Here is a 109,342-nt window from a genome sequence, read left to right on the forward strand (position 1 = left end):
AGATTTTGTAAGTCCTTCTCTACTCGTGTCTGTCCCTAGATGCTCGCCCCACCCCAAGGAAAACCCCTTACTCCCTTTTCCTCAGCACTCACCCACTGCTGCTGTGCCCCGACCCCCATCAGAGTGGAACTGGAGCCCTCTCTCCTCCCCTGCCCTGGTTCTCTTGGGGCCTGAGGCACCTCATGGTGCTGGAAGGGCCAATGATGTATCTTCTTGCCCAGCTGAGGTCCAGCAGCTAGTGGTGCCAGCCAAGCAGGACAGCTGTGTTCCTGGGGAGGAAACAGCACCGGAGACCGGGGACTTGGACCCGCCCTGCCCCCTGGAAACTGAGACCTCCATGGTGACGATGGCAGGGGAGGGGGGCAAGACCTGTCGGTACCTAATAGTGACAAACAGCATGACCTTTGCTCAAGCCCAGGTGAGGAGGCTGGCAGATGGCTCCTCAGGCTGCTGCGAGGGCTAGGGGCTGGTGGATGGAGCACGCGGGAGGCAGATGGTACGTGTGGCTGGTCAGTGTCGGGTGGTGAATGGAGGTGGAAGATGCAGAGTGCTGGGTGTGAGCATGGGACTGGGGGTGTGCTGGGGCAGTCAATGTGAGTGTCTGGGAGGCTAGTGGATAGTGCATACAGATGGGAAGAGGAGTGTGGAAGCAGTAAAAGAGGAACGCAGCGTGCCTGTGGGAGCAGTAGGTGAGGATGTGGGGTTGGACAGTGTGACTAACAGGGCATTGTGTGGGATGTGGGAAGTTGCTGGGTGTGCCTGTGGGAGCTAGGGGTGTGATTGCAAGGTGAGAGGTTTTTCTGTGGGGTGGCAGGTGTGACCATGCGCTTGGCAGGTGTCATATGAAGGCACTGGTGGTTTGGTGACTCGTGGTGCCAGCACAGGACCTCAGTGTCTGCTGTCTTTCTCCTCACAGAATGTATGTGTACGCTGCTACAGGGGCTGCCTGGCCTCCATCCACAATGACAGGATAAACTACTACCTGCTCCATGTGGCCCGTTCTTGTACCAACAGTGGCCAGGTTTGGATTGGAGGCTGGACTGTGTGCTTGGTAAGCCCCCATAGCTCCATCCCCATTGGCTTGGGGCTGTAGCCAGAGCCACCCAGGCTGGTGCCAGATCTGGGCCTGAGGCATTCAGTGCATGCTGGATGGGCAGAAGGTGACTGAATCAATAGCCCCATTCAGAACAAGCCTACGCCCAGGCCTGAGCCAGCTCTGGAGGCTGGGAGTGGAGTGTCACCTTAGGCCCCCTGTATGTAGTCAGCCCAAACACAGGCCATGAGATGAGCTGGGTATGTGCTGTGCAAGAGACTGGTGCCGTTATTATCACATGTGCCCTGCTACGGATTGTCCTCCACCCGGCTTCAGCGTTTCCAGAGCCCCTGCCCTGCCTCATGAAGGTTGGGTTAGATCAGGAGTCGGCAACATTTTTCGGTAGGGTGCCAAAAACCCCTGCAGCCTTGATATGTAAGATGTTGGCGTGCCATGGGTGGGTGGCACGGGAGCCACAAGGGGCCCAATCCTTGCTGTGGTTGGCGCAGCCCCAGTTCCTTCCCTGCCTTCTGCTCCAAGGTGCAGTTGCCAAGCAAAATGCCTTTGCATGCCACACTCTGGCACCCGTGCTGGGGGTTGCCCACCCCTGGGTTAGATCAAGGCCTAAGCAGCAGTGGCAGCTCTGTGGGGCGGTGGCTGGGCACCTGCCATGGTACAGGCATGCCAATATAGCTCAGTGCTGATGTTCTACAGAGAGGACGTTTCGTCAGCCAGTGGCTGGACAGGAGCACCTGGAACTACTCCCACTGGGTCTCCGGAAACCCCCGTCAGGGCTGCACAGCCCTCTGTACCAACAGTGAGGAGCACAGGGATGGGGAAATAGGGGGCCTGGGGCTGGGGACCAGGACTTCTGATACTGAAGAGTGGGGGAGGGGCAGCTGGGGCACTGTGGGGCAGTGGAGTTTTGGGTTAAGCGGATCTAGGGCTTTGGGGAACAGGGGTATCTGGGGCAGGATGATGTGGAGTACCGTGGGGTCTGGGTCATCGGGATCAGGGGCTCTACAGGGAAGAGGGTGTTAACCCGCTGGACCTGGGGCTCTGTTGGGCACTAGGGCCTGGGGCAAGTGGTCCAGAGTTGCTTGGGCCTGGGAGACCAGGTGATGCCAGGAGGGTACTAACCCATCTCCCCTTCTTGCCAGATGGTCAGTGGAGGTCTATTAACTGTTATACTCATTTGCCCTTCCTCTGCGAGTTCTGAGGAAACACCCTTGTCCCTGTGGCTCCTCATCCCTGCCGCTCCACCACCAGGCACTCCCAGCTCCGCGTGGTGTCTCTGCTCTCATCTCCCCCTGTGCCGTGGGTTCTGGCTCTGTCCCATCTCCTGGGTATGGTAACTGCTTGCTGTTCTCCGCAATAAAATACTGCTTCACTCAGCACCTGCAGCCTCATGTTGTTCCTTCTTGCTCTGGGATGGCACAGTAACACTGAGGGCTTGAGTGGGTATTTTTGGGGAGATTGGTTCCCACAGGATCTGTGCCTGGTCAGAAGGGGCTGGAGATGGTTTCATAGTTTCTAGGGTCGGAAGGGACCTGAGCAGATCATCTAGTCTGACCCCCTGCCATGGCAGGAAAGAGTACTGGGGTCAAACGACCCCAGCAAGATGAGACAGATGATCTGTCTCATCCCAGCACTCTGATTCCAGGCAGGGAGCCCCTTCAGGGTCCAGGAGATTTATGCTCCATGGTTGTGAGATGGATCATTCCATGGGGGTCAGGTGGGCCTACTCCACTGGAGGCCCCTGTACCTTGTGTGTGGTGGGGTTTGCATGACTGTTCTCCATTTCATGACTTACCTCTCAGCAAGGCATGTGGGATCCTCAATCTCTGTCCCAAGACACTCTTTCAGACACATAAGCAGAGCCCCTATCCTTCCAAGTGGTTTTCTTTCCATTCCCCTGGAAAGGCCTGTGAACCCCGCTAGTGCCCTGGTGCCAGGGATGAAGTCTGGCACTGGCCAAACAGACTAGCATGTGTGTGAGCAATATAACATGAGTGTGAGTAGGAGACACGCCATGAGGGTCCCCTTCCACACACACCTCATGAATGCCTGTGACAATTGTCATAGTCAGATCTGGAATGCTCTTGGCACAATAGCTTTGAAAACATGACTAGTTCAACAGCTGTTGGAAGAACGAGACCTATGGGCTTCTCCAGGCTGCTGTATACTTACATGCTTTTGCCCTTGCAATTGACCTGGTAGATGAGCACTCTGCACAACTGGTACTGAGAGAAGCTTTGCTTGCTGGTATTACGTCCCCTGAAGAAAATAACTACAGGCAAAAGGAACTACATTAGGTGATACAACTGCTTCTGTTCAGTTGTACTGCTGGTACAGGTATCATCCCCCTACATTTTACCTGTGGCATTGTTAAAGGCTGTGTTTGATATTTGGGCAGTGTACCTGGTAGTTGTGGGTTTATTCCCGACATTGAGAACTCACAAGAAGATGAGTTTTATTGACTGAAAAGCCCCTGTGGCTATGGTGCTGCAGAGGCGGGCAGCATAGGGGTGGGGAGGGTGTCTCCCTGAGTCTCTGAATATATGCTCACGTTTGGTGGCCAGCTGCGCCTCCCAGCCACAAGCACAGACAAAGGGCACGGGAAGGAGTGGTGGAGGGACAAGCCCAGTCAGCTGTCAGAAGGGAAGGGAGTCAGGATGATCCCTTGTCCCAGTGTGGACAAGACCCACTCACCCTAAGAAGAGTGCCCCATGCTGGAAAGCTGGGCAACCCGTATTCCCACCCCTGAAGCTGGTCCATTCTCTCCACACTATCAACCTGCCTGCTGCTAGGAAAGGGGATTGTGGTCTCTTCTAGCACCTTCAACCTGGAGAGAGCATTCCCTGCTGGGGAGCCCAGGCAAGCATTTTATGGTGGCTGAGAGCATCCCAGGAGGTGATGACTGTCTTGTTCTGCACAAAACCAAGCATGCTGTTAAACAAGCAGTGTCTTTGGCTTTCCTAGATTTCTGGGTGTGGGGTTTAAGCCACATTTAAAAAGTTGGTGTTAAGTCCCTAAATTTGAACCTGGCCCTTGTTACTGCAACCCAGTACTTGGCAGAAAGTTTACAGGATGGAGTTTGCCCTTAGCAAGTTTGCAGCTGACACCTAGCTGCGGGGAGTAGTAGATACACTGGAGGGTGGAGCCACAGTTCGGCAAGAGCCTGGCAAGTTGGAGGATTGGACCAAAAAAACATCTTAAGAGGTTCAGTAAGGACAAATGCAAAGTCTAGGAGAGAACAGTCCCGTGCACTGGTACAGGCTGGGTGCTGCCTTTCTGGGCAGCAGATCTGCAGAAAAGTACCTGGGGATTACAGTGGACAGTAAGTTGAACATGAGCCAGCAGCATGCCATTGTTGCCAAGAAGGCTAATGGCATACTGGACTGCATTGGGAGGTATGTTGTCAGCAGGTCAGGGGAAGTGATTATTCCCTTCAATTCAGCCCTGGAAAGGTCACATTGTGAGCACTGTGTCCAGTTTTGAGCTCCCCACTACAGAAAGGACGTAAGCAAAATAGAGCGAATCTAACAGGGGGCCACAAAAATAATTAGGGGGCTGGGGACCATGACTTCTGAGGACAGGCCAAGGGAACTGGGCTTACAAAGTCTGCAGAAGAGAAGACTGAAGTGGGATTGAATAGCAGCCTTCAACTACCTGAGGGTGGTTCCACAGAGGATGGAACCGGACTGTTCTCAGTGGTGGTGGATGAGAGAACAAGCAGCATAGTCTTAAGTTGTGGCAATGGAAGTTTAGGTTACGTATTAGGAAAAACTTTCACACTAGGAGGGTTACCCAGAGACGTTGTGGAATCTCCATCCTTGGAAGTTGCTAAGACCCAGCGAGAGAGAGCCTGGGCTGGAATGATGTAGTTGAGGCTGGTCCTGCTTTGAGCAGGGTGATGGACTAGATGACCTCCTGAGTTCTCTTTCAACCCTCATTTTCTTTGAGTCTATATTTTTTGATTAAATGTATATGCTGCTCTCCCCTAAAGTCTCAAGGCAGCTTACAATAAGAAAGATGGAGAAGGTAAGATATTTCAGGTAAAATAGAACAGAATAGTAGAAACTTCCCAAACAATGTACCCAAAATTAACCCTGCCTGCGAAAAACCTGTCCAAATGAAAGGGTCCTACAGACCTTCCAGAAGATGTCTAGTCTCAGGATCTGGTGGGCCTCAAGGGGGAGAGAGCGCCAATGCTGAGGAATGTCTACGGAGAGCTACCTTGCAGCGCTCCCACAAAGCAGACCTGGCACAGAGGGCACTTTTACACGTGCTCCGGAGGTGTGCTGGGTTGGGGAGGCACTTTAATTAGATGGGCCCTAAAGCCCTTCTTATTAAAGCACCACCTCATCTCCTGTACCAGGGTCCCCGTGCTTGAAAATGGCAGCGGGGGTGCTTGAACTAAAACTTATTCAGGCATGGGGACGTTGATACACAAGACTCAGGAGGCTGCTGGAGCGTGGCAAAGGCTAAGCTCTGGCAGACTTGATTAATTGGGTCTGCTCTGATATGCTGGAATTCCAGTGCATTGGAAGCGCCTCAGCGCTCGTGTGTAGGTGCCCAGAAGTACGTGCAGGGAGTTGCTCCCCACTGACCTCTGGGATCTAGATGGAACATAAAGGAGAAGGTGGTCCCTCAGGTATGTAGGACCCTGGCTATTTGGGGCCTTATCGATCAAAACCACCACCTTGACTTTGGCCATAAAACTATCCGAGCGGTCGCAAAGCTTTGTCTCATGCATGGATGCGCTCTACCTGATGCAAGAAGCCTATGGGCCGATGAGAGGTAACGCGCTGCTCGACCTGGTTCTGGCAACGGGTGACAACCTAATCAGCAACCTAATGATCGCGGGGAAGCTGGGTGACATGTCCACGAGCTGATCACCTTCACCATCTGCCGTAAAGCTGGCAAGTCAGTCAGCAATAGAGAAGTACTCGGCTTCAGGAAAGCTGACTTTGACGAGCTCAGGAGGCTTGTCAGTGAGGCCCTAAAGGGCCAGAACCCAAAAGGGAGGGGAGTTCAGCACAAGTGGTTGATCCTCAAGGGAGCGATCCTTGATGCACAAGCAAAGTCTATTGCGTCTTGGAGGAAAGGCAGGAAGAGGGCACAGCAGCCCCCTGTCACTCCAGGGATATAGCAGACCTCCTGAGGCTAAAAAGAAAGGCCTACAAAGGATGGAGGATGGGATTTAGCTCCAAGGAGGAATGTTCTGCACTGGTCCGGTCCTGCAGGGAGCAAACCAGGAAAGCCAAGGCTGCGACGGAACTCCAGCTAGCTACAAGTATTAAGGACAATAAAAAGTCCTTTTTTAGATATGTGGGGAGTCGGGGGAAAAGCAAAGGCAACATTGGACCCCTGCTGAACCAGCTGGGACAACTGACAACCAACACCCAGGAAAAAGCCAACTTGCTAAATGGGTATTTTGCGTTGGTCTTTCACCAGTCCCACGGGACGCTCCTGCCCACTACGCGACAGGGAGGCCCGGATGAGGGTGATTCCTCACCCTCCATCAATGCTGACCTCGTGAAGGAACACCTTGAGAGGCTGGATACCTTCAAGTCAGACAGCTCTGGCAATCTACACCCCAGGGGACTCAAGGAGCTGGCGAGCATCATAGCCCAGCCCCTGGCACGGATCTTTGAGAACTCCTGGCGCTTTGAAGTGCCCAAAGACTGGAAGGACGCCAACGTGGTGCCTATCTTCAAGAAAGGGAGGAAAGTGCATCTGGCAAACTACAGGCCAATCAGGCTGACCGCTATCCTGGGGAAGGTCTTAGAAAAGATTATGAAAGAGACCATTCTCATCAGACTGGCCAATGGCAACATCCTGAGGGATAGCCAGCACGGGTTTGTTGCAGGTAGGTTTTGCTTGACCAATCTCATTTCCTTTTACAAGCAGGTGACCTATCACTTGGCCAAGGGAGAAGAGATTGATGTCGTATATCTTAACTTTAAAAAGCCTTCGATATGGTATCACCTCTTGGCAAAACTGGCTAACTGCGGCCTTGGCCTCACCACGATCCGGTGGCTGGGGAATTGGCTCCCAGGTAGGACCTAGAGGGTGGTGGTTGATGGAAGTCAATGGTCATGGTGCGCTGTGACCAGTGGAGTCCCTCAAGGCTCTGTCCTAGGGCCTATACTTATCAACATCTTCATTAATGATGTGCACATTGGAGCCAGAAGCAGATTGGCCAAGTTCACAGTCGACACCAAACTTTGGGGTAAAGCGTCCACACCTGAGGACAAGAGGGTGATCCAGGCTGACCTTGACAGGCTCAGCAAATGGGCGGATGAGAACCTGCTGGTGTTTAACACTGAAAAATGCAAGGTTCCCACCTTGGGAAGAAAAACCTGCAGCATGCTTAAAGGCTTGGCAGTGCTACACTGGCTAGCACTATGGATGAAAGGGACTTGGGGGTCATGACTGACCACAAGATGAACATAAGCCTTCAATGCGATGCTGCTGCTAGTAAAATGAGCAAAACGCTGGCTTGCGTCCATAGATGCTTCTCAAGCAAATCCCAGGGCATCATTCTCCCTTTGTACTTGGCCTTGGTGAGGCTGCAGCTACAGTATTGTGTCCAGTTTTGGGCTCCAGAATTGAAAAAGGATGTGGAGAAGCTTGAGAGGGTGCAGAGGAGAGCCACGTGCATGATCAGAGGTCAGGAAAACAGACCTTATCATGAAAGGCTGGAAAACCCGAGGCTCAGGGGTGATCTTGGGGACACCTCTAAGTTTATCAGGGGTGCTCACCAGGATCTGGGGGAAGGACTGTTCACCAGAGAGCCCCAAGGGATGACAAGGTTGAACAGTCAGTAACTGTTGCATGACTGTTTCAGGCTGGACATAAGGAAGAACTTCTTTACTGTCCGAGCCCCCAAGGTTTGGAATAGACTGCAGCCGGAAGTGGTGCAAGCACCTACAGTGAACGCCTCCAAGAGACATCTGGATGTTTATCTTGCTGGGATCCTATGATATCTGCTGACTTCCTGCCCCTGGGGCAGGGAGCTGGACTCAGAGATCTTGCGAGGTCCCTTCCAGCCCCAGTATCTATGAATCTATCAGGACTAGAGCAGACACTGGAGCTCTGTGCTTTGGGTGATCCATCCCTGTCAGAAGATAGGCTGCTGCATTCTCTTCCAGCTGCAGCTTCTGAATGGTCATCACGCGCAACTCCACCCAGAGTTCATTATAGTAGTGTAGCCTTCAGGTTATGAAGCCATGGATGATGGTGGCCAGAACCAAACCAAAATACAAAGGTCACTGCCTTTTCATCAGACGGAGTGCGTTAAAAATTCTCCAGGCCACTGCTGCCACCTGAAGATCCAAGTGCAGCAGCGGATCCAGGAAAATCCAAGGCTGTGAATTTGAGTTATAAGGGGAGGCTGAACATCAATAATCCCAGTCCTCAATCTCCCAATCCTCAATACCCCCAGTCATAAGGAGGGCCAGCCACTCTTACCACATGTCTGTGGGGGCTCAGAAATATCTCTGCGAAGTGGGTTGGTGACTGTGTCCCAGGCTGCTAGGCTGAGGTTACATTATTTAAGTCACTTCCACTACTTATGGGCAAATATTCAATCTTGCCCATTAAATCCAAAGGAGCCATGGTCAAATTACCCCAGCTCTGGGTCTAACCTACTGTCTCCAGGTCACCGTTGCCTCTGTACTGCCAGGTGGGGGCTAGAGACCTGATGCTGCCCCTCCATGGCTGGTGCAATTTGGGTTGGGACAATTCTAGAGCCCCCAGCACAGCCCCTCTCCCCCGGACAGGCCCTGCTTCCTGGGGACTGCTATATCCTCCCAGCTGGGCTGGCAAGACTGGCCTGGCAGCTGGGCTGTGTGGAAGAAATGCCATCATCTGCATCTCTCTCTCTTCAGGAATCTGTCCCTGCTAGCTTGGGACACTGGGGCCAAATTCCTAAGGGAGTGGGGATTTTCCTCCCTGCCTCTGTGAGAAAAGCTGGTGCCTAGGGTGTGATCCCTCTAGTCACCTAAGTGGGGGGAGGGAAAAGCCCCTTTTTAAACTGGTTGGCTAGTTGCGAACACTGCTGGCTTCTATTGGACTGAGCTGCTGAAGTCAGAAAGGCTATATAAGGGCCTGGTCCAAGAAGAAGTGGGAGAGAAGCCATTTTACCACCATGGTACAAGCATGAGGACACAGGGAGAGAATCTGATCCACCGGAAACGCTCTCTCTCTGGAAATCTCTGAGCCAGATTTCTACCATCTTCTGAAGGATACTTGTAAGTGTTTCTAGAGAGCTAGTCAGCTCACAGTGATGCATTTGTGTATTGAACGGCTACCTCAGCCAGACTGCCATGCTCAATGGTGATCCCTTGATAGTGCTCTACCTCTTACTCTATTCTACCTCATCCTGTCAGGAGCAATAAAGTTCTCCTTTGTGATTGGTGACGGGGCCTATTGAGGGGTGGGTTTAATGATGCCTTGGAGACCCCTTGGATCTGCAGACTAAGGGAGACTATTTTTGGCCCCCGACTTGGGGAGGTACCCCAAGGTCTTGTATTGGGTTGAGTACCGGTAGGACTATCAGGCCTGTGTTTCCCCAGGATCTAGACAGTCCCTCCTTAGGGTGGTGGCAGCACCCATTACCCCCGGACTCTGTGGTGGGGCTCAAAAGTGGGTCTTCCTGGGCATAGGCCCCTGGAGAGATACATGGAGTCTGGAAGGTGGACAGGCATAGTGAGGTGGGAGGCTCAACGCAGGACCTCCCCTTACTGGCCCGCCACACATGGTTTTACCAGTGGGATATGAATACTCTTCTGTATTAGAGGCATCATTTGGGAGAAGGAATAGAGTCACTGGAAACCCTTGAAAAAACAATTATCAATTCAGTATCGGATTGACTGGACAGTGTAGATAGCCAGGATGGCGGACGTGTTTGTCCAAATGACTGTGCCCAAACTAAGAGACCTGGCAAAAGAGAGAGGCCTTGAATCGAAGAAAGGTTTAAAGAAGAAAGAGCTGATTAAACTCCTGTGTAACAATGACTCAGCCACAGAGCCCTCTTCACGCACTCCAACTCCTGAGCCCTCCCCAGAATCATCCCCACATGCCAAGTCTGCAGCCCTCCAAAGGATCACCCCCTATGGAGGAGCGCTGGAAGTACCAGATTCGGCTAGAAGCTGAGGAGTGGGAGCGAGAGAGCAAGCGCAGGTATGAGCTAGAAAAGCACAAGATGGAGCTGGAAGCCCAGCATGAAGAGGCCAAGTGCCAGGAGAGAGAGAGGGAACACCAGCGCCAAGAGGAAGAGGCCAAGCACAAGCACAAGCTAGAGTTTCTCCATTTGCAGCCCAACAGGGGAGTTGTGAGCCCTCCGCAAGCGTCTGAGTTGGAGACAATCCTGATGTATTCCTCAGCATCTTTGAAAAACAAGCCTGACGGTGGAAGTTGCCAGAGGAAGAGTTCATGGTGCACATGACTGCTCTGGTAGAAGACAACATGGCTTTGGTTCTGAATAACTTGCCTGTGGAGAAATGAGATGACTACAAGACCTTTAAGGGGTCAGAGCAGTTCAGGTTTAAGCTGGGTCCAGAGTTCTTCCGCAACAGATTCTGTACTACTGCCCCCCAGTCGGAGAGGGAGTCTGGGAGGTGTAGTGAGGGGGGAGACTCAACCAGGAGCTTCCCCTACTGGATCACCACAGGCTGTGGGTCAGGACTGAGGGGCAGTAGCAGGGCTGAGGGCCCAACCCAAGGGGCCTTGTTATTATGTCTGCATGCACAGCCCCAGTTTCCCAACTTGGTCCAGCCCTGGCCTTGGCTCTCTCTCTCAGCACCTCTGTGGCAGATAAGACCTCGCTGTCAGGCTCAGGGCTGCTTTCTCAATGCAGATATTACATAGCAGCAACTGTGCAGGCACCCCTATTTCTGGAACATCCTGATAAGTTGGCAGCTCTTTCACCACTGCCCACAGTGCTTCTCACCCTGCCCTGAGCAACTGGGCAATGGCCACCAGACCCTGAGGCCAGGAGCCCTCTGAGTGCCTGGGGCACGGCTCCCCTCGTTACTGCCATTTGCTTGCGTCTGGGCCCCTGAGAGACCTGGGACCAGACTTTCTTGCCCGCTCACTTTTTCTCTCCTTTCCAGCCCTTGTGTTTGGCCCAAGCAGCGTCCTGCTTTCCTCAGGCAGGATCATATCAGCTGACATGTCTGCACCAAAAAAACCGAGGTGACCTCTGCCTCAGCAGCAGTGAACCCAGCTGCTCTCCCTGCTCCCAGCTGCTCTTGCACCTTGTGCTGACAGCATTGCTCTGCCCTTCCCACGGCTGGAGCAGGGCAGGTGCAGGGTGTGGAGGGGCACACGGTACTGCTCAGGGCACTGTAGCACTGGTCAGTTATACTTCTGCTGTTCCTACCATGTGCCTGCACCACTCCTGTGATAGGCTCATCCCTCTCTCTGCCCTTCCTTCCTTCTGCTGCATCCCTGAGCCCATCATTACCCAGGAGGATTCATGGTAGATGGAGGTCTGTGACTGTTTCCACCCAAGCACCCATGGTTTTGCAGGGTGGACTACAGAGTCCAGGGATTTCACAGTTTTTCAGGTGGTCATCTGTTGGAGTCTAAGTTGATGGTAGTTGAAGACTTGAATATTTGTGATGGGAAGCAGATTTGGTCCTCAGGAAGCATCCTCATGGGATGTGGTAGAATCACAAACCCCTGGCATCTTTCAGCCCCAAGTAGAAATTTCCAAAAGCTCCATGTTATCTCAGCCTGGGCTTCTGGGTGAGGATCAGTTTCCCCAGGCTTGAAACCACATTTGGGGCAACCAGGACTCCCCAGTACTGTATTGGGTTGTAGGGAGAGGAGCATGTGGAAGCAAATGGACTGGCCAGTGCAGGTGAGGCTAGGGAATCTGGGGTGTGGAGAGGCTTTTGTTATGATTTTCATGAAAAATCAATTGGGCCGAGGTCATGGGCTTGCTCAGGGCAGCCATCTTCATGTGTGAAGGAGGTAATTTCTTCTGAGGTCAAGAAAGGAGCAAAACCCAGTTTATGTCCCATATTGGTGTAGGTGGGTACACCATGTTGTGCCACTTGGGGCAAAATAACCCTGCCTGGCTTCTCCCAGATGTGCAGCCAAGGGAAGGTAAAGCCTGTGGCCAGCACCTGAGCCAGTGCAGGCATCTGGCCCTCTGTGCCAGCTGCCAGTGGGCTGTGGCTGTAGAGTTGACCTTTGTGTGGCACTACTGCCATGCGTGCCCCTGCCCGGCCATCTGGGCCATCTAGGCAGCTATTGCCCAGAAGATGTTCCTAGTGTGGAGGCCTGCTTTGAACTGTCCAAGCATGTCCTCTTGGCCCCATTTGGCCAGGAAGTCAGCCACCTCCAGCTGGCTCCAAGGTGCCAGCTCTGAGCAGGCTCCTCTGCCTGGGTCCTGACACTGGCCTCCCAAGCAGGAATTCTGGTGGTCCCTATTTGAGAACTGAAAAATCCCTGAGAAAAAAATCCCAAAGTCACTCTGTAAAATACCCCAAAATCCATGTTGCTCCACAATTAAAAGAAAAGACCACTATATAGAGAGAGAGGGAGTGAGAGAGTCAGAAACAGAGACAGGGGTCCGTTGGGCAACGTTTTATTGATATATCTACAGTATTGAAGCAATTTGGAAGCCTACCAGTGTCTCTATCATCATAATAAAATGATTTCTAAATATCTATGTTCTGCTCTTTGCATACGGTTTTCTTACCGTAGAGCAGTTAGTGGTCCCTGTGACCCTTTCACTCACCAGGATGTGGGGACAGCTGCCCCTGCAGCCACAGCTCTTGCCAGCAGGTCTCACGCTGTCTGGCAGCTGGGCACGCAGGGTGTGTGTTGGGGGAATGTGGGGTTTGCAGGAGTGGGTTAGGAAGCGGGGAGAAGGGATCTAGATGGCTGTGGAGGGATGTGGGGGCCATGGGGTATGTGAGTATGTGGTGGATAATGGGGGTGCCTATGGGGGCTGCTTAAAAGGGCTGGGTTCCCTGCCCCACACAGGGCCACAGCCTCCCGCCAAAAGGGTCACATGGCCCTCGCAGGGGATATCAGCCCCGCAAGGCTCACAATGCTTCCACCCAGCCCCAGCCCCAGCCCCAGCCCCTGCGGGCTCACCCAACCCCCCCCGATGGCTGACCCACCTGGCCTTATGGCAGAGCCCCCTGTGCAGCCCAAGTGGCCCCGAGCTGTCAGTATCGGTCACCACACTGCTGGGTTGCGCAGCACCCAAGGGATATAACAGTGGCAGGGTTTGGCAAGTGGTGGGGGCTGATCCCTGTTGCTGCCTGCAACCCCGCGCTGCATGGAAGGGGGTGGGGAGGGTATGGTGCATGATGCCAGGCCCCAAGGCTGCTGCTCCAGCTGGTGAATGCTGGGCTTTATTGTTTTTTTAGTGTTTTGGGGGTCAGGAGCCGGTGGGAGATGGGGCAGGGGGAGTGGGTGGGGAAAGGGTCAGCGGGGGTCCCCCCATGGTCCCATCTATGGCAGGAAGTTACCTTTGTTTCTCCCCAAAATCTCTGTGCTGTAACAATTTGATTAGGATGGGCCCAGCAGAGGAGACACACCCTTACCCTATCTCTTTAGGTAACCTGAGCTGGATACATTCCTGAGGGAGGGGGGAAACCTGCTCCCTCTGCCTATGTGACTGGTATTGGCTACCTGGTGAGGGGCATCTACCTGGTGGGCTAGAGTCTGCCTGGCAACTAGTGATGTATTTCAAATTGGTTGGCTGACAGCCAACCAGAGCTGGCCTCCACTGGACCAGGTGAATGAGGTCACAGGGGCTATATAATTTAAGACTGCCCAGAGGGAGGGGCAGCAGCCATGTGGGGACTCAGAGGAGCTTTACCATCTGAAACTGGCTATCTCCCCCATAACTCTCGAGCTAGGAACAGCCTACCTCCAGAGGGGATCTCCACCACCCTCTGGATGATGCTTGTGAGTAAGCTACTTGAGATCTGGTTAGATATCTGGCTGGCAGTAACTCAGATGTGTGATCAAAAGGCTACCTCAGCCAGACTGTTTTGCTCTATAGGATTCCTATGATATTGCTCAATCTTGTACACTATTTTCACCCTAACCCTGTAATCAATAAAGTCCTCCTTTGTGACTGGTGTGGGAGACTTATTGAGGGATGGGTCTAAATTATGCCCAAGAGACCCCTTAGGTCTGTGAACTAAGGGAGACTTTCATTTTTGGCCCCTGACTTAGGGAGGTGCCCCAAGTGCCTGTATTGGGTGGAGTACCCGTAGGACTTTAGGCCTGTGTTTCCCCAAGGACACAGGGCTGAGAGATAGTCCCTTCTCGGGGTGGTGGCAGCTACGTTACCCCCAGGCTAGCGAGTGTGCTTCAGGAAGGGGGTCAGCCGGACATGAAGCACCCCTAGGGACGCACTTGGAGCCTGGAAGATGGTCGGGCGCAGGGAGGTTTCATAGTTTCTAGGGTCAGAAGGGACCTGAGTAGATCATGTAGTCCGACCCCCTGCCATGGCAGGAAAGAGTACTGGGGTCAAACAACCCCAGCAGGGTGTTCATCTAACCTCCTCTTAAAGACCCCCAGGGTAGGGGCCAGCACCACTTCTCTTGGAAGTTGGTTCCAGATCCTAGCCGCCCTGACCGTTAAATAGTGCCTCCTGATATCTAGCCTAAATCTACCCTCTACCAGCTTGTGAACATTATTCCTGGTCACTCCTGGCAGTGCTCGGGGGAACAGGGACTTCCCCAGTGCCTGCTGATCCCCCGACTAGTTTGTAAGGTGGGCGACTCAACGCCAGAGCGCCCCTACTGGCCCGTCACAGGTTTTACAGGCATAATTTGGGTATAGTAATGGAGTCACTGAAATCCCTTGAGCAAACATTTTCTAATTTGGCATCGGGTCGACTGGATAGTGTAGATAGCCAGGATGGCGGACAAGTATGTCCACATGACTGTGCCTGTGGCAGGCCAGTAGGGGGCACTTCTGCGTTGAGCCACCCACCTCTCTGCTCCCGACCACCTTCCAGGCTCCGAAGTCTCCCTAGGGGCGCCTTATGTCTAGCCGACCCCCTTCCCGGAGCACACTCGCTAGCCTGGGGGTAACATAGCTGCCACCACCCCAAGAATGGACTCATTCTTGGCCCTGTGTCCTTGGGGAAACACAGGCCTAATGTCCTATGAGTACTCAACCCAGTACAGGCACTTGGGGCACTTCCCCAAGCCAGGGGGCAAAAAGTAAAGTCTCCCTTAGTCCGCAGACCTAAGGGGTCTCTTAGGCATAATTTAGACCCACCCCTCAATAAGTCTCCCACACTGGTCACAAAGGAGGACTTTATTGATTACCGGGGTAGGGTGAAAATAGGGTACAAGATTGAGCAATATCTTAGAAATCCTAAAGAGCAAACAGTCTGGCTGAGGTAGCCTTTTGATCACGCATCTTTGTTACTGCCAACTAGATATCTAATCAGAACTCGAGTAGCTTACTCACAAGCATCTTCCAAAGGCCGGTGAAGTTTCCCTTCTGGAGGCAGGCAGTTCCTTGCTCATGAGTTTTGGGGGAGACAGCCAGTTTCAGATGGTCATGCTCCTCTGAGTCCCCCGCATGGCTGCTGCCTCCTCCTCCTGGGCAATCCAAACTTATATAGCCCCCGTGACCTCATTCACCTGGTCCAGTGGAGGTCAGCTCCGGTTGGCTGTCCACCAACCAATTTGAAATACCTCACCTGTTACCGGGCAGATTCTAGCCCACCAGGTAGATGCCCCTCACCCAGGTACCAGTCACGTAGGTAGAGGGAGCAGGTTTCCCCCCCCTCAGGAATGCCGCCAGCTCAAGTCACCCAAAGAGATAGGCTGAGCTGTGAATCCTCTGTGATGGGCCCATCCCAATCCCATTGTCACAGGGCAGAAAATTTGGGGAGAAACCAAGGTGGCTTTCTGCCACAGTGCCTGAACTAAAAGAACTGGCGAAAGAGAGAGGCCTTCATGTGAAGAAAGGGCTAAAGTAGGAAGAGCTGATTAAACTCCTTTGCGACAATGACTCCACCACAGAGCCACCTTCATGCACATCAACTCCTGAGTCCTCCCCAGAATTGCATTCCCGCATGCCTAGTCCACAGCCCACTGAGGAATCAACCCCTACGGAGGAGCGCTGGAGGTACCAGATGCGGCTAGAAGCTGAAGAGTGACAGAGCAAGCTCAAGTATGAGCTGGAGTTGAAAAAGTTGGAGGCCCAGCGCAAGAAGGCACAAATGGAGCTGGAGGCCCAGGGTGAGCATGAGAAGGCACAGCTGGAGCTGAAAAGGATGGAGCTAGCGGAGAAGACAGCACAGCGCAAGGCTGGAGAGGCAAGGCTCAAGCATGAGGTGGAGGCCCAAGAGGCAGAGGCCAAGCGCAAGCACGAACTAGAGATACTCCATCTGGAGCCCAATGGGGGAGATGCAGGCCCTTTGCAAGCGCCAGGCGGACACCCCAAACCCAACTCCCCATCCTTCTCTTGCTACCGAGCTGGAGATGATCCTGATGTATTCCTCAGCATCTTTGAAAGGCAAGCCCGATGGTGGAAGGTGCCCGAGCAGGAGTACACGATGCACATGGCTGCTCTGGTAGAAGGCGACATGGCGATGGTCATGTCCCAGACCGAGCATAAGGAGGCCCCTGATTCGACCAAACACCCCAATTCGGAAAAGAGGGGGTGCTATAACTGTGGGGAGCCGGGCCACATCAAGCCCAACTGCCCAAAGTTAAGCAACAAACCCAAGCCCGTCAGACATGCAACAGCTGTAAGCAATGAGGGGGAAGACCTGAGCCACTCTGAGGGGCGTCCCTGTTGCTACAGGATCACAAACCCAGAGGAAGTGATGGCCCCCCCACCGGACCAAGATAACGGTCAATGGGAGAACCCTTATTGGGGAACTGGACACGGGGTCCAGTGTGACATTAATCAATGCCAACCTTGTTTCGCCTGCAGATATAATCCCAGGGAGGACCCTTACCATTCAAGGGGTGGGGTCCCCGCCATTTGAGGTACACCTATCGAGTGGAGAGGCTGTGCGATGTGCATAGAACTGGGTGTGATGGAAGGGGCTCTGGTCCCCATCCTGGTGGGACAGGATATCATTTATGTAGAACTCCTGCACCGGGAGGTGGACCAGGTCCTAGAGCTAGAGCCCTACCGCATTAATGCGGTGACTCGTCAACAGAGCAGAAAGGCTAGAGGGGGAGGGTTAGAAACTCCCCAAGAGACAGCCACACCATTGACTGCGGTGGGAGAGGCCCCTGCGGAGGGCAATCGCACACCAGACCCTGAGGGAACTAGCGACCCCGAGGGTGGGTTAAGTGACAGTCCCGGAGGTGTCTAGTCCGTCAGTGGCAGAGGGAGGCGAGACTGTCAGGGAGGAGTCCAAGGAAGTCCCTGAGGATGAAGGTGCACCCCCTGCAGGAGCCCCCAAACTCTCTGCTGCTAGCTTAGCTGGGCAAGGGGAGCTCAAGCAGGAGGTTCTGGCGGGCCCCAGCTTGGTGGACCTCCGGCAGATGGCTCAGGAGCAAGAGACCGAGTTCACCCCCGAGAAGAGGGAACAGGTGGTCTGGGATAAGGGACTTCTCTATTGGTTGTGGGTACCAAAGAACCATGCTGAGACCTGGGAACCCCATCGCCAGATCATAGTACCTCGTAAATACAGACAACAGTTGCTTTCCATGGCTCACGACTTACCGTGTGCTGGTCACATGGGCAGGGAACGGACATGCCGGTGGCTGCAGGCAAACTTTTATTGGCCCCGAATTGTCCAGAATGTGACAGACTACTGCTGATCTTGCGAGACATGCCAGCAGAAGGGCAAAAGTGTGGACAAGAGAAAGGCTCCCCTTCAGCCCCTCCCTGTCATTGATCAAGCCTTCCAAAGAGTGGGAATAGACATTGTGGGCCCTCTGAGGCATAAGACCTGGAGAGGGAAGAAATACATCCTGACTCTAGTGGATTTTGCAACTCAGTACCTGGAGGCAGTTGCCTTGACCTCCACCGAGGCACCTGTGGTTGCTGATGCCCTGACCAAGATCTTTCAGCTGGGTTTTCCCTCCGAGATCCTGACCGATCGGGGTGGAAACTTCCTGGCGGAGGTGATGAAGTGCCTGTGGGAGTGCTGTGGGGTGAAACACCTCAAGACCACAGCCTACCACCCTCAGACAAATGGGCTACTAGAGAGGTTCAATGGGACCTTGAAAGGGATGCTAAAGGCCTATGTGGACTCTAACTCCAATGACTGGGATGAGAAACTTCCACATTTGATCTTTGCCTACTGGGAGGTGCCCCAGGAGTCCACAGGATTCTCACCATTCGAGTTGATGTTTGGGAGGTGAGTTCAAGGTCCTCTCGATTTGGTGAGAGAGGAGTGGGAAGGGAAAATCCCTTTCACCAAGACCTCCATGGCGGACTATGTGCTGCATTTTCGTCAGAAATTGACTGACATGATGAAAGTGTCACGAGACTCCCTGGGACAGGCCCAGGAGAAGCAAAGAGCCTGGTATGATGAAAAGGCTCGCTTACGTACCTTTGAACGAGGTGTTAAGGTTATGGTTTTCCTGCCACTAAAGACAGACAAGCTGCCAGCTGCTTGGGAAGGTCCTCATGTTGTCCTGGACAAGCTGGATGATGTGACCTATGTAGTGGCCAGGAGTGGGAAAAAGCCTAAGACAGTTCATGTGAACATGCTTAAACCATACTTTGATAGAGGTGATACGGTGTTCTGGATTTCCTCAGTAGAAGGATCACCTGAGGACCCAGAGGAGCCGGTCATGTACGGTGACTGGGATGGGGAGGCAGGAATAGGGGAACTGGGCCTGCTGGACCATCTGCCCTCCCAGGACAAGGACAAGCTGCTCACAGCACTCAAAGACTTTGGGATGGTGTTCTCTAACAAACCAGGTAAAACGGACCTGGCGATACACTCTATAGACACGGGCAGCCATCGCCCTATACACTCCAGACCGTACCCAGTTAACGAGAAGGTAAAGCAGGAAATAACGTAAGAGATCACAGAGATGGAAGGGTTAGGGGTAATCTGGCCTTCAGTGAGTCCCTGGGCCAACCTGGTGGTACTCGTCCAGAAGCAGGATGGGTCCATCTGGTTCTGTGTGGACTACCGGAAGCTGAAAGCTATTACCACCCCTGATGCATACCCTATGCCCAGGATGGACACTTTGCTTGATCACCTGGGCCCAGCCAAGGTTATCTCTACTCTCGATCTGTCCAAAAGATTCTGGAAAATGGCACTGGACCTGGATGCCATAGCCAAGTCCGCCTTTACCACCCCTGTGGGACTATACGAGTTTATGGTTTTACCTTTCGGTATGTGCAACTCTCCTGCATCCTTTCAAAGACTGATTAATAACTTGCTACAAGGATGTGAGCAGTTTGCCATGGCGTACATCGATGACATCACCATCTTCAGTCAGGACTTTGAATCGCACCTGATTCATCTGGCCACCGTGTTAAGCAAGATCAAGCAAGCTGGTCTTACGGTGAAAGGCAAAAAGTGCCAGTGGGCACTACCCAAGGTAGTGTATTTGGGACATCGTGTGGTTGGAGGTCATATTGCTCCCTTATGGGACAAGATCGAGGCCATAAAGGACTGGCTGCCACCACAAACCAAGAAGCAAGTCAGAGCCTTCCTTGGCCTGGCTGGATATTATAGATGGTTTGTCCTGGGATTTGGAGCGACGGCAGCTCCCACACATGAGCTGACCAAGAAGGGAAGCCCTGATCCAGTGGTCTGGAAGCCTGGGTGCCAAGAAGCATTCAACACCCTAAAGGCTGCCCTGGTCAAACAACCAATCCTGAAGGCACCGCTCTACGATAAACCCTTCTACGTCGCCACGGACGCCTCTGACTCAGGACTAGGAGCCGTACTCATACAAGAGCACCAAGAGACACGGCACCACATGGTGTACCTCAGCCGGAAGTTAATCCCTCGGGAGTGGAACCTGTCATTGATTGAGAATGAGTGTCTGGCAATCGTCTGGGCACTGAGCAAGCTGAGGCCCTATTTATGGGGGCAGCAGTTCACCATCCTATCTGACCATGCCCCACTGCAGTGGTTGCAGACAATGCAAAACACCAATTGCAAGATTCAGCGATGGGCCTGGCAGCTTCAAGAGTTCAACTTCACTGTTGAACACAGCAAGGAAACCCAGAATGTGGTAGCAGATGCCCTGTCACAGAAGGACTCTGGGTAGGGGGTTGAATGGACTCAGACCCGCTTGAGCGCTCTGGTGGCGAAGGCCCTGAATGTGCTATCAAGTTTTATATGTTTTATTGTTAGGATCAGTATTATGTGGTGTGTAATTTTTCTTCAGGTGTGAAAGGAGACACTTCCAAACTAAGCATGCTTGTATCCATAGCACTGTAAAGCTACGGGTCCAAGATTTTAAAAGCGGGGAGGGCAAATGTGGCAGGAAGTCACCTTTGTTTCTCCCCAAAATCTCTGCACTGTGACAATGTGATTAGGATGGGCCCAGCAGAAGAGACACACCCTTACCCTATCTCTTTAGGTAACCTGAGCTGGATACATTCCTGAGGGAGGGGGGAAACCTGCTCCTGCTACCTACGTGACTGGCATCAGCTACCTGGGTGAGGGGCATCTACCTGGTGGGCTAGAGTCTGCCTGGCAACTAGTGATGTATTTCAAATTGGTTGGCTGACAGCCAACCAGAGCTGGCCTCCACTGGACCAGGTGAATGAGGTCACAGGGGCTATATAAGTTAAGACTGCCCAGGAGGAGGGGCAACAGCCATGCAGGGGGACACAGAGGAGCTTTACCATCTGAAACTGGCTCTCTTCCCCATAACTCTCGAGCTAGGAACAGCCTGCCTCCAGAGGGGATCTCCACCACCCTCTGGATGATGCTTGTAAGGTACTCGAGATCTGGTTAGATATCTAGCAGGCAGTAACTCAAATGCGTGATCAAAAGGCTACCTCAGCCAGACTGTTTTCTCTTTAGGATTTCTATGATATTCTCAATATTATATCCTATTTTCACCCTACCCCTGTAATCAATGAAGTTCTCCTTTGTGACCGGTGTGGGAGACTTACTGAGGGGTGGGTCTAAATTATGCCCAAGAGACCCCTTAAGTCTGTGAACTAAGGGAGACTTTCATTTTTGGCCCCCGACTTGGGGAAGTGCCCCAAGGGCCTGTATTAGGTCGAATACCCATAGGTACTCTTTAGGCCTGTGTTTCCCCAAGGACACAGGGCTGAGAGAGAGACCCTTCTTGGGGTGGTGGCAGCTACGCTACCCCAGCCTAGCAAGAGGGCACCCCAAGAAACAGATCCCTTGGCTCTCATCCGAGCCCTCCTGGGCAGTGCCTTGATTGCTGCAACGGGAGTTGGGAAAGTCTCACACCCCAGAGAATACCAGTGGAGTGGGTAGACCTGTCCCAGGCACTCAGGGTGTCCATGGCTCCAGGGTTTGGTGGCCATTGCCCCAGTACAGCCGTTGCTGTGTGAAATGTGCCTTGAGACACTGGGCGTGAAACTGCAAAGAGATCTTATCTGCTACTGAGGTGCCAAATCTGTGCAGCCCAGCAAGGGGAGGCCCTGGCTGGGCCAGGAGTGGGGAGCAGGGGCTTCAGCACAGTCAGACATGACAGCAAAACCCCTCACGGCAGACTCTTGGTCCTGATTGTGCCCCTCACTCCTGACACAGCTCCATTTTCTGAAGACCACAGCTCTTCCCACAAGTTCTTCCAGTGTCTCTAACTCCCAACCCACAACACCCTTCTGGGATGAAGCACCTGGGGATGCTGAGAGCTGGGGAAGGCCCTGATAGGAACATAGCCAGGTCCCTCTGACCTAGTGTCCTGCCTCTGTTGGTGCCCAGGCCCAGCCTTTGAATCAGTCTCTCTCTCCAGGGTCTCCTTCTGGAGTGGGCTGATTCCTGCAGAGAGGATATACCAGTTTCCAGGGTTGGGTCTGGGAGTCCCTTGACTGGAGGCCTGGAGTTATCCTACCCCAGGCTCTCCTGACCCATGGTGTCCTGGAGTCGGTGGGGAAGATCCCCACGTGAGATAATTTCAGAGTATCATAGTAAAGTAGGGACGGAACTGATCTCAGGGGGTCACATTTAGTCCTGCCCCCTGCCCAAGGCAGAACCATCCCTGACTAAACCATCTCATCTGCTCCTAAAAACATCCAGAGTTGAAGATTCCTGCACCTCTCAGCAGCTCGTTCCATTGCTTAACCACGCTCAAGGTTGAGACGGTTCTTCCTATTCTCCAGCCTAAATTTCACTTGCTGCAATTTAAGAGCACTGCTCCTTGTCTTGTCCCCTGTGGCCACAGAAAACAGTCAGTCTCCATTTTGCATATGATCCCCCTTCAGGTATCTGAAGACTATCCACAATAAATAATCCCAATTTTTTCATTTTGTATTTATAAATCATTTTTCCCACATCAATAATCATTTTTGTGGATCTCACCATGGCTTCCCAACCATCAGGAGGCCATGTCCACAGCTGCTCTGGCCCAGATGCCTTGGTCTGGACTGGGAAAAAAGCTGTAACCAAATCCCATCTGCACAGTCCCCCCGGTCAGGGGCCCACATGTGCCAAAGTAGGTCAGGTGTTATAAATACCAGCTCCACTCTCCTAGCATGCCTTCCAGCATGGGCAACTGGTGCCACCTTTGTCTGGGGGAGCATATGCCCCCTCAGCGACCAGTTACTGAACTGGGGGTGGGGCCCAGCCACCAATCTCGCCAACTGAGAAGTGGTCCCCCCATGGCCAGTCACACTGACCAGGATGCGGACGTGGCACTCCCGGAAGTGGCTTCAGTGCCACAACCGACACTCCCACTCCCTGGGCAGCAGTCGCAGGGAGCACACAGGTACTTCTGCCTGCCCACCCTGCCCATCACCTAAGCAGGGAGCACAGCCTGTCAGGGTGTACACTAGCACTCTCAGGGGGTACATGTGCACCCCTGCGTACTCCATGTGCATCGCCATGGTCTTCCAGGAGCTCCCAGCTGCCCTTGCCCTAGATTCTTGCTGGGGGACTCCTACTGCTGCCCAGAAAGATGGGCCAAGCCAGGTGAGACTTTCTCTTTGACCCTCGGGACCTACACAGCTCTTCATGACCCAGCGCTCCCTTTACAGTCCTTTTGATGCCCATCACTCCCTGCCGTCAGGTCCCTGCCAGCTCAGCCCTCCCAGTGCCACTCAGTCCAAGACCCTGTTCTTGGCTCCCTCCCACAGCTCTGACAGTACCCTCAGTGCAGACATGCACCCCCTGCCAGCTGAGGTTTGACATACCCTACAGCTCTGCCAATGCACATCAATCCTGCCCCATGCCCCCTTCTATCTCTGCTTCTGGGGTCGAGGAGGGGGCGGTACCCGAGCCCACAAAATGTTGCATGTGAAAGCATCTTCCTGTGATGGGAGCACTGTGGGGCAGCTGAGTGGTTGGGGCCTGGTGGGGGCGGGAGAATATTGCAAGTCATCCCAGCTTCTTCCTCCAGCCCTATATAAGGGCCAGGACTAGCTAGAGCCAACCACCAGAGGCTGCAGAGGATCTGGATGCTCAGCACTGCCAGGCAGGTGAAAGATGGGGGCTCCTTAGGGTCTCCTGCTTCATGTGGGGGAGGGGATGACCAGGGGCCAGAGGAGCTGGGGGTTTGGATAGCTAGGGTGTAGGCCTCAGAGCTGACCCTGCCTCTTATCCCCAGGCCTCTCTCCCCGGGTCTGCCTGAAATGGAGCTGCTCCTGGTTCTGGTGTTTGCCCTGCTGGGAGCTGCCTCAGCTGAAAGGCTTTGTAAGTCCCTCTCTACTCATGTCTCTCCCCACATGCTCACCCCACCCCAGGGAAAACCCCTTACTCCCTTTTCCTCAGCCCTAACTGAAACCTGTTAACCCAATGTGCAGCCCCTGCAGGAATTCAGTGGATTTAGGCACAGGCGCCAGCATGGGAAATGTTGGGTTCCACTGCCCCAAGCCAGCGTTCCCCTCCAGCCCCAGCCCATTTCCCTTCCACACACCAATGCCCCTGACCCTCACAGCCTCAACCCTGCTTCACGCCAGGCACTGAGGTCCTCCTACCCTCAGAGCCCCATCCCTGCATCTCCCACACAATGGGGTCCCCTGGCCCTCACAGCACCAGCCAAAGACTCCTTACCCTCCCCCCTGAATTCCCATGGGTATTTGGACATGGAGGAGCTGAATCCCTAGCTGGAGCACTAGACACTGAAGGGAATGGCAGAAAGTGCCCACCGGAGGGTGGGGAGACCCACAGAGAAGCACAGGGACATACATACAGAGGGGGAGGGAAGGTGCCTATCCCTCACCCACTGCTGCTGTGCCCTGACCCCCATCAGAGTGGAACTGGAACCCTCTCTCCTCCCCTGCCCTGGTTCTCTTGGGGCCTGAGGCACCTCATGGTGCTGGAAGGGCCAATGATGTATCTTCTTGCCCAGCTGAGGTCCAGCAGCTAGTGGTGCCAGCCAAGCAGGACAGCTGTGTTCCTGGGGAGGAAACAGCACTGGAGACCGGGGACTTGGGACCCACCCTGCCCCCTGGAAACTGAGACCTCCATGGTGACGATGGCAGGGGAGGGGGGCAAGACCAGTCACTACATAATAGCGACTTGAAGCCAGACCTTTCGTCAAGCCCAGGTGAGGAGGCTGGCAGATGGCTCCTCAGGCTGCTGCGAGGGCTAGGGGCTGGTGGATGGATCACGCGGGAGGCAGATGGTACGTGTGGCTGGTCAGTGTCGGGTGGTGAATGGAGGTGGAAGATGCAGAGTGCTGGGTGTGAGCATGGGACTGGGGGTGTGCTGGGGCAGTCAATGTGAGTGTCTGGGAGGCTAGTGGATAGTGCATACAGATGGGAAGAGGAGTGTGGAAGCAGTAAAAGGGGAACACAGCGTGCTTGTGGGAGCAGTAGGTGAGGATGTGGGGTTGGACAGTGTGACTAACAGGGCATTGTGTGGGATGTGGGAAGTTGCTGGGTGTGCCTGTGGGAGCTAGGGGTGTGATTGAAAGGTGAGAGGTTTTTCTGTGGGGTGGCAGGTGTGACCATGCACTTGGCAGGTGTCAAATGAAGGCACTGGTGGTTTGGTGACTCCTGGTGCCAGCGCAGGACCTCAGTGTCTGCTGTCTTTCTCCTCACAGAATGTATGTGTACGCTGCTACAGGGGCTGCCTGGCCTCCATCCACAATAGCAGGATAAACTACTACCTGCTCCGTGTAGCCCGTACTTATACCAACAGTGGCCAGGTTTGGATTGGAGGCTGGACTGTGTGCTTGGTAAGCCCCCATAGCTCCTTCCCCATTGGCTTGGGGCTGTAGCCAGAGCCACCCAGGCTGGTGCTGGATGTGGGCCTGAGGCATTCAGGGCATGCTACCCTGGGTGGGCAGAAGGTGAATGAATTAATTGTCCCATTCAAACACCCGCAGCCTTGATATGTAAGATATTGGCGTGCCATGGGTGGGTGGCAGGGGAGCCACAAGGGGCTCAATCCTTGCTGTGGTTGGCGCAGCCCCAGCTCCTTCTGCTCCAAGGAGCAGTTGCCAAGCAAAATGCCTTTGCATGCTACACTCTGGCACCCGGGCTGGGGGTTGCCTACCCCTGGGTTAGATGAAGGCCTAGGCAGCAGTGGCAGCTCTGTGGGGTGGTGGCTGGGCACCTGCCATGGTACAAGCATGCCAATATAGCTCAGTGCTGATGTTCAAGAAAGGGAGGAGAGTGGATCTGGCTAACTACAGGCCCATTAGCCTGACTTCTATCCTGGGGAAGATCTTAGAAAAGTTTATTAAGGAGGCCATCCTTGATGGACTGGCCCAGGCTAACATCCTAAGGGACAGCCAGCACGGGTTTGTTGCGGGTAGGTCTTGTTTAACCAATCTCATTTCCTTCTATGACCAGGTGACCTATCACCTGGACAAGGGAGAAGAGATTGATGTCATATATCTTGACTTCAAAAAAGCTTTTGATCTGGTATCCCATGATCACCTCTTGGCCAAACTGGCCAGTTGTGGCCTTGGCTCCACCACGATCCGCTGGCTGGCTGGGGAATTGGCTCCGTGGTCGGACCCAGAGGGTTGTAATTGATGGCAGTCACTCATCGTGGTGCCCTGTGACCAGTGGGGTCCCTCAAGGCTCTGTCCTAGGGCCTATACTGTTCAACATCTTCATTAATGATGTGGACATTGGAGTCAGGAGTGGACTGGCCAAGTTCACCGATGACACCAAACTTTGGGGCAAAGCATCCACGCCAGAAGATAAGCGGGTGATCCAGGCTGACCTGGACAAGCTCAGCAAATGGGCAGACGAGAACCTGATGGTGTTTAACACCAAAAAATGCAAGGTTCTCCACCTTGGGAGGAAAAACCTGCAGCACCCTTATAGGCTCAGCAGTGCTACGTTGGTTAGCACTACAGAAGAAAGAGACTTGGGGGTCATCATTGACCACAAGATGAACATGAGCCTGCAGTGCAATGCTGCAGCTAGTAAAGCGACCAAAACGCTGGCTTGCATCCATAGATGCTTCTCGAGCAAATCCCGGGACGTCATTCTTCCCTTGTACTCGGCCTTGGTGAGGCCGCAGCTGGAGTACTGCGTCCAGTTTTGGGCTCCACAATTCAAAAAAGATGTGGAGAAGCTTGAGAGAGTCCAGAGGAGAGCCACGCGCATGATCAGAGGTCAGGAAAACAGATCTTACGATGATAGGCTGAGAGCCATGGGACTCTTTAGCCTGGAAAAGCGCAGGCTCAGGGGTGATCTGATGGCCACCTATAAGTTTATCAAGGGTGACCACCAGGATCTGGGGGAACGTTTGTTCACCAGAGCGCCCCAAGGGATGACGAGGTTGAACGGTCACAAACTCCTGCAAGACCGTTTCAGGCTGGACACAAGGAAGAATTTCTTTACTGTCCGAGCCCCCAAGGTCTGGAACAGTCTGCCAGCAGAGGTGGTTCAAGCACATGCATTGAACACCTTCAAGAGTAAATTGGATGCTTATCTTGCTGGGTTCCTATGACCCCAGCTGACTTCCTGCCCTTTGGGCAGGGGGCTGGACTCGATGATCTCCCGAGCTCCCTTCCAGCCCTAATGTCTATGAAATCTATGAAATCTATGAAATTCTACAGAGACGATGTTTCGTCAGCTGGTGGATGGACAGGAGCGCCTGGAACTACTCCTGCTGGGCCTCCAGGAACCCCACACATCGCAGCATGAGCTGCACATCCCTTTGTACCAACAGTGAGGAGTACAGGGATGGGGAAATAGGGGGCCTGGGGCAGGGGACTAGGACTTCTGATACTGAAGAGTGGGGCAGGGGCAGCTGGGGCACTGTGGGGCAGTGGAGTTTTGGGTTAAGCGGATCTAGGGCTTTGGGGAACAGGGGTATCCGGGGCAGGATGATGTGGAGTACCATGGGGTCTGGGTCATCGGGATCTGGGGCTCTACAGGGAAGAGGGGCCTGAACCAGCTGGACCTGGGGCTCTGTTGGGCACTAGGGCTTGGGGCAAGTGGTCCAGAGTTGCTTGGGCCTGGGAGACCAGGTGATGCCAGGAGGGTACTAACCCATCTCCCCTTCTTGCCAGATGGTCAGTGGAGGTCTATTAACTGTGGTACTCGTTTGCCCTTCATCTGCGAGATCTGAGGAAACACCCTTGTCCCTGTGGCTCCCCATCCCTGCCGCTCCACCACCAGGCACTCCCAGCTCCGCGTGGTGTCTCTGCTCTCATCTCCCCCTGTGCCGTGGGTTCTGGCTCTGTCCCATCTCCTGGGTATGGTAACTGCTTGCTGTTCTCCGCAATAAAATACTGCTTCACTCAGCACCTGCAGCCTCATGTTGTTCCTTCTTGCTCTGGGATGGTACAGTAACACTGAGGGCTTGGGTGGGTATTTTTGGGGAGATTGGTTCCCACAGGATCTGTGCCTGGTCAGAAGGGGCTGGAGATGGTTTGTCTCATCCAGCACTCTGATTCCAGGCAGGGAGCCTCTCCAGGGTCCAGGAGATTTTTGCTCCATGGTTGTGGGATGAGTCATTCCATGGGGGTCAGGTGGGCCTACTCCACTGGAGGTCCCTGTACCTTGTGTGTGGTGGGGTTTGCATGACTGTTCTCCATTTCATGACCTACCTCTCAACAAGGCATGTGAGATCCTCAATCCCTGTCCCAAGACACTCTTTCAGACACTAAAGCAGACCTCCTATCCCTTCCAAGTGGCTTTTCTTTCCGTTCCCCTGGAAAGGCCCTTGAACCTCCTAGTGCCCTGGTGCCAGGGATGAAGTCTGGCACTGGCCAAACAGACTAGCATGTGTGTGAGCAATATAACATGAGTGTGAGTAGGAGACACGCCAAGGCATTTGTCAGAAGGGAAGGGAGTCAGGATGATCCCTTGTCCCAGTGTGGACAAGACCCACTCACCCTAAGAAGAGTGCCCCATGCTGGAAAGCTTGGCAACCTGTATTCCCACCCCTGAAACTGGTCCACTCTCTCCACACTATGCACACTATCTCCATACTGCTGCTAGGAAACTGGATTGGGGTGCTCTTCTAGCACCTCCAACCTGGAGAGAGAATTCCCTGCTGAGGAGCCCAGGCAAGCATTTTATGGTGGCTGAGAGCATCCCAGGAGGTGAGGACTGTCCTGTTTTGCACAGAGCCAAGCATGCTGTTAAACAATCAGTAACACCAATGTCAGGCAGGCTGGCACCCATGTCAGATGGCAAATGCCTGAACAGATTCACTGGACATGGTGAGGGGCCCTGTGGCAAGGCCAGGCAGCCCTGGCTTCAGACAGGGGCAAGCAACAAATCCCAAGGTGTCTCCCTGAGTGTGTGCTGTAGGAGGAGGAGGAGGCTTGTAGAAGGAAGGTCCAGGGCTCTCCCTGGCAGAGAAAGTCTGGTTGGTGGTGAGGAAGAGGGTGGTGTTAGAGGCCTTTTCACCCACTTGCGGCGTCATTGGAGAGCTGGGGGACCAGAGGATCATAAAAGCGGGTATAAAACAGAAACCTTTCTCCACTGTAGGGCCAGGCAGAGAGGCCTGTGCACTGAATGGGGGCATGAAGTCCTGGACCGGCTCTGGGGCTAGAGGCCAATGGAATATGCCCCCGAGTCAGTAGACTGCTTCTCCTCGCTCCGGCCCCCCAACGTCTGGCTGCTCCTGTACACAGGGCTGGTGGAGACGGCTGGAGGCAGGTTCACCTCCGTCACCTGTGGGGCACAAAGCCATGTTACTGTTTTCTTCCTGGTTACCCCATGGGAGAGAGCTGGGATGGGCAGGGGTTGGGGGCCAGCTGCTCCAAAGAAACACCTTGGCACCACCCCCTCATGGCAGATTCCCTCTGGCCAGGCTGGTCATGCTGCCGCATGTGTGCACATGGCACAAGCAGCTCTGCTGGGACAAAGTGGGACCAGAGTAGCCAAGAGCGCTTATACCCCAGCCAGCACTCCTGCCCCACTTTCCATGGTACCCCCTGCTGGGAGAGGCTGGGGCTGATGTATAGGGAGCTCCACTTCATAAGCAGACCTCCTATCCCTTCCAAGTGGCTTTTCTTTCCATTCCCCTGGAAAGGCCCTTGAACCTCCTAGTGCCAGGGATGAAGTCTGGCACTAGCCAAACAGACTAGCGTGTGTGAGCAATATAACATGAGTGTGAGTAGGAGACACGCCAAGGCATTTGTCAGAAGGGAAGGGAGTCAGGATGATCCCTTGTCCCAGTGTGGACAAGACCCACTCACCCTAAGAAGAGTGCCCCATGCTGGAAAGCTTGGCAACCTGTATTCCCACCCCTGAAACTGGTCCACTCTTTCCACACTATGCTAGCTCCCTCATGGTCAGTACTCCAGCCACGTGGTACATAGCATCCCCTGGCTCTGCAGCTATCTGGGCTCAAGAGGTGCTCCTTTTTCAGACTCACCTCTTCAAACTTTTTGGCTTTGTACTGCTCAGCCCCCTTGAGAAAGTTGAGAAGGATGATGTCACATAGGACAGTGCCCTGAAAGGATGGAAGGACAGATAGGCTAAGGCAGTGCTGCCAACACAGCACAGGCATGTATGAGGTTAGGGGTAGAGTCCTTCCCAAGTGGTCTAGTTATGCCTGGGTCCAAAGGCAGCAGAGGGGAATCCCATGGCCTGCTGGGCCTAGAGGTCTCAGGAGGGATAGCGGGTGGACATGAATCCTCAACAGATGCACCAAACTGAGTTGTGCTCAGCGAAGCGAGGGCTGTGGTTTGAGCAGCTCATACTGGTGACCAGGCCTGGAGGACTCTTAGCCTATGTGTTTTCTCTTGCCCTCTGTACAGGGAGGACAGCACTTCACACAAAACAGGGTAAGATACAGGCTACTGAGTGGAGGCTGGAGCTCCTCCCTGCACTATTTCCCTAGTGATATTTTTGATTCCTCCTGTGCTGTCACCACAGTGCTGTATTGGATAACCCCTACATCACTGCTATGGTGCCATCTTGGATTTTCCCCTGTAACATAACCATAACTACCTCTTGATTCTCTCCATATCATCACACCTAAGATGAAGCCATCTTAGATTCCTGCTACATCATCCTGGGGGCACTCCTTATGGTGACAATTTGGATTATCCTCACACTGTCGCAATGCCCCGTCTTGGAAACCTTGGATTCCTCCACACTGTAGCCACGGCCTCATCTCTGCATTATAGCCATGGAACCGTATTGGCTTCTTTATGCCTGACTGTTGCCAAGTTGTGAGGAGGCCTGCCAATATGGACTGGACTGGGTAGTACAGGGCCTTCCTTTGCTGTCCTGGTTCTGCATCAGAGGACTCAGATGCATGATGGGACTTTCCTCCTTTGAGATTGTCCTGGCTTTTGTGGGATGGGGAGAGGGACAGGAGGAGGAGGAGAGACCGCCACACTTACCACCCCCACAGAGGTAAATGCTGCTACAGCGTTGATGAGGGTGGGGATGATGTTGAATTTTCCAGCCTGCAGCAAAGTGAAGGGTTAGTGTCTGGGATATCAACCCTGGGCTCCACCTGGCATCGAGGGGCAGACATGTTCCCTCCTTCCCATGCAAGAATTAGTGTAGCCTGGCCGTCCTCCTGAGATCAAGGCACAAAGTGTATCCTCCCTCCCTCCCCACCCTATGGAGCTAATGTCCAAAGGAAATGGCAGGCAACTCTGTTCCACTTGATTAAATACCCACTCCTGCTCCCTCCCAGAGGCATACACAGCCAAGGGACACAGAGGTTCTTATGGCATTCTGTATTCTGACTGGCCAGGTCCTATGCACTTTCACTGGCATAGTCCTTACAGGGCCATATGGACCCTTGCCCCAGTAGCTGCCTTGTCATGTCCCCCATGCTGGTGTGGCTGTACGTACGTTACCATACACCAGGACATCGAAGCGGATGCCAAAGGCCTTCATCAGGGTTCTGTACTCAGTGCCATTCCCATGTCTGTAGTATTTGGCATACCTGGTAGACACAAAGCAGGGCTATAATTGGCTGCCCACACACCTATCTCTACTGTCTGAAGGGGGTGCGTAGGGTGAGGAGGTCTGCCAAGCAGTGTATGTGAGTGGGTAGTTCTGGTGTATTGGATTGTGTGCATCTAGAACATAAATGGTGTACATGTAACCAGGTATATCAGAGTGGCCTAGATGTGTGCGTGTGTAATGGGGTGTCTAAGTGAGGTGGTAGAGAAGGAGTGTAATAGTGTATGTGTGCTGCATCAGTGTATTGTGAAAGGAAAGAGTGTATACATAACTGAGCTTGTTGTGTCACTGCAGGGCAGTCGGTAGGTGCAACTTGTTGTATCAGTGAGCAGCTGAAAGATGGCATATATAACTGGGTACATGTGCTATGTCAATGAGTTGGTGAAGGATGTTATTTGTGTACCTATGTGTAAATCACTGGGGGGTGTTAGCATGTACTTAGAGGCAGTGTGTCTATGTATACTGTGTGTACAGCATACATGCTATATTTTATGTGACAGCGTGTAACTGGAGAGCAGTGTGTGTGTCTGCGTGTGTGTCTGTGCTGTGCGTCTCTGTAGTTGGGAGGGTGTATGCAGAGCTGAGTGTATCCATACACACTGGAGTGTCAGCACATATGTACTGATGTACCAGTGTGTAGCTAGAGAGCAGTGTGCATGTGTGTCTGTATATATGTACATGTACAGTGGAGTGTATCTGAATTTGGTGTGTCATTGTGGATGTGGACAGTGGTGTGGATCCCCTGGGCAGGTGCATGGGACTGTGGGGTTCTGTGGGAGTGGACATGCACCTGCCTGCACTATATCCTAACAAATGAGTTAAAGCTTGGTCTTACAAGGCTTTGGGTGTGTGAACACGTGTCAGTGCTGCCCTTGCCTGAAGTTGTATCCACGGGAGATGCTGTTCTTCTGGGAGACACTGTCAAGCCGGGTGAAGGAGTAGCTGGGTACACAACGATCCCACGACTGATCCAGGTCACACACCCACCCGATCTTGATGCCCACAACTCCTCCCTGTGCAGAGACACAGGATTGTGGGTCAGGTCATACAAGGCTGAGCCAGGAGATGGGCATTGCTGTGGAGGAGCCACCATGTGGGACCTCTTGGGAAAGTGCCCCTCCGCACCCCGCTTCTATGGGGTTGACTGAAGTCCCAGCATCCTCTGCAGTTCCGCTCCTCTCCCAGTCCCCTACCATGTTGAAAGCCCATCCTACCCATATGGCTACCTCTGCTGGGTTCCTTGCAGTGGCATCACTGGAGAGACTCTGCTCACATGAACCTTTCTACCCTTGCTCTCCCTAAGCAATGGACTATCATTGATCCTCACCGTGGAGGCCAGATTGGTGAAATCCTGGCCAGCAAACTTGACAATGTCACCCAGACGCAGGATGGGGCAGAAGGGCTGGCTGATGGGGTGGAAGTGGCAGCGCCGTATATCCTGGACTGTCAGGTCAGGAAGCAGGTTACCCCTATGAATCATAAAACCATAGAGAAGTAGGGCTGGAAGGGACCACTGGAGGTCATCTAGTTCAGTCTTCTGCCTGAGGCAGGGTCATCCTTATCCAAACCATGCCATACAAATCCTTGCCTACCCTGTTACTAAAACTACAACTAAAACAGGAGAGACACAGAGGGAGGTGGAAGAGCAGGATAACAGGACACAAGAAGGAAGGAGTCGGGGAGCTACCTGATACCATATAGGGAAGTTTCTGGAGGCTCTGGGGCCATCCCTCTCCTCTACCCAAAATGCTAACGGGACTGGGGTCAAGGAATTCTACCCATGCCTGCTCACTCAAGGCGAGTCCCCACTGCTCTTTGGGAGGGGAACCTCACAATAACTTACCTGATAACTCCAGTCCTTAGTATCAGCCCCAGCCCATTACTCGTTACAGAGGAAGAGAAAATCAGGATAGGTAGAGAAAGCTTGTGATCCCTAAACCTTAAATCCAACAGCTGCCATCCGTAACCATTAACTCTAACACCAGCACAATTCATGACCCACAGCCCCTAACACCAACCCCTATCATCATCATCCATAACCCCATATCCTGTCCTTATCATATTCCATAACCTCTATCTGCAAACCCTAACTGCAATCCATAACCATTAACCCTAACCCCTAACAGCCATCCACAAACCTTTGCTGCAGCAGAGAAGAGGGCAGTAGCTATAGCTCAGGGTTTAAGCTGTAATACCTGAGGGCAGGCTGGGTACTGGGCTAATTAGAAACTCCTGGCCAAAAAGAAGGCCATGCGATTCAAAATGGGTGGAGCCTAGTGTACTAAAAGCCTGGCACTTCAACTAGAGAAGTCAATCTTGCCCTCATTTCTGTTAGCCTGGATGGCTATGGAAGGAAGCCAGGTAGCACCAGTACTTGGGGAAGCTGCAAGAGCCAGCAGCTAGGGGGTGGGAGTGGCTGGGATTCTGGAGCCAACAATTTAGAGGCTGGAGACAGCAGCTCTGCAGTCAGGGGCTGTGTGTGTGGGGGAAAGTGTAGCTCAGTTAAAGGGTCAGGGGCTGTCATAAAGCAAGAGCAGCCAAAGGGGCTGGGATTATAAGCAGCAGTGCCCTGGGACAGGGGCACCAGGAAGCTGGGACAAAATGTGAGACAGGGTCAGGAATGGGACACAGGGAAGGCTGAGGCCAAGAAAGCTGGCAGAGCAAGCAAGCCAGAGTTGGAGGCTTGCAGCCAGAAAAACAGTGAGCTAAACCAAGAGGCTCCTACAGGAAGGCAAAGAATGTTGACAATAACACTTGGGGGGCATGGCCATAGCTGGAGGGGAGGATTGAGGCCATGATTTTAGCCCTTAAAGCAATTAGGGCCAAAAAGGTCTGATCTCCATGTAAAGAGCTGGTGTTGAGGCGCGGTTGGAGCTCCAAGGCTAAGAGACAGTGTGCAGCAGGGCCAAAGACCCAGAGCTGAGACAGTATTTGGAGAGGTCAGAGCCCTGAATCAACCAGGCCAAGTTGAGCCTGAGGAGGAATAGAGCATAGAAAGAGACACTGAGAGGCTGGAGTGAGAGCACAGCAGGATTAAGACAGCTATCAGGGAGTGTCACAGCCACCCTTGGGACCCATCCTGCCCTAATCCCCTAACCTTAATACCTTCCATGACAATCTCTAATATTTTGCATTCAAAGGACTGTCTAACTTTATCCCAACTATGCAGTTGGTCCAATAAAAGATATCACCCTAAGAAATCTTTGCCTCTTGCATAATTTCTGGATCATCATGGCTACAACATCACTCTTGCGTTATTCTTACATAACCTCATCCACTGCTGCTAAACACTGTCCATAGCCTCTAGCCCCATCTATAACCTCTCACCCAAAACCCCTATCCCCCTTCACAGAGAGTCCAGGAAGTGTGTTATCCATGATACTCTGGGTGCGGTCATCAGGAACTTCTGGGTCAGGGAACGGGTGCAGTCCACCACAAGCAGCAGAACTGTTCTGTCCTACTGTGAATAGCTGCATGTGAGCTCTGTATGTAACAGAGTTGTTCCAAATTACAAGCCTCTAGATACTATGCACACCTTACCCACAACCCCATCCATAACATGCAGACCCTGCCCAAAACCCTCCTCAACCTCCCACCAAATGCACAGGCACTCACTTCTCAAAGTTGAAGAGTGGGAAGCGGATGCTGTTCTTAATGAAGAGAGTGAAATTCTCTGCCTCCAGCATGATGGGCCTGCGGGAGCAAGGCAAAGGAGGTCACCCACAAGAGCAGTCCCAGTGGGAGCACCCCAGTGACCCCACCTCATCCCATCAGAGCCTGAGAACCTGGCTACCTTTGCTTGATGCTGTTCAGCTTGTCAAGGTGTAAAATTTGGGGCAGGGACCATGTCATCACCCGGCCCAACAGGGCTGATCCAGGCAGCCACCTCAGGGAACTGCTGTGATAACAGCCGAACCGGACAGGCCTGGGTACTTCAGGAATGGCATGCTGCCCAAGGTCTGGTTGAGCAAAGGGGAAGAACCTGGGTAGTAGAAGAGAGCTGCAGTGCAAGGCCATGTTCTTCAGCCATGTCACCTATGTGCCCCTGAGGGAGCCAGGAGGTAGAGAACAGTCCCTGCACAGGGTGCTCTATCTGTTCCATAGTAGTGTTTTTGTTCTGGACTGAGATCTGGGCTGTTGGTGGCTTCCTGCTTCCCAGCCATGGGGAATGGGTGACCATACAAAGCAGTCTCACTACCAGGAGATGCCCCCAGGCACCTAACTCCACTTTCCAGTTCCAGTACTGATGTGAGAGGGTGTGCAGGTCAGGGGAGGGGGCATATTCCACAAGCCAGGGCTTACACATCTACAGTGTCCACCTCTGCTGGGCACCAGCCTTGGATCTCACAGGTGTGCAGGGTCTGGTTGTATTTCACACACCGTCCAGTCAGGATCCCTGCAGAGGAAACTGCCCGATGGCATTAGCATAGGGACAACATCAGAGCTCAGTCTTACATGCCAACTTGTCTTACCTTCTTGTTCCATGCCCTACGGACTCTCCCAAAAGTCTGATCCTTGGGCACTGGCAGCTCCTGCTTTTAAAAACTGAAGGCTGTGGCGTTGGTCTCAAAATTGTGGCTACCCGCTGTCTGTATGTGACCCATGGGGCCTATAGGGATACACTGCCCTCTGGCTCTCCTCACTCTCCTTTTACCACCTTCCAGCTTCCCCTAGAGGATCCTCTCCCCTGCCCCAGCCCAGGTCCAGAGCATGCCCCTCCCAACCACTATTGCTGGGGTGAATCTACCCTATCTTCTACCTTAGCTGAGATGACTGGGAGAGAACAAGCAGGGTGGGCACTTACCGCTTCCTGTGGCGGAGATGAGCTTCTGGCATTCACTGTCTGACCTACACCTGTACCTTGCTTCAGACTGGAAAGGAAGTGGAAGGATGAAGTGACCCCACGGAAGGGACAGATAGACAGACATGGCTAGCTCCCTCTCCCCACTCTTCTCAGGGAGATACACCCCCTGCCACCCTCCATGGTTGACCGTGTACCAAGGACACCTCTACAGACATACTCCCCTGTTTACCTCAGGGCAGAAACCTTGCATCTGGTTCTCTGTGACGATCTGCTTGGTGATAATCACAAAGACAGATGTGCCCTGCCAAAAGCAGGAGAGAAAAGAGTTAGAGACATGGTCTGGGTGAGGCAACTGACAGCCCCCAGGCCCAAGCAGAGAGTGGACCAGGGATCCTCAGAGCTTGGGGTGGGGTTATCAACACCTGAAACCATGACACCTCACTTGGGTGACCGTGTCCACAGCTGTGGCGTTATGCTTATCAGAAGGGTAGCCTATACCAGGCGACTCAAAGGATGGGATTGTTTCTGTTTGTGGATGTGCAACATGAATTATAACTTGAGGAAGCACTGGAGATGAGCTCTGAAGTAACTTGACAGTCCCTTCTGGGGGAAATCTTCAGGAATGGTAGCCCCTTGCTGGAGCCTGTGCCCATAAAACTAAATATGGCCAGAACCACTCCTGACTCCCGCAGCTGGGGTCCCACCATACCTCCCCAGGTTGGGCTGAGCCAGGTTTATCCTAGCTCTTGTGGAGGGCATTGAATACCATTTGGACATACCAGCAGAGACAGCAGAGATCAAGGGGCTGGATGTCCTGGATTTGCTTCAGTGTCCATTTCCTGGGTAGGTGGTAGCTTGGTACCCTAAGGGCTGGGGGCTCTTTTTTACACCCCCCTGGGAGGAATACGCCCTGGCCAGAGGGCACGTGAGGTGTAATGGTGATAACCCATTTGGGTCTGATTTGTACAAAGAGTCCTCTATGTTCCTCCCTGAGTCTTTTAGCCTCCAAGGATGGATGGTGGGGGGAAGGGTCCCTCTGCCCTGGGAGGACCTAGGTGTTAGCTTTCTCCAGGTATGATCTTGAATAGGCTAAGTGACCTCAAAGAGCATGGGTGGAAGTGCATAGATTCATAGATGCTAGGGTCAGAAGGGACCTCAACAGATCTTCGAGTCTGACCCCCTGCCTAGGCAGGAAAGAGTGCTGGGGTCAGATGACCCCAGCCAGATGCCTATCCAGCCTTCTCTTAAAGACCCCCAAGATAGGGGAGAGCACCATCTCCCTTGGAAGCCCATTCCAAATTCTGGCCACCTTTACAGTGAAGAAGTTTTTCCTGATACCTACCCTAAATCTGCTCTCTGTCAGTTTGTGACCGTTGTTCCTTGTTACCTCAAGAGGCGCCCTGGTGAACAGAGTATCTCCGATCCCTTGCTGTGTCCCTCTAATGAATTTGTAGGTGGCCACAAGATCACCTCTCAGCCTTCTCTTGCACAGGCTGAAGAGGTCCAGGTCCCTGTTTAGTGTGGGTGGAGTGTGTGTGCGTGTTTATGAAGGGACTATCTGTGTATGTATCTGTGGGTGCTAGTGAGGGGGTTGTCTGTGTGTAGGGGTGTGCATATGTGATAGAGTGTGTGAACACTGGGGTGTTAATGAGGGAGCTGATTTTGTCCATGGATGCTGGATGTATGTGCAGGGGTGTATATGTAAATCCATATACAGGGTGTGTGAGAGGTATGTGTGGTGTGTGCGTAAAATGTGCGGCAGCATGCATTTCTGGAGTGTTTATGCGTTAGTGTGGGTATATGTGCGTGTTGGGAAGTTTGAGTACGGTGAGTTTGAGTACGGTGTGTGCGGATGTGCATAGAGAGAAAAAAGAATGGCTGTGGGTGCAGGATATGTGTGATGAGTGTGTGGAGGAAGCTGATGGGTGCACATGTGAGTGAGCTTCACCCCTGCTGTGCTGACAATGCTGCTTGAGCTATTACAGTAGCACTGACAAGCTCCCACTAAGCCTGTGGGTGTTTTTTGCACTGTGTTTTGTACTTGCACCTCCCCACCCTGCCACGAGAGACAGCCCTTGCTCAGAAAGCTCATTGTGAACACTCAAGACATGCAGTAGAAATGGAGGCACTGAGAAGCAGCCTTCTTGGCTCCTGAACACTTGTCTCTTAAACTAACAACACCCACGCCAGGGCCCACTCCTGGTATACACCCACCCAATGGGAACAGCTGTGGGGCAGAGTCCAGACAGAGGAGTGACACTGTTTCAATGCACAAGTCCACCTGCCTCCTCTCCCAAACCAGAGTCCTGTCCCCCTATCATGCCTAGCAGGTGCAATGACCTTAGATCTGGTTTATGCTTCTGTGTTTGACACAGCTGTGCGCCCTGCTGCTCAGCCAAGGGTCCGATCCTGTGAGGTGATGAACAACTGCACCTCCCAACACAGTCAAAAGGGATCTTGGGTAAGAGGATTTGGCTCAGGGGGTAGGGAGGTGCAAGAAGATTAGAGCCCTTTAGGATGAGGCCTATCAGCTCACAAGGAAGGTATATGAGGCATGAGTCACTAGCTGCATCTTAGCAGCTAAGGATCAGGGAGATAAGGTCAGTGTTCAGACAAAGGTACCCGCAGGTCCCTGAGAGTAACTAAGACCTCATCCAAGCTGTAAATGCAATGGTGGTTTTGTATCCAAGCCCGCTTGACCCTGAGAACCCAGCAGTAGTGTTCAGCCTGGTTGTGAGGCTGCTAGCACAATTCATACCTCCATCCTGATGGTATGCCCCAGGGTATACTGGGAAAATCTCAGCTGCTCTCCCAGAATGCCCCAGCAGGCAGACAGTGACCACCGCTGGTGCTGTCTGGGGCAGTGCATTCTGGGATACCTGGCCCCATGGGCGACTGATGCCTCCCAAGTCCGGGGGGCACCAGATCACTGACTGGGGGGAGTCCCCTAGCAGCCGATCGCCAATTGAGGGGGTGGGAAAGGGTCCCTCAGCAGCCAATTGCCAAACCCAAAATCACCACTGGTGAAACTGGAAGTGCACTTCCGCTGGTACTTCCGGTTTTGCAGCTGGTGTTTCCAGGGGGTGCACAGCTGATCTCAGGGGGTGCACGACCCCTATGCATCACCAATGCCTGGCCCCTTAAAGAGCTGGGTGGCTGCAGAACTGGTCAGGCTGGTTCCACAGTGGCAGAACCATCATGGGTGCCTGTACATGAGCGCAGAGGCTGCTTTGATGTGCTGTAATTACAGTGCGTTGGAGCAGACACGATTAATTGAGTCTTCTGGAGGGTGGCAATTACCACGCTCCAGTAGTCTCCTGTGTCTTGTGTATCAGCAACCCCATGCTTCAAAATGGCGGCAGGGATATTTGAACAAAAGCTCATTTGAGAAACTTTAGTTCAACTGCCCTCGCCACAATTTTGAAGCCCAGGGATGCTAATACACAAGATGCTGCAGCGCTTTAATTAGAACAGCTCTCAGAGCCATTCTAATTAAAGTGCCCCTCCACCTCCATACACATGGCTTTGGAGCATGTGTAAAAGTGCCCCATGTGGCTGACTGGTTATGAATGTGGTTAGGAGCTGTTGTGTGATCATCAGTTGGGACTGCTGTGGAGCTGCTCTGAGCTGAGCTGAGGGCTGGACAGATCCCAAGCCAGGACTAGAGCATAGGGGGAAACAGGGTCTTGGAGAAATCTGGCCTGGTGCAGGCCAGGTCTGGACCCCTCATCAGCCCTCAACAGAAGCCCCAGAAGCATGGGTGAGGTGAGATGCCATGGAGAGGAAGGAAGCCAGCTCTGTCTGGCCACAGCCTCCCAGCAGCAGGTAACAGCCGTATCCCCAGCACCCCTTGGCAATGGCGCATTCATTTATGTCAGCTGTGTTTCTGGCAGCATGCTGGCTCTGTACTGTTGCTAGTCTTGAACCATAATACCTCTGGGATATCCCATGGGGTGAGCTGCCAGGACATCTGGATTCCTGGCTTTGTTGATGGCCTACAGCAGTGGTTCCCAACATTTTTTATACTGCAGACCAGAACAGGAGTGGCAGAGCCAGCCAGCTTTAACCCTGCATGTGACTTCTGGCAGTGGAAGCTGCTTGCCTGGGTGGACAGATGGGGGTTTGAGCAGGGGGCTTGTGCCATGACCCGGCAGCCAACGCTTTGCAGCCCAGTACTGTGGAAACCTCTGGTCTACAGGGTGGTTGCAGACAAGATTCTTCTCCTCTCTGTGTCTAAGTGCCCCTACTGATGAGTGCAGGTGACTGACTGTAGCCCTTGGTTTGGGCTCCAGACCAAGGGCAATTCTTTCAACTGCCTTAGGCTAAAACCTGCAGTGCAGCTCCAGACCAGAAGAGAAACCTGGGAGGCACTTGGCAGTGGACCAGGGCCATGGGCTTGGGTCTAGAGTTGGCCATCAGGGAGGAACATGTCCTGGTAAGTGCCTGATCCCAGTCCCTGTGCTCTGCAAAGCACAGCTCAGGAAGGCATCTCCCCTCACCCCCTGCCAGGCTCTGGAAGTGAGGGTAAACATGACCCTGACACAGGGACCAGAATACAGATCTGGTCCTGGCTCCCTGAGGCTGGAGCCCCTTTGAGCTGCAGTGGCATGGGAACAGCACTGAGCAGGGCTACAAATAAGGGGAGGAGCAGGTTGGAATAGCCTCTATGGCATGGGAATGCCTCAGCCAAGGGGCTCATTGAGCTCTGGGGGACCATGAAAAGTCACCATGTCCAAAACCTACCTTCCCCTAAGCAGAACTAAGTGCACTGAAAGCAGTGATTGTCCACTAGCATGAATGGTACGTGCCCCTGGCAGCTGGGGGGGGCATGGCAGTGGTGGGAGTGCGGTGGCGGGAGCATGGTAGTGGTAAATGGGGGAGCTCCTGCAGACTCCGCTGGCACTGTCAGCACCAGGGAGGGGAAAGGGGGCAGGGCAGGGGTGAGCACCGACCAAGGGTTGGCGACCATCTGCAGCCACCACTAGTGCCTTTTTGCAGGGGGTGCACCGCCATGCTCAGGGGGTGCACATGCACCTGCGTGCACCCCCTGTGCATCACCCCTGTCCACCAGGGTGCCATGAAATCATTTTAAATGTACTGCATAGTCCCACATAATATTAACACTATTAGGTGTACATATACACATATACACGATTTGCAAGATAACAGGGGCAACGCGTAGGGGGAGCAAGCGTGTGCACGTGCACCCCCTTAGCGTGGTGATGCACCTCCTACAAAAAGGCACTGCCAACAACGTCAGCAGCACCTGTGGGTGGTTGCTGCTCACCACCCTGCTGCTGACACTGCCGGCGGGTCTGCGGGAGGTCACCACCCCCCCTGCTCTCAACAGAACTGGTGGCATCTGCAGGAGCTCTGCACTTACCACCACTGTGCTCCTGCTGCCGCTGTTGTGCTCTTGCCACTGCCAGTGCAGCTGTGCCCCTCCAGCTGCCAGGGGCACGTATTGTTCATGCAAGATAAACATATGATTTTAAATAGGAATCCATAGTGTCAAAAACCATTCTGAACTAATGGTCTTTCTGAGTTCTTTGTAACAGAAGAATTGCTCTATTATTTTTCCATAGCCAAAAAATGACTGAAAGCTACGAGCTGGCATTTACGCAGGGATGCCTTGGGTCTAACGAGAGGTGCCTTGAGTCTACAAATGTTGAGGACCACTGACTTAGACCATCCCCAAGGGAGATGTTGCTCTGGACTTTTTCCATCCTGCCAGGGAAAGGTTGTCCTCACAACCCACCTTAGCCTTTGCTGCAATTGAAGGCAACAGCCTCTTGCCCCAGCCTCTGAGGCTCTGGAAAACTACTAGACATGTCACTCTGTATAACTGCTTTGATTCCTGGTGTTGCCCTTCTATGCCAGGGGAACAAGCTCCAATACCCATGTGGAATCAGTCTGGCAACTCCCAGGGTCTTTGGTGAAAAAAGAAAGAAAAAAAAAAAAAAATCAAGGTTTTCAGTGGAAAGCTGACACATTTTCCAAAAATTGTGGCTTTTCTTTGCAATTTTCCACCCAAAAGTTTGGACAAAAAATGATGAAAGAAAATTTCAGGCCAGAAGAGGGAGACAGTGGAAGAGGGGGTGGCATTTCTGCCCACTGTGAAGCTACTGGAGAAACCACATACAGACTCTGTGCTGGGCTGCTTATTTCCAGACCAGGTACCCTTGCTCACTGACCCATCTCCTGCATAGCAAAAGCTGCTGAATGCAGCATCAGTACTCATGGAGCAGTTATTTCTACCCCTTGTGACCTGGGCTGTTTGGGGGAGGAAATAGGAAGAAAATTTTCCTGCAGGGGAGGAGATCCCCCCATGGTCCCCACCGGGAACTTCCACTCCTGGTGACGGATCCCCCCTCTGCATTTACAAATGTGCCGTCTTCTCCTTTTCATCCTGTTCTTCTACTTAAGCTGGTCTGAGCTTGGGATCCTCTCCTGGGAGGGCCAGCTGCAGGCCTGGGAGAGGACATGGAGGGTAGCAGGGGCCCCCTGTGATAAAATAAATGGACCTCTGTCCATTTATTTTAACACAGTGGAGGTCAGGCTGATGTTTCCTCTAACCCAGGGGTGGGCAATTAATTTGGGTGGAGGGCCACTTAACAAGTTGTGGTCAGTTATTGAGGGCCACATAGGTAGCCCCGCCCCTTGAGTTCTGTTGCCCCACCCCCTTGTTGCCATCTTGGGACCAGAAATCCCACCCCTAACCTTGCCTTGGGGTGGGGGGGTTGCCATCCTAGATCCAGAAAAAAGCCAAATCATAAGCTAAAAGTCAAACACCTATTATAACATATTTTAATTCTATTACAAAAAATATCTTGGTCATGATTTGTGTTTGCATAGTGTATATAGAGGTGATTGCAAAACAACTCACAAATTCTTAGTTTTGTATATTTTTTGGTATGTGTAGGTGGTGTGTGTGTATGATGGGTCTGTGTAGGTGGCATGGTCTGGGGTAGGTGTGTTCTGTGAGGTATGTGTGGTGTGTGCATATATGGTGGGTGTGCATGCAGGGTGTGTGGTAGGATGTGGGGAGTGTGGGGGGGTTGTGTATATGTTGGGGGTTATGGGGGCAGACACCCTACACTCCCCCCATGGTGTAACAGCAGGTGCTCAGGGTACAGGTGCCCGGTGGGGCGTGGCTCTGGCCAGCACTTCGCATCAGGGTGTGGGGTGCAGCCTCCCTGGGCTGTCTGTATTGCCAGTACTATGGTAGGCACCTGTGCCCTGCTGGGCACCTGCACCCTGAACACCCCACTTGCTGCTGCTGGCACTGCCATGGCTGCGCGCTATGGAGGCATGTGGGGGAGTCCTCACCCTCCTTTATACCCACATGCTACCCACCCCAGCTCTGTGCTGCCATGGTCCACCCGAGCACGGGCTCCAGCCCACCATTTGTGCTCTCTCCCAGCTGCAGCCCTGTGCCCGCTGCTTCCCTACCGGCTGCCCGGAGTCAGCAGGAGACCAGGGAAGTGGAGCAGGTCCTTGGGGGGCTGTATTTTTCCCCACCCCTGCTCTAACCCCAGCTTCCCTGCTGAATGAAGCAAGATAGTAGCCCCCATTATTCTTTGGAAACCAGGAGCCCCACACTGGGACTGGGGTCTTGATGCCCCTGATGCTGCACCTCCCTGAAGGAGACCAGAGTGGAGGAAGCATCACCACTTTCCCCCTCTGCCTCCACTGCACAGATAGGGAGCAAAGCCTAAGAAGATGAAGTGACTGGCCCCAAGACACCTGGTGAGCATGTGATGGAGCTGGGAGTCTTACCTCCATTGCTAATGCTGTAATCTTGCATTTATGTCTCAACTCAGGCACCACTATGAAGAGCTCAGAGCCCTCACTCTGGCACAGCCCTGCTATTAGGTCACTGTAGTTTAACAGAGAAGTAGTATGTCCTAGAAGCCACAGCACTTCCCTGGGGGTGCGGGTTATATCCCAGCTTGGCCCTAGACCTACTGGCTGACCTGGTGTGCCAGGCCAGTAGGGGGCGCTCCTGCATTGAGCCGCCCACCTCCCTGCGCCCGACCACCTGCCAGGCTCCGCATGCCTCCCTAGGGGCGCCTTATGTCCGGCCTGACCCCTTCCTGGAGCACACTCGCTAGTCTGGGGGTAACGTTGCCGCCACCACCCCAAGAATGGACTCACTCCCAGCCCTGTGTCCTTGGGAAAGCACAGGCCTAATGTCCTACGGGTACTCAACCCAGTACAGGCACTTGGGGCACTTCCCCAAGCCAGGGGGCAAAAAGTACAGTCTCCGTTAGTCTGCAGGCTTAAGGGGTCTCTTAGGCATAATTTAGACCCACCCCTCAATAAGTCTCCCACACCAGTCACAAAGGAAGACTTTATTGGTTACAGGGGTAGGGTGAAAATAGGGTACAAGATTGAGCAATATCCTAGAAATCCTAAAGATCAAACAGTCTGGCTGAGGTAGCCTTTTGATCATGCATCTAAGTTACTGCCAGCTAGACATCTATCAGATCTCAAGTAGCTTACTCACACACTTCGTCCAGAGGCTGGTGAGATCCTTTCTAGTGTCCGGCTGTTCCTGGTTCATGAGTTTTTGGGGGAGAGGGCCCTTTCAGATGTTTATGCTCCTCTGAGTCCCCCCCACCATGGCTCCAGCCTCACCTCATGGCTGAAGAGACTGCCTCCTCACCTGTCCTAACTTATATAGCCCCTGTGACCTCATACACCTGGTCCAGTGGAGGCCAGCTCCGGTTGGCTCTCAGCCAACCAATTTGAAATACCTCACCTGTTACCAGGCAGATTCTAGCCCACCAGGTAGATGCCCCTCACCCAGGTACCAGTCACGTAGGCAGAGGGAGCAGGTTTCCCCCCCCTCAGGAATGCAGCCAGCTCAAGTTACCTAAAGAGACAGGGTAAGGGTGTAGTCTCCTCTGCTGAGCCCACCCTACTCAAATGGTCACAGCACAGAGATTTTATCACATTGTCACAGGGCAGAGATTTTGGGGAGAAACCAAGGTGGCTTTCTGCCACACCTAGAACATGGCACTTTGTCTCCCTGTGCATCAGTTTCCCCACCTGGGAAGTGGAGCTAGTGCTACTGTCCTCCTTTGGAAAGCACCATGGACCAACAGCAAGGTGTAAGGGGAGCTGGCTGGATTCTCAGGTGGGTGCCAGGTCCCTGAGTGGGGGTTTCAGAGCACAGCTGGGGGGCTTTCTTGCTCTGGCAAGCTAATTCAGTGGCATGAGAGGAGCTGGAGTCTTGACTTGGGGTGGGCAGAGGCTTTTGTACCGAGGGTAAACCTGGGTGTCTAGGAGTGGGGGAAGCCAAGATGGGGAAGGGACCCTAGGACTCTAAGAACAGTTCCTCATGGTGCCACAGACACCCACAGGCAAGTAGCTCCATGTCTCAGTCTCCCTACCTGTAAAAATTGGTGAGGAGGAGGAGAGGCAGGGATAACAATCTCTTGCCCCTCTGGATCAGAAGTTCTCTGGCACCTGTACTGCCCCAGGCTTTGTGCATGTGTAATGTGTAACTGGGCCTCTGCCCCATTACCAAGAAAGGGGAGCAAACCTCAGGGCCTGCCAAACCCCCAAGTACAGACTTATGGGCAGAAAAGGGACCCCTCATGGATCGTTTCTACAGTTGGTGACTAGAGAAGTGTGTTTGAAATTCTGGAGGTCCCATTAGTACCCTAAGGACACGTGATCACCTTGAGCCCTGCTGGGGGAAGGCTCAAGGCATAATGAAGGAGCAGTAAGCCTGGAGCAGAGTAAAGTGTTAGGACAGAGAACCCAGAACTGGCCAGACTTTGGGACCCAAGAACCCAGAGCCAGGCAGAGTGCAGGGCCAGAGAGTCCAGAGCCCAGGGTAGGGCAGATTTGGGGGCTGGGGTAGCGTCTGGGGCCAGAGAGCCCAGATCAAGGCAAAGTGTGGGGCCAGAGAGCTCAGAGTGCAAAGAGGGCCGGGACCCAAAAGCCAGGTCCAGTGCAGCAGGCTTAGGCTATGGCCACCAGCAACACAAAATGGGAGCTGAGGCCAGGAAAAGCTGAGTCCCAAGAAGAATATAAAAACTTGAGGCACTCCGGGATTGAGTTAGGGCCAAGTGCCCCAAAACACGTAATTAGCCCTGGAAGCCAGATAGTAAGACCAGGCTTGGTAAACCCTTTTTTAAAAACAAGTAATATTAAGATGAGATGAGAAAAGGGGAGAGTGAACTAATAGCAGACTAGGCAAAGGCTGAGAGGCCACCAAGGGGCATCATGGCCACCCCCTTGAACCACCATGTGGCTACACTGGTACATTGGCTAGGAACATCAGCAGCAGGCCACAGATGCATGATCAGGGTACATCTTAGAGGACCCTTGGGTATATGCATGATCTGTGAACAAAGGAGATGGAGCAGCTGGTGCAATTGTTAGGCCAGCAACAGGTTTTGGCTAATGAACAGGTGCATAAGTGGGAGGCCAAGATCAAGAACATGAGTCACCTGCATTTCTGCCAAGCACAGACTTTACAGACACCGGTGCTCAAGAACCAGAAAACAGTGATGAGGCTGTTTGCCTATAATGCAGGTGGTCCCTCCTTGAGTACTCCTGGGTATATGACATGTGAGGACGACCTAGAGGCATTCCTCAAGGCCTTCAAAAGGATGTCTGTGAACTCACAATAGAAGAAGCAGACATAGGCCTCTTGTTTGGACATGCTGTTATTAAGGGAGGCCCAAGCTAACTAGAGAAGATGCTAACAACTATGATAAAGTGAAAGTGGCAATATTACAAAGGGTAGAAGTGTTGGAGGAAATACATAGGTACAGATTTAGAGCCAGGAAAAGGCCAGAGCCTGTCACCCTACCTAGGCTGGACCCTCTCCTTCAGAATGAAGCCAGCAAATGGCTCTGCCCCAGGGACAGTACCCCCGAGGAGCTACTAAAATGGATAGTTTTAGAGCAATTCATATGGGACTTGAAAGGCCATATCAAAGATGGGGTGCAAAGACACCAACCCCAGATCCTTGAAGGGGAAATCAAGCTTGTGGAAGACTTTGCCGTAGCTGAAAAAGAGCTGAGGCAGGAACAGGAAACCCCTGGCAACAAGGCTAGAGAAAGACGCTAAGCAGAAGAGAGAAGGGGGACAAATGGGATGCTATGAGCACTGGACGGACGTAGCTGGGTCTGTTTCCAGTGTGGTTGCATTGGGCATTTTGTCTGAAGCTGCCCCTGGGATGAGCCAGAGAAGCCAGGGCCCACCAGGGTGGCAGGAGGTGCAGCAAGTCCCTGACCACAGAAGAAATGGAATGCAGCTAGGGAGTCATTCCCCGGGAGGCAAGGGGGTGTGAGGGGCACCACCTATCCTGCCTTGTAGTCGAAGTTAAGGTGGGAATGCAGCAAGTGCCCACCCTCCTAGATTCCGGGTCTTAGCAAACTCTGCTATGGCAGGGGTTATTGCAAGGAGTCCCAGGATGAGTAACTGACTCCCTCACCTTGGCCTGTCTGCATGGCAAGCCAACAAGTTATGACCGAGTGTGGATCCAGATGATCACAGCCAGACACTCCCATATCATACCAGTAGGTATGGTGCCATGGTTGCTGTCCTCATGCTGCTGGGCCAAGATTGGCCATGTTTCTGGGAACTAGTGACAGAAGTGATGGGAAGAGAACTTCACCTCTTGCCCCTTTCAGGGGTACCTCCCCTGAAGCTGGCTGAGGGCTTGGTTGTTGGGGAATGTGGGACAACTTCCGAAGCCAAAGAAATCACCAGGAGCTCAGAATTGGACATCAGCGAGATCATTAAATGCAGTTAGCTAACAGTGGAGCAGATGTGAGAAGATGGATTCTGACAGATCTATGAAGAAGGCATCAGAGCCCATAATGATGACATGGTTCTGTGCCTGGACCTCACCCAGGCATACTTCCGGTTTGAAGTAAGAAACAATTTATTATACCAGATAGACCAAGGCCCCATGTGGGGAGAAGAAGTAGCTCAGTTGCTCATCCCAAAAATGTATTGGGGGCATTCATGAAGATTGTGCATGAGCTTCCCATGGGGGGGTCATCTAGAGAGCAATAAGATCCATGACCACCTGCTCCTTCTTTCTTTTCTTTGGCCAGGAATATACCAAGAGGTGCAGGACTTCTGAAAATCATGTTAGTTGGACAAGGGAGAAGAGATTGACATCATAGATCTTGACTTTAAAAAAGCCTTCGATCTGTGTCCCATGATCTCCTCACGGAAAAACTGGCCAACTGCGGCCTCGGCAACATCATAGTCCAGTAGCTGGGGAATTAGCTCTTAGGTTAGACTCAGAGAGTGGTTATAGATGGAAGTAAATCATCATGGTGCGCCGTGACCATGGGGTCCCCCAAGGCTCTGTTCTTGGGCCTATATTCTTTAACATCTTTATTAATGCTGTAGACATTGGTGTCAGAAGCAGACCTGCCAAGTTCACCTATGACACCAAACTTTGGGGTAAAGTGTCCACACCTGAGGATACGCTGGTGATCCAGGCCGACCTAGACAGGCTTAGAAAATGGGTGGACAAAAACCTGATGGTACGCTTAGCAGTACTATGCTGGCTAGCACCATGACTGAAAGGGACTTGGGGGTCATGATTGACCACAAGATGAATATGAGTCACCAGTGCGATGTTGCAGCTAGTGAAGTGAGCAAAACTCTGGCTTGCATCCATAGATGTTTCTCCAGCAAATACCAGGATGTCATCCTCTCGTGGTACTCAGCCTTGGTGAGGCCGCAGCTGGAGTACTGCATCCAGTTCTGGGCTCCACAATTTACAAAGGGTTTGGAAAAGCTTGAGAGAGTCCAGAGGAGAGCTACACGCACGATCAGAGGGCAGGAGAACAGGCCCTATGATGAGAGGCTGAGCCATGGGACTCTTCAGCCTGGAAAAGCGTAGGCTCAGGGGGGACCTGGTGGCTACCTATAAGTATATAAGGGGGGGTACATCAGAATCTGGGGGAATGCCTGTTCACCAGAGCACTCCCAGGGATGACAAGGTCAAATGGTCACAAACTCCTCCAAGACCATTTCAGGCCGGAAATAAGGAAAAACTTTTTTACTATCTGTGGCAGGGCACTAGGTGTGCCTGCCACTTTAAGGCCCTGGAGCTGGCAGCCTCCAGGTGCCTAATGAGAGCAGCCATTTTAGGCTCAGGGTTGCCTATATAAACAAGGCAGTTTGGCTGCTGGAGGGCAGCTGAGTTTCATATAGAGGTAAGGGAGGAGCTGTAGGGGATGGTAGGAGGCTCCTGGTCCTGGGTATGACTGGAAACTACACCCTGCTGGAATGGGTGGCCTGGTGGGGCTCCTAGTGGTGCAGGAGCCCCCAGAAAATGCCAGGCCAGTGAGCACCCTGGTGAAAGATGGGTTGGGGGGCCTTAACCCCTAGCCCTCACCTTTGGGTGGGTCATGTACACTGGAGGCAGTTGTGGGGGTTTGAGACCTTGAGGAGGAGAGTTGGAGGCCAGATATGGCCCAGGCTGCCTGAGCCCTGTGGGGGTTTGAGACCTCAAGGAGGAGAGTTGGGGCCAGGCATGGCTATGGCCACCTGAGCCCCCAGTATGAGGAGGGACAGCGTGTGGAGCCCTGAGAAGGGTCTCAGCCAGAGAGAGAGAGCTAAGTCCTGACCCCAGTAAGTCTTCCAATGTGGGAGGCAGACTTTGGATCGAACACTACACCAGTAGTAGCACCACTAGCTGCTGCCTGGGGCGGGGGGAGTGAGAGTCCCCTGTGAGACCCTGAGGCCTCGGTTGTGGTGTGAGGTAACTCCAGCTCCCCATGTCTGTGGAGGAGGACCCAGAGAGGGGGACCCTGGGAAAAAGTATGGGTAATACATCAAGGCCTGCCAGAGCTTCCCCTGACTGGCCCAGGCCGGGGCCAGGACCAGAAGGGTCAGAAGGGCAAGGAGGCCCACTGAGAGGGATGCCCAAGAGCCAGGGGCCTGGGATCCTGACTGGCCTGGAGGTGGACTGGGGCTAGTGTGAGCCGAAGGTCCCAGTGCAGGGACCACACTTGAAGAGGAACTGGTGGCAGGGAGATATGTGGCCCAGTATGACAGCGGCAGAGTCTCTCTGAAGAGGAACCCAGGTGAGGTCCTACAGCAGGATTCTGAGCCCATCATGGGGGGGACTGGCACGTATGAGAACACTGTCATCAGCGAGGCTTGGGCTGCAGTGTAGGGGAGGAATGGAGTTGCAGATGGCCCCCCCGGCAGTGGGGCAGAAAATGGGCAGCCTCCTGCCTAATTGCATCTATTAATTAATCAGTTAAGACCAAGGATTGGTGGGTGGTTAGCCCAAGAACAGGTGGGTGAGCCATGCAGCGATTGGCCCCAGTAGGTCCTGTGTTACACTATCTGAGCCCCCAAGGCCTGGAATAGACTGCCTCCAGAGGTAGTGCAAGCACTACTTCGGACTCCTTTAAGAAACACTTGGATGTTTATTTTGCTGTGATCCTTTGACCCAAGCTGACTTTCTGCCCCTGGGGCAGGGGCTGGACTCGATGATCTTCCGAGGTCCCTTCTAGCCCTAATGTCTATGAAATTTATAAATCTATGAATAGTTAGCAGGTCTGGGGTGGCCCCTGAAAACTCTTCTTGTGCCACTGTCACTAACAGAAAGAGTCCTTTGAGAGGGTTGTGGTGGACATAGTCGGGCCTGTCATCAAGAGCACAGCTGGGTATCAATACATCCTGGTGGTAGTGGATTATTCCACAAAGTACCTAGAGGCAATACTCCTCAGATGTATTAATATGGTGAAAGCTGCGGAGGAACTACTTAAAATATTCATGCAAGTGGGCCTGCCAAAGGAAACACTGACAGATCAGGGCAGTTACTTCATGTCGATGGTATTCCCTGAGATCTGCAAAATGCTGTGCATTAAGCGACTGTGAACCCTTGTTTACCACCCTGAAATGGATGGATTAGTAGAGCGGTTCAACCAAACCTTGGAGCCCATGTTAAAGAAAATCTAGGATCCTTCCCTATGATACTAGGATAGGATGTTGGCCCCTCTGATGTTCATGTATCGTGAAGCACCCCAAGAATTGACAGGATTCTCCCCCTTTGAACTGTTATATCGGCACTAACCACAAGGAGCATTAGACCTCTTCAAAGGGGGCTGGGAGGTGCAGGAAGGATCAGTCAGAAACCATGTCAGCCATGTGTTGCGAGTTTAGGAGCAACTTGAGGCAGTGCAAGTGGCTGCCAGAGAGCAGTGGTGAGCTGTTCAGGGCAAGCAAGCTGTAGCATACAATTGTCCAGTGCAGGAACACCATCTTGAGATCAGGTACTAGTTTTACTATTGGAACAGGTGTCCAAGTTAATGCCTGATGACAGGGGCTTATGAGATCATCTGGAAGATAGGGCTGGTGGACTATGAAGTGTGGCAGCCTGGCAGAAGAAAGACACGTCCAATATAACACATTAATATGCTGAAGAACTAGAGAGAGAGGGAGGCCTTATTTGTGGCATCTTACCAAGATCCACAAGAGTTGGGCCTCTGGTAGGGGAAAAAAGAGTGCCACATTGATGGTCGTGGGGGAGGACCTATCTGAGACTCAGTGGACTGAACTAGAGCAACTGGTGCAGGAGTTCCTGAAGGTCTTCATGGAGGAACCAGGTTCACTGTCTGATTGAACATAGAATAGGGACAAGCCCCAACAAGGTGGTAAGAGAAGGTTGGAGATGCATTCTCCCAGAGACTATAGACACTGGTGAAGGAGGTGGGCCAGGTGTTTGCCTGAGGCATCACTCAGATGTCATGAAGTGAATGGTGGAGCCCCATCATGATGGTTCTGAAGAAAAGATGTAAAACTATGGCTCTCCATAAATGTCTATAGGGTCAACGAGATCGCAAAGTTTGATGCCTACCCCATGTCCCAGATTGAAGACCTGTTGGAGAGGATTGGAGGAGCCCCACTCGCCTCCAACCTAGATCTCTTGAAGAGAGGGCAAATTCCCCTGGAATGCTAGTCTCAATAGAAGATGGCCTCTGCCACCCCCTGTGGCTTGTATGAATTTGCACAGATGCCTTTCAGACTACACAGAGCAGCAGCTACCTTCCAAAGATTAATGGACCAGGTCCAACCCCCCCACCAGAAGTATGCAGCAGCCTACAATGGTGATGTGCTAATCTTCACATAGGAGTTGGAGGAGCACCTAAGGGTCCTCCAAGCTGCCTTGAATGAATTCAGGAAGGCAGGATTGACAGTAATCCAAAGAAGTGTGCCCTGGGTCAAAGAGAAAGAAGGTACTTTGGTTTCCTGATACAAAGGGGGCAAATCAAACCCCTTATGAACAAAGCAAGCTTTAAAGGACTACTGTCTGCCACATACAGAGAGAGAGGTGTGGTTGTTTTTGGGCCTGGTAAGCTACTGCTGCTGACTGGTGCCCATGTTCTCAGAGATCATGGCCCCCCTGGTAGAGCTAAGCAAGGCAGCAGCTCCAAAAAACGTATGGTGTACCAGGGAAGCAGCAGATGCCTTCCACAGGGTAAAGGATGTGCTATGCTTGCAGCCAGTAGTCCATACACCCAACTTTTGGAAAGCCCTTCTTACTGCAAAGGGATGCCTCCAACACAGCCATAGGTGCTGTATTGTTGCACAGAGTGGGGGTGAACACCCAGTAGCATATATTAGCTGCAAGCTGCACCTCCTGAACGAGTATAAGCTATGATAGAAAAAGAATGTCTGCCTATAAAGTGGACAATAGAGAGCTTCTGCTATTACCTACTAGGTTGACAGTTTACTGTAGTAACTGACCATGGCCATCTCCAGTGGCTATACCAGATGAAGGCAGACAATCTCTGGTTGATTTCATAGCATCTGAGTTCACAGCCATATAACTCTGTGGTAGAACACTGCCAAGGGAAAGCAACACAATAATGCCTACTCGTTTTCACAGAACAGCAAGGAAGAGAAGGACCAGTGAAGGCAACAGGACTGTAACTCCAAAGAAAAGGTTGGACCCTGTAACAGAGCCCCTGCCCCATTACTGAGAAGGGGGAGCAAACCCCAGGACCTGCTCACCAGCCAAGCCCCAAGGTACAGACTTAAGGGTAGAAAAGACTATATACTTTCAGGGATCATTTTCTAAAGTTGCTGATTCAAGAAATGTGTCTGAAACTTTGGAGGTTCTATTAGCACCCTAGGGGCATATGATCACTTTGAACCCTGCTGGGGGCAAGCTTAAGGTGTGCTGAAGGAGCAGTAAGCCCAGAGCAGGGTAGAGTGTGGGACCAGAGAGCCTAGAGCAGGGCAGAATGCAAGACTAGAGAACCCAGAGCCCAAAGCAGGGCAGTGTTTGGGGTCATAGCACCCACAGTGTGAGGGCAGAGAGTGCTGGGACCCAGAAGTCAGGTCTGGTACAGTGGGCCTAGGCTACAGGTACCACTGACAAAAAAAGGGGGCTGAGGCCAGGAATGGCCGAGACACGAGAAGAATATACCACCACAAATAGCTATAAGCTTCTCTTAAAAAGGGAGGCCACTGAGGGTGCAACAACTAATTGTTTGAGATGCAAAAGAAAAAAGGAACAGGAGTGAGGGTTACAGGTTCATATCAAGGAATTCAGAAGGGGACACTGAGCAAAGCATACAGGTCAGTGCCTACCTCCTGGAATGAGTCATAGGAGCTTGTGGATGTCAACCAGAAACCCTGCCTGGGGACGTGACCAGAGGAGTGAGAGGAAGACGGCTCCACCCTTGCTCAGGTTCCTCTTGGCCAGAAACTCCTTTCTCGTCTTATAGATGGTCAGCTTGGCCAGAGCCAGGAGGAAGCTGACCAGGATGTCCTGGGGCTTGGTGAGGCCATGGCCAGGGAATGCATAAAAGAAAAGGTGCAGGTAAAAGTGCAGCCAGAACCTCAGCAGGAAGTTTGGAGGAGGTGGAAGAGGGTCTGCAATCTGCACTTGAGGTAGGCATGCGCCAGGGTCTCCCTCTGTTCACAAAATGGGCAGGTGTTGTGGGGGGGGGGTATCTGTAATGCACACTAGATATACTTCAAGCTCACGAGAGCAGCAAAAGTGGCATCCTTCTTTCTAGCTGGGTGTCCCATTCCCCAGCTGCTCTGACCCATCCCCACTCATGCCGTAATACCTGGGGAGGTGTGACGTAATCCACCACGTCCATGACCTGGTTGGCGTATTTGCCGAAGCCCTTGACCTTTGTCACCACAGAGGATTCGATAGCTGTGTCCCGCACCTGGTATGCCTTCTCATGTAGGAACACCCAGCTGTTGGTAGAGAGGGGCAAGACAACCACATCAGGCTAGGGACCAGCCAGAGGGGGATGCAATCCCAAAAGACCAAGGGGAGTGGGGCAGAGGAGGGGCAGATCTGGGGTGGGGAAGATAGGTGTTGCCTATACTTTGCAGACAGCTCACATAACTTTAATACAAGCTGCACAATATTTGGGAGCATGGGGGTTCTTAACATGATTCCAGCAGGTGGAGCTTTAATTTCATAAGACGTTACATCTACATGGAGCAGTTTTTTTCCAGACGGATTTTTTTCCTGCACTTCAATGACCTTGAGTCTACACAAAAGAGCTCTTTTTTTTCTAATCAACTTCTAGCCCTCATAGTGGCAAAAAGAGCTCGAAAACAGTCCCCTGGTTGCCCTGCAGCAAGGGAGAAGGCAAGATCAACTTCTAGGATAAAAAAGCCCTCATGACTTCTGCAGGCATCTCGTAGTTTTGGGACAGTCAGACTAATGATCCTGGACTGCCTGTGATCAGCAGTGCTGCCTGGAGAGGGTGAGGAGATGCTTTGCTACCTACTGACAGGTCATTTCCCTTTGCAAAGCAGCAGGAGATGTTATCCTCTCCCTGTAGAGGAATGGTTGAGTTGAGCTGGGTCAGTGCTCTGAAGCCTGAGCCTGGCTCTCCTTTTTGATGGCATGCTGCCCCCTAGTGCCCTCCAGTGGAATTATTTCTATGCCTATTTTTCCTCCAGCTATGGACCTAGTGCAGGGGCAGGCAATTATGTTGGGTGGAGGGCTGCTTACTAAGTTTTGGCAAGCAATCAAGGGATACATGACAGACAGCCAGGGGCAGATAACTATTAATGCCCTAAAATTTTTAGGCGCCCCACGAGCCAGATAGAATGGCCTAGCAGCCTGCATCCAGGCTGCGGGCCACATTTTGCCCACTCCTGACATAGTGGATAAGGTGGGTTAGAGCCCAAGGGGTTTAAGAACTGTGTCCCATTTCTAAAATATGACTCAAAAGCCCAAAGGGCAGATTTCCAATGGAGCCCATATTTCTTCCCTTCCTTATGGCATAACTAGAGCCATATTTCCCCAAGCAGCCAGCAGCTGCCACTGTGATAGTTATGGGCAGAATTTCTGGAAGAGCCTGCTAGCTTGCCTCATGAGCCAGCCCCTTGCAGCTAGAAAAGTCTGCCTGGTAACACAGGGGTAAGAAGCATATAACAAGGAAATTTGTGCCAGATTTGACATTCCTGATCTGCCTGAGACTAAGAACAAAGGGAGATTGCCAGCTGAACAGGAATACCATCAAAGGTGACCGCAGGACCCCCAGCCACTGGCTGCTGCCTCAGACCCACCTGCTTGACAGATGACTGCCTAAACACTTACTAGACATACAAAAAACTAGAACTCTTACTAGACTGTTTAGCTTACTGTTAGTTTAGTGTTTGTAGTTTAGTGTTTACATCTGGTTTAATAAAGTTTCCTTTCAAAGAGCGGAATGCTCCTATCCTGCTGCATATTCCTTCCTGTCTGAGCCAACCAGAGTTTATTGGTGCAACAGGGGAGGGTAAAAGACCAGCATGAGGCCTGTGAGTTCCTTGCTCCCTCTACATGCACTCCAGGGCATAGGGCTGGCTAGGGGTCACCCTACCAAAGGTCACCTGCTCTGCTGAGCTCCCAGCTGGAGCTGGGAAATTTAGCAAAGGCCCTTTTATCTTGACTAGCAAAAGACATTTCACAAATTCATCTTAAGGTACAGGCAGCCCTTGACTTTACAATGTTTCGAGTTATGTTTTGCATTTACAGTGTTTATAAATTGACATCCTGTTTCAACTTTATGATGTCAGTTTCAACTTTACAATGATGCCATGCCATGCCAGCAAACAAGTTTGCTGCATTGCTCATCTCCCTGAAGAACATCTATCCAACTTCCATGGACACTTTCTTTTAAGAAAGCAGACAAGATGCTAAGACTCCTGAGAAGACTGCAGCCAAGAACCCTTCAAAAAGTCCAACCAAGAGCCCTTCAAAAAGTCCAGCAAAGTCACCTCAAAGAAATCCTTCTAAATTAATGTGATTGCTATTTACAATATACATACATTAATGTGGCTATATTACTCATTTATAATTGATTGAGTACAAAATTCTGGGGTATTTTTAGTGAAAATAGGGTATTGGGCCTTGGTTCAGGAACGAATCCCCCATTTATAACATTGTTTCTTATGAGAAAATTGGTTCTGAGTTACAACGTATCAACTTAGGTTCCTGAAAAATGGATCTTATTTTGTCACAAGTCCTAGGACTGCATGTGCAACAAACAAACAAAAACCTCTGCAAAGCAGCAACAACCCCCTGACAGAAGCACACCCAAGGTAGCTTGTGCTGGCATTCTGGAGGGGAAACATGGATTTTTCTATTTGCAGTGACATTTAATCTTGCAGTTCCCTTCAGTTTTACAACAAATCCTTTCAGTGTTTTAAAAGAAGAGGTTAGAAAAGATTACTGTAATGTGCAATGTGACCTCAGACTTGGGCAGTAAGGGAGCAGCCCAGTGGGGTAGGATAGCAAGCAGGTAGCCCAATAGGTTTGCTAAAAATATAATTCATTTTGGGTTTACCCAAAACAGTTTTTGGGGGTTTTGTTTTAAAGATTTTTTTTTCAGGACTCTGTGAAAAGACAAAACAGCTGTTTGTACAACTCTGCTCTCAGGCTCCACCAGGCTAAAGAATGGGTACCTCTACCCCCTCCCTCCCCTGGGGTAGGTCTCCTGACAGTGCCATCTGCCAGTACACCCCTTCTATGGCCCCACCCTATGACCCAACCAGATCTAAATGTAGGGAAGGGAACAGTGCCTCTTTAGTAACTCAGGAGTTAATGCCCAGCCTTTCCCCACATGCCCCCTAGGGATGGGGAAAGCCGTCCAGCTGGCACCCGCAGGCCATTTGGCTGCTAATGGAGCTCTGACTGCTGTCATAAATCAGACAGCTCACATTTGGCACTGCCAAGGCATTAATGGGGGTTGCAGGGGGAGCCATATCCTGCTACCTACCTAGAAATGTAATTGGGGGTTCTCCCACACAGTCACGCACTTATACTTGTACATGGACTGTCACCCCTTGCGCTAATCCTCACACCCTCTCCGCCTTCCTTCCTTACTGTCTCCCGTGACCCCTTCTTTCCACACACACACACAATTCTCCCTTAACCTGCATTGTCAGTCTTCACTTTAACACAAACCTGATCACAGCTTCTTCCTCATATATACACACACCATCAGCCCATAACCTGAACTGTCACCTGTCACTTAACACCTGTCTTATAACATCTTCCTCCACATACACACCCTGTCATCCCTTCCTTCCTCCCTCTCCCTCATGTACTCGCACATCAATCTGTAACCCACACTGTCACACTTCATGTTAACATACACCCCATGGCCTCTTCTTTTTCACACATACAAGTGTCAGTCCACCAATCACACTGTCATCCAGCATATTAAGATGCACAAGTCTTCCTTTCCTCACCTCACTCCCCTACCCCATTTTCCATCTCTTGCACAGTAACAATCCCCTCCCACCTAAATGTATTGTCACACCCACCACTCTTTCAGTCCTTTACTCCCAGGGTCAAAGTCATCCCAAGATTCACATGCATCCATCCACCCATGTGAGGTTTGCAAAGGCAGCTATACACACTTACACCTATACTGTTGTCACTCCTACACTCATGCAAACACCTCCGCCTCCTCCATGTGGTTACCCCTTTCACCATAGGTGACAGAAGACTGGCACTAATGGGGCTCAGCCCCATCAAACACAGGGTAGTGGGTAGGGCTACAAGGCAGCCCTGTCGCGGGCTTCGGGAGGCTGTAGTAGGGGTGGGAAGAGGCACACATACAGCCAGAATCGCAGCTTCGCCTGTGGATCACTGACTCCCCAGCATAGCAGGAAAGTACCAGTCAATTTGGTGAAGGGGAAAGGGCTGTGTGGGGGGGCAGATTGAGGCCTCAGTGGTGAGGGAGTGGGGCACAGGCACAGGCAGAGGCAGGGTGAATGGGGCCCTGGCTGGGCCAGGTGGTGGGAGAATTGAAGCCTGGGTGGCTCCTCCCCTGTCTGTGTGGGGTGGAGGTGGCTGCCACTGCACTTTGTGGATTATACCCCACTGCACCTGCCCTGGGAGTGGCATAATGTCACATGCCTGCCGCTGCTGGGCTGTGCCCTACCTCCTGCCCGCCTGGTGGCAGGATGCACGTGGCTTTGTGTGGCTCTGAGGCAGTGGCAGCAGGGAGCAAAGCCCAGTGCACAGCAGCAACCACCTCTGTCAGGGTGCGCATAGTGGTGGGAGCCCCCCGCACCCCTGGACAAGCTGCCCGGGCTGATTGTCCCACAACCTGGCCTGGCTGGGGCCTCATTCACCCGAGCCCCTTACCCTGCCTATGCCCTACTTCCTCACCGTGGGGGCCTCGATCTGCTCCCCACGGCCCTCTCCCCACCCCTTCCCCCACAGACTTACTTATGGGGGGTGGCATGCATGCTCAGCACCCCCAAATCATTTTTTCTCCCTCCACCTATGCTTTTCACACTTGTGCAGGAACACACACAGGCACCCCTTTTCAGTCACTGTGTCTCACCCCATCCCATAAATGTGTGATCTTCTCACCACTCCTTCCCACCCACAGCCATCACCTCTGGACACATCCATGCAGAGACTTCAACCACTCATTCACTCCAAGGAATACTTGCTGGCCCCCATGACAGACTCTGCCACCATGCTGGTGAACACAGTGGCTGGGTTTGCACATTCCCCCTTAAGGGACGATGGCGGGTGTTTGTCGGAATTAGGACAGGGTAAATCACCCCAAACCCATGGTTTCTCTATACAACCCTCCTACATGCATACACACAAACATGATTATACACACATGCATTTATGTGCAAACATACCATACATGTGGATTCAGCACACTGGTGGAGCCAGGGAATAGCTGGGTCTCCGTGGCCAGAGGGAGACAGTGCTTGGCACTCTGGCTTGGAGCAGTGAGAGCCTGGACACTTAATCCCACAGTCCTGCCCTTGCAGCCCCCTCTCTGATGTCAATGCCAAGAAGGTCCCAGGGAACCCTGGGCTGTGTGTGATGTAAATCCTTCACCCCAGGCACCTGTCTCAGCCTCCTTTCTGGTTGTGTCTGCCTAGAGTTCACTTTTCAGCCCCCCTCATCTACACTGCCTTGTGCTCCTGCTCGTCATCATCCCTTTATCTTTTCTCTCCCCTCCAATCCTGAATCTCACCCTCCTGCTCCGGATGCTCAGCTCCACACTATCTCAGTTCACTTAAATGCCTCTCACTCCTTGGGAGCTCACATATGCTTGTCAACATAGAGTCCCAGGATGGCTCTGGGGACTCTGGTGTTGCTAAGGCCACCCTCTTCCTCTGTGTGGAGCTGTCTGGCTGTTCCCAGGCTGGGGAAAGGTGGAGGTTGGGAAGGATGGGAACTCACTGCAGGTGTGGGGTGAGCCAATCATATTCCATCCTGCCCAGCAAGTACCCCTTCTACCCGCCATTTACATGTGTGTGCTTGTGGAGGCATCCTCAGTCAGGATTCTGTATTAGGGTGGGTCTGCCTGTCCCTTCCCCCTGCCCTCTCTCCTTCAGGAGCAGGGATCACAGCTGGACACGTCTCTGCTGGAGGGGACCGCTTCTCATCTTCTGGGGTTCACCCTGTGCCAGGCTGGGATCAGTCACAGGTTGTCAGGGTGCTGGCCAGGCGGGTGCTGAGCTCCTTGCACTTACCCGATGAAGTATGAGACAATAAGCAGCTGCACGGCACGGTTGATCACACCGATGGTCCAGCTCTTCACCACCACTGACTTGGTGGTCTCATAGGTGAAGAAGTTGGCCACACAATTCATCCTGGAAGAGAGCGTGGGCATTTGGCACAGCGTGGAAAGAACTGGCTGCTGCCTGCTAGCCCTGTTGAGACGGGATGCTGAGACCAAGGCAGGGATGGGAGATCAGTGGAGTGATGGGTGATGCTCCCAGAGCTACTTGGGAGGGCTGCTCCTTTAAACCTGGGATCCAGATGGTAGCCTTCCTCTGCCTTGCTGCTACTCAGGGCAGGCTGGAGCTGAGGGACCCCTTTATACAGTCTCCACCCCCATTCTCAGAGGATGGTGATGCTGGTGGAGAGAGGCAGGAAAAGGTGGGGCTTCATAGCCTGCTCATTGCCAAGCAGCTGGTGTGTGCAAGCGAGTAGGTCCTTAATGCACCTGATAATTCCAGAGAGGAATCCACTTAGTGCATCTCAGCTCAGCAGCTTCTCCCTGACCAGCCCTGCCAATGTCCCTCACCCTCAGTTAACAGCCCCTGCCATCCCAACTCTGAGCCAACAGGAAGGGGGAGGAAGCTAAGCAAATACGGACCTCTCTGGGGACAAATCAGCAGCTGGTGAGCAGTAGGTAAAAATGGTCCCTGAAGACTGACATGGTCCATTTACCCCCAGAACAGGCATGCCACCAAGGCAGATGCCTGCCTTGCCTGTGTTATGCCTCTTAACATGCCTTGCTCTGCTTCTTGGAAGGTGAGGGAGGTGTTTATCCCTCCAGAGCTCATGCAGGCCTTGACTGCAGCCCCTCTACTAAGACAGCACAGAAAGGACTCATCTGATTATAGGGGCTTGATAGGACCTCCAGTCCTGTCACAGGTACGGGGACAGACTGGCCATGCTGCCCACTAGACTTTGCACTTGCACCACAACGAACTCCCAACAACCAGCCACGTGAGTTGGTATGTTAGAGCCTCGTGCAGAACATCTGCGAGCGTCGGCTTTGCTGGGACACGGTGTGTGATGGGAATGACGGTTCCAGCAAGCACACACAACGTATCAGAGCTACACTCCACTGTTCCTCACTTCAGCAGGGCTGGTGCCTGGCGTAATCACCCACACTCGGAAGGGCTGCTTTTGGTGGAAATGCAGTGTGACGGTGACACAAGTATTCCTGTGGGAGAGTAGAGAATGGTGTTGGCACTGGGCCCTCCCATCTGGTCGCAGCAGCTCATGCTTTGGGGGTCCCTGCAGTACGGTATTGGTGCTGGTCACACTCCACGGGGGCAATGAAGGCCCCCCCCGGGGACACACCCTGTTCACCCTCCAAGGGGAGGGGGAGCACAGCATCCCCTCTGCTTCTCCCCAGGGGCTGGGCCTGAGACAAGAGGGCCCCCGACAGCCAGAAGGGTGGCCGGGGGGGGTAGGCAGTGGTGATGCCACAGCTAGGCGTCATGACGTCACCATGACACGTGGCCACCCCGTGACGCACGAACCATCCTGAGGTTGAGGACGCGTCACCCCGAGGCACTGACCAGGCGGGGGGTCGCCTTAACAGCCCCAGGGGAGGGGAGGCTAAAGCTCTCCCAGGACTCTACAGCGATAAGCGCCACCGACCCCTCAGTAACGCCCTTATAGCCACCACCACCTCCCAGCCCCACGCAGAAGATTGAGCCACCGAGCGGCCGCTCTAGCCTCAGGCCTCCGGACACTCTATGCTCCCAGACTCCCGCCCCCGGCGCGCCCTCTCTCGTCGGAGGCCTCCCACAGCTCTATGGTCGAGCTGGCGGCCTAGAGCGGCTTGCAGTGTCGCCATGGCCGCCCGGGCCGGAAGGCGGAAGTGAGGGCGCCTTCCGGTGGCAGAGGCTTCGCGCGAGGTTCGTGTTGCGCAGGCGGGAAAGTGACCCCAGGTGAGCGGGAGAGGCGCGGGGCAGGGGTGGGGAACGGGTGGAGGGGGACCGCCCCCCCCCCGGCTACGTGGGTGGGGGCGGGGCCCGCTGTGTTCCCTTGCCCCCCCGCGGGGCCGCCCCGGGCTCATCCCTACTTTTTCGCCGCCAGGTGCCTCCGGCTCGGCCGACGACTGGTGCTTACCGGCTGCACCGGGGCGCTAACCGCCCTGGGCGTCCTCCCCACCGGGTCCTGCCGCCCGAGGCGCCCCAGGCGCTGCCCTGCCAGCCGGGCGCGGGCCGCAGGAGACAGGAGCCACCATGGCCGACACGCTGGAGTTCAACGAGATCTACCAGGAGGTGAAGGGGTCCATGGTGAGCGTGGCAGGGGGCGGGGGACCCCGGGGCTCCCCCAGGCCGAGGTGGACAGCTGCAGGGCACAATGGAGGGGGGTACCACATGGCACCTGCTGCAGGGGCCTGGGGCGCATGGCCCAGCTTCCCGCCTGCCTTCCTTTTACTGTGTGCTTAAGGCTCAGGAGGTTTGCCCTGTGTTAGGCCCTTAAATTCGAGACCCTCTCCCTGTTTATCTGGAGGGAGGTAGCATCCTGGAGTCCATGCTGACACCAGTGCTCGGGGCTGGGGTTGGGGCTGACTTATTTTCAGAGGAGGCACAACGTGATCGGACCCTGTTCAGTTTAGCATCTGTGGGTAATAAAGGGCTTTAAGGCTGTCCATGGAACTGGGGCCTTAGCCCCAGAAACCTACCTGCGTTCCCAACTGGGATTTTATCTGGGCTAGGGAGGACTCATAACTTTCTGTCCTACGCTTCTGAATCATGTTGTGGGGGTTGTGTGAGGGGTCCATGACTTGAGTGATTTGCAGCGTGGGATCTGGCTTGCATGAAAAGCTTAAGATTGAGGTGTGTCCATTTGTTGGTTGACCACATGTGTATGCAGGGGTTTAAGCTTCATAAACTAACTTATTTCAGTCCTGGGACATCTGAATGTGTGGCCACAGTTCCCGCAAATGTTCCCAACTGACTCATGTGCCTGTGAAATACGGCTGAGCAGGGTTCTTGTCTCAAATGGTTAGTTGTTTTTTAAGCCAAAACAGAGTGTGAATGGAGGGCACACAGTGCCAGTTTGGTTGGTTGTGTCCCAAACCATGGCGCTCCTGTGGGAGTCATTGTTGGAGGATGAGGAATGGTTGATTCTGGGGTGCCTCTTGCCCAGGGAGTGGGGGTTGCTGGTATGTTACATCTGACCTGCAAGATGCACACAGTCTTATTTTCAAAAGAAGCGGTAGTGAGGCCTCCTTGGCTCAAATGTAGGACGATGGTTGGCTTCTACGAGTGATTCAGGGAGCACTCTCTGGCCCTGTCCACTTTGTTCATATCTTGCACATGGGCTACGGCCTGTGTGGGGGAGGTTCTGGCTCCAGCCCACCAACCTCTGTGTTTCTTCCTGCCAGAATGATGGGCGGTTGCGCTTGAGTCGCCAAGGTGTGATCTTCAAGAACAGTAAGACAGGCAAAGTGGACAACATCCAGGCTTCGGAGCTGGCGGAGGGTGTCTGGCGCCGTGTGGCGCTGGGTCATGGTCTCAAACTGCTTACCAAAAATGGCCACGTCTACAAGTATGATGGTTTCAGGGAATCGGTGAGTCCTTCTTGTGATAGTGACCAGGGTCAGAGGTGGCAGCTGGTGTCCTAGTGGGGGAGACCTCCTGCCTTCTCAAGAGGATGAGCTAATGGTCTCTTAGCTTCTTGCTGGATGCCTGGCATGTAGCTCCAGTGCAGCTCATGCCCTCATGAGTGTTGCATCTTGTTGGATTCTAGTCACGCACCCCTTCCTCCTACCGTCTGTGCATCCTTTTCCTGGACCATACAGTTTGTTGTGACCATTGGCTCTCAGCTTTTCTGTGTTAGCTGCCAGTGCTTTCTGAGCCTGTTTCTCTCCCCTATGAGCTGTCCAGCAAAGACTCAGGACTGGTAACATCTCCTCCCTGTTGACCCTTCAATATAATAACAGGGTCTACCCCACAGACGGGCAGTTATTTTGGGCGAAGGGCCACTTACTGAGTTTTGGCAAGCCATTGGGGGCTGCATGACAGGCAGCCAGGGGCAGATAAATATTAATTTTCTGAATTTTTTATGGGCTTCGTGGGCTGGATAGAATGGTGGGCTGCATTTTGCCCACCTCTGGTCTACGCTGTGCTTTTTGGTAAGCGCTACAGATTACAACCGGGCTACCTCCTGGATGGGTATTTCTGCTGGAGTCTGCTTCAGCTGCTCTGTCATCACCCCAGGGACATTGCTGGGGTACTAACATTAGTCTGTCCTCTTGGAGAGGAAGGAAGTCTAGAGCTTTGTTATGAGTTGGGGTAAGGGATATGGTTCAAGCCAGAGGTTCATAATCACTTTTCATCTATGTTTTCTCTCCCACTTAGGAGTTTGACAAACTCTCAGATTTCTTTAAATCCCACTATCGCCTGGAACTGGCAGAGAAGGACCTATGTGTAAAAGGGTGGAACTGGGGAACCGTGCGGTTTGGAGGTGAGCTGGGGAGAAGTTGGATGGGAGGGAGTAGAATTGGGGCACGTCTGTGGTGCTGCAGTGAAACTTTTGGCCCTACCTGCAAATGTTGCATGCTGGCAAGAGTGAAGCTAAGAGAGAGGAACCTGCTGTTTTGCCCTTTTGAGCGGAGGCATTTTGCTTTTGGCCATGGTTGAGCAGAAAAGATCAATGAAAGGTGAACCCACTCATGCGAGGGCACTGGCTGGGATCCACCACATGGGGCAGTCTGGTGACTCCTGCCAATCTATTTGGTTTCCACTGCTCTGTGCAGGCCAGCTTCTCTCCTTTGACATTGGGGAGCAGCCAGTGTTTGAGATCCCTCTCAGCAACGTGTCACAGTGCACAACGGGCAAGAACGAAGTGACATTGGAGTTCCATCAAAATGATGATGCTGAGGTGTCCCTCATGGAGGTGCGCTTCTACGTCCCTCCCACACAGGAGGATGGTGTGGACCCTGTGGAGGTACGTGCAGGCCAGGAGGGCTGGCAGGCAGGGCAGGGGTGAGGGGAAGCCTCTGCTAATCCCACTTCCTTTCCTTCTTTCCCTCGTATGTGATAGGCGTTTGCCCAGAACGTGCTGTCCAAGGCAGATGTCATCCAAGCAACTGGGGACGCCATCTGCATATTCCGGGAGTTGCAGTGCCTGACGCCACGTGGTCGCTATGATATCCGCATTTACCCCACTTTTCTGCATCTGCATGGGAAGACGTTTGACTATAAGATTCCCTACACCACTGTGCTGCGGCTCTTCCTACTGCCCCACAAGGACCAGCGGCAGATGTTTTTTGTGGTGAGCAGCCCTCCTTTCCCAGAGTGCAGACAGCTCATCCCCTGGTCTCTTAAGCTTTGAACTAACTTCAGAGACCCAGTAAATCTTCTTTGGGTCAGGATATGGGGTGTGATCAGGGTGGAGAGCCTGGTGAAGAGGGAGGAGCCCTCATGTTGTTGTGGAAATAGGGGTTTGGGGCAGCATAGCGGGGAATAGAATTTTGAGCTTTGCTCTTCCAGAGGACTCTGACTCCAGTCTGACCACAGAGCAAAAAGGATGCTGGTCAGCTCAAGAGAGTTGTGAGAAGGATGTGGGGCCTTTCCCCTTCTGCGGGTACTGGTTTCAGTCTGGCCGAAAGTCAGGAGGGACTGACTGGGCTCCAGGTTGGGGGTGGAATAGGAAGATTGTGGACATCCCTCACCTCACCCTGTACTTGGCTGCTTCTCCAGATCAGCTTGGACCCTCCGATAAAGCAGGGCCAGACGCGCTACCACTTCCTGATCCTGCTGTTCTCCAAGGATGAGGACATCTCTCTGACTCTTAACATGAATGAGTGAGCATCCTTCCCCTACACTTTGCAGCCCTGCTTAGTGCCCCAGCCAGAGTCTGTCTGCTTCTGCTGCTTTTACCTTGTTTATGGCAGGAAGCTTCAGTCTTTCATCAATCTTATAGGACCCTGACTGCTTGGTCCAAGAGCCTAGTGATCCTCACCCATATGGCTCTGATTCACAGACTCTTTTGGAGCTGCTGGGGGGGGTGGCCTCTTGATGTGTGGAGGCTAGAAGAAAGGAGTGGACACCCCTCTCCCCCCTTTACTTGGTGTAATATACTATAATCCTATTCTGGGAAAACCTCAGTAAAATATATTGGTGTAGATGTCTTGTGTCCTCAGGTATCGCAGCGTAGCAGTTGGTTCAATGCAAACTGGCTGTGGCATCCTTACCTGACACCTTGTGGTGAGGCACTGTAATAGTGCTTACTGCAGCATCTGTCCAGAGATCACTTATAGTCTGTGGTCTGGACACTAGTGGCATTTTATATTGGTGTTAATGTGCCATATGTCCAGGCTATCATTCTGTTGGTGTTCTGGGAGCAGATGTGGTTGTCTTATTTCCCCTAGTCTTCTCACTGGTCCTGCTTTTACCATGTGCTGAGGCCTCTGTGATTTGATTTCTCTGTTGGTACAAAATCTTCTGGGCCTCTTTGGGTGTCTGTGGGTTCAGGCTTACCTCTCTTCTTACTGATGACTTTCTGTTCTGCCCCTTAGGGAGGAGGTGGAGAAGCGATTTGAGGGCCGGCTCACAAAGAATATGTCCGGTTCCCTGTACGAGATGGTCAGCCGGGTCATGAAAGCGCTAGTGAACCGCAAGATCACTGTACCTGGCAACTTTCAGGGGTGAGGCATAGTGTGTGCTGGGGGGAGTGGGTGTTGGACCCTGCAGCAGGAAGACCCATTGTTTTGGGGCATGGGGAATGGGATGGTAGGCTTTGCCTGGCTGAGACTGACTCTGGTCTGGCCCCAGAGTACGGGGGCTGCTTAGCATAGGAGGACAGGGAATGGTTTGTATAACTTCTTTCTAGGGGGTGATGGTTTCAGTTTGTCCCAGGTCAGGTGGGACTGACTGGTTCTGAGGCAGGGGTGGGCAATTATTTCAGGTGGAGGGCTGCTTACCGATTTTTAGCAAGCTGTTGAGGGCTGCATGGGTAGCCCCGCCCCTTGATAGGTGCCCTGTGCCTGGTTGCCATGTTGGGACTGGAAATCCTGCCCTCTAAGCTCTGATCTTTGCCACCAGAAGTCCCTTCCCATGTTCCCAGAAATACTCCTTTCAGTGGGGGGGCTTTGCCATCTTGGAACCAGAAAAATACCAAATTATATTCTAAAAAGCAAAGATGTACAACATCCATTAATTTGATTTCAAAAACCATTTTTGCCTTGGTTTACATGTGTTTGTGTAGTGTGCATACAAGTGATTGCACAATAGTTTAAATTGAAGTCTTACACTTGTATATTGTGGGGGGTGGGTATAGGTTTGTTGGGGGCTGTGAGCATGTGGGTGTGGATATGTGGGGGGTTGCGTGGGTATGGGGTTCTTGGGGGACTGTGTAGAGGGAGGGTGGCTGGGGTTTGTGTATGGCAGTGTGAAGGTGGGGTATGGGGACAGGGCAAATCCCACACGCACATGAACACACACACTCTGCCCCTGTCTACGTGCAGGCATACATCCCTGTACCACCAGGGCCATGTGCTCCCCTGTCTGGCCATGAAGCCAGGAGTACCATGTGGTGCTGGAGCAGGGTGAGAGCAGGAAGCAGGGAAATAACTGGGGGTGGGTATGGCTGGGCTCCTGCCTCCCGCTGCTAGCTCTCCCTGGGTTCTACTGCCCAGTGCCTGTTGTCTTTGACAGGCAGCCAGGAGCAAATAAATACTTTCTAAATTTTTTAGGGGTCCTGTGGGCCAGATTTTTGCCCGTTCTTGCTCTGAGGAGACTCAGAGCTGCTCCCATGGGAGAGATTTCAATGATCCATAAGCTGTGCTGCCCAAGACAGTGGTACTAAGCTCTCTCTTCTAACATTGTGACGTAGAGATGCCTGTGAGAAGGGTTTCAAATGTGATGGGGGAGGGGGGAGGGCTTCTGCCTCAGTGCCAACAGCTGAGGCTTCTTATCCTGCTGTGGCTGACCATGCAAGTGTTTGGGGAGAGTGGGGATAGCCCCTGTATGACTGGACTGTGTGCAAGTGCCTGCACATGGACCCTTTAGGTGTATAACCCAGCTGTGTGTCCCCTCCTTGGCCTGCACAGGCACTCAGGGGCCCAGTGTATCACCTGCTCCTACAAGGCCAGCTCAGGGCTGCTGTACCCACTGGAGCGTGGGTTCATCTATGTGCACAAGCCCCCTGTGCACATCCGCTTCGACGAGATCTCCTTTGTCAACTTTGCCCGTGGGACCACTACCACCCGCTCCTTTGACTTTGAGATTGAGACCAAGCAGGCCACACAGTACACCTTCAGCAGCATAGAACGGTGAGCATCCTACCCCTGTCCCAGCATCTGTTCATCCTTCAGCCACCACTGCATATGGTACATCTTCAGGAGCATAGAGAGGTAATTGTGCCTCAACCAAATGCTGACGGCTTGCTAAGATCCTATAGGTGCACAAGCAGCCATCCTCTTCCATTCCCTCACAGCTCCCCCCTCCTCCAGCTCCCTGGGTGACTCATTACTGATGTCTCATGCCTCCTGGGATGGGCTCCTTTCCCTTGCCACAGTGCCCTCCTCCCTCAGGTAGTTGGCTGTGCCCCACATATACTGTAGGCCTGCCAGTGGTGTGTTGATTGGGGGAGTGTTGGGCCTGGCCTTCTTGTGAGTGCTGTTTGGTCCTGCAGGGAAGAGTATGGGAAGCTTTTTGACTTTGTCAATGCCAAGAAACTGAACATCAAGAACCGAGGACACAAGGAGGTACTGGCAGGGTGGGGGCAGGGATGGCAGGGTTGGCCTGGCCCCCCTTTCCCACTACTGCTCTGGACTTGCTCCCCGACTGGCCAGGGGTGCATGGGGGAGGGGCTGGGCTGGGCCAGGGCTTCTTTCTTCTGCTCCAGATTCGGCCTCTATTTCATTTTCTCTTCTTTCCTTGCCCTTGTAGAAGAAAAAGGTCCGTCCGATTCCCCTCTTCTTCCTCCTCCTCCTCCTCCTGGTGCAGGTTTCCTGTGCATGGCTGTGGTGATCCCTACTAACCCTCATAACCATGCATGAGCCATAAGAGGGAAGGGGGGGCTGTTGCTCCCTGCTTTCCCCCTTGAGTGGGCTTCACTTACCCCAGTTCACACCACTGGTGTTCCCTGCACCATCCCCAGAGCGAGGGGCACACTGGATGTGTGCTGACATTCGTCTGTGGACTGCATGCCGCCTCTGCTCAGAGTGCTGGGGCCACCATGCGTGGAGTTGACTCCTAGGGTCAGGGCAGTGCCCAGGAGCATGCTGGGAGTTGTAGTTCTAGGTTTTCCGCATGCTAGGGTGGGGAGGAGAGTGTCTGTCTGCCCCTCTTTGAGGGTGGGAAGGGGGAAAGGGTGGAGAGCAGCACTCACTGCCTCCCCATGGTGCTCCAGGACATCAAGCAGAGCTACGATGAATATGCTGATTCAGATGAGGACCAGCATGATGCCTACCTGGAGAGGATGAAGGAAGAGGGCAAGATCCGTGAGGAGAATGCCAATGACAGCAGCGATGAGTCTGGGGAAGAGACAGGTGAGGGCCCTGCCTCTGGGTAGGGTGGGCAGGTGAGGCAACAGCAGCATTGGCTGCTTCCTAGTGCTCTTCTCCTTGCAGCTGAGAGCTCTCCCTAGCTCAGACCTGGGAGATTCTGCCTCCTTGCTGTGGGTGGTTGGGACTATTGACTCAGTCTTAGTGGTGGGAAGTGGGGAGGTCCTGTCTTCTTTATTTGGTCCTTTCCCAGCCTCCTGAGAGCTTCCAGTGCTGTGTACCTCCTGCCCAGCCTGCCATGACCCCCAGCAGTCGGACTGACTTGTATGCTTTCTCTTCCAGATGAGTCATTCAACCCTGGGGAGGAGGATGATGATGTGGCAGAGGAGTGAGTAGGGGCCAGGAGGGGTCTGTTCCTATTTCTGGGTGGATGGGTAGGCACGTGTCCCTTGATATCCTCTTGGCATGGCCTAAGTGGTGCTACCAGTGCCAGCCTGGCTGTGGTGGTTGAGGGTGCTATGGCTTGGCATAAGTGCTTACCCTTCACAGTGCTCACCAGTTACAGATCCTGGCTCAGTGGTGGGAGGGAATCTTGACGGGATGATGTCAGTGCCATCTTCTCTAGGAGATGTGAGACTGACCTGCTTGCCCCTCTACTGGGGCTTTTCACAGGAGTTGCAGGGAATATTAAGTTTAAGCAGTGCCTGAGCAATGTGGCTTGGCTGACTAGTGAGGCTCCAGTTGGGTTCTTCACTTTCTGCTCTCATCGTAGCACTGCCACAAGCAAGGAAGCAGTTACTATCTTTCCCCTCTGATCTGGCTGTATTTCTGTAGCAGGTTCTGTCTGCATCTAATGTTCTTGAGCTAGTTACCTATAAGTTCTTTGGGGGCAGGTGCCTAACACCCTGGGACAAGGGCTCTAATGTTCTGTGCTTATCCCAGGCACTGCGATGAGGCATGAAGTTTGGTCTTTCCTCTTGACTTTAGTCAGGGTTTGTGCTTCAGAATGGTCTTTTGATGAGGGCTGATGTTCTTAGATTGTACCTTGGCCAGAGGGATTCCTTTGAGAGCAGGAAAATGGGCCAAGGGGCTTGCTCTTTGAGGTCAGCACTCACTTGGGAGCCCCTCAAGTGGGAAAGATGAGGGGAGGGTACAGGGCCTTATTGGGAAATTGCAGAGCCAGAACAAGACATTACAGCTTGTTCCCAAGGACAGGATAGGCCCTGGCTTCTTTCTGGGTAAGGGCTGGCTTCTGTGTAAAATGCATCTACCCCTATAGCTAGGCTCTCAGAGGTGATCTCTTTATGTCATGCCCCCAGATAACCTTCATTTTTGTCCTTGCTAAAGCACTTTCTTGGAGTTTGCGATCCCCACCCCCAATAACTCTTCTGGGCATGGGGCTGATTCCCAGCTGATGCTTCCTCCTGCAGGTTCAACAGCCATCCCTCAGCCAGCTCCTCTAGTGGTGATGGTGACAGTGACCGTGATGAGAAGAAACCAGCCAAGAAGGCCAAAATTGTCAGGGAGCGCAAACCTCGCAAGAAACAATTGGAGGTGAGGGCTGTGCCCAGACGAGGAGAGAAACGGGAGGGGGTTGGATGTAGTGGTTCTGTGGTCCCCAGTGCTTTCTGCAACCAAGCGACGTCCTCTGTCCTGGGAGGATGGCTGTCAGCTTCACTCCTCACTAGTTTGCCTTGCTCCTGCCCTGCAGGGATCCTTTGTTGGCACGTGAAGACCCAGGTCTTCATGCTACTGATGTGGCCAGTGAGTACCCTGAGGTCTGGGAAGCTGGTCTGAAACTCCTCTCCCTTACCTGACTTCCCACAAGGCAGTGACCAGTCTGTAGAGGGGGTGACTCTGACTTAGACTCTCCTTGTGGCCCACTTGCCAAGCCCCGGGTGGCTCTGTAGCCTCCCTCCAACCTTGCCAGTCCAGTTCTGTCAGCTCAATGCATCATCTGAGCTCTAGTAGCAACTTTCTGTCCAGGTAGAGCTCCATCAAGAATAATTCCCATCCAAAGGGCTTGTGTTGGTGGGGCACAGTCGATATCCTGGCTGTGGGAGGGGGTGTCCCACTCTAGCCATGCTATTAATGGGGCTTGGGCTGGGGAGTGACCCCAGCCCTTGCTGTGCGGAGATCCTCTGAGCCCATGAGCTCTAAGGGGATCTCATGCTGCTTCTCTCTCTTTCCCCTTCTCCCTCCGTTGCTGCCCCCTTCCACTGTCCTAGGGTAAGAAAAGCAAGGACCCCGATGCCCCCAAGCGGCCAATGTCTGCCTACATGCTCTGGCTAAATGCTAGTCGTGAGAAGATAAAATCAGACCACCCTGGCATCAGCATCACCGACTTGTCCAAGAAGGCTGGGGAGCTCTGGAAGGCCATGTCCAAAGAGAAGAAAGAGGTAAAGGACTGGGAGAAGCTGTGGTAGCATGTTTGAATGGTTAGGGTAGCGTGGGTGGAACAGGGGTGCCAAGATGGTGTTGGCAGGCCTGTGTCTGGTGGATGCCATCCTCTGGACCTGGGGGTGGTTGGGTGGCTTGCTGAGTTGAGATTACCAGTCAAGGGTGGGATGGTGTATGGTGCAGAAGTAGCAGCATGTTGGGTGGGGGCAGGGGTGAAACTGTGCTGTTGTGGGTCTGTGACACTGTGCATTTCCAACAGGTGTGGGAACGCAAGGCAGAAGATGCCAAGAGAGACTATGAGAAGGCCATGAAAGAATACAGTGTTGGGGGCAAATCAGAGAGCTCCAGGACGTGAGTGCACCAGCCTGTGGGGAACGCAGGGGAGGGTGGGAGTGATAAGGAGTCACGTCTCCTTTTGAAGGACCCATTCTGCCCAGGGAAGGTGAGGGAGATGGTGGTGAATGACTTTTGTTCCTTCCCATCGCAGTGGAGCCTGGGCCCTTCCCCCAGGAGGGGTGAGCAAGCCCCCCATGGCTCTACCGTCCCAGAGGGAGGGACCCAGGTGGTGGCTGTGGGTAACCTCTGTGCCCGGTGGCTCTCTTGCATTCAGGGAGAAGTCGAAGAAGAAGAAGAAGAAGCAGGAGAAACAGGTGAAAGGGAAAGTGGAGAAGAAGGGGGTGTCCTCCAAGTCCCCATCTTCCAAGTCCCCAGTCAAGCCCACCACTGAAAGTTTCAAGAGCAAGGAGTTTGTCTCCAGTGATGAAAGCTCCTCAGGCGAGAGCAAGAAGGAGGTAGGTGCAGCACTACCTTTCATGGGTGGGGGCCCCATCCTCCTGCTGGCTGCTGTACCCATGGCTCTTGCATGCGTCACCTGTTGACCCTCTCTTTTCATCCTTTCCCCCAGGACTCGGAGGAGGAGGAGATCGCCAGCACACCCCCCAGCTCAGAGGACTCAGCATCTGGCTCAGATTAGAGAACCTATCCCTGCCCTCCCTTCAGCCCCGCCCCTTGTGCCAATGGCACTGTTCTTAGTCAGCAGGGTAAGGCCCAGTTCTCTGTGCCCAGGTTTCCCATCGTCCAGCTGGGAGGACTGGAGGGGTGGTGTTGTACCGGGGCCCGCTCCATTGGCTAGAACCAGACCTTGGCTCTGTTCTTTCCCTGATGCCTCTGCCCTGGCCCCAGCCACCTCCTTCCCCTGTGTCCTGCTCCCTGAGCTCTACCATCCTCCACAGCTCCTGCTGGTGAGGGTTTAGGAAGCACACACTTCCTTTCTTTGCGCGTCACTGAAGGTTACTTGGGAGATCCTTTGTGTGATAGGCTGTGAAGAGGGGTGGGGGAGTGTTGGGGAGCTGGCTGCAAGGGCTCTCTGGCCCTATCAGTGTTTTTATGTTTCGATTTGTTTCTTCTTTTTGTATTTCTGGGCTGCCACATGGTTAATGGGTTGAATTAAAAATCAAGTGACTTTGGACGGAGTTTCTCTGGGGGTAAACAAAGAGGGATGGGATGGATGGACACGCAGACAAAGAGCTGTATCTGCCTAAGAGAGATCAACACCCTCACCCATAGGGGACTGATGGCTTTGCTTGTGCCAGGTGCATATCCCTGGCACTTGTGTGTGTGATACTCCCCACAATGCTGAGTTGGGGCCAGAGCCTTATCTCACTGCCTTCCATTAAGAGTACTGGCCCCTGCAGGTGGCTGTGGCAACCCTAATTGTGTTAAAGGGCCATCTAACCTCTTCAGAGCAGCCTAATGGAGGCAGGCAGTCAATAGAGACCAGCCTTAAGCTGAGCTCAGGGGCTCTCTGCACTAACTCCCAGTAGGGAGGGGCAGAACTACCCTCTGGTACCACTGTCACTTTCAAGGAGGACTTAAAGCAGCCATCCCTGCTGCAGACACAGGTGGAATCAGGAGCTCAGCTCTGCCATACCCTGCAGGAGGCATAAGGGAGAGGCTACATCTTGCCATTTCTCCCCTTCCCCATCTCCGCATGATTAGTGTCATTTTCAGTTCCACCTTTGGGCCTGTAGCTCTTACCCTTTAATCAGTAACAGCCAGGAGAGGAGGGGGAGAAGCTCTGTAAAGTGGATCAGCAGATGGATGGGTCCACTTCCATTACAGCTCTCTCCCCACTGCGTTCCTGCCAAGGCGTGCTAATCCGACCTGGGGAATGCGTCCTGATCAGATTAGTGCCTATTACTGGACCTCAGTGCTCCATTAGAGGAGCTACAGGAGACCTTCCGGCTCCACTTCCCATCACCTGTGATGCAGAGCTCCTTCTCTGTCTTCTTTAATTGAATCAGTGCTGAGCTGTCTTGCTGAGAACTGTCTTTGCAGCTCTTGGAGAGGGGGAAGAGAGCTGTGCCTTGTGGGGGGGAGGGGAGGTGGAATGTGCTGGGCAGGCTGGGGCCCTTCCGAGCCAGCGGAGGTTAATGTTTGTGCAGATGGAGGATGCCTTGCTAGTGAAATTCCCTAGGCTCCCATTTCCGTCAGCTTAGTTTTCTGGAGGTTATTTACTGGAACCTCCCAGCTGCCAGCAGTTAATTGAGAAGGAGATGTGCTACTGGCAGCCAAAGCAACTCCTCGATCCAAGCGGGATGCATCTGTCCTTATACTGGTCCTGTGAGCCAGATAAAGCACTGGGGCTCTCCGTCACTTTCCAGGGGGTGCTGCCTCCTCTCTGGGTGCAGAAGCAAGGAGCACGGGGGTGGTGTTGGGTAACACACAAAAGTTGTGGGGAGAGGGCTGCCCGACACTGGTGTGATATGGGTGGCTGCTGGGTGGGGTGGGGGGGCATGCTGAAGAGAAGGTTTTGCATCCAGTGTATTGAGAAGTGCTTGCCCGAGCTTCTGTTGGTTGTAGCTGACTTTACAACAAACTGCGGCTAGGGCAGGCTTTGGGGGAGCAGGACGGGAGAGCTGTGGATGGAGGAGGTGATTGTGTGGAGGGGTGCAAGAGTGGAGAGGCTTCACCTGAACTAGCTCTAGAGCTCCAGCACCACAATCCTGCTTTCCCTCCAGCGGGGGTCCCAGAGAAGGAGGGTCATTTAGTCCCGTTCTGTGCTCGAGGTAGGGTCATCCCTGAGTAAGCTGAAGGGAGACTGTCCTCCAGGCAGGGGTTGAGGAGCAGGGGTGGAAAGTTTGTGTTTAAAACTCCTAACGCACTGGTTAAAGCGCGCCGCACACTCCTCAGCCCCTGGGCGCGGCGGGGCGACACGCGAGGAGCGCCCCTGGGCACGACGGAGCTACGGCCCCAGCTTCTGCAGGGCCGGGACCGCCCGCCGGGGGTGCTACAAGCGCATGGACCTACGGCAGGCGCGGGGCCGCTCTAGCCGCCCTCTTCATGGCGCAGCGGAGCCCCGCCGGCGGCGCGCGCACCCGGCCCGCCATGACGTTAATAACACGCGGGAGAGGTGGGGCTACGGGCGGCTCCGCGCGCCTCATGCATATGCAGCAGGGGCGGGCGGGGCTCATGAATATGTAGAGAGGGGGACGCGGGCGGTGCGGAGCGGAGCGGAGCGGGTGAGGAGCGGGGGCGCGGGACCCCGTGCGCACCCGGCCGGCGGGGTGGCGTGGGGCTGAAGCCGGGGTCGGCGCGGGGGGGGGCCCACGCGTGCGGCTGCGCGCCAGGCGGGTGCGGGCCCTAGGGCCGGGGCCGACCCGGGTGTGACCCGCACGCCCCTGGGCCCTTGAGGCGCAGGCTGGTGCCAAGGCGGACGGGTGCGGTGCGGTGCGGTGCGGAGCGGAACACACACTGCGCGCCCCTTGCCAGGCTTTCTGGAGCTGGGGAGGCGGGGGAATATTCCTGTTCCTGCCTCCGGGACTTGGCTCCTTGTAGCTGCGTTGCAACCCCACCGCGCCAAGTCATGAGACAGACGCTTAAAAAAAAAATCAAGAGATTGGCATGTAAATCGTGCGATGCTATTTTTGAAGCGTGTGCGTGTGTCAAGGGTTGTTTATGAAGGTGCTGGGGGAGGCCTGCCTGCGCCAGCAGGATGTGGGGTACTGTGGGTCAGGAGTGAGAGGCAGCAGCAGGGCTGGGGGGCTCTGGCTTGGGAGTGAGGGACACACGGACACACAGAGGGACAACACCCAGCTGGTAAGTGGAGGGGAAGGGGCCTTTGCCCCAGGAGCTCAGCCGCACCATGCCAGTGTGTTTCCTGCTGTCAGGGGACATGCTGCGCGGCCAGTGCACCCCACATCTGTTGCACGCCCAGTGGGTGCCAACAGCGTTGCATGGCTAAGCTCCTGGGACAAAGGCAAAATGGTGCAGAGCCCCAAGCCCACAGCGGACAACCTGCCTTTACCCCCACACAAATCTGGGGGACACATGCCCCCCATTTCTCCCATGGGGGTATGCACTACAGCAGGGAGCAGTGCCCTCCTCCATGCTCTGGATGAGCCACCTGCTACATGACCCACAAGGCCCCAGGGCCCCATTAACTACAGCCCCTATGCCACTCCCTCACCGTGGGGGCCTCAATTTGCGCCCCCCCTTCCCCTCCACAAATTTACCAGCTGGGCACTCTCTACATACACCAGTAGGAAAATCCCGTGATTTGAGGGTTGTATCCTGAGATCATGAGTTGGGGTTAATTTGATTTGGAAATCAGGACTCTCACAACTGTTTTGTGAGAGTTGGTATTGCTGCTATAGTGATGGCACCACTAAGCCTTGATGCTTGGGCCTGCCCCACCTGGTCTCTCAGTCCCTAGAGCTGGTTTCACTTGGCTTCCTTTTGATTGTGGCTCCCAACTACCCTCCACCAAGCTGCTCCTTTCTGGGGCAGAAGCAGAAGGCTCCATCCCTTTGCCTTCTCCTACTACAGGTGAACTTATGGCTCCTAGTCTTTGTATCTGAGGGTTCTTGCTTTAATATTCCTGGTCTGATGCTATACACTATTCCTCCTCTGCTGGGAGTCATCTGCTCTCAACCCTGGAGATGGCTGGGGCTTTCTTCTCATTTCGCCTTGGTTCCCTTATGCCCACTTCTCAGGGTGACCTGAGCTCTGGTGGTAGCAACAGGCATGTGGTAAAGTCGGGCCTGTGCTGTAGTCCACTGCTGGTTATAGCTCTGTTGGTCAGAGGGTGAAGAGTTGTGGTCCCTGACCAATACAGCTAGGCAACTGAAATGTCTAGCATAGACACAAAGAAATGCAAAACTCTAGAACTCTTGGTTCAGAGATGATACCTTTTATTAGACTAAGAAATTGCAAAAAAAATTATCTTTTTTTGCAAGCATTTGGGCATGTGCGCCCTTTTTCAAGCTGAGAGAAGATGAAAAGTCCCAGGTAGAAAATAAACTTGGAAAGTTTTGCATTTCTTTTTGTCTCAGACCAACACAGCAACCAAGTACATCCTTGTAGCATAGACGCAGGCATGCTGGCTTGGTCTTTTGGGAGACTGCATCCCTTTGGGGATGGTATAAACTCTTCTGGCAGAAGTGATCTTTTGTAGATAGGAAGGAGGTTGCCAACAGCAAAGCTTTTTCCAGCATAGATCAGGCCTGTGTCTGTACCAGGAGCACCCTGCTGCTACGGGGATGCTAGTGGGCTTTGCTATGCTGTCTGTGTTCTTAGTGTGGACGTGGACAGCCTAGTAAAGTGGTGTTTTGTCCTGATGTAACAATCCTTGTTCCATCAAAACCAGCTGTGCTAGTGAAAACAGTTTTTGGCTAATACTATGGCTCTAGCGCTGGCAGCTTCAGTTGTATTGATCCCCCCTGGATCAACACCTGTAGTATGGGCCTGGCCTGAATGAGCTCATGAGAAGGGTGACTGTTTCCCACCAAAAGCTTCTCACACCCACGGCCTTCTCTCCTGTCAAGGTATCTTTTGGCTTGATCTGTCCCCCTCTTCCTAGAGTCCTTTGCTAGGAGATGTGCTCTGCCCCTGCCCCTTATACTCTTCCTCTGCTGAGTTCCTGGGGTTCCCCTCTCTCTTCAGAGGTCTGGATCCACTCTCTATGTTCCCACCTGGGTAGAAAATGCTGCGTGACTTCCCTTCAGTTCAGTCCTTGCTGTCTTGAGCCCCTTTTTCAGGGACTGCCCAGCCCAGGAAACATAAATCAGCTCTTCTCCACTTGTCCTCCCTGATCTGCCTTCTCAGGATGCCCCCCCATTGTGGCCCCCTCTCCCGCTCTGCTATCTCTGGGCCCATCTGGCAGGTCTTTCATCTTGCCTAATTCTCTTCCTACTTGGTTCTGCACCTGGGGACAAAATGTGCTCTAATTGAATGGTGCTGTGCCACACTTGGCTGCATCTAGCACTTGGCTGAGAGAGTGCCTGGGGACATGGCTGGAGAGATGCTCTGTGGGACAAAGACTCGGGCATGCTTTTCTGATGGGGGCTGGCAGGGTGAGTTCAGGGGTGTGTGTGGAGTTCCCCCAGTGGCAAGGGGTAAGGTTTAGGAAGGACAGACTCCTTCCAGGAATACCCTTATTGGACGATGCACCCCTTGGCAGGGTGTAGCAGAGTCCGTATTTGGACCCTGGCCCTGGCTCGGGGTTGTCTGATGGTCCCTAGTTTGTAGAATGACTGGGACTCAGTTACTTGTCTGGGAGATTGTACCACAGCTTTGCATATCACTGAGGGTGACTAGGTCAGAAACCCAGGTGATGCCAGAAGGGAGGGAGACTGGGCAGTGCCCAGCCAATGCTTTCTCAGTGTTGGGGAAAAGCAGGAAGAGTTATTGGAGGAAAGCCTGAGAATATAAGGTCTGAACTTGTGGAACAAGAAGGGACATGGGCACTATGATGGTGAAGTTTGGGTGGAATGTCAGGGATGTTGGCACCCGTGGGACAGATGAATTGGGTTATGGGGAGGAGACCCAGTGCAGAAGGAGGGTGCAATACTGGTGCAGTTTTGAGGTGAGTCAGGAGGGGACACAGTGTGGTTGGATATTCAGTGGCTTTTGGCACTGCAGGCAGGGCTGTGTTGGGGTTTATGGAGGGGTCATAGTATGGATGGAGAGCTGGGGTATCAGCACGACTGGGGGACGAGTCAGGGTCTAGGGCAGGGATGCAGTGTAGAAGGAGTGTCTACATATTGGCTTTGGGGGTGTGCATCAGGGAAAGGGGGGAAACAGTGGTTGGGGCAGTGTGTGGGGTAGGAGGTGTAAGCCACAAGGTGGGGGGGGTAAGATGGAAGGGGTCATTGCGTCCTGCTCATGGCTCAGTTCCTTACAGCCTGCCCCAGGCTTATCCAGTGCTGTTGCTTTCTTGGCACTTTGCTGGCCTGGGGGTGGTCATGTCCTGGTAGCTGTGCAGGAGGAGGGGGTGGGCTGAGGCTGGAGTCAGGGGGGACTCTGAGATGGTGTCCACTCTTGGCTGTGCTGGGTCATGCTTTCTGCTTGGCCACGATCTGGCCCTCTCCCGAAATCTAGTGGGAGGGTGTTGCCACAGCAACGGGACCAGGCCCTGGCTTTACCTCATTGAATTCCAGTGCTGCGCCAAGTGATTGGGAAATGGAAGAGCTGGGGGGGGGAGTGTGAGATTGGGGGGGGATGTCTTCCAGATGTGCCCTCCCCAGCTCTGTTTATCCGGGTTTGGACTGTGCAGCTGTGATGTCAGCTCCCTAGAGACGGGGTGGGGGGGACCGTTCCCATAGCTCTGCAGGGACAGGCAAGGGAGAGAGTGACAGGCAAGAGAAGGGGTTGGTGGGGGAGAAAGTGGGCTAGGGGAGGAGGAGAGAGGAAGGGAGGGGCATGGAAGGGAAGGGCAGGACAGGAGGGGGAAAGGGTGTGGAAGGGAGGAGTGGGGCAGGAGGAGGGGGCAGAACAGCAGGGCGGGCAAAGAAGAGTGAGGCAGGAGGGGAGGGGAAGGGTTTTGGAATGGGGAGGATGGAGGGGCAGGGCGACAGGAGGCAGTGTGGTGGGGAAGGGGTGACAAAGGGAGGAAGGTGGAGGGGCAGAATGGGGAGTGCAGCAAGGCAGGGGGAATGGGGTAAAAGAGGGTGTGGAAAGGGAGGAAGGTTGGGGGAGGGGGAAGGGAGGAGAGGGCAGGGCCAGGCAAGGCACAGGCCAGCAGAGCTAAGCTGAGCGGGTTTTTCCCGTCCCTTCAGCGTGAGTCACCGGAGCCACAGGAGCTTGTGCGAGGACGCCAGCTCTCTTCCAGCTCTGGCTCCAGCACCCTCCCTCTCTCTCTCCCTGCTCCGGCTCCTGCTCCCGCTCCTTCTCTGTGCCTGTCCTGCTCAGGGCCTCTGACATTGCTGTGCCGTCCAAGCTCAGAGATGAGGCAGCTGCAGGGAAGGTGAGCCACATCGGGAGGGAAGGCATGCAGTGGTGGGATCAAAAGGGGTGACATCTGGTACCAGGAGGGTAAGAGGCTGGGGAAGTTGGGCATAGTGCGTGCGTGTTAGCACAGTGTATGGTGGAGGGGGAGGGGAGGGGAAGATCTGGGGGGCTGGCACTGTACATAGGGCAGTTGTGAGTTGTGCATGGACTTGGGGACCTGGAAGGCTGGGGTGCAGATAGGGCTGTGTGGTGTTGGAGCTGAGGGGAGCGGGCTCTGATGGTAAGAGGCAGGACCCATGCTGTCCAGCTGGGTCTCAGCTGGTTCCCTTGCTGTGGGACAAGGTGAACTGGGGGCAGGGCTGATACAAAAATGGGGCTGCAGGGTGCAGCTCTGGAAAGGGGTCTTTTCAGGAGGAGCTGGGAGACAACTGATCAGCTAGGTGTGAAGGGGCCAAATTCTGAGGGGTCTGCTGGGAAATCCAGGCCATGCATGTCCTGTAGAGAGGGACTACCTGTTCCTTTCCTGTCTCGCCATCCTATAACATCCCTCTCCTCTCTATAGGGGCTGACGCATGCACTGCATCCATCAAGACTCAATTCCAGCTTCCGCCATGGCCTCCCAGCCTCAGCCCCTGCACCCTCCATTTCCCTGCACCCCCTCCAATGGCAGTAGGGAGGATGGGGCTGGGCAGCTGTCTGGTGGCCCCGAGTCAGGTCTGTGCTCTGGGGAAGAGGAGCTGAGTGGAGGTGGGATGTTTGGGCTTGGAGGGAAGGGAGCAGAAAAGAGGGGTGGCAGAGTTTATAATATTTCCCTGGAGCAAGAGGTGGGGAAAAGGTGGGGCAGGAAGTGTCACAGTTCAGGTGACACCAGGGAAGGATATCAGGAAATGGGGTGTGGGGTGCTAGCTCTGATCTGCCTTGAGCCTGGGGGCTTTTGCTAGTTTAGGTAATGGGGAGTGGGATGAGGGGCTTCTCCCCTCTAAGGGGCATTTTCTCTAATTCTGTGTGAGGGTGGGAAGCAGGGTCATGGGGCTGAGACCTTGATCACTTCCACTATTTTGAGGTCCATCTATGACACAGGTTTGAGTTCTCACTCTGGTAGTGCCTTCACAGAACCCCCTTGGACACTGAGCACAGGCCCTGGACAGTTGTTACCCTGTGGGAGGGCCCCTCCCTTGCAGCCCATGGTCATGGTGCTAGACCACTCTCCTGTGGTAGAGGAGGCTGTCATTGCCTCTTTCATGAGGTTTACCTCTGAGGTGCACTCCCACCCCTTCTCTCCCTGCAGGTGACAGTCGCCCAAAACCTCCAGTCAGGCCTAAACCCCGTGTGCTGCCCAAGCCAGCTGTGCCAGCGAAGCCCTGTACTCCGTTGCCGTCCCTTGGGGTGCGAAACACCCATACCGAGCTGCCTTCTGCTGAGAAGATCAACCGCTTGGCGGGTCCTAAGCCATACGGTGCTGGGTTCAGCAGTGTTGTTAAGCGCCCTGCTTTCAGCCTCAGGAGCTCCATGGGAGAGGCCGCCAATGGGAAAAAGGGTTCTTCTCCCCCACCTGGCACCAGGGTTCTGGCTTCAGCATTGCTCACAGCTGAAGATCTGCCTTGCGTACCAGGGGAGGAAGGAGGGTCTTCTTCCCCTGTGATGCCGCAGGCTGTGGGACTCCTGGGGGCTCGCAAAGTGACTTCTCCCTTCAAGGTGAAACCAGTGCCAGTGGCAACCAAGCCAGAGCGCTTCCCTGGCACCACGGTGGAGGAGATCCTAGCCAAGATGGACCAACCTCGCAAGGAGGGGCCACTCAGCCCTGACAGGGCTTGGGCCCTGCGTTCTTGCAGCTCTGACAGTGGCTCCTACTTTACACCCAAGGGCTTCACTGCCATTTGGAGACGTGCCAACAGTGAGGAGGTGGGTGAGAGTGACACCACCTTCATCTTTGAAGCTTCCCGGGACTCCCTGCCTCCTGAAGCTCTGGAGAGTAAAGAGCACCCCAGGAATGAGTTGGGCTCCCTTCCCTCTTCCTCCTGCTCATGCCCAAGTTCTAATGGACAGCACTTGCTTGAGCCCCCAGATGGAGCAGCAGAGAGTGACTTTGGCACTGTGCCTACGACAAGGTGAGGGGCAGGTGGCCCTGGGGGTAGGGGGCAGAGGACTGTTGGTAGCTTTCCAGGGTTACATTGCCTGTTCTTGCATGGGTTGGTATGAAAGTAACTTTGCAGTGAATTGTGGGTAACTGGAAACAGGTAGAAACTTGGGGGTGGGGCTGAGGCAGGTCTCCTCTGAGGGGAGTCAGACAGAACTCAAGCAAGGGGATTATAGTCTCCTGTTTATACCCTGAGTAAAACAGCACTCATTGGCTGGCATCTGCAGCTGCACAGGAGGGGCAGAAGCCCTGCAGTAGCCAGCATGGGTTCATCTGTGCCCCATATGTTAGCCCTCTCTGGATTCCTCTGAGATTGGCTTACGGTGTCAAGCAGGGTGTTGAATACGCTAGCCAGGATGCATGTAGCATTCCCCATGACAGCTTTATTTCTGCTGCCCACAGGAAAAGTTCCCTTTTGTACAGGAACCAGCTGTCCTGGCACAAGCAAATTTAGAAGTGCTCTGATGCTTGGGTCAGAGGCTCAGGCACTCTAGCTAGAATGGTGGGGGGAAAAAAATCCAATCCCAGATCTACTGGGGAAACCACACCCGCAAGTAAGTTAGCTTTAAACTCAGCTGGGAACATCCACAAGGGTCTTTTGTACCAAATCTCACATTGGGCGGCTCTGTTAGAGCAGAGTCATGTTGCATGGTTGGCCCAGGGAGTGCTTTGCCTTAAAGTATCTCTGAGGCCAACTACAGATTCAGCTTCTGTTACCAAGGAGTCACCTGCTTGGTGACTTAATCAGTGGACAAGACTTTGCTTCATCTGGAGTTGCCAGGAAGGTTGCTTAGCTGAACCCAAGTGAGCCACTTTGGCTTTATCCACCTTCGCTGGCCTCTGCTGGCAGCTGTCACTCCCAAGCCACCAGTGCTGCATCTTGTTTCTGCTAGCCTGTTGCAGCCCCAGTGAGACAGGCAACAGTTGATGGAGGGGCTGCAGCATCTAATAGAAGGTGTGGGAGCATATACCCATACTTGTTGCCAGCAGAAGCCTTTCTTGCTAAGCAGAAGTGGCATAATTCTAGCAGGAAGGGGGTCCTGTTGCTATGGAAGGACGGCCTGTGTGGAGGTTCTGCTATTACATTTTTGTAGTGGGACCAGGGCTTCCTAAGGGGAGCACTGCACTCCTAGTAGGCACAACATAACTCAGCAGGCAGGTTCTCCTGCTGGATTAGTAGAGCCGCCACCTGGAATGACCAGCTGTCTTAACAGAAAGACTTTTCCCCCTGGTTTACGTTGTGTCTACATAGTGGAGGAAGATTTCTGGCAGAGTGCTGTCAGTTGGGGAAGGATGGCTTTTTCATGTTCTTAATTGGCAGTGCTACATTAGCAAAACTTTGTCACTTAAATCTGCTCTGTACGTCTGTGCTGGGTTCTGTCCCTGAAAGCCTGGGTCCTGTGCTGTGCAGGTGTGGGTTTTTATAGAATCAGAAAATTTGGGTTGGAAGGAGGTTCCCAGGGGGGCCATCTAGTCCAACCCTCTGCTCAAAGCAGGGCCATCTCCAACTATATTATCCCAGCCAAAGCTTTGTTTACCTAGGTCTTAAAAACCTCCAAGGATGGAGATTTCACAACTTTTCTGGGTAATGCATTCCAGTAGCTTAGTACCCTCCTCATGCTGAAGTTTTTCCTAACATCTAATCTAAACTTCCCTTGCTGCAACTTGATGCCTAGCTCCTTGTTCTGTCATCTGCCACTACTGAGAACAGTCTAGCTCCATCCTTTTTGGAACCACCCTTCAGGTGGTTGAAGGCTGTTATTAAATCCCCCCTCAGTCATCTTCTCTCTAGACTAAATAAGCCCAGTTCCCTCAGCCTTTCCTCAGAAGTCATGTGCCCCAGCCGACTAGCCGTTTTTGTTCCCCTCTACTCTACTCTCTCCAATTTGTCTACATCCTATCTGTAGTGGGGAGCCCAAAATTGGACACAGTACTTGTGCTGTGGCCTCACTAATGCAGAATAGAGGAGAATAATCTCATCCTCAGTCTGCTGGCAGCACTCCTACTAATTCCACCCAGTATGCCGTTAGTCTTCTTCGCAACAAGGGCACACTGTTGGCTCATATTCTGCTTATTCTCCACTGTAACCCCCATGTCCTTTTCTGCAGAGCTGCTGCTTAACCAGTTGGTCCCCAGCCTTGTCCTACCTCTTTGGAGAGGCAGGGGCTTGGGGGATGCAGTGAGGGAAGGTGAGACTGGGTTTGGGCATGGGAAAAGGTTTGGGACAGGGAAGGTCCTATACTGGAGTGAGAAGACATGTGGAAAGTCAGCCATAGGCAGCAGCTGAATTTGGTACAGGAGAGGTTTGGCCTGGAAGGTAGGTGTGAAGGTCCATGGAATGGAGAAAAAGGTAGGCCAGAGGTGGATCCTGGTGAGACTGGAGAGGGAAAGAGAGGACGGGTGGGGGAAAGCTGGGATGAGAGGCTGGGCAGGGAGCTGGTGTGGAGTGTGGTTCTAGCTCCACACAGTGTAGCTCACACCCAAAGGAAATGTGTAGCAGGGCCTAGAAGAGACTCTTGACTTCTTAGCTTGGAAAGAGATCCCCAGAGAGTCATGCCTCCTTCTCTCTCCAGCCAGTTCAGAGCTCTCAGGGGCCTGAGCAGGAGGGGTCCTGGCTGCCTGCTTCAGATAGTAACCCCCATACTTCACTTTTCTTTCCTCAGAGCCTCCCCAGCCAGCACCAGCTGTGACGGAGATCCATCGGGACACAGAAGGCTGCTGTCCACCCCTGGTGTGAGTTCTCAACTTGGCCCCCACAGCGCGGCATCTGCTCTACTGGGCTCTCTCCTTCAGTGCTCTCCTGTCTCCTCCTGGGCTCCCTCCCTCTGGGGTGCGTTTCTCTTTTCTTCTTTCTCTGCCAGGCAGTAGGGAACTGGCTCCTGCATCTCTTCCTTTTGCCCCCACTCTAGGACTGGTGGGATATTGGGAGCTCAGATGTCCTGTATAGGTCTGTGAGGATCTCAGTCCCACTCAGGCTTCATTGCTGTAGTGATGGGAAGGAAGCAGGAGAGCAGGCCAGTGCACAAGCCAGGGTCTCTTGGAAGAAGTGTGTAGGCTGGGCCCAGTGCCCTTGGCTCTCTCAGCCCTGTCCAATGCTGGGATCTCAGCATTATCATCTCAGCCGGCTCTGAACAGTGAGCAGCAGTGACTCACTGCATTGTGCTCAGTGACCCAACAGGTATGCATGTGAGGGTGCGTCCCTCTGGGCCCACTGCCAAACCCCCTTGGCACTGAGGGTGGGGCAGGACAGGATGGGAAAGCCCCTCTTCTCACCCTCCTCTCTGCCAAGGAGATAAGAACCAGCAAGAAATTAACTATTAACTCCCTTCCTCTTACATTTGGTGATGGGCAGGGGTCCTGGTTTTCCTTGACAAAAAATCGCAAATTCTCTGATAACCCCCCCAAAATCTGTGATTAAAATGAAAGGCCTCTCCTTGCCCCTCCCTTCCCCCCTGCCCTGCTGGAGTGGGTCTCCAGCTGTCAGAGCTACAGGGTCCATGGACCTGGGTCTGCAGCCCTATCCTCCCAGCAGAAGGTGGCAGCTGCTGCAGTGGAGCAGAGCCTGGCTTTCCCCCACTGCTGCCTGTCTGCTGCAGGCTTGGGTGGGGTGCGGCCAGCTCCCCACCACTGTGCATACTCTTGGGGGAGCAGTGGGGATCAGTGCCGCCAGGATTTGTGTGTGGGGGCGAGCGCAGGCTTGGGCTCCTGTCCTCCCCTGGGGCCTCCGCAGCCTGGCAGGTACAACCCAGCACTGCAGGGCAAAGTAGGGCCATGCGGGGAAGCTGCTTGCTGCTGTGAGCTCCGTGTTGCCCTGGCAAAGCATTCCCTGAATGTGTGGCAGCAGCGGGGGCGGTGGTGCAGGGTTGTGCCTCTCACTGCTGCCGCGCATGCAGGGGATGCGTCTCCAGGGCAATGCAGAACTTGCAGTGGCAAGCACCTTCCGTGCTCGGTCCTGCTGTGCCTTTCAGTGCCAGGCTGCACCCACCGGGCTGAAGAGGCTCTGGGGGAGGGCAGCAGATTGGGAGCCCGAGTCTGCAGTGGGCAGCCCATGCCCATCTCCCTCCACCCCCATGCACAGATCTGGGGGGCATGGGTCTTCCCTGCCCCCACAGGAGTGTGCGCAGTGGAAGGAGCCAGCCTCACACCCAGCCCCCTGGACGAGTCACTCCCAGCCCCAAGCCCCACACACTGCCCAGCTGGGCAGCATTCTCAGCCCTGCCCACCTCTCTCCCTCACTACCCTTATCTGCAAGGAGCTGCTCTCCAGGCTGCCTGGGGTCATGTGCATATACATGCACATGTCTGCTCCCCCCAGCCCCTTGCAGGCTGGAACACTGCCAGCTTGCAGAGAGCTCTTTGCTAAATCCACAGGTTTCTCTGTTAAAATGAGAAATCTGCATTTTCCTTCAGTACGAGGGAAAATCCGCATTTTGCTCTGTTTTCCTATGGGAAACTGAAAACCCGGATCCCTGGTGACATGCAACTGATTCCCCAGCCTCCCTTGGGGTTGCCATTTTGGCCTGTCTGACGGAATGGGGGAGCAGGAGCCCTGTAGGCCAGTGTGTCCACTCTGCTGCCACAAGAATAGCTTTCTCTTGCTTACTTTCTCTTCTTCCTCTTCCTCCTGTTTCTGCCTGTTGTTTCCTCCCTGCTAGATCAGAGGATGTTGGGGGCCCTTCTGGAAAGGGAGTTAAGGTGCAGGCAGTGGCTAGGCCTGGGTGGGAACCTGCAAACAAGGCTGAGTGAGGGGTGTGGGCAATGAGGCATGATCATGGCTGCAGGGATCCTGGAGATGCAGGGGGAGAGAGGAGTAGAGATGGGGAGTGGCAGCCCCAAGGGAAGTTAGTAACTGTTAGGGCTGAGTCACATAGGGAATTTCTTTGTGGCCCTTTTATTTCACATTGAGACACTCCCTGCAGAGAAGGGGTGGGGGCAGCAGGGGCATCTCTTGCCCGTGCTGTTGGGTTCTAACAGACTGATCAAGGTCCTGCACAGGTGGGGTGAGGGGCAAAGCTTGACAGGAGTGGGTAATAGGGGTTAGCTGGAGCTGTACCAGGAGATAGGGGAAATGGGTCTGTAAGGTGGTGGTTGGGCTGGCTTGGGGTTCAGAAGGTGTGGTGGGTGTTAGAGCTGTCCTTGGAGGTTGGGGATCACTCGTATGGGGGTGCTGAGGCCTGGCCCGGTACAGGTTATTGTTTATTATACCCAATTTCTTGCTTTTCCCACAGGTCTCCCTTCTGCAGATCTGCTCAGTCCCTGCTGCTGCTGTTGAGCTTCCTGACCAAACAGCCCCTGGTTCTCCTAGTGTTTCTACCAACCTCTCTCAGGCCCCAGGGCCCCCCTATATCTCTCATGAACTCCTGGCCCAAGCACTGGGCTTCCCCGATGTCCCTGCTAAATTCCCAGCCCCAGGTGTGCCTGGCATCCCTGCCAGTGTCACTCCTGGGTCCCTTGGCACCCCTTCTGAGCTTCAGGTGAAGGTCTCTGTTAGTCTTGCCCAGACCCCAGGTGCCCCTAATGCTGCAGCTGAGACCTGTCCTGGGGTATCCCATTTACTAGGGTCATCTGAGGGTCCTGGTGAGACATCTCCAGGCAGCAACAGTCCCCCAGCACCAGGAACCCCTGACACCTCCTTTGAACTCCTTCCCAAGGTCACCTCCTCTCCAGGGTCCCCTGAAGCTCCTTCCCAAACTCTAACCACTTCCAGTCTAGCTCAGGAGCTCCCCAGAGTCTCCCAGTCCCCAGGATCCCCAGAGGCATCCACTCAGTCCCCAGGGTCCCCTAATAGCTTGCCATGTCCTGAACGCAGCTCCCCTTCACTCTCTGGGGACACCAGGCCATACACAGGCCCTGTGGAGTTGTCCCTGCCTGATGATGAGAGGAGGGTCCAGCCCCTGCAGCTGGGGCTCCGGCGCTCCTCGGAAGGGATAGTGCAGCCGTCTGCCAAGGGGCTGGGCATGGAAGAGCTGGGAGGCTCATTGGCTGCCTTGTCCCAGGGAAGGGGCCCTCCCTCAGAGAAGTCCTTGGGAGGCGAGTCAAACTGGAGCCTGTCACAGTCGTTTGAGTGGGCCTTCCCCACCCAGGCTCCTGAGTGGGGGGTGAGGAAAATGGAGTCATCTCCCAGGTCCCCCATCAAAGAGGCCAGTGACTCCAGCATCTCTGAGGGAGGGGAGTTGGATGGGGAAGGTTTGGTCCATCCCGGTACAGCCCCAAGCCCTGAAAGGTCTGGCATGGGAGCAGAAGAATTGAAGCAAGGAGACCCCAGCACTGAACTGGGGAGTGGGAGAGGAGATCAGCTTGATGCTGGTGGATGTTCTGGGAGCACAGAGGCCCCTAGTGAGGTGGGAGAGATCAAGACAGAGGAGTCTGGGAGCAGGGAAATGTTATCTGGGAAAGCAGGGGAGGCAGAGGCCCTGAGTCCTGGATGCCCCACAGGACAAAAGGAGCTAGCTGTGGCTGAGATGAAGGGCCCTGGGGCAGAGGGGGGCACTCTTCAGGAGGAGCAAGATACACTGCCGGTCCATTCTGCTCTTCATCTGACAGAGCCACTCCAAGCTCTAGAGCAGGCTGAGCCCTCTACACAGCCCTGTGTCCTCTTCTCTGATACTGCTCACCTGGACAAGGCTGCCTTCTCCTGGGAGGATGACTCAACGCTGGGCCTAGCCCAAACAGGGCCTGCCCTTGAGAGCATGGAGGGTGCAAAACCGGAGCCAGGAGAGGGAGATGCCGACGCGCTGGGGGGTTCTGAGTCCCACTCTGATCCTTGCTGGCTGGAGGAGCTGCTGGCATCACCCCCGCCCAGTGCTGATGACACTAAGAGGAAGGTGGTGCCCACACCTGGAGACTCTGAGGGGTCTGAGGTAAAGCAGTGGCAGTGGCTGCCTGTTGAGTGAGGGGCAGGAGCAGGGGAGTTGAGCAGGGCATTCCCTTGGGTGTGTGGGGGGTGAGTATGTCTCTGGTGCTTGGTGAGAGGGTGCTCCTCCATGTAGGAGAAGCTTCTGTAGAGTCAGAAGGGTGCTTCCTCCCCAGCACTTCAAAGGTTGGAGGGGGTGGGGAGGGAAGTTGCCCTGGCACCAGTCGGAGGTAACTTTCTCCAGGTGTACTGGGGTCAAGGGGAAGTTTTTCTAGAGGTCGCTTCTCCAGCACCAGTAGGCAGCACTCTTCTGTGGTAGAGGGCATGGGGATGGATTTGAGGCTCCCCTTTCAGTCCACACATGCAGAAGTGCTGGAACGGGTTAATCCCTGCCTGATGGCAGTGGGTGGGTGTGCCATGCTGAATGAGCCAGGCTCGGTTCTGGGCAGCCAAGCCCTGAGTGAGTGAGTGTGCAGAGTGGTTGGACAGGTTGTGTGGAGGCAGAGCAGGAACGTGCCGGGGGAATGGGGGTGGGGTGAAGCACAGAAGGTAAGTGCAGCACAGCTTGCTGCACGCTCTCCCACCACCTCTCCTGGCTTTCCCTTCTGGGGCATACGGGAGCCCCCAGTTTGGCACAGCAATGGACAGGGATGGTGGTAGGACATCAATCCTGCAGAGGCTCTTGGCTAACTTGGAGCTGCGGGATGAGGCCGGGCGTGTTCGACACTCAGAGCAGTTGAATGCTCCCTGGATGGGCGTGGCACCTGTGAGTACGCAGAAAGAGCGCACCTTCTGGCCCCCTGGCAGTCAGGCTTGGGGTCCTGCTGCAGGGGGGTAGGCAAGGGATCCTGATGATCTCTGCTGCTGCCCTGCTGGCATGCCCTATTCCTCCAGGTTTTATGGTGATGAGCAGGAGGGCTTGCAAGAGGTGAAGAGGCTGGGGATGTGCCACAGGAGCTGCTGAACTAGAGACCTCCAGAATAGCCTGGTGGAGGTTACACTCAGAAACAGGATGCCTTCCCATCCAGGAGGGTGGGGAACAGGTGATGCTGGGGGTCAGGAGGGGGCCTCTTCACTCTCCTGTCCATAGGTTAACCTGGAACCCCAGTGCTGCAGCTCCAGCTGGGAAAGTACTTAAGATGGAGTGCTTCAAGCTCAAGGGGGTGCCACAAACCCAAGGCGGGTCCTCTTCCTTCCTGTCCCGTAGCAAGGCTGCTTTGGGGTGGAAGGGACAGGACTGTCCCAGCTGGGTCTCCACATTCATCCTTGTCCCAAATTCCCTTTTCCTCTAAATCACCTGTCTCCCTCCCTTTCTGCACAGGGTCTCCTTGGCTGGTCGCGGAAGGACCTGCACAGTGAGTTTGGCATTGGAGAGGCCCGCCAGGTCAGTGACTTTGACTGGGCCGGGGAGTCTGGCTCTGGGAAGAGAGACTGGCCCAGTGGGTATGGAGCAAGCGAGACCGAACAGGACCGGGCTTTTGGCACCAGTAAACGTGACTGGGCCAGTGCATACAGCATTAGTGAAGCTGATCGGCAGGATGGGGTGTTTGGTGTCAACGGGAAAGAGTGGGCCAGTGAGTACAAAGGGACAGAGGTAATGGGGGATTCCAGCACTGGGCACAGAGACTGGCCTGACACTTATGGCCTTGGGGATGGCCAGCATCAGGATGGAGACTTGAGCACTTCCAAGCCAGACTGGACCAGCCAGTACAGCATTGGCAGCACTGACAGCCAGGGTATGGAATTTGGCACCGGGAAGCCAGACTGGACCAGCAGCTATGGTATTGCAAGTGGTAACCAGCAAGATGAGGAGTTCAGTTCTGGTAAGCCAAGTTGGACCAGTGAGTATGGTATGCGTGATATTGGCCAGCAGGACAAGGACTTTGATGTTGGGAAGTCAGGCTGGACCAGTGAGTATGCCATGGGTGACACCAGCCAGCAGGACAAGGAGTTCAGTCCCAGCAAACCAGCATGGACCAGTGAGTACAGTGTGAGTGATGCCAGCCAGCTGGACAAGGAGTTCAGTCCCAGCAAGCCAAGCTGGACTAGTGAGTATGGAGTGGGTAGCAGCAGCCAGCAGGACAAGGAGTTCAGTCCCAGCAAGCCAAGTTGGACTAGTGAGTATGGTGTGGGTGACACCAGCCAGCAGGACAAGGACTTTGGTGTTGGGAAGTCTGGTTGGAATGGTGACTACGGTGTGGGCAACACTGAACGAAAGGAGAGGGAGTTTTGTACTGGGAATCAGGATTGGGCCAGCGAATATGGCATTAGCTGTACAGACCAGGAGAGTGCCTTTTGCAGTGGAAGCAAAGACCAGTCTAGCATTGGGGATTCTCATTGCCTGGGTCGAGAGCCCAGTGCTGAGAAATCTGGCTGGAGTGGCTCTAATCTCCAGGAGAACAAGTCTGCTACCAGTAGCAGAGACTGGGCTGTTGAATTCAGTGTTGGAGGGGCTGAGCACCAGAACCAGTTTGGCATCATAGGAACGGACAGGGACAGCAGCATTGGTTTAAGCACTTTGAATCCATCCAGTTCAGCTGGGACTGTTGGTCCAGCAGAGCTCAGAGAGAACCAGTCTGACTGGGTTGGTGAAGAAGGGATCGCAGGCCCAGCGATGCCCCAAGAGGCTGGAACAGGCCAGTCTGACTGGGCCCAGGATCTTGGCCTCAGACGCCTGGATATTTCTAGCGGCTGGGGAGCTGTGTGTTCTGATGACTGCACAGGGGGTGAAGTGGGACGGACAGACTGGGTCCAGGACCTTGGCATGAGCAGCCAGAATCCCTCTGATGGCCAGAGGCCTGGAGGCTTTGATATGTACAGAGAGGAGCAGCTGGATTGGGCCCAGGACTTGAGCCCTATGTTTGGCATAGGGAACACAGTTACTTTCAGCAGCTCACAGGCCAAGGGCCTGGACAAGACCAGTGAGGCTGGAGTGGAACGAACAGATGAGGCTGGTGACAGTGGGAGCGATGTCATGGAACAAAGCCCTGACCTCAGCCTGCACATTGAGGAGCCGAGCATAGAAGATGGTGGAGACTCGGAGGATGGGTAAGGGCTATGCTGGGCACATGAGGGTGGGGCGTAAGAGGGATGAACACCCTGATTGGTGTCCTGGCTCCAATAGTAGCTCTTTTCAGTGGAGCCTGTTGACGCTTAGAGCTCTTGCTCTAGTTTAGGAAACCCATGGAGGGGACATCGGTATGGCTTAGAAGCTGTTTGGCTAAGCATGCATCTTATGGCAGGGAGTGCTGCTGCTGCGAGGCATCTGTGGGGAAATTCTTCCCTGGGCCTTCTGCTGCGGACATGGAGGACCATCTTGTGCTGACTCAGTCATGGTAATGGGGTCAGGCTGTCTGCTGTGCAGTATCCTCCAGGACCCCTTTTTCCTCTTCTGCAGTCTGCTTGGCTTTAGTGGGCATCCCTCCAGACTGAGGTGTGTTGGTTGAGGTGGCCTAACTTGCCATTGACAGCAGGATCTGGCCTTTCCACTTACTTCCCCCACCCTGTACCTTTTCACATGTCCAGGTCCAGAAGAGGACAGGTGGGCTGGACTAAAGCAATTTGATCTTGCTGCTTTGGGCCCTTTCCCTTGGCACTGCCTCTAATTCCCTGCTTGCACCTTTTTCCCCCAGCCCTTGGGGAATATCTAGATACAGTGTTGAAAAATGTCTGCTGTGTTAGCCCTGGGCCTTAGCTGTCTATCTTCCTCGCTCCCTGATGACTTCTTGCTGTGCCTTCTTCCACTCTCGCTGAGGACTGTTGCTGGCTTCATGCCGAAATATCCTGATTTCCTCTGAGTGACCTGCTGAGGCCCTCGGGGCAGGGCGCACTGGCTGTCAAGTAGGGCTTCCTCCTTCCTCCACTGGGGACCTGAGGACAGCCCTGCATTTTCCTGCTAGCCCCCAGCATGTAGAAGGAGACTTGCCCCTCCCAGTCAGGAGCTGAAATTCTAGTGCATGAAAGTTTGGCTGGAGTCACTGAGGGGTGACATCATGGGCTTGGGAGTAGCAGTCTGACTTTTGGTAATCATGGGAGCTGGCTGGAAGCCTGGGGCTGGGTGGGGCCCTGAGCATGCTTCCTTTGTAGGCATGACTAGCTAGTATGGCTTTGTATGGCTCTTGTTGCGTTGCCTTGGCGGTGCCCTCTCCATAGGGAAGACCAGGTCCTGGAGAGCTGACAGCCAAAGCATAGCATCCTGGCTCCATGCCCACAGCAAAGGGCAGTGGGCTGCTGTCCCATCCACTGCTGGGAGAATGCAAGCTTCCCCATTTCCTGTTCTCTCCCTAGCGTTTGTTGTTCCCCCTGCTGGCTAATGTTCCCACCAGCATGACAACCCCTGTGAAGAGCCTGCTGGAATTGGAGGGGTTACTTGCCCGAGTAAGCCAGACTTTGGGCTTTTTCATGGCATGTGGTCCTTTTGCCAGCCCAAGTGAGCCCTGCCCCACAGCTGTCAGGGGGCTCCTCCAGGCTGGCTGGATTTCTAAGTCTGTCCCTGTAGCTGGCTTGGCTCCCAGTATGGGCTGTGTATAACCTAAAGGGTATAAAACCTATGTTCCCTGGGAACAGCTTCTACATGGGTTTTACACCCACTTCATGGTAGTGCTGCTTCCCAGCAAGTATTCCTGCCTCCCTAGAAAGTTTTATTTCAGGCTCAGGATGCCTAAGCTTGGCCAAGACAAGGACTTCTGTGAGCAGTATCTTTTATTGAGCCAACTGCATGGTTGGGAAAGAGATTGACAAGCTTTCAAATGCCAGTCATTCTTCATCAGGTCACTACAAGCTTTGCCAAGTCACTTTCCCATGCTGTACCTCAGTTTCCCTAGGTGGATAATGACACTGCTGTAATGCATGTCATGAGGCTTGATATGGGGCATTCAGTCCTGGGCTTCTGACAGCACTTCAGCAGCTGAGGGTCTGGGAAGAGAGCAAAGGAGCCTGGGAGAAGAAAGTTATGGGATTATGGGAATGCGGGTCTGTGGAGGGCAGAGGAAGAGGGGGAAGGAGAGGATTCTGTGATTGAGAGTGCAGGGCCGTTGGGGAAGGGAGCATGAGCCTCTGCGGCAGTGAACAGGCCAGGCTTTCACTCTTGTCTCCCCATGCAGAGGCCCTGTAAGCTCACGGCTCTCTGGCCCCAGCTTGCTGCTGGAGGAAATACTGGCCAACAGCTCTGTCCAGGCAGCCCAGCAGGAGAGACCTGCCTCACCACAGACCAGCCACATAGGAGAGGAGCAGGGCCTGAGCAACACTGCCAACGACCAGGCATTGGAGGTTGATGGCCCTGCCCAGGCTGCTGGAGATGGAGGGCCCCCCCAGCCTGATGATGCTGATGGGAGCTGCCTACCAAAGCAAGTGAAGAGGCTGAGCCAGCCAGAGTCCAGGGGGAGCCCAACCGAGAGGCGTCGGCTGTCCCAGGGTCCACTCCCAGCACAGGACTTCTCCTTTCTGGAGGTAAGCATGACACCGGCTTTCCAGCAGAAGCTTCTTCCAAGCCCACCCTGCACAGGGGAGCTTTGGACAGGTTCTGGATGGCTTTATCCCACCACTGTCCCCCTGGCATCCCCTCTGGCTGGCCCCCTGTGAGCAAAGCTTGAAGCCTTTGCTGGCCCCAGGGAGTGGAGGCCTGCATTGTGTGTTAAATGGCCCTTACAAAGGGAGAGGACCCTCTGCTGATGGGGACACTGTGTGGTGGTCAGAGGAGGGGGGCTGTGAGGACTTCTCAGGGGTTCCTGACCTCCCAAGTAGAGCTTTCAGGTCCTGGGCCCCATTCTCCCAGCAGTGGGGTGACTATCTGGGTTGGGATTCCTTGGTGTTGCCAGGATCTCACAGATGCCACCCTGACACCTGCATTGTATTGTAAGATCTGAGATATCCTGGACTGAGTCCTGATGCAGCATGGGGAACTTCATAGGCTCATGATTGTGTCTTGGGGCAAAAAGGGAGCAGAAGGCGGCCCTGGGGCTGTGGACAATGGGCTGAGTCAGTGTGGTGTTATCTTTGTGTGGGGTGTCCTCCTTATAGTTTCATAGTTTCTAGGGTTGGAAGGGACCTGAGCAGATCATGTAGTCTGACTCCCTGCCATGGCAAGAAAGAGTACTGGGGTCAAACAACCCCAGCAAGGTGTACATCTAGCCTCTTAAAGACCCCCAGGGTAGGAGCCAGCACCACTTCTCTTGGAAGTTGGTTCCAGATCCTAGCCACCCTGACCGTGAAGTCGTGCCTCCTGATATCTAGCCTAAATCTACCCTCCACCAGCTTGTGACTGCTATTCCTGGTCACTCCTGGCAGTGCTCAGGGGAACAGAGACTTCCCCAGTGCCTGCTGATTCCCCCCTGACTAGTTTGTAACAGGCCACTAGATCACCCCTCAGCCTTCTATTGTGGAGGCTGAACAGGTTCAGGTCCTGTAGCCTCTCCTCATAGGGCCTGCCCTGCTGCCCCCTGATCATGCAAGTAGCCCTCCTCTGGACCCTCTCCATGCTGTCCACATCCCTCCTGAAGTGCGGTGTCCAGAACTGGATGCAGTACTCCAGCTGCGGCCTGACTAGTGCCGCATAGAAGGGGAGGATCACCTCTTTGGACCTGCTCGAGATGCATCTGTGGATGCATGACAAGGTACGGTTGGCCTTTCTGACTGCATTCCCACACTGCTGGCCCATGTTCATCTTGGAGTCAGTGATGACTCCAAGATCCTTTTCCGCCTCTGTACTGACAAGAATGGAGTTCCCCAACCTGTAGGTATGGTGCTGGTTGTTCCTCCCCAGGTGCATCACTTTGCACTTGTCAGTGTTGAATCCCATCCTATTCTCATCCGCCCGCCCCTGTAACCTGTGTAGGTCTGATTGCAGCCTATTCCTCCCTTCTAGCATGCCCACATCCCCCCACATCTTAGTGTCATCAGCAGATTTGAACAGGGTGCTATTATTTACCCCCTTGTCCAAGTCACTGATGAAGATGTTGAACAGTGCGGGCCCAAGGACTGAGCCCTGCAGAACCCCACTGGCCACATTCCTCCAGGTCGAAAATAACCTATCCACTACCACCCTCTGGGTGCGGCCCTCCAGCCAGTTGGCAACCCAATTGACTGTGTGGGTGCTGACACCACAGTCCCCCAGTTTCTTAATGAGAACAGGGTGAGAGACAGTGTTGAAGGCCTTCCGAAAGTCCAGGAAGACTATGTCCACTGCTACCCCTGTATCTAATGATTTGGTGATCTGATCATAGAAGGCCACCAGGTTGGTCTGACAGGACCTGCCACTAATGAACCCATGTTGGTTGCCCCTAAGCATGCAGTCCCCTGCTGGCCCCTCATGGATGTGTGCCAGAATAATTTTCTCAAAAAGCTTACCCAGGATTGAGGTAAGACTAACTGGCCTATAGTTTCCCGGGTTCTCGTTCATCCCCTTTTTGAAGATGGGAACCACGATGGCTCTCTTCCAGTCCTCTGGCACCACACCAGAGCCCCACGAGTGCTTGTACAGCTCTGCCTGGGATCCTGCAATGACCTCAGCCAATTCCCTCAGTACTCTAGGATGGAGATTGTCCGGACCAGCTGACTTGAATACTTCCAGTCCCTCCAGAAGTTCCCTAACTAGTTCCTCACTAACCCTTGTCCTAGGTGTACCTCCCCTTGGGCTTGAGGGGGCCCCAGCGGGGGTGTCACTGTTCCAGTCCCTGCTTAGGAAAATGAAGGCAAAGAAATCGTTAAATATGTTTGCTTTGTCGTCTGGTGTGACGACCAAATTTCCTAACGTGTCCTGCAGGGGCCCCACATTACTCAGAACCTTCTTTTTACCCCCTATGTATTTAAAAAAGGGCTTCTTGTTGTCCTTAATCTGGGAAGCTAGTCCCAGTTCCATCTCTGCCTTGGCCTTCCTGACTGCCCCCCTACATCCCCGAGCAACTGCAGTATAGTCATACCTGGTGATGGCCCCTCTTTTCCATTGGGTGTACGCCTCCCTTGTAGCTAGGAGACATTCTCGGATGCTTTTGGTGAGCCATGGAGGCTTGTGTGCCCTCCTGCTTCCTTTGATCCGTGTTGGGATTACCTCCCTTTGGGCTTGGAGGATTGTCTCCTTAAGGAGCGACCACTCTCCTTGGACACCTGGCTCCCCTCCCCTTATGGCTCTCACTGATTCTTGTCTGCCCTTTGTGGGGTGTGTACAGGATGCAGAAGTTCTTGACAGCACTGTGTCCCGAAACAAAGCCAGCTTGGGTCGCAAGCGAGGGCACCGGGCACCCGCCATCCGCCCTGGGGCTACGCTGGGGCTGTCAGAAATGGAGGGAGACAGCTGGATGTTCCAGGACTCCACAGGTGGGCTTAACAGCAGGGATAGGTTGCATCTTGGGCCTGGTGTGGCTGTGGTGTGATACTGATACAGCTTCCAGTCTGCTGGTGGGACATGGTACTGATGCAGTGTTGACAGGGAAGCACGATGCATCCTTTTGTGGGAGAGGATGTTGGGATAGCAGTGGTATGTGTTCCTCTATGGCATGATGTTGATATGTGATCATGTGTGGCATCATGGTGTTGTCTCATTGGCATCTCTGTGTGTAGAGGGAGTGTGTGGTATGGTGCCAGTGCAGGTAGCCCTGTGAGGAGTGTGTGTCTTGAGGTGGTATTGACATTGTGTGCCTGATGTGGTAGTAGGTCAGGGTGTCTGGTGTGTACTGGGCATATTTTCTGCTATGCTGGTGGTGTTACCTTGGCATGCTTTCTTGCACAATGGAAGCATGAGTGCAGCAGTGGCCTTCGTTTCAACATGGCAGCAACATTGGTTTGGCATTGCCCCATTCCAGTGTGCTGGTATTGATGTGGCATTGGCAAGTGTATCTGCTTGACAGTATGGCATGATGTGTGTGAGGTAGTGATTGCATGATGTTCTCCAGTGATGGCATTTGTGTGTGGGGCGTGTGTTATGTGGTGTTGGTGTTAATGTAGCATTGGTGTTTGTTCCAATGTGGTGTTAGTGAGGATGTGGCATTAGTATGTGCTCCTTCTTGGTAGTCCTAATCTGTCACTGGCTTGTTGCTGTTGGGGTGGCATATACTCATGTAGCCTGATGCTGTCCTCTCTGCTTTTCCTTCAGAGCCTAGAACAGCATGTACGGCCTCCTCAGATGAGGAGGCAGCAGAGGAGCCAAAGAGCAGGCGCGCACGGCCATCACCAGCCTCTAAGGGAGCGAAGGTGTCTCTGTTCCCAGGCCTGAATCCATCTGCCATCAAGGTAGCACCAGCTGGGGTCCCTGGTCCTGAGCAGGACATGGGAGCCCTCTGACTATGTGGTACAGGGCAAGCCTGTCTCTGCGTGGGTGATAGGGGCCTGTAAGGAGATGTCAGATGAGTTGAATGTGGAGTGCTGGGTGGGGTGGAGTGGGAGCATATTTAATGTAGAAGATCTTGAAGAAAAAGGAGGTGTTGGCAAGAGTCTTAAGCGTGGGAGGGGAGGTCATGGGGAGGGGACTGGCACAGTGGGTCCTGGGATGAGGAGGTTGCTGGACTGGATTATGGTTGGGAAAGCTGGGAATGCCTGGGCTGGTGCGAGTATGCTGGGGAGGCCGGGGTATGAGAAAGGAGGTGTCAAGAGGGGCTGGCACAGAAGTGTTGTGGGGTGGGGGTGCAGAAAGGGAGGCCTTCATGTGTAAGTGAGGCTGGAATGGGGCCGGGGAAAACTGGTGTGAAGGAGCTGATATGGAGGAGGTTGCTGGGGAAGTCTTGCAGGCAGGTGGGAGGGCTCAGAAAAGGCTGGGGGTGGAGTTTGTCCTGGGTAACTGGTAGGTCTGAGGGTGATGTGCAATTGACAGAGGGGTGAAGAGAGGAGTTGTACAGAAAGCCAGGATGTCCATGCGTCTGTCTGACTTCATTCTTTGTCCCTTCCTCTCCTGCCTGCGCAGGCCAAACTGAGGGGCCGGAACCGCTCTGCCGAGGAGGGAGCCCAGCCAGGGGAGGGCAAGCCAGCTTCATCCAAGGAGCTCCACATGCAGCGCTCCAAGTCCTGCAAGGTCCCTGGCCTGGCTGGGAAGCCCCCTGCACTACCCCCCAAGCCAGAGAAATCCTCAGGGTGAGCGTGGGAGCGTGTGGGGAGGGGGCAGTCATGAAGGGCCAGGTTGGGGTGTGTGGGTGGGGGTGGGGGCGGTTTGTGAGGGGAGAAAGGTGGCGGTGTGTGTTGGGGAGGTCCTCTAAGGCAGCAGTTCTTAATCTTTTGCACCTTGCATCCCACCTATGTAAGGTCAAAAAATCCTGGTTCCACTGGTTGATGAGCAGGGTGGGGTTGTCCCCCAGAGGCCAGTCGAAGGTTTGTGGGGGCGTCCCCCAACAGCTGATTGAAGCACGCAAAAGTGAAACTGGAAGTCCCATTGTGAGACTCCCAATTTCACCACTGTGACCTGAGTCCAACATAGAGGGCCTTTGCGTCCTGCCAGTGGGACACGTCCCACCGGTTGAGAAACCCTGCTCTAACGGAGAAGTAGGGAGGGAAGGTCCTGTGAGCTGTCCAGAAGCTTGAGTGTGCATTTGTGTGTGGGGTATGTGGGTGGGAGATTACGCTGAAGGTGGTTGAGCTGTATGTGGGGGAAGGGGTTTTATGGTGGGGATGGGTTGGGAGGCATGCATGTGTTTGGGGGCTTCCATGAAGGACCTGGGTTTGGGGGGAGGTTCCTGTTGGGAGGCTGTTTGTATATCTGGGATGATGGCAAGTGTCTGTGTAGACCTGGAGTGTTGGTATATGTTCACACCTGCAGGTGTTGGTGAGTATTTGTAGGCCTAAGGGTGTTGCTGGGTATGTGCCTGGCTGGGGGTGTTGAGGAGTCGTAGATTCATAGATACTAGGGTCAGAAGGGATTCAACAGATCGTTGAGTCCAACCCCCTGCCTGGGCAGGAAAGAGTGCTGGGGTCAGATGACCCCAGCCAGATGCCTATCCAGCCTTCTCTTAAAGACCCCCAAGGTAGGGGAGAGCAGCACCTTCCTTGGAAGCACATTCCAGATTCTGACCACCCTTACTGTAAAGTTTTTCCTGATATCTAGCCTAAATCTGCTGTCCATCAGTTTGTGACCATTGTTCCTTGTTACCCCAAGAGGTGCTCTGGTGAACAGGGTATCCCCGATTCCTTGCTGCCCCCACCCCACCCTGCTTCTCCAATGAATTTGTAGGCCACAAGATCACCTCTCAGCCTTCTCTTGGGGAGGCTGAAGAGATTCATTTCCCTTAGTTTCTCTTATAGGGCTTAGCCTGCAAACCCTTAACCATACGAGTGGCCTCCTCTGGACCCTCTCAAGGTAATCCACATCCTTCTTAAAGTATGGCGCCCAAAACTGGACGCAGTACTCCAACTGCAGTCTGACCAGTGCTGCATAGAGAAGTATCACTTCCTTGGATCTATTTGTCATGCATCTGCTAATGCACAATAAAGTGCAGTTAGCTTTGTGGATGATTTCGTTACACTGATTTCACCATGTTCATCTTAGAGTTGTCAGGATGTATGCATGTCTGTCAGTGTGAGTGGCTGTAATTTCAGGGGCACCTCCTTGTGGCTCAGAGTGGTCCTGCAGATTCCTGCCGTCTCCTCCTCTCCTCTCCTCAGTCTTTGCAAGGACTTGAACCCAGGCTGGAACACTGTCAGTGAAATCGTCTGGAGAGGGCCACATTTACTGGGTCTGTTTCCCCAACACAACTCTGGCCCCCTCCATCCAGAGCCCCCTGCCTTCCTCTGTGGTACTTCAGGCTGTTTCCCTCTCCTTGAGATCATGGGTGCTGGACAAGTGGGCCTCTTTCGACTCAGAAGTCAAGGTGGCCAAACACTATGGATTTAGTGTGCTGGCAAGTTCATTCCCTTGAAATCTGGTTTCTGCCTCAATCAGGCCTGCACCCAAATTTGCCAAACTGGCAGCTCCTCAGGCCCCTGCAGCTGCTCATGAAATGGATGCTCTCATCAGTTTTGCTGTTCGCTGCAGCAGGAAACTGGCCAAAAGCCTTAATTTCATGGAGCAGCTGTGGAGGGGGCAGCAGGGGTGGGCTCTCAAGTGCCCCACCTCGTCCTCTGGACTCGTTGAAGACCCTGAGGTGTTTTGAGTGAAGTGTTTTTTGGGGTTTTTTTGCTGGACAAATCTGTCCCCACCAGCAATGCTTCTGAGTCCTAATCCCTCCTTCTCCTCTGGGCTTCATTGCCTCAGGCCAGCTGCAGCCTTACCCCAGCTCTTCTTCGCAGCTGGGCCCTCTGCAGCTCAGTCATCTCCTGGGTGGGCTGAGCGAGGTCAACAGCACTTCCCTTGCAACAGGAGGAGGAGGAGGCAGATGGTATCCAGCCCTCTTTCCTAGGGCTTGGCCTGCTTGGCAGGAAGCCTTGCTTCACTGTACATGATTCCTGGTCCTAAGCCCTTAAACAGACAGTGGCCAGGCTCTGCTGCTCTTTTGGATTGCTTCCTTCCCCTGCTTCCAGCACTAGCCCCTCATCTTCCCTCTCTGGAGCTCCAGAAACCCTAGCCCCTCTTCTTAACTCCCTTAATCACAGCTGGGAGGTATTGGGGTGTCAGTGGGTACGTGCAAACTTGGAGTATTGGTGAGGATGTTGGTGTGTAGTCTTGGGAGGTGTCACATGGTAGGGTTGCTGAAGACACAGACTGTATATAGATCTGGGTGGGGTCAGTGACTGAGAGTGTGTGGACTTGGGAGGTAGCCGTAAATGTGTATATCTTGGAGGTGTGGGTGTGTGTGTAGACTTGGGGTGTTAGAGAAGGCATTGGTGGAGTGGGTGGGAATCCAGGATATGTCAGAGGGTGTGAGCAAACCTTTGGGCATTGGGTCATGGGCAGTATCAGTGCACATACATAATAGAGGTGTTGGGGTATGAATGTGTGAGACGGAAGGCATGTTTGTTGATGTGGGCACACTTGGAGTGTTGGGATATGTGTGATTTGGCAGGTGTCAGTGAGGGTGTACAACAGGGGTAAGCTGTATGTCCACCCACATAGGGGTGGGCAGGCTGGAGGACCACTTAGGGAGTTTTGCGGCTGGGTCAGCACCCCTACCTCTATCTCCTTTCTCCCCCCCTCTTCCCCCTAGCAACAGCTCACCTAAATTCCCTAAGCGGCCCTCCAGCCCAAATAACTGCCCACCGCAGATCTAAGGGCAGAGAGGTGAGTGGACAAAGGTTAGGGGAACATAACCTTTGTTCCCCCCCCCTCCCTGTGTCCCTGGCATGTAGCCAGCCTGGGCTGGTGCTGAACTGTGTTCCCATGTGCTGCCCCGGGCCACGTGGGTGCAGCTGGAGCAGCTTCTGCCTAACCTAGTTGCATGCTGGGGATGCAGAGAGAAGCGGGAAACACAACACAGCATTGGCCTGGCTGCATCTGGATAACCCCCGGCTCCGAGGCCCCTTCCCACTGCACCTTCTGCACCACCCTGAGTTGCCGGCATGCAGCCAGGCCAGCCAGTTCCACATTGTGTTCCTGTGCGCTACTATGGGTTGCATAGGTGAAGCTGGAGCAGCTGGCATGGCTCCTGCCTAACTTGGCTGCATGCTGGAGACTCAGGGTTTAGCAGGAGTCACTTCAGCAGTGCCCAAGTGGCATGGTCCAAAGCAGCCTGTGGGAACACAGTGTGGCACTGCATTAGTGGCATCTGTGCCCCTAGTAGGCACCAGCCCAGCATGGCAGGGCCTGAGTAACCCATGGCTTCTCGCCCTCTTCCCCCTGCAGCCCTTCCCCTGTCAGCAGGAAGAACTTTATCTGAGCTTTGATGCTCACTGCAGGACAGGCTGTCTGGCCTGTGAATGGCTGCAGGGTTGGAACTGCATGAAGACAGCTTTGCCAGGCAGAAGCTTGGCTAGGAGCTTAGTTCCCCCTGCCTTGGAGTATATGGGGGGGTGTGTGGAAAAGGGCAGGCTGGGCTGGGCTGGGTTGGGGAGGGGAGCAGCTTCTGCTGCTGCAGCTGGCTACCTCTTGAGGAAGGGAGAAGGGCAAGAGGCACCAAAAGCCAGGGCAGCTGTGGGTCAGACATGAGTCTCCTTCAGCGGAGCAGCTGCGGGCTGGACAATCATTTGGCGGGCCAGATTCATCTCATGGGCTGTATTTTACCCACCCCTGGTGTAGGGGAATGTATGTAGGTTTGGGAGGAGTTAGTGAGGTGTGCACATGGTGTTGGGGTGTATGTAGATTTGGCGGTGGTCAGGTCTGTGCATTTTAAGGGGGATTTGGCTTTTCCTGGTTTGGCTGTCCTACAGGCTGTAACTTTTCTCCTTGCCTGCAGGTCTGAAACCTCCTCGCCCCAATGGCTGCAAGCACTAAAGCTGAAAAAGAAAAAATCCTGAAACAGATCATGCAAGTGAGTTTTCACGGCAGGGGCTGACCTGACCTGGGCCCGGTTCTTGTGAGTCCTGTGATCCCCTTACAGACTGGAGTGGCACTGCCAGGACTCTGAGCCTGTGTGGCACCAAGGTGTGGGGTGTGAGCAGTGCATGTGTGCACCCTGCCTCAGCACATTTGTGGTCATGGGAAACAAAGCCTCTGTAGCCTTGACCAGGGAAAATCCTACATCTGAGCCACACCTGTGTGTGCTGGGCCACATTGATGTCCTGACCTTAGGCGTGGGATGTGGTATGTAGGGGTGGGGACACAGGATCTACCTCATCAGCTTCACAAGCATTTCTCCCCTCTGTCACTGGGAAGAGCAGCCTGCTGAACCTGTAGGATCCTCACCCTTTGCTTCCTGAATCCCAGCATTTGGCCTCTTGTGATGGGCAGGGTCAGGCTCGCCATTTGCTTCCTTGCAGTGTCTCCAGTCACGCTTTTGTGGGATGATGGCACCACCTGGTGGGGGCTGTGTGTCATGGCATGGTTGGGATCTCTTGTAATGGGTGCTGCCAGGAGCGGGGAATTCAGACTGAATATCAAGGGAAGTCTCCTGAAGGAAGAATGGCTCCCTGAATGGGGGCAGATCTGGCTGGGGGCTCTCTGCGTGTCATAAGATCTGCCCTGCTGAGGGCAGCTCTTCTCAGTTCCATTGGCCAAGGCCTGTTTTTCTACAGCAGGGGGCTGAGTTAAGGTGGCTCAGTGGTGATGATCAGGGAGCAGTGGGGCTTCTGTCTCCTGCCTTCGTGAATTGCTGCTTCTTGAGGAGGGGGTGGTTCTGGTTGGGGAGCAGCCCTGGGGTGGGGGAGCAGGGGTTCTAACATGTCAAACACTTCGTGACTTTCCACCCATGAGTGCACTGGCTCTGGGCAACCTCCCCCCACCACCTGGAGCCTATCCCCCACACAGGACAGCCTGCCAGGCTCTCCATTTATGGATGGGGTGCTATATGGCACCAGTCTGCTCTTGCTAATGTCTGCCTTTTCTCTGTGTTCCAGGCGTCTTTTGTCTGCTGTTGGGGCTTGGACAGCTCGCGCACCAAAGAGGCTCATGTGGGCAAGGGGAATGTGACAGCACAACCTTCGCAGCCCCCCTCCCCCGCCATCCATGTGCTGTTTTGATGCACAGTGAGGGCTGGGGCAGAGCAGGCACACCTATGCACTTTGTATCACACTTCAGAGCTGCTGGGTCCCTTTGTTGCCTCCTGCAAGCCGGCCGCTTCCTCTTGCTGCCCTTTCCTACCACCAGCTTCTTGTTATAAAGTTTTTGTAATCAGTGAAGGGGCCCAGCCCTGTCCCCTCTGGCCTGCTTTTCCACTGAGCTGGGGCAGGGTGGGACCTGGGGTTGGAGCTTGCACTCTCTTCCTCTCTGCTGCCCTATTACATATTTCACAAACAGAGCAATGAATTATGTTGGTGCCACTTGATGAGACAATAAAATCTTTCTGATAATGGAAGGGGCAGCTGTGGTCTCAGGTGCATCCCTGGAGTCTCCCAACTTTGTGTCTCCCATATTTTGCTTGCTTTATCTTTCATGTAATCAGGGAGCAGAGGACAGCTCCTGGCAGGACCCTCTGGCAAGCTGGCTGTAAGGCGACCCATTCCTTGTTCCCCATTGTGGCCTGCTCCTTCCTTCCCCCTGCCAAGCCGTTGGGGCCATTGGCTGAGTCAGTGGGGTGGGCAGGCCTTTCTGGGTAGCTAGTTCAATTGTATTGGGTCCCCCTGTGCTCTGTCTCTGAGCTGAGCTGCAGGGAGGTGGGCTGCAGGGATTGGGGCTCCTACGTGCGTGATGCCAGCCTACTGAGGCATCCTGGCACCGACTGGTACTGCCCTACTCCTGTCTATTCCTGCAGGGCCCCAAGTTTCCTTCCAGTGTCTTGTTTTTTCTCCTGTTCTACCTGGGCAGAATCTGAGCATGCAGTGGGACAGGATGAATGTGGATAGGGGCAGCCACTGACAGCTCTGCATACACACCATCTTAACGCGAGAGCTTTGCCCTCATGAGGGAAGGGTCCATCCTGAAATCCCTTCCCCAGGGAGTTCCTAAGAGGTGTCAGTAGAAGAGACTCCAGTGTAGGTGTGGTTCAGCTGTTCGTGCCTAACTTCTGCGGTTTTGTGTCACTGTCTTAGGTCCTACACCCAGTAGGATTATATCTGCAGTTTTGATCCCTGTCCAGCTGACAGTCTCTTAAACTCCACTTCTGGAGTTTGCTGAAGTTGCGAGGCACATGAGCTTTACTTACTGCCTCAGAACAATGTGTGTGTGCAGGAAGTGGTACAGGAACAGGTAGAGCACATCTACAGGGCTGTTTCCTCCAGTTCTGAATCTTTGGGACCCCACAGTGAGAAGGGTGTAGAACAGTGACATTTTACTAGGGTGCTGGAGCACTCTGGGGTTCCACCAAATTCTTTGAAGGGTGTCTCAAGGTGTGCAGAGATAAGCAAGGTATGAGGAAATAGATAAGTGCAAGCTCAAGCTTGTCTCTTCCTGGACAGTCCCACTCATCTATTGCCCACTCCCTCTGTAAGGAGGTTAGCACTATAATAGATACATTAGTTTTGAGCTGGGTGCCACTACATTCACAAAAATTGTGAAGGGTTGCCTCAAGTCCAAAAAGGTTGAGAATCACTCATTTAAAAACACCTGTGTCCTCCACACTGTGATCACCACCCGTGGGGAGGTATGACTATTCAGTTCTGCCCAGGGGATAAAGACAGCTGCTAGAGAGGGTGTAGAGGGGTGGAGCGGGAGGAATCCATCTGGGGTAGTACTCAGAGGATTTGGTTCAGTCTCTTGCTTGGCTACAGTTTCCCTGTCTGCCCTTGAGGAAGTTTCTTAATGGATCTGGGTTTTCATTCCGCAGCAATGAGAGAGGATCAGTTTCAGCTGCTTGAGACACAGGAAGGCAGGCAGCCATTGTATCATGCACATGGAACAAGGACACTTCTTGCGTCAGAGAAAAGGTGAGAAGCCACAGACACCATATAATAGTGTTTACATCAGAACAAGGGCAGGTGATTACTAACCCAGGCGAGAACAGTGACCAATTTCTGAAATTCCACCAGGCTTGTTACAAGAATAAATTTTCCACCCAGCCTAGAAGAAATGAGTAACTTTGTTATAAGTCTTATGATTCCACAAATACCAATACAGCAATGGGTCCAGCCAGCTTTAGGCTTGTAGTCAGAGGAAACAGTCAAACCCATGGGGGGAGATGAACCAGGCATAGGCTTCCACCTTGATGCCCTACCTGCAGAATTCTGCCAAAAGTTCAAGGAAGAACTGGTCTCTTGGCTTTCAAACATCAATGAAAGGTCCACTTCAAAGGCACCTGACTTCTGGCTGTGAGGGAAGATTGTATTGCTGACAAGGTTGCTTCAAAATGTAATGGTCATCAACCTACCTCTTTAATCAATGCTGTCATAAAATGCTTTCAAACCCACTAGCTAAGAGGCTTATGAAGGCAAGAAACAGGATTCATAGATCCAGCCTGGTCGGCAGCACCATAAACTCCTTGCACATTGCCTCCATCCCTAAGACATTTTTCCCTTCTTGGGAATCTGTAATCAGAGAGGTTGCATGGCTCTTCCAAACAATTTCAAAAGCAAAACCCTGGATCTGTTTGATATGGCCCATGAGGAAAGCATAGGCCTCCGTGCTGGATCAGCCTAGTGGGGGACAACCAGCTACAGGTGAAAGGGTTAATGATGAGGTCATACAGTGGTTGACAGATTTAGTTCTCAGAATCATGACAAGCCATGGCCAGGTTTGAACTTGCTGTCCACCCTTTCCAGAAATGTTCCCACCCCAACAGCAGGTCCAAGTATTACTTGCTCACCTGAGGGGGTGAGGCACAAGCACAATGTGCAGCATGCTTCCCTGCTCCTTCACCTGACTTCCAATATACTTTCTTGAACTGAAAACATTCAGCTTGGGTCAAAGTAAGCCTATTAACTTCATATTGACAGTTAATTAGCTTTCTAAAGTTTTGGGGGCAAAGATTGTTTTCAAATTCTAAATCCAAAGTTTTTAAGATGTTCGGTTAATTCTGTAAGCTGAGCCTTACAAGCTTTCTTTCTGTCTGGCGAGTTGAAAACAATTCTCCTCTTAATAAAGACTTTTAAGATATCCCATAGCGTATACCAGGTTATAAGTGGTATCAACGACAGGATGAATTTCTATTGTTCTAAAATTGTTTCTCATCTCAAAGCAGAGTTTAGGCTCTGCACTTTAGTCCAGTTTGTCACAGGAGGAGAAACCCACAGAATCCCTGGTGCCTGTTCAGAAGTCAGAATTGATTTGATTTAATTAGATATGTGGAAATCAAAAAAATAAAATCTGTTTGTGAATAAGTGCAAGAAGTGAAATCCATCTTGGGGTGGGTGTTATGACTATGATACACCTTTTAACCCCAGCTCCATATAAGCATTCATGATGATTCTGACCCATAGTAAATGAAATAGTATGGCTTTCATTTCAATAGTAGAGGGTAAGCAGAGATTCTACATAGAATGGAACAAGAGAATTGATCACCAAATAAAAGGTACAGCTTAGGAGTCAGGACACAGGGGTGAAGTACAAATTGCCAAAACTCATGCTGAGTTAGACCTTGTAAAGAATATTAAAACAAACAGCAAAAGGTTCTTTGGCTATGTAGGAAAGAAGAGAACAAGGTGAGCTTCTGTACAGTGTGAATGGAGAAGAGATTAAAGATAATTCACATATGACCCAAAACTAAATCAATACTATACCTTGGTTTTCAATGTTGACCATGGATAGAAAGACTAGAATTAGAAGGTAAATAGAAATGGGATGAAATGCAGCATGGGTTTTGCCAGTGGTAGATCATGCCAGGCTAACCTGATGCTTTAATATGGTAAGGTAACATATTTTCGAGACAAAGGAAATGCAGTGGTTCTGATTTGTCTGGATATGACACCATATAAGAAATTACTAGTTAAGCAGGAGAAGATAGCAGTAATTGCAAGGCCTATAAAGCACTGACTAAAAGATATACTACAATGAATAGGGGTGAAAATGATCAGGCTGGAGCAAAGTTACTGATGGAGTTCTCCAAAGACTGATCTTCACAGTGATCTTTAATATTTTTATTAATGACCTTGGCACAAAAAGTAGGAATGTCCTTGTGACACAAGGTTGAAAGGCATGATCGATATAGAGGAGGATTAGGATATTGCATATGAAGAACTGTATGACCTTGAGGACTTGGGTAATGGACATAGGGCAAGATTCAGTGGTATAAAGTGTACAGTCATGCACTTGGAGACTTATAAGAATTTCTGCTAAAAACTGGGAGCTCCTCTTGGAGAAGATGAATGAGGGGAAAGATCTGGAGCCACCAAGTTGAAGTATCTGCAGAAAAGGTACATGTGATCTATCAATCAAGGTATTTCTAGTAGAGTTACGGCATTCTTAATGCCATTGGTGGGGCCTCATTTGGAATATTGTACACCAGTGGGGGGTGAACCTATTCTATCCTGTGAGCTGGATGAGTGGCATAGGGCCAGCCTGCAGACTAGATACCAGGGGCAGGGTCCAACCACTAAGCAAACCCATGCATCATTCCAGAGCAAGCTAGTACATGGGGTCATGTCATCCCAGTAGGGAAGTGGTGCAGCAATAACAGCTGCCTTTCTCA

At 53.4% G+C, this 109,342-nt stretch overlaps 4 protein-coding genes across 7 annotated transcripts in view; 3 read left to right on the forward strand and 1 right to left on the reverse strand.

The window, feature by feature from the left end:
- Positions 1–2,252, forward strand: part of LOC149871099 (bone marrow proteoglycan-like) — a 2,329-nt gene extending 77 nt beyond the window's left edge. Inside the window, exons 1-5 of the mRNA XM_090034554.1 lie at positions 1–7; positions 222–418; positions 917–1,051; positions 1,748–1,850; positions 2,194–2,252. The exon at positions 1–7 is cut by the window's left edge and continues 77 nt beyond it. Of these exons, the coding sequence (XP_089890680.1) occupies positions 1–7; positions 222–418; positions 917–1,051; positions 1,748–1,850; positions 2,194–2,252 (501 nt within the window). The remainder of the gene's footprint in view (positions 8–221; positions 419–916; positions 1,052–1,747; positions 1,851–2,193) is intronic.
- A 24,619-nt stretch (positions 2,253–26,871) lies between these two features.
- Positions 26,872–60,577, reverse strand: P2RX3 (purinergic receptor P2X 3). Its single transcript, XM_090034820.1, has 12 exons — positions 60,267–60,577; positions 54,365–54,500; positions 36,508–36,579; positions 36,279–36,345; positions 35,777–35,882; positions 35,090–35,167; positions 32,802–32,943; positions 32,351–32,487; positions 31,361–31,454; positions 30,898–30,963; positions 29,922–29,999; positions 26,872–29,215 (listed from the first exon to the last, which is right to left on the reverse strand). Exons 1-12 carry the CDS (start codon positions 60,404–60,406, stop codon positions 29,090–29,092), a joined length of 1,242 nt encoding a protein of 413 aa, XP_089890946.1. The 5' UTR covers positions 60,407–60,577; the 3' UTR covers positions 26,872–29,089.
- Positions 60,578–62,062: 1,485 nt separating this feature from the next.
- Positions 62,063–73,592, forward strand: SSRP1 (structure specific recognition protein 1). The gene is made up of 17 exons (XM_090032137.1): positions 62,063–62,207; positions 62,356–62,558; positions 63,656–63,841; positions 64,632–64,737; positions 65,030–65,220; positions 65,317–65,547; positions 65,976–66,079; positions 66,794–66,922; positions 68,327–68,548; positions 68,911–68,983; positions 69,631–69,769; positions 70,067–70,112; positions 71,155–71,278; positions 71,953–72,123; positions 72,384–72,475; positions 72,735–72,915; positions 73,029–73,592. The coding sequence occupies exons 2-17, from the start codon at positions 62,505–62,507 to the stop codon at positions 73,095–73,097; spliced, it is 2,118 nt and encodes a 705-aa protein (XP_089888263.1). The 5' UTR covers positions 62,063–62,207; positions 62,356–62,504; the 3' UTR covers positions 73,098–73,592.
- Positions 73,593–75,535: 1,943 nt separating this feature from the next.
- Positions 75,536–105,139, forward strand: CNOT12 (CCR4-NOT transcription complex subunit 12). Of its 4 annotated transcripts, none has more exons than XM_090032138.1 (13): positions 75,536–75,645; positions 80,182–80,369; positions 80,916–81,067; positions 81,642–82,461; positions 85,154–85,223; positions 87,718–89,349; positions 90,664–92,390; positions 94,445–94,790; positions 97,505–97,652; positions 98,428–98,564; positions 99,232–99,398; positions 103,583–103,657; positions 104,682–105,139. In XM_090032138.1, the coding sequence occupies exons 3-12, from the start codon at positions 80,926–80,928 to the stop codon at positions 103,641–103,643; spliced, it is 5,250 nt and encodes a 1,749-aa protein (XP_089888264.1). In that variant the 5' UTR covers positions 75,536–75,645; positions 80,182–80,369; positions 80,916–80,925; the 3' UTR covers positions 103,644–103,657; positions 104,682–105,139. The 4 variants fall into 4 exon arrangements, with proteins under 4 accessions (XP_089888264.1, XP_089888267.1, XP_089888265.1 ...); XM_090032139.1 differs by having other exon boundaries at positions 75,560–75,645; positions 80,315–80,369; XM_090032140.1 differs by lacking the exon at positions 80,182–80,369 and having other exon boundaries at positions 75,567–75,645.
- The last annotated feature ends 4,203 nt before the right edge of the window (positions 105,140–109,342 follow it).

Source organism: Crocodylus siamensis, chromosome 2 (genome assembly GCF_052110815.1).
Source record: "Crocodylus siamensis isolate JL-2025a chromosome 2, ASM5211081v1, whole genome shotgun sequence".
In the NCBI taxonomy this organism is placed as follows: domain Eukaryota; kingdom Metazoa; phylum Chordata; order Crocodylia; family Crocodylidae; genus Crocodylus; species Crocodylus siamensis.

What these genes read in the sequence shown, in the direction of transcription:
- P2RX3 (XM_090034820.1), bottom strand. Translation starts at nt 60,406, where the DNA reads ATGCCCACGCTCTCTTCCAGGATGAATTGTGTGGCCAACTTCTTCACC. An exon ending in ATTGTCTCATACTTCATCGG is followed by an intron (nt 54,501 to 60,266) that starts GTAAGTGCAAGG and finishes CTCTACCAACAG; the next exon opens with CTGGGTGTTCCTACATGAGA. An exon ending in CATCTCCGCCACAGGAAGCG is followed by an intron (nt 35,883 to 36,278) that starts GTAAGTGCCCAC and finishes GCCATCGGGCAG; the next exon opens with TTTCCTCTGCAGGGATCCTG.
- SSRP1 (XM_090032137.1), top strand. Translation starts at nt 62,505, where the DNA reads ATGGCCGACACGCTGGAGTTCAACGAGATCTACCAGGAGGTGAAGGGG. An exon ending in AGAACCGAGGACACAAGGAG is followed by an intron (nt 68,984 to 69,630) that starts GTACTGGCAGGG and finishes ATGGTGCTCCAG; the next exon opens with GACATCAAGCAGAGCTACGA. An exon ending in TGTCCAAAGAGAAGAAAGAG is followed by an intron (nt 72,124 to 72,383) that starts GTAAAGGACTGG and finishes CATTTCCAACAG; the next exon opens with GTGTGGGAACGCAAGGCAGA.
- CNOT12 (XM_090032138.1), top strand. Translation starts at nt 80,926, where the DNA reads ATGCACTGCATCCATCAAGACTCAATTCCAGCTTCCGCCATGGCCTCC. An exon ending in AGGACTTCTCCTTTCTGGAG is followed by an intron (nt 94,791 to 97,504) that starts GTAAGCATGACA and finishes GGGTGTGTACAG; the next exon opens with GATGCAGAAGTTCTTGACAG. An exon ending in GATGTTCCAGGACTCCACAG is followed by an intron (nt 97,653 to 98,427) that starts GTGGGCTTAACA and finishes CTTTTCCTTCAG; the next exon opens with AGCCTAGAACAGCATGTACG.